The sequence below is a fragment of the Salvia hispanica genome, chromosome 3 (assembly GCF_029641045.1).
Source record: "Salvia hispanica isolate PSC_SH4W2 chromosome 3, Shi_PSC_v1, whole genome shotgun sequence".
Taxonomy (NCBI): domain Eukaryota; kingdom Viridiplantae; phylum Streptophyta; class Magnoliopsida; order Lamiales; family Lamiaceae; genus Salvia; species Salvia hispanica.
Window position 1 is genome coordinate 47066070 of NC_142694.1, and position 140023 is coordinate 47206092.

Genomic DNA, 140023 nt, shown 5'->3' on the forward strand with positions numbered 1-140023 from the left:
TCTTGACAATCATATTACATACATTCTAATTTATGCAAGATCTGATAGACAATAGGATCGAATCAATCCTGGCCCAACGACATACGAGAGGATAATTCTCTTTGGGCATAACCCGTTTATCATTGTCTAGCCATTTGAGATCCATATTTACACTTGCAAAGATACTTGCTCCCACTGACTGACACAGCCTGTAGGTAGTATTGCAAGTCTTGTAAAACATGTTGTCTATCTTAGATTGTAGTTTGGAATCTATCACCTTTTTCGAGGATGAATATCCAAATTAACCAATACTACATTGTAGTTAAAGGGATTATGTTCAAGTTAATCTAAGACTGAGTCTTACGACACTCTTAGACCCATGAACTTGTCGTGTTCCAGTGGAACGCTCCCACTACGATATGGTTCGTACAATCTTAGGTACTGAAGTTGATTTTATTAGTGCAATAGTTTCTAATGGTATGGATTCTTGGTAATGTGGAAAATCTAATATCTCTCTTTTTATTTTGAGAGTTATCACGCTGTTAGGCTTGTAGTTCATCTCTTGATCTTCATACAAGAATTATATCTTTGAAGATTACAGAACTTATAACCTTACATCATTTGGGACAAACCTTAAAACATGCCTCAGTACTCAACTCCAATTTCTTGGACACTTTTCCAACACGTGTTGGAACAACATTACACCTTGAGATGTGCTAGACTAGAGACGCTCTAGTCCACAACTCGTGTTTTGTAGAAGGTACTGATGTTGGTAGTTTCTTTAATGTTTATCCCATCAATGATAAGATTTTAATGAGTACAACTCATCACTTAATCAAACTTGTCTTAGTAAGACTTCGATTCCTTCTTACATAACTATCCCATTCATTAGATGAATACTTGGATTCATTAGTGGAGATTAGACTCCCACTACTGATCATAACCCTTTGCTCATCTTCTTATGGTGTAAACCATTAAGACTTGCTAGTCTTTCTATGTTGCACTTCTATAAGTATTCTGAATCTCTTGAAAAATCAAATGATTCTAACTCATAGTGCATTAAACAGACTTTCTCAACTGTCAAGCTATTTAACGAAATGTTAAAATCTTGATAGTCTAGATCAGTTCGAACAATTTCTAAGTATTTTCTTGGCCTTAAGACTAAGAGCCATAAATACTTTATCATTCAATGATTAAGAAGTGGATGTGTTGTTGAATACTCAACCTTGTTGCACTTATATTATTTTAATACTATGATGCCTTAAGCATCAACCATAAAACAATAGTTGAGCATTAATAGCTCCCACTGCAACAAAAAACCTAACTGGATCAAGATCTCTTACTTAGAAGTTGCATTGTCATGTAAGTCATTGTCCTTCTATAAAATAGGTCAATCCAACTCACAAAGCATCTTTTCTCGCTTTAAACAAACTTTGATAACAATTCAGGCTCTCCCATTTCCCTATCTAGTCTTTTGTTCAAAAGAACTAGGACTTAAGAAAAATTCAGCCTTTATGAATTCGTCATCTATCATGTTACTTTCCTCTAATAGTAACACAACGACTATTATTCTGAAGATTTTCTACTTTTCAGTTAAACTTTCTTATAGTCATTTCTTGTTACTTTAGGCGATGACTTGTGTCAGAAACTATTTAAGTGATCAAAAGATCCTCAAAACATTCTGTCACTCTAGGATATTCCAATCGAATCATCTTGACAGATTCTATTGATATCCATCTTTCATCGTCATTAACCAAGACTTGTCGAGCTACTTAAAGGAAAATAGCTTGACCTTATTCCTCAAAGAGCTTGTCAAGTAAATGCATAATGCATTCTCGAACATTCTTCGTGGAATTATGTCGAGGAAATGGAGGACATGAATTATTGAGTATAAACTCCAAGCTTTCAGCGATGAGAATCTTATCCATTTTTGTTTCCGGTCTACATAATTTAGGCATTCGAGTTTACTTTCTTTAAAGATCACAGACAAATATTAAATGACATAATGAAGATTTGGCAAATAAACTTATTATCACATACTCATGCTCAATACATAATCACAAATAACCACAAAACAATTATGTATCTTACAACAGCAAAATTAATAAATTGTATCCTCCTCTGGAGGTTAATACGCATTAAAATTTTGACAATTTTCCTGGTCACAACACCGACGTATCAATAGCTTCCTCCTCTGGAGGTTGACACGCCTAATGCTGCCTAAGCACGACCATCAGATTTAGCATTACAGAATTTTATTTCTACAACACACTCCCATAACAATGTTCATGTGTTGATAATAAAATCAAGCTATCTCATAAATTCTGATTGAACCCTGAAACTCGCAGTTCCTTAGGATTATTGTCCCCACTCTGCAGGTGGCAATAATATTGGGAACCACTTTCTAGTTCATTCTATTTATTATGTGAGAAGTCCGCCCTTATGAACTTGCTGTTTTCGTAGGATTATTGTCCCTACTCTGTAGGTGGCGATAATATTAGAAAATCGGCTTCACAATATTTGGCAGTCCAACCGATGGAGACCGTATACAACGCACTTGTTGTAATCATCACTTAGATATTTAGTATGGTTTTTGCATAATTATCACATAAGCAGATAAAACAGATAATCCACTTAAAATAGATAAACACCAAATAAACAGATAAGTCCATTTAATGCATGGCATTTAAACACACAGGATAATTATCGACAATTATTTAATCTAGTCAAGGGAGAATCAATTAAATAATTAAGTTTTATCTTGGATAATAATTATCCAAATTTATTCAGGATTTATCAAGATAGAGTCAACTATCTAAACCCATTTAGGATTATTCTAGATTTTATTTCGATAAAATCATATCCTACAATTCAAGATAACGTTGATCTAGGATTATCATTATTTAAATCGTACTAGGATATTACTAGATAGAAACAATCCCATCATAATCCATAAGACAAAAATAAAATCCCATCAACCGAGATTTATATAAATCTTAATTCTATTTAGAATAGATATCCAAAATATATCAAACATTACTTAGGATGTCTTAGATAAATTAATTTATCTAATTCCAATTAAATAAGGATTTTCTTATATATCATCTTTATCCTAATCTATCTAGGACATAAATCCAAAAGATAAGGATAACTTGGATTAATACTTATTTTAATCCATCTAGGATTTGTCTTAATAGAATTAAATCGATTCAAATCCATAGGATAAAATAAATCAATATTAATATTAATCCTAATCCATCTAGGATTTAACTTGGAGTAAAACCATATAAATCCATAGAATTAAATAATATTATATTCGAATTATTCAAATCTATCCAAGATTTATCTAGGAACAAATCCATATAAATCTATAAGATAAGAATAAAATATTACATTATCACTATCCAAATCCATCTAGAATTTATCTATGATCAAATTCATATAAACTCATAGGATAAGAATAAAATAATATTATTATTATCTAAATCCAACTAAGATTTGTCTAGGAATAAATCCATACAAATCCATAGAATATAGATAAAAAGTTAGATTCTCATTATCCAAATTTAGCTAGGATTCATCTAGGATTTTAAATCCATACAAATCCATAAAATAAGGATAAAATCCATAATTAATCCATGATTTAATGCAAAATCAAATCTTATATAATATATAAAATCCACAAGATATGTTCAAATCTTAATTCTAAATAAATCTTGAATTATTTCCAAAATTGAATCCAAGGATTTGGAAATCCTAATCAAATTTGGAAACAATCTTCACCGAAACGTGCACGGTGACATCGCACGAGTCCGGGCCGCCGCCGTAGGGAGGCTCCCACTCGCACCGCCGGGGTGCCCGCTGGACGATGTCGACGTTGCTGTCACTGCGACGTCGCTGTTGCGACGCCGCTGCTGCTCGACTCCTTCGACGCTGCTGCGTCGATGTCGCAGCTCCGGCGCTGCATTGCGAGATGCCGTCGCTGCTGATGCAGCGTCGTCGCACCGTCGCTGCAGTCCGTGTCTCCGGCGCTGTTCTCACGCCTTTCCTGCAGCCACCGGTGCCGCTGGAGTTTCGGCTCGCTGATCGCCTGCCCGGCGTCGCAGCTGCTGCTTCGCCGTGATCGCGGTTTTCCTCAACGCACCCATGAAGAATTCACGTATCCAGTGGTTAGAAAACAATAAAAGGGCATGTAATCATTACAGCAATTTTAATTCCATGAATTTGGACTCTATGATTACTGGAAAAGGTTTCCACCATACGCTGAGTCTTAAATTCAATCTAGGAATTAGTTTCAAATTGTTCTAGACATGGGGTTTTGCACATTTAATCACGTGCGATGCTTTCTTCGGTTCCATCACGTTAAAAGCTATCGACAAAACGAAACAACGCAAAAACGAAGAAACACATGCATTCAAGCAATTCACATAACATGAAATTAATCCACATAATCAGAGCCAAAAATTGGCTCTGATACCAATTGCTGGGGTTTGGAGCCCCTTGCACAGCGGAAGACTTGTACAAAACAAATAAATCAGATAAGGATCTATTTGACCGATTATGCGATTGATCAATTCACATGTTAAACAGATAATTGCATGCTAGAACGCAAATAATTCATGCTCAAAGAAAGTAAATCCTAAAACATGAATTCTACGGTTTAGGGTTACCGATTTGATTCTCCAAAGAATCGACGATTGCTTGCGCCTTCTCCACGATGATCTTCAATACTAGACCACGGATCTTCTCTCTGGTTCCCGAACTGTACTCCAATATCAGTGTGGGCTGATCTTACTAGAATACTAGGACTTAAATAAAGAAGACAGAAGAAATCCTTTTTGGAATAGGAGAGGAATTCGAAAATTCCTACAGCTTGTGAGAGCTGAAATTTTCGAAAATTTTAGTAAATAAAATTGTGATCATTCTGTCTCCTTTATTCTCCTATTTATATTAAGTTCCTTATGGGCCCAGACAGGGATCTATGGAAGGTTTTGGATATGGGCTCATCCAATTTACTTTTTACTAATTAAATTGAACCCACAATTTAATATAAGTTATAATTGGAATATTACGAGCAGCCACTACAGAAGTAATATTGAACTCTCCCCATCCAAATCCGAAATTACAAGTAATCCGGGTTTCCACTTTTATTATTTATTTCCCGCGCTTAAGATATAAATGTCCATTAATTAATTAATGTCTGCTATGGACTTAATTAATTAATATCTTATTAATTCCAAGAGTAGACTTAGCAAGAAACATTTATTTATTATTCATAGAGTAATAAAACTCCAACTGGCCAGTTTTCCGAATAATAAAACTTTGTTCGAGCTCCTCTTGAGGACATTATCAAACGAGACTCACCTCGTGCACGTTTCAACATAATAGCAATCCTAGCACCGCTAGATATTAATCACCACTACCCAATATATCAGGATTATTGGGTTACGAAAAACCCGCACCATTTGATAAGTCAAAGCAGTGCATAATCAATACCGTATGCTCAATGCTAACCTACATTGATTAAGAAATAAATATTTATCAAGACCTCGCCTTTCAGTAGATAGCCTAAGGCAAGTCTTGCTGTTAGATCCGTTCAGTGCTATACCACACCAATGTCATCTTATTTCAGTAAGGCTTAGAAATATACGGACTGACATTGCAACCTTTCACGATAGGTAGTCTAAGCCTATCTAGGTTGTGAAATTCTTCTTTTTCTTTTGCAAAGCATTGCATAGATCTGACCGTGTTACCTTAAAGTGGACGACGCCCACAACCGGTCTACTAAGCAAAAGACTTAGACTTTGTTTACTTCTTATGCATTTAAATGTTTGTAAAACATCTTATAAATGCACAAGCAAACACAATGTAATAATAATAGTGATTCTATTCGTGCGAGACTGCTCGAATAATACTGAATCGGGTTAAAAGTGGATTGTAGAGTTTTACGTATACAAGCAAGATTCTATTCGCGCGAAACTGCTCGAAACATGCTTTTCAGTATACCAAACCTAACAATACATCTGCCGGATAACGTGGTTCCTCAGCAAAATAATCGGCGAACAGCCGATCGTGCCCACCAACGTGGTCGCGGGGGATGTATCGGCGCCGCCTGCGGATTGGCTGTTGGGGTGGCTGCTGCATTCGAGCAATCTCGCTTTGTATGAAACGGGAGATATAGTTATTGATTGGGTTGTTGGCGAAACCCACGACATCCCATCCGGTGGGAGCGGGAGGTACCTCCTCTTCGGAAGAAGAATGAGATATCTCCTCGTCGGACCGAGAATGAGAAGATGATTCAGAATTCATTAAATATAGATGGAGAGAGAAAATAAATGAAGAGAGAAAAGGGATGAGGATGGGGAGAGAATGAAGAGAGAAAAGGGATGAGGATGGGGAGAGAATGAGGAGAAGGTGTGTATTTATAGGGGTGTAAATTAAAAAAAAAAAAAATATTTTTATCGCCGGATTATCGCCCACAGTGGTCAGCGATAATCCGGCGATAAACCGACGTTTTTTCGGGAGCCGGCGTTAATTCGGGAGAATTAACACCGAAAATTCGCCGATTTCACGCCATTGGTCGGCGAAAACTCGGCGATTTTCGGCGAAAAATCGCCGAGTTTTCGCCGACACCATTGGGAGTGCTCTTAGTACTTTATTTCATCACTTAATTTACTCTCTCTCTCTTTATCTTTCCTACCTTATTCTTCTCTTCTACTTTTCAACACAATATCTTAATCTGTATCTTAATCTCTGTGATTAAATATTTTGAGTCAATTTAGTTAGGATAGAAGTTGTATATAAGCCTCACATTACACTTTTTTTTTCCATTTTCCTTTACATTTTCTAAAATCCATGCCAAACTTAAAAGAGATTTTTTTCTATTTTCCTTTATATTTTCTAAAATCCATGCCAAACTTAAAAGAGACTATTAGTGACGAAAGTGGGAGTACCACTACACCATGTACAAATGTTTGAATTAATGACACAATATAATACTCTTTCATGTCTCAATTAAATATTTCATATTTGACTGATGCGGGTTTTAAAAAATTATTTGACTTTGTGAAGAAAAGTGGATAGAAAAGAGTTAGTGGAACGTGAGTCCTACTTTTATATAATAGTTTTATACTCCCTCCGTTTTTTCATAGTTGTGTCATTTTCCATTTCAGGAAGTTTCTTCAAAGTTGAGTCATTTCTATATATGGTAACATTTTTCTCTTTCTTACTTTACTCTCTCTACTTTATTCACTCTATACTTTATTCTCTCTACCTTTTCTTCTCTCTTACTGCTTTATCTATTTATTTAACACATCCAATATTTTTTTCTAAAACTCCGTGCCAAAAAGTTTCGTCTCAACTATGACGAAACGGAGGGAGTAATAAAATGTGATTGAGAATGAGTTAGTGGAATGTGAAATCCACTGCTAAAAATGGTAAAAGTGAAATGAGACATTTATTGGGGACCGTCCAAATAAGAAAATATGGGACATTTAATGAGACGGGAGGGAGTAAGAATTTTGAAATGATAAATATATTTAAATTTAATAAAATAAAAGTTTGGCAGATAGTTGATAATATCTTGTCCACAAACTACAACTAATATTTCAATTTCGGATAGCCATAATAACCATTTCTCAACAATCTATTATGACCATTGACTAGTTGACATGAATTTAAAAAAAAAAAAAAAATTATATCCTACGTTGACTTCGTCTATCCAAAAACTAGTGTACATGACAAATTTGGAAAAGATGATGATTATGGTAGTATATAATTAGAGGTTGTGCGAGTGTGAGCTTACAGATATTGTGTTGCCTTATTGGTGAATCAGCCATGATCACAACTCAGAAGCTCATAATCTTCCTCACCACTTTGATTCTCTCACTCCATTTAATTCATTCTGCTGATGCAGAGAAGTGCAGTCCTTCTGCCTGCGGTGCAATTCGCAATATCAGCTCTCCTTTCCGCCTCAAGGGCGACCACAACCACTGTGGCGATCCCAAATTCGAACTAACCTGCGAAACCAATGTCACATTCCTCTATCTAAACTCTATCAAATACTTTGTCAAATCCATCAACTACCAAAGTTCCACCATCAAGCTGGTTGATGCTTCCATAAACAACGATGACATCTGCTCTTTCCCCATCCGCTTCTCAGATCCCTATCCATACTACGGAACTCTACGAGGGTTTGTCTACTTCATTAGCTGCCCCGGTCCGTTGAAAAATTCATCCATGTTTATAGATATAACTCAAGATTGTGCTTCTAATTTATCACATCCCAGATCTAGTTATATAAATGTTAGGCGCATCATGGCCTCAGATGTACCACATATGTGTACATTAGATCTAAGAGTGCCGAGATCAAGGTCAAAATTCCTGGATCTGGAGAATGTTTCACTATTAGAAATCCACAAATATCTCTTGGATGGCTTTGAACTCGAATTCTATTATAATTCCGATGAAAAAAAATCCACAATATGGGGTAAGAAAGTTAATCTTGTTTGGAATGTATAATTTCATCTTTGCTAACACTTTTTATTCTGAAAAATGCAGACAAACTCAGATATATTTTATCAACTCCTAATCGTAAGGATTCGTAATTTGAATTCTAACAACATACTCTGTATATAACTGCCTAATTAATGGTTATATATATGCAGGCTATCTCCTTATTCCTCTGGCCTTTATAGGTGCCTACTTTTTCTCATTTACCAATTTTATCACTTCAATCAAGATTCATTCGTAGTGGCTATAAGATTACTAGAGATCTAATTTTGTCAAAGGAATTTCTAGTTTTCATAATTGCAGGGGTAAGCCTTCCTGCGATAATCATCATCGGAATTGCAGTTGTATTACTACTATCATATTATAATGCGTCATTGTGGGTAACGCTAAAATATTGTAAGAATCTTCAGTTTCATACTATCTCTTTTTTTTATCTCTCTTAATCTCTCAAATGTTCCTTTTTAATTCGCAGACTACTTCTCTCAAGACTACTACTATAGGCCTCTGGGATTAGCAGCGTATTACAATGTAGTAATTGGTATACTCATGTTTTAGTACTAACTATTTTAAATTGTAATTTACATTAGTCCATCTACCTAATGCAAACAGATTTTAGTGTGATGGCTTTGAATTTCAACTCTGTTAATCCTGTCTCCTTAATTATATATTGTGTTTGTGCATGTACATCTGCAGAGGTTGTCGCGTGTTGTGCCGCAATTATAGGTGAGTACTTAATTATTATGTCTCACTATCATCACAATGGATAAGATGAGATTGCTAATTTTGTCTCCAAAACAAACTCCAGTTTGCTTAACCGCAGCATTAAACCCCCTTCTTATCATAACTATCGGAACTGGAGTTGGATTAACACTCTTCTTTATTCTCATCCACAGCCGTAAGAATCTCTAAATTCATCATATCTATTTTAACTAGTAGGATTAAATCTATTATTCTCCTTATACTCTTTGATTCAATTTTTTTTTTCTTTATTCAGGGTATATGATGAATGAAATCCAGTTCCTCATGTTCCCTGGTACGTTGAATTACAATTTCAATATTATAATTTGCATTAGTTTTCCTATCATTTCTACTTCATGAAGTTACACTAATCTATTTTAGCACAATTTTATTGGTATCACAATACATAATTCGATTTGTTTTTCCATGTTATCTCAGCCTTCAGCACTGGAATCATTATCTTGGCACATAAGATAATCATTTGTCCATTGATATTCGGGTTTTTGATCTACAAATTCCGAAGAAGGCGCTTGTCCTCTTTCGAGGGAGTAGAGTCATTCCTACAAAGTGACAACAAGCTGGCTCCAATAAGGTATTCCTACCTGGACATAAAGAAGATGACTAAGAATTTTAAAGATAAACTAGGCCAAGGAGGCTACGGTTCTGTTTACAAAGGAAAGCTTCGAAGTGGCCATCTTGTAGCAGTCAAATTGCTCGGAAAATCCGCAGCAAATGGGCAAGACTTCATCAATGAAATAGCAACTATTGGGAGGATCCATCATGTAAATGTTGTCGAACTTGTTGGATATTGCGCTGAAAGATCCAAGCGTGCCCTCATTTTTGATTTCATGCCAAATGGTTCGCTTGATAAATACGTCTTCAATCGAGAAAAAGCCTCTTCATTGGATTGGGATATGAAATTTAAGATTATAGTTGAAGTGGCTCGAGGAATCAGGTATTTGCACGATGGTTGTGACTTCCGCATCTTGCATTTTGATATTAAACCTCACAACATACTGCTTGATGATAAGTTTGTCGCAAAAATATCAGATTTTGGGTTGGCGAAATTATGCTCCACAAACAAGGATACAGTGACACTGACGGCAGCCAGAGGAACCATAGGATATGTTGCTCCTGAACTTATCAATAGAGGTATTGGTTTAGTATCTTACAAGGCTGATGTGTATAGTTTCGGGATGTTGTTGATTGAAATATTAAACTTGAACAAAGACTTGACAAGGAACAATGGTGAATCTAGTAAGTATTTTCCCAACTGGATATATGACCACTTGAACCAAGGTATGAACATTAACATTGGACATGTTGATGAAAATGACGATAGAATCATTGGTCGGAAGATGACTATTGTTGCATTATGGTGCATACAAATGAGTCCAGAAAATCGTCCATCAATGAGTAAGGTATTGGAGATGTTAGAAGGTGATGTAGATCATCTGCAGATTCCTAATTTTCCAACGTATATGGCAGGAAATGAAGAAGAAAGTTGGGCTACAGATTCAAATGCTTCCATATCATTGTTGGATGATAACAATGGTAGCGGCATTATTGAGATTATTAGTAATTCTTGAATTTTGTTGTCATCTACTTTTCCTTGAAACAACTTCCTGGTTTGTGTATTTGTGATTTTTTTTCATAATCAGATGTAATGTAGACAAAATTACCTGTATTAATTAGAATGGTTATTTATTACCAGTATTAATTAGAGTGGTTATCTGTTTTCATGGTGTGGTGGTATACATTGAACAATTCATTATTCGTTTGGATTAATAAATATAAGTAGTAATAATAATTGATTATTCCACATATATAATGTCATATAATAATTCATTGTTAATTTGCATCCTTTAATTTTGAAATATGTCCTGAAAAATCGATAAGGGATTCAAAATCCTTTGATTGCAAGTACATGGTTTTCAATCGAGGAAGTCTTGTTTAAAGTTAATGTATTTATTAACCAACTATTATATCCAATAACTAATGTTAATTGCATATATATTGAGATATGCATGTAAAGTTAATTCCTCTATATTCAATTAAATAATATTCCCACTGTCCACAATTAGAATTTTTGTTTTTCATTTCGGTATGTATTGTAGATATGAAACCCAATTCAAATTTTACTAAAAAATAGGAGAGACTCTTATTTTATTTGAAACTAACCTCCCTTCGTACATCCCTGAAAGAGGAGTATGAACTATTTCTTTCTTAGTTTGTCCCTTAAAAGTATTTACTTTCTAATTCTAAAAATCCAACTACACTTCTAATAATGTAAACATCTCTGCAAACTCACTAATTCCCCTATCATCTCTCTTCATTTTTCATATTTTATTAAAATAAAAATTTTATCCAACTCACATATTAAAAAGTATATAAATACTACTCATATTCTAGCGCGACATAATAGTTCTAAATTGTGCCGTATGGATTGGAGATTTTTAATGATGAATGGATTTATATTTCACAGTGACAAAAGAAAGTTAATGCGTTAAGAAATTTCTACTAGGAGTAATAAATTGTAATGGATGTGTTTGTAGATTTCACTTCAATCAACTATCATCATTGACTCATCGACTACAATTTATATACTTCAAAAAAAAAAATCGTTGACTTAGTTCGTCCAAAATGAACAATTCTATTTCTTACCAAATCAAATTTCCTTCACACATAGTTGAGCACAACAAGATCAGTTTTTGTCTAGTAAGAATTTTCCAAATTGGATATACGACCACTTCAACCAAGGAAGTGATATTGACACGGGAAATGTTGATGAAGATGACGCTAGAAACATTGGTCGGAAGAACACTATTGTTGCGTTATGGTGCATACAAATGGGTCCAGATAATCGTCCATCAATGAATAAGGTGTTGGAGATATTAGAAGGTGATGTCGACTATCTACAGATTCCTAATTATCCAACATATATGGCAAGGAACGAGGATGAAAGTTGGGCTACAGATGATAACCATGATAGCGAAATTATAGAGATTATTAGTGGTGCTTGAAATAAGGTGTTTACATCTATTTTTATTTGAAACAAGTTGTGTGATATGTTCATAATATGATGTAACATGAAGTGAATAGGAATATATTACGTATTAGTTAATAATTTAGTTTGATGGTCTTGCTGAATTACATGAAAAATTCTTTATTCATAGCCTCAGAGCCCAGAGGGGTGCCACACAAATGCAGAGTTGATCTGATAGCCTTAACGTCTTGAAAACTTGTAAAATCCAAACCAAATTTTAAATTGCAATCAGGTTCAATTTAAATATACAGTAACTACTTAATTCCTATTTCTGTGTATTATTGAAATTCAATGACATTATCTTTATGATCCTCAGTAGCTGAATATTTCTTGTATATATCTGCAGGGCTTCTTCTTCTAATTCCTTTGGCAATTCTAGGTGCCTACTTATGAATTTGATCTTATTTATCAATTTTCTGATATTCATCAGTGGATAATTAAGATCATCTCTATAATTCTAATTTGATCATCAATTCTAGTTGCATTGTGGTGCATGCAAATGAATCCAAATGATGGTCCATCAATGAGTTTGGTATTGGGACAACGTCTACAGATTCCTTAGTCTCCGTCCCAATCCAGCCATATTGTTGTACTAAATGAATGTTGATGAAACATGGATTTAATATTCCACTAGTTCTTTATCTAGGCTACATTATTCCTCTGCATAGATTACTGCTCAAGAGTATATGTATATACAGACCGTACTTTTCTTCTTCTTCCGGCATTGAAGAATTGATAATTAACTTGATAAGCTGTCCCAATCCGTTGAAAAACTCTACCCTCTTTACAGATATTAGTGCCTCTAATTTATCACATCTCAGATTTAGTTATGTACATGTTGAGAGCATCCACGCATCAACATGCATATGTGTAGATTACATCTAATACTTGAGACATGGACATCGTGGATGTGAAGAATGTTTCACTCTCAGAAATCCACAAAGAAATATTTTACGGCAAGCAACTATATGGCATGATGATACATGCATTTGGCATTTGGTGAAAATGTTCATTTCACATGTTTTTTATGCAAATGATTAGTAGTAGTATGTTTTTAACATTTGAGAATTCATGTAGCAGGGAGCAAAGCCTGGTGAACTTACAGGACATAAGGTAATTGGTGACATTGCTATAACTAGGAATTCGACAGCTGGTGTGGGACTCATTACATTTACTCCATTGAAGATATATATAGCACAATTGATTCATGACCTCAAGGTATACATCCATGCCCCATCAATTTTCCATCCTCTTTAAATAATTTACTTAAAAGTGGTTATGTTAGCTATGATTGTCTATATTGTTTATCCACTTAAGCACTGGTAGTATCCGATTCTGATGAATTCGGTAGTATAATTATTTGATGCGGAAATGCCACAAAAACACATGCCCTGTAGGTATCGAAACTCAAGATCCAGTTCTTAGGGAATAGTTTGCAGTTGAACTTGAACATGCCATCAACTTCTTCTTCATGGTGGCAGAGGAATTAAGGGAGATTAGGTCATACAATGGTTGGACGTTGCTAGAACTGGATAAAGATGTGGCAAAAAACAATGAGAAGCTTGAGAACATTGATCTGTCTCTTCTACTGACACCAGACCAGATGCTGGCGTGCAGAAACAGGACATGGCTTTAGATTATAAACTAATAGCTATGGCGAAACTTGCCCTGGATAAAATGTAATGAGATGGTCATAAAAAGTGAAAAAATATTTAAATGAATTAAAATCTTAGTCCATATATTTCTAGGGTAATTTATTTTCAGAAAATACCGCAATATGCATCCAACATTGACCATATACCAAATTTATAGTTCACACTTCACACTATCTTTTACACACCTACCACTATATTAACCAACATATCATTTCTCTTGCATTGTTCATAAAATTGATCTTATTTTTCGTTAGTTCATATTTAAATTATGTATATAATTAATTTATATTTATCAAAACTAAAGAGAATGCAAAATTTCAAAAAATATTAGTAAAATTTAAAAAATACACAATTATGTTTAAAATTGTATTCCAGTATATTTTAAATGATAAAATTCCACTTAAAACTTCATTCAAATTTAAAAGTATATAGTAAATTTTAAATAAAAAATAAATTATTTATAATAAAAATGTATAATTTAAATAAAAAATATTAGCTTCGATATCAACATGTCATAAAAATTAAGATTACATATACTACACAAAGAATAATAAAATGAATTGTGAGAAGCAATCATTTATAAAACTGTTTTGAAAAAGTGATCAATGTATAACTAATTCTTAAGGTTGAGAATAAATTTTAGTCATTAAATTAAAAAATGATAGGATGAGGCCACAATCTGGAAGAGTGAGCAACAACCTGGCCATGTTTCCTTTTTATATCTCTTTTTTCGCATGAGCACTTTTTATTATATTTCTTTTTTCAAGTCCAAGCATTCATATCAAAACGAAAAAATTAAAAAATCAATTGAACAAATGTCAAGTGTTTTAATTTTAAACTTGATCAGCTCTTAATTTATAAACAAACTAAATCTCGATTCGCGTGAATTAATTTATAATCAATCATGATTCGGCAAATTAAAAAATTATTGATATTTTGTCGAGAAAAAAAAAAGACTCGCCTTATTAAAATTATTTTATGCCAATTTGCGACGGTTGCTATGCGTCATTCGTGAGTCTACTGGCTGGAGACTTGGGTCTTGGCTACGAGCTATATTTAAATCACCTGCTGTGCACGCGCGGATTGTGAAAGTGAGCAACAACCTTCATTTTTCTATCTCTTTTTTATATTAATTTTATTATTTTTCATTCATACCAGAAAGAAAAAAATATAAAATCAATTGAACAAATGTCAAAGTGTTTTCAACTTGAGCTCTTAATTTATAAACAAACTAGATCCCGGCCGCGTGCATTATTTTATAATCAACCATAATTAAAAAGTTAAGATTGATTGAATTCAGCAAAAAGCTTCACGAAGTCGAACATTAATTATTGGGCAGATTTTAATTCTATAATACAAAAGTGTTAACAATAATGGTATTAACTTTAATCCAGCTTGCATCAACTTTAACAATGTCAATGTGTACACCACGCCGACCATGCTTCATTTCTTTACCATTTTTTAATTATATTTACCTAATCTTTTTTCAATTATTTTTGTTCTTATACTTTTAATTTCTTTTTATTTTTTCCAATTCTTTCCTTTTCCGTTTTTTTATCCATTTTATTATTAAGCTTACTCCATTATATTATAATACTCCAACGGACCTCACGACATGTGTCATTTGCATAAATACAAACACAGTTAAATATTAATCTTTCACGTTAACATCAATCCTAGCCATTCCATATTTTAATCTCAAGATTTGATATATGGTCTTAAGTTCACACATAGAACTAGGAAGCTGCTCATATTATATATATATATATATATATATATATATATATATATATATATATATGTTAAAAGACCTAAACAAAAGCATAACCATCCTACCATTCTTTTTTATATATTCAAGACAATCAAATTCAAATGTGGTGCATAATGATTCATTAGTTCACAATATTGAAGCATGATCACAACTCAGAAGCTTATCTTCCTCCTCACCACTTCATCCCTCTTGATTCTTTCATTTAATGCTGTTCATGCAAAGAAATGCAGTCCTTCTATCTGTGGTGCTATTCGCAATATCAGCTACCCTTTCCACCTCAAGAGCGACTGCAGCCATCCCAAATTCAACCTCACCTGCGAATACAATGTCACATTTGTATATCTAAACTCTATCAAATACTATGTCAAAGCAATCAACTATGAAACAAAACCATCAGACTGGCTGATGCTCCATAAACAACAACGACATCTGCTCTTTCCCTAACACTTCCTCATATGCCTATACCCTCATCTCTCCTTCTTATGTTTCATACTTTGCTTCTTCTTCTGGCACTGAAAATAAGTCAGTTAACTTGATTAGCTGCCAAAATCCATTGAACAATTCTTCCCTCTTTACAGATATCACTCAAGATTGTGACTCACATCACACATTTAGATATGTATATGTTGGGCGCATCATGGCCTCACAGGTACCACATATGTGTAGATTGGATCTAATAGTCATGACATCGTGGCCGGGATTTGTGGATTTGAAGAAAGTTTCACTTTCACAAATTCATCACTCTCTCTTGTATGGCTTTGAACTCAGATTCTGTTATAATTGCAGTGAAAAATCCACAATAAGGGGTAAGAATTGTATATAATGTTAATTAAGATAATACATAATGTAATTTTATCACTGCTAACGCATTTGATTCTGAAACATGCAGACAAACTCGAACATCTCTTTTCAGCACATGTTCGTAAGGATTCATTCATACTTTGAATTCTAACTGTCTGTCTGTCTGATAATACTATCATCCCTTAGCTGATAATATTTATACTCTAAATATAACTCTGTCTTTGTTGGAGTATACTAATAACTAACAACATCTCATATATGCAGGCTATGTCCTTATTCCTCTCGCCATTCTAGGTGCCCACTTAATACTTTTCCTTCTTCATCAGTTTTATCACATCAATCAAGATTACAAGTGATCTAAATTTGTGAAAGAAATTTCAGTTTTCATAATTGCAGGGGGAAACCTTCATGTGATAGTAACCATCGGAATTGCAAGTGTATTACTAATATCATATAATACGTCATTTTGGGAATATTTACAATACAGTAAGAATCTTCAATTTCATTTCTCTTTCTTGTTTCTCTTAATTTCTCAAATGTTCCCTATTTTTAATTCGCAGACTACTTCGATATGGCACATTCTCCAGCTTACTATAGGTTCGATGATGGTATGTTCTCTAAATTTTTGTTGTAGTAACTATTTAAAATTCATTTCTTTTTATCATAGGACTAAATCTATTATCGCTCATTATAGTCTTTGATTTTTTTTTATTTATTTTTTTTTTTTTTTTGTCATGTATATGGTGTAATTCTAGAGCACAACATGGTGAAAAAATACCTCGAGTTCGCCGGTACGTTGAATTACCATTTCAATATTAATTTGCAACGGTTGTCTCTATATATCTACTTCATGCAAGTCTTTTGACCTTATTACTAAATGTATTTGTCTTGTTTTTAAATTTCATCTCAGCTATCGTCACTGGAATCATAATCTGTGCACCAAAGATAATCATTTGTCCTTGGGTATTCTGGTTTTTGATATACAAATGGCGGAGAAGGCGCTTGTCATCTTTCGAGATGGTAGAGTCATTCTTACAAAGTGACAACAAGCTCGTTCCAATCAGGTATTCCTACTCGGACATAAAGAAGATGACTAAGAATTTTGAAAATAAACTAGGCCAAGGGGGCTTTGGTTCTGTTTACAAGGGAAAGCTTCGAAGTGGTCATCTTGTAGCAGTCAAATTGCTCGGAAAATCCGGAGCTAATGGGCAAGACTTCATCAATGAAATAGCAACTATTGGAATGATCCATCATGTAAACATTGTCCAACTTGTTGGATATTGTGCTGAAAGATCTAAGCGAGCGCTCATTTTTGATTTCATGCCTAATGGTTCCCTTGACAAATATATTTTCAACCGAGAAAAAGCATCTTCATTGGACTGGGACATGAAATTTAAGATTGCAATTGAAGTGGCTCGAGGGATTGAGTATTTGCACCATGGTTGTGACATCCAGATCTTACATTTTGACATCAAACCTCACAATATACTTCTTGATGATAAATTTGTGCCAAAAATATCAGATTTTGGGCTTGCAAAATCATGCGACGCAAACAAGGAGGCGTTGACATTGACATCTGTTAGAGGAACCATAGGGTATGTTGCTCCTGAACTTATTAACAGAAGTATTGGTGCAGTGTCTTATAAAGCTGATGTTTATAGTTTTGGAATGTTATTGATGGAAATGGCGAGTTTAAACAAAAACTTAGCACGAAACAATGATGTATCAAGTAAGTATTTCCCAAATTGGATATACGACCAATTGAACCAAGGCAGGGACATTGACATTGACATTGGAAATGTCGATGAAAATGGCGATAGTAACATTGGTTGGAAGATTACTATTGTTGCGTTATGGTGCATACAAATGAGTCCAGCCAATCGTCCATCAATGAATAAGGTGTTGGAGATGTTAGAAGGTGATGTCGAACATTTGCAGATTCCTGATTATCCAACGTATATGGCAGGAAATGAGGAAGAAAGTTGGGCTATAGATTCAAATGCTTCCATACAATTGTTACATGATAGCAATGATAGCAACATTTGAGATTATTAGTAATGCTTGAATTTGAGGTATTATCCATTTTTACTCAGAAACAAGTTCGACTTTGTTGTGAATTTGTGATTTGTTCATAATCAGATGTAACATGAATTGAATTATCTAATTGTTAGTTAGTTATTTATTTTCATGGTCTTGTGAATTATATTGATGAATTTTGTATTCATCTCATACATAACATGTTCTTCTATCTCTTTTAGGTGTTTTTTTGCTATTAAAATTGAACAAATTCATTAAATAATCAATTGATAGAAAATATAGCTGAAAATATACTTAACTAATGTTGAACCCACGCATATACAAAATCTAAACCATAATTTCACTACACTAACGCCACCCCATGCATGTGCTGATTATATCTACCATTATTTAAAACTAATTTAATATTGTACACTCTAATTATTTCTAAATTCTTCGAAATTCTTCTAAAAATTACAGTAAAATAATTTTTACATTCATATTCATTTAATAAATATTAATAATAGTATTTCATATAATCTTAAAATCATACAACAATTATATGTGTGAACAACAATTGAAAAAAGAATTTTATGAATAACTTAACTTCAATTTTCACTATTTGCAATTAGTATTAATTTAATTATATATACAAAATAAGAATATAATTAAATAGTTTTACAAAGTCCATCTCAGTCAAACCCACTTACCAACTGAGTTTGAGTTGGACTGTGTCTAGATTTATAGAAAAAAATTCGGATTGAGTTGACCTCAAGTTGATCGAACTAATTAAACCTGGCCGACCTACTTAACAACTCTAATTTCCATTAATGAAAAAAATCAAGATTGCAAATAACCGACCAAGCTATGACATAAATAATATTCCCTTCCTCCACAACATGCACATGAAATTGAGTCGAAAAATTGATGAAACTGGGAACCATTTTTAGGGAGTATAAATCTATCATCGTCGTTATATAAAAGCTGAGTTTTGAGCTAAATTTTAAATATTTATAAAGTTTCAAGTAGAATTGTAAATATTATGAGTTTGGAGTTACTAATTAAATCATAAATTAATATTTATTTTTCTAGGCGTTTCTTTCGAAAATCATTTATGCAATTTTTTAAAAACTAGCTAATTTTACTAAATAATAATTAATGATATGATTAATGATTTAGGCATTTTCTAGGTACCTAATTAAATAAATTATAAATTACTAATATTTATTTTAATTGTTATGATTAACTAGATAAATAAAGTATTTCTTATTTAAGAAATGAATATTGTCTTTAGTTTTTGTCAATAAAAACATGTTTTTTAGTTACAGAATTATCTTTTCAGTATTTTTTTTTTTTTTGCGTTTCTCGACCGAAGTTGTATTAGAGAATGAAGTAGAGGTGTCGAAGATGACGGTCAGTATGTGGTGGGATTCCTATGTAGCCATTTTACCGTCAGAGTACTCATGCTCAATTTGCATTTTTTTTTAATTTTTTTGGTATTTTTATTATTATTAGTTTGATTAACTGTAGATTAGATTTATTTTATGTTTGAGATAAAATACATAATATGCAAATGGTTGTAAACTAGATATTAATCTTAGCTGCTAGAAGAATATTGATAGAGACAATATTTACATGTAGTGTTTTTTGAGCATCATGTAAATATTGTTCAACTTGTTAGAATTTGTGCTGAAAGATTCAAGTGAGCTTTCATTTTTTATTTCATGCCCAAATTGTTCCCTTGACAAATACATTTTCAACCAAGAAAAAGCATCTCCGTTGGAACATGACATGAAATTTAAGATTGCACTTGATGTGGCTCGAAGAATTGAATATTTGCATCATGGATGTGACATCCAGATCTTACATTTGATATCAAACCTCACAATATACTTATTAATGATATGTTTGTGCACTATCTTTAAAATGATAAAATAGTATACCCTCCTCCCATAAAAGATGTCTCACTTTCCTTTTTAGGTTGTCCCATTAAAAATGTAACATTTTCATTTTTAAAAAAGTTATCTCTCATATTAATATAAATATTATATTTTCTCTCTTCACTTAACATACAAAACAAAACCTCCTAAAATCTCGTACCGTTTCGCAAATGTGATATCTTTTTTAGGACAGAGGAAATAGTTCTTTAAATAGTGGATAGTGGGAGTATATTTTACCAATTAAATTATAGACAACACATAATACATATCCTTGAAAATTCAACTATTTTACCATTGGAATCGGCGGCACCGCAACAGCAAGTCTCCGGCAAGCGGCAAATCAGAGGTGAGGAGACGTATAGCGACAATGATAAAATTTTGGGCTTGATATTCATTATATCCCAAAAATGAAAATTCTATGAAAGCCGAATGATAAAATAAGTAATGGCCCAAAGTTAATAAGCCCAAATGGCCTTCTTTTTTCTTAATTTAATACATATTGAAATCACAAAATAGAGGAACCAATTAGTGTATTATTTTCTTCTAATAGTTTGATTTGTAAAAAAGTTCTAATGAGCATAATATTTGATTAAATATTTTTTTAACATAGTCAAGATCTAATAGATAAACAAATTATTGAATTATTCTCATCTGATTTGTAAAAGAAATTCTAATAACACTAGTGTTTGGTTATATAATGTTTTAATGTAGTTAGGAATTAATATTATAAAATAGATAGATCAATTAGTGCGTCATTCCCATCCAACTATATAATTTGAAAAGGAAATTTAATTGACATTAATTAATATTTGTTTAATTTTTCTTAATATAGTTAAGATCCAATATCACAAAATGTATATGTAACACCCAATGTGATTTATTAATTGGTAAGGTGACCATAATTTAGTTCACTATATTTTTTACGCTACCTTTTAAATCCAATTAATGCTTAGGTTTTAATAAATGAATTGCTCTAATAGCCACTGTAATGTGATTTGTTCTGTTAAGTTTTGAAGTTGTAAATATTTTTATATGAATGTAAAATTTGTGTATTGATTTTTTACTTTTAATAAAACTATAAAATATAATTAATGCATAATTTTATATAAAATTGAAAACAAATACTATGACATATATGCAAATAAGTATCTCCATTGACTCATTGACTTCAACTAGAATCAAAGTAAAATAATTGGGTATATAATTAGAGGGTGTGTGGTGTGGTTGTTGTTTGGTATTTGTGAATCACATTATCCAGTCATGATCACAACACATAACTTCATCTTCCTCGCCACTTTGATTCTCTCACTCCTCAATTCTGCAAATGCAAACTGCAATCTTAATTCTGCCTGTGGTGATATTCGCAATATCAGCTTCCCGTTCCACCTCAAGAGCCACTGCGGCCATCCCAAACATGAACTAATCTGCGAAAACAATGTCACATTCCTCTATCTAAACTCTATCAAATACCATGTCAAAGATATCAACTACACTTCCATCACTATTAGGGTGGTTGATGCTTCCATAAACAACGATACAACCTGCCCTTTCCCTAACACTTCCTCAGCTCCCTCTGATTTCACCCGTCCTTCGTCTCCATACTATTATTCTCACTTAACTCAAGATTTTTCAGTTAACTTGTTTAGCTGCCCCAATCCATTGAGCAATGCTACCCTCTTTACAGATATTACTCAAGACTGTGCCACTAATTTATCATACTCCACCTTTAGATATGTAAAGGTTGGGCGCGTCAAGGCCTCAGAGGTACCACATATGTGTAGATTAGATCAAATAGTCTTGACATCTTGGCAGGAATTCATAGATGTGAAGAATGTTTCACTCTCACAAATCCACCAGTCTCTGTTGTATGGTTTTGAACTCAACTTCTGTTATCGAAATTGCAGTGAAAAACCAACAAAATTGGGTAAGAAAGCTAACCTTGTTTTCAATGTTAATTAATTAAGATATCTAATTAATTAAACGCTTTTGTTTCTTCAAAATGCAGAGCTACTCAGATATCGCTTATCTTCAGAACCTTATGGTAAGTTTAAATTCTTACAACATACTCAATATGTAATAACTAACTATCTAATTAATGATTATATGCAGACTATCTCCTTATTCCTTTGGCCATTATAGGTATGGTGCACACCTAATTCTTCTTCATAGTTATTACATCACATCAAAACCCTTAATTATAGATCTAATTTAGTGAAGAAATACTATCAGTTTTCATAATTGCAGGGGTAAGCTTTCCTGTGACTATCATCGTCGCAATAACTGGTCTATTAATTATATCATTTACATCCTTTTGGGAAGATCTACAATACAGTAAGAATCTTCAATTTCATTTCTCTTTTTAATAGTTCTTAATATCTCAAAGGTTCCGTTTTTCTAATTCGCAGACCACTACTATCAGATTCTGCTGCAGGAAACATATCATTATTTTGCATTCATTGGTATGCTCTCTAAATTTATTTCGTATAATTAGCTATTTTAAATTCTAATTTGCATAAGTCCATATATCTTCCCAATTCAACAGAGTTCAATGAGATGGCTTTGAATTTCAATTTTCAACATTGTTAATCGATCTCTGTGTATGTATATATGCAGCATTTGTCGCGACTTGTGTGGCAATTACAGGTGCGCTCTTAATAGTATAATGTTTGAATACCATCACAAATCCACAATATATAAAATATGATTGCTAATTTTGTCTACCAAACAAACTCCAGTTTGTTTAACCGCAGCTCTAAACCCTCTTCTTATAATAACCATCGGAGCTGGAGTTGGATTAGCACTCTACTTTATTATTACCTTGAACTGTAAGAATCACTTAATTCATTTCTCCTTCACTTACTTTATTATAGCTCCTTACAAACTTTGATTCAATTTTTTTTCTTTTTTCATGTGTATGGTGTAAATCTAGGGGGCGTGTATATGGTGAATGAACTTATGTACATCACGTTACCTGGTACTCTGAATTAAAATTTCAGAATTATAATGTCCCTCACTTTTTTTTTTGGCTTATTTCTAATTTTTTTTGTGTTCATTTTCCAGCCATTATCACTGGAATAACCATCTGTGCACCAAAGATAATAATTTGTCCTTTGGTAGTATGCTTTTTGATCTACAAGTTCCAGAGAAGGCGCTTGTCCTCTTTTGAGGAAGTAGAGTCATTCCTACAAAGTGAAAATAAGCTCGCTCCGATCAGGTATTCCTACTCGGACATAAAGAAGATGACTAAGAACTTTAAAGATAAACTAGGCCAAGGAGGCTATGGTTCTGTTTACAAGGGAAAGCTTCGAAGTGGCCATCTTGTAGCAGTCAAATTGCTCGGAAAATCTAGAGCAAGCGGGCAAGACTTCATGAATGAAATAGCAACTATTGGAAGGATCCATCATGTGAACATTGTCCAGCTTGTTGGCTATTGTGCTGAAAGATCCAAGCGTGCCCTCATTTTTGATTTCATGTCAAATGGTTCGCTTGACAAATACGTCTTCAACCGAGAAAAAACCTCTTCATTAGATTGGGATATGAAATTTAAGATTGCAGTTCAAGTGGCCCAGGGGATTGAGTATTTACACCATGGTTGTGATATCCAGATCTTGCATTTTGACATTAAACCTCACAACATACTTCTTGATGATAAGTTTGTCCCAAAAATATCAGATTTTGGGTTGGCAAAATTATGTTGCACAAACAAGGAGGTAGTGACACTGACGACGGCCAGAGGAACCATAGGGTACGTTGCTCCTGAACTTATCAATAGATGTTTAGGCGCAGTGTCTTACAAGGCTGATGTGTATAGTTTCGGATGCTGTTGATGGAAATGGTAAGCTTAAACAAAGACTTGACAAGGAACAATGATGAATCTAGTAAGTATTTCCCAAATTGGATATACGACCACTTGAACCAAGGTAGGCAAATTCACCTTGGAAATGTTGATGAAAATGATGATGGAAAAACTGGTCTGAAGATGACCATTGTTGCGTTATGGTGCATACAAATGTGTCCAAACAATCGTCCATCAATGAATAAGGTGTTAGAAATGTTAGAAGGTGATGTTGAGCATTTGCAGATTCCAGATTATCCAGTGTATATGGCAGGAAATGAGGAAGGAAACTGGGCAACGGATTCAAATGATGCTTCCATATCATTGTTGCATGATAATAGTGATAGCACCATCATTGAGATTACTAGTAGTTCTTGAATTTGTGATGTCAACTGCTTTTCCTTGAAATAAGTTCATGTGGTTGTGTATTTGTAATTTGTTCATAGACAGATGTATCCCGGACCGAATTACCATATTACTATTAATTAGTTTAGTACTCCCACTATCTCAACTAAGTTGAGTTGTATTCCTTTTTGGGACGTCCCAATAAAATTGAGTCATTTCTCTTTTTGACAAAAATTAAACATCCAATCACTCTTATTTTATTTCATAAGGCGCTTGTCCTCTTTCGAGGTAGTAGAGTCATTCTTACAAAGTGAAAATAAGTTCGTTCCAATAAAGTATTCCTACTCAGACATGACAGAAATATTAAACTTGAACAAAGACTTGACAAGGAACAATGATGAATCTAGTAAGTATTTCCCAAACTAGATATACGACCACTTGAACCAAGGTATGAATATTGACATTGGAAATGCTGATGAAAATGATGAGAGAAACATTGGTTAGAAGATTACTATTATTGTGTTATGGTGCATACAAATGAGTCTAGACAATCGTCCACCAATGAATATAGTATTGGACATGTTAGAAGACGATGTTGAGCACCTGCAGATTCCTAATTTTCCAATGTATATGTCAGGAAATGAAGAAGAATGTTGGGCTACAGATTCAAATGCTTCCATATCGTTGTTGCATAAAAACAATGGTAGCGGCATTATTGAGATTATTAGTAATGCTTGAATTTTTGTTCTCATCTACTTTTCCTTGAAATAACTTCCACTGGTTTGTGTATTTGTGATTTTTTTTCATTACAGATGTAATGTAGACTGAATTACCAGTATTAATTAGAGTGGTTATTTATTTTCATGGTGTAGTGGTATATATTTAACAATTCATTATTCTTTTGGATTAATAAATATAAGTATTAATAATAATTGATTATTCGACATAATGTCAAGTAAATACTCCTCCGTCCCACTTTAGGAATCCCGGTTTACCATTTTTGGACATCCCATTTTAGGAGTTCCGGTTGGAATATTCCATAAATGGTATTAGGCCCAACATTCCACTAACCTTTTTTACACTCACATTTTATTATAAAACTAATATAAAATAATATGATCCATATTCCACTATCTTTTTTCACCAACTTTCCTTTACATTTCTTAAAACCCGTGTCGAACTCAACCGGGACTCCTAAAGTGGGACGGAGGGAGTATATAATAATTCATTGTTAAATTGCATCCATAAAGTGTGGACAAAGGTGGCGGGATGGAATAAATCTCTGCTTTCTACGGCAGGGAAAGAAGTACTTATTAAAAGTGTGGCGCAGGCCCAACCCATCTATTGGATGAATATGTTCCTACTGTTTGATGGAATTTGTGATGACCTTGGGAAAATGCTTAATGGTTATATTGGTGGGGAGATATAGAACTTAAGAAAAAAATTCATCGGGCGGCTTAGGATAGACTTTGTGTGCCAAAATGTAAAGGAGGTATGGGCTTTCGAAAATTGAAAGAATTTAATATCTCGATGTTGGGAAAACAGATGTAGAGATTGATTGAGAATCCTGACTTGTTACTTGGACGGGTCCTTAAAGCTCGATACTTTCCTCGGCATGGGATTCTTGATGCTGGAAAGGTGGGTAATCAAAGTTCGTTTAGGAGTGGATTAGTGGCAGCCAAAGATCGATTGAAGGCTGGCTTTAGGCAACACATTGGCAATGGAAAAGAAACGCCCATTTATGGGGGAAATTGGTGCTGAGTGTTGATAAACTCCATCCAATCTCTTGTAGAGATGTCCGATTCCGTGATGCTACAGTGTCAGAGTTGTTCTTTGAGGGGGCACGTGTGTGTAATGAAGTAGTGGTGAGAGAGGTGTTTAATGAAGAAGAAGCAGAGAAACTGTTGAGCATCCCACTAGCCCGGAGCTCTAGAGAGGGTGGATTATTCTGGTGCTCGGAGCAAAAGGGATCTTTCTCTGTACGCTCAGCATATAAGTTTTTGTGGGAAGGCTCCTTCGGAGTGGATACATACTCGATGGTGTGGAGTAAACTCTGGAAATTAAATGTGCCACCTAAAGTGAAGGTTTTTTTATGGAAGGCTTGTAGAAATGTCCTCCCAACGAGGGACCGATTGCGACAATGCCAGATGGAGGTTTCGGAGATCTGCCCGGTGTGTAACTTTGAGACAGAAACTATTATCCATTGTCTTATTTCTTGTGGTCTTGCTCGTGATTGTTGGCAGAGGCTTGGAGTGTTGGTAATCTTGCCAGGTGAGAGGGGGTTTATTGATTGGTTGGAAAAAATAATGGGTGGTGATTTAGAGGTGGAAGTTGAAGAAGTGGTTGTTGTGCTGTGGCATCTATGGTTTAACAGAAACAAAATTATTTGGCGGAATGAGAACGGGTCAGCTGCTGGAATTATTGGTGCTGCTCGTAGTTGTCTGACGGCTTGGAGAGAAGCTCAAGTTCAAAATGATATTGGTGGACGGGGTGGGAGACCTCACTTGGAGGAAAAATGGGTGATGTCGCAAAATGGTGTACTAAAATGTAATATAGATGTTGTTCTGTTCCTGGGGCAAAGAAAAGTAGGTTGTGGGGCGGCTATTTGAGATTCTGAAGGGATGGTGGTAGCAGCGATGTGCAGACAGGTGGGAAGGGTAGCTAACCCTTCTATGGCCGAGCTTCTTAGCTTGAGAGAGGTGCTGAGTTGGGTCAAAAGAGAGGGATGGAAGGAGATGGAGTTTGAGATGGATGCCCAAACGGTAGTTCTCGCGGTGACAGGGGTACAAAAGTGTGAATTCATCTTCGGGGCAGTGGTAGAAGATTGTCGTCAGCTTTTAAAAGAGGTATCTGGATCCTCTATGAGGTTTGTAAGGCGACCAGCGAATCAGGTTGCTCACACGCTTGCTCGGGCATCGGGTTCTATAGCTAATAGCAAGTATTGGTTGAATTGCATTCCAATTTTTATTCTCAATGTAGTCGTAATGGATTTGATTGAATAATATACTCCATCCGTTCCATAGTAATGGAGGCGTTTCTTTTCGGCACGAAGATTAAGAAATATTGTGTTAGGTGGGTTAAGTAAAAGGAGAATAAAGTGGAAAATGAAAAAGGTATAGAGATAAAGGGAGAAAAAAGTAAGAGAGAGTAAAATAGGTGTGGAAAAATGTATTGATTTTTACTAAAAGGGGAAATGACTCTATTACTATGGAACGTACCAAAATAAAAAAATGACTCTATTACTATGGAACGGAAGGAGTATTATATTTGGGGTCAAAAAAAAATTGCATCCTTTAATTTTGAAATATGCCATAAAAAATCGATAAGGGATTCAAAATCCTTTAATTGCAAGTACATGGTTTTAAATCAAGGAAGTCTAGTTTAATGTTAATGTATTTATTAACCAACTGTTATATCCAATAATTAAAGTTAATTGGATAAATATTGAGATATGCATATAAAGTTAAATTGTGCCACACTTCATGTTTATATTCAGTTAAATAATATTCCCTCCGTCCGCAATTAGAATTTCTGTTTTTCTATTTCGACCCGTCCGTGGATAGGAATCCCTATTCAGTTTTTTCTAAAAAGTGGAATAGACCCTTGTTGCACTTACTCTCATCCTGCACATTTTATTTAAAATTAATACTCATATATGAATTATTTCTTTTTTAATCCGTCTTTGCAAAATACTCACTTCAATCTCCATTAAAAGTTCCATTTTTTTACCAGCACGAGTTTTAAAAAAATGTTTAATTTTGTAAATGAAAGTGGTAGAAAAAAAGAATTAGTGAAACGTGAATCCTATTTTTATATACACCTGATTTTATAATAAAATGTAATGCGGTGGGGTCCACTTAGATAAAATATTATAAGTAAAATGGGACTTGTTATATAGACCGGAATTAAATGTCAAATGAGACTTCTAATGGACTGGAGGGAGTATGGACTTTCTAAATTTAGAAATCCAACTACATTACTAATAATATAAACCTCACTCTTCACTAACACTACTTTAACTCCATATGTCTTTATCTCTCACACTTTATTAATTATACATTAGAACCTGTGTCCAACTAAAAGTTTATTATTTCCTCAGTCCTAACTAAGTTGAGTCCCAACTAAGTTAAGCCATTTTATTTTTTTAACAAAAAATAAAATATCCAATTACCCTTAATTTATTCCATCACCTACTTTACTCTCTCTTTATTTTTCCTACTTTACTCATCTTTGCTACTTTTCAATACAATTTATTAATCTACACGTCCAAAAGTTTTGTGTTAATTTAGTGAGAACCGAGGGAGTATATTTCAACGAATGGAGAGAATATATAAATATGACTCATCCTCTAAGAAGCAGAGTATTTCTCAACTATGCCGTTTGGAGAGATTTTGAATAATGAATGGGATTATATTTCATAGTGACATAGAAAATTAATGCGACAAGAAATTTCTACGCGGAGTTATAAATTGTGATGGATGTGTTCATAGATACATCAACTATCGCCATTGACTCATTGACTTCAATTTAAATACTTCAAAAATAATAATGGTTGACTTAGAGCAACTCCAAGTAGAGAAGGTAAATGAAAAGGGTATATCATGTTTATACTTTCTCAAAAAGTGCAATGTACCTTTCTAAAAATCAATGAACTCCAAGGATAAAAGGTACTATATAGAAAGGTATATCATTTTTAAAAAAATAGTACAAAAGCATTAAAAAAACATAAAGTGTAATACATTTTCAAATACCTTCCCCCTTGGATAATGATATTTTATGAAAAGAAGGTAAATATGGTGCTTATATGATTTTACCTCTTTAAAAAAAATAAAATAATAGTACAAAAGCAATTAAAAAATATAAAGTGTAATACATTTTCAAATACCTTCCCCCTTGGAGAATGATATTTTATGAAAAGAAGGTAAATATGGTAGTTATATGATTTTACTTCTCATCAATGGAAAGGTAAAAATACCTCTTCAAAATGGGAAAATGTATAATACCTTCTCAAATACCTCTCCCCTGAAGAATGTTTTTTCATGAAGAAAAGGTAAATATGATAGTTATATTAGTTTACCTCTCCATTTACCTCTCCCCTAGGAGATCATACTTTTAGTAAATGAGAGAGAAATCCACCAAGGCAGAAATACTATGGAGGGAGATCTTTCATATCTTTCGAGATCCACCCTACAATATGAGGTAAAAAAGCCAAAATAAGTGATTTCAGCTCTTTGAAAAGATTCATCTATGTGATTGATGAGCCGTAAGAAGACAGTTCACGGTTCAGATACTTAGTAACACTCTTAGTCTGACCAAAATGAATAATTCCTGCCAAATCAAATCTCCATCACATATAGTTGATTACAAAATGTTGTGTAGTATTTTCGCTCAAATGATAGAAATTCACAGAATTTGGCACTCTCAACTCTCCAAGCTACAATGTCCACAACTCTGTTCCTCCTCCTCTTCTTCCTCCTTGCAACACTACCTCATCTCTCCCATGCTAATCCTCTCTGCACTCCTTCTTCGTGTGGCGTTATTCGCAACATCAGCTACCCTTTCCGCCTCAAGGGTGACCCTAGCCATTGCGGCCATCTCATATTAACTTGCTACCACAATCTCACCTCAATCTCCCTCGTCCCTCAAAACTACTACATCAAAGCAATCAACTACCAAAACTCCACCATCAGAGTGGCTGATGCTTCCCTCAACAATCACAACATCTGCTCGTTCCCCATCTCTTCTGCTTACGAATACTATTACTTTAGAGATGATGCTGGTTACAATTTCGAAAGCCCATATTCTGCCAATCTACATGATTATTATAAAGCCACCTATATAAATATGATGAGCTGCCCCAATCCCTTAAACAATTCTTCCCTCTTTACCAACATTTCTACTAATTGTTCTCGAATAAATAATAGATATTCATATATAAAGGTTGGACACATGAATGCCTCAGAGCTACCGCATATGTGCGGACTAGATCTCATAGCAAGGACGTCGTGGGAGTTTCGTGATCTGATAAATGTATCTCTTTCAGAAATCCACCACTCTCTCTTGTATGGATTTGAACTCAACTTCTGCAGCGACTGCGAACCATATTCACCACCCTCATTCTGGCTGGGTAAGAATCATTGTTTAATATATCTAAAATTTTTGTGTTAATATAAATTACTATCTCACTTACTCCTCTCTATATCCACAGATCTGCTGCTTCGCCCACTTCCTCTACTCATTCTAGGTGAGATCTTCCATTATGTATATTAATTCGCTCTTCAATTAAGGGATGATAGCTATTTAAAATCACGAAATTTCAATTTTTTTCTCAATTGTTCCATCCATACATAAATTAATACTCTTTCCGCACTAATTTAATCAATTTGTTGGGAAAGTCACAAGGTAAATGAGTAGTAATTCCTTAGGCTAAAGTTTGTTATTGTCACAAATTGTGATATCGGCTTTAAATTTAAATTGAAAAATATTGCAGGTGTGATATGTGCAGTTCTAAGCCCTCCTATATTCACCATCATTGGAATCGCCATTAATCAATGGGTTTACTTCGAACTTACGTTTTATATTACGGCATAATAACACCACACAGTAAGTATATATCCTTACTTTAACGCATGCATAAACACATAAATTCGGAGAATAAAAACATGCATCTGAAATCTGAATTAAAATTTTCATGATCTACGAATGAAAATAATTCATGATGTGTATTTTAAAATCAGTTATAAATTTTAGTGTTTGGTGTGCGTGCAGGCTACGATTTCGTATCTGCTCATGTAGGCATCGGATTAGTAATCGGTGCGCTCCTTGTTTATATATATTCACTACTTACTTTTTCAGGTTTTATTTTAACCAAAATTTCTATACTATCTATTAAAATGAACAAGTGGGTTTTTCTGACGGACTTGTCAGATAATCTAGGGATAATAGTCAAGCATCGTGACCAATTGGAAACCAAAATACTCCCTTAGTCTCGTGCAAATAGGTCATATTTTCTTTTTATTCGTTTCATACAATTAGTTAATAATTACTTTTAGCAACATTTTTTTCCTTCTCTTTACTTTATTATTTATGGCTCCATTATCTATAATTTCAACTAGTTTTTTTCTTTCTCTCTTACTTAGTCCCTCCATTCCATAGTAATGGAGGCATTTCTTTTCGGCACGAAGATTAAGAAAAATTGTGTTAAGTGAGTTAGTAAATGGAGAATAAAGTGGAAAATGAAAAAGGTAGAGAGATGAAGAGAGAGAAAAATAAGAGAGAGTAAAATAGGTGTGGAAAAATGTGTTGACTTTTACTAAAAAGGAAAATGACTCTATTACTATGGAACGTACCAAAATGGCAAAATGACTCTATTACTATGGAACGGAGGGAGTACTAATTATGCATTAAAACTCGTGCACATACCAAATGACACATTTCTATATGACGGATGGAGTATTAATATCACCAAAAGACATTGATTTATGTATGAATGTGACAATTAAGAAAAATTAGAACTTCATAATTTAATATTCCTTCTATCCCAATCCCAATGTAGTTGAATCATTTCATTTTTGTAACAAAATTTTTTATTTTCTCTCAAACTCTACTTTCTCTTCCTCTCTCTTACTTTACTCTCTTCTCTTTAATCTACCTTAATTTCTTAATTCTCATGCTCAAAAGAAATGTCTCAACTACCTTGGAACAGAGGGAGTATTACATTTCAAATATCACTAAACATACTAGAATTTAAAGAAACTTCATGACTTAAATACTTCCCCCATCCGTCATTAACATCTCATATTTTTTATTTTTTTGTCCATCCTCCAATAATGTCACATTTCATTTTTAATATTTTTAGCAAGTGGACCATACATTCCACTAGCTCACCACACTTATATTTTAATATAAAATTAATATACTTCATATGTCTCATAGAAATAGGCCATTTAGGATTTACATGGGTTTTAATATGTAATTGGTAAATTAAGAGAGAATGAGAAAAGTTGTTGAAATTGTGTAGTGGCGGTGGGACTCATAAATGATAAAGTAAAAGAGAAGGAGAAAAATGTTACAAATAGATATGGACTATTTCTATGGAATGAATGAAAAAAGAAATATGACCTACTTATATAGGACGGATAGAGTATAAAAATATGAGTCACGTCCCACTATTTTTTTTATCATTTTTCTTAACAAAGTCAAATAATTTCTTAAAACTCGACCATTTAAAAAAATTGGACAACTAGTTATTATTCCAACTACCGTCTAAATAGCCCAAAATTAATGTCTCTAGTTACATGTTGCTATCAAAAATTAATGCCCCTTCCCCACTAATTTAATCAATTTGTATTTCTTCTGGTGATGTCATGTCACATGGCTAAATGAATAATTCCTTCGGATAAAGTTTGTTATATTAGCGATGAATTGTCGTAACATCGGCTTAAACTTGAACTTAAATCGGAAAATATTTCAGGTGTGCTATGGGCAGTAATAAGCCCTCTTATATTCATCCTGTTAGGAATCGCAGCTCTATCAATGTGCTTACTTCAAACTTTCGTTTCGTGTTACAACATAATCATACCACCACGTAAGTATCCGTACTTGTAATGCTTGCATAAGTACATAAATTCAATGAATAAAAACAAGCATCTAAATTTATGCATCTATCTCAATTTTACGTTATATTCAATTTTTATTGGATTCCACCCTCATAATAGGAATTAAAATGAGTCCTAATGTTTATTTTGAATTCTTCTCTAAATTTTATTTGGTGTGATTGCAGGCTACGGTTTCCTTCAATCTGCTCAATTGGGAGGCATGGAATTAGTAATGGGTGCGCTCCTTGTTTATATATATATGCACCACTTACTTAATTACTTACTATTATTTCAGGTTTTAATTATAATTAAATTTTCCAAATCCAGAAATATTAGAAAGGCCTAAATCTATTTAGGCTTTTGTAGATTTTCAAAGTAATAATTTTCATTTTCCCATTTTATCTTTTTATATAGACTGGGTGAAAAGGAAATGATAAAATGGCAGTAACACAAATTATATACTTTAATGCTAGAACTCCCTCATACTAAAACGTTGCAAGTTAGTACCCTCCATTCCAAGTAATAGAGGTGTTTCGTTTTGAGCAATCATTTTGAAAAAATAATAATAAATAGTTAAAGTGAAGAAAGATTAAAGAGAGAGAAAGAATATTGTAGATAAGACTCTTCACTACATTATTCTCTTTCTTACTATACTCTCTCTCCACTTTAACTATTTATTATCATTTTTTCAAAACGAGAGCTCAAAACGAAATGTTTCTATTACTGTGGAACGGAGGGAGTATATATTTATGCTGGGACCTTCAAAAAATGAAAATGTCTCACTTAGCTTGAAACGAAATAAAGGGTTTAGACAAAATAAATATTATTATACATTGATGATTTTTTTTATTTTACTATGTTTTTCACTTGTCATGCAGAATTGATCATATTGCTACCAAGGTTTATCCTTTTTCCTGTTGTTATGTGGCTTTCGATCAAGAAATTTCGGAGAAGGCATATGTCCATATATAAAAGAATTGAAAGCTTCTTGCGAAGTGACAACAATATCGCACCAATTAGATATTCATATTCAGACATAAAAAAGATGACAAGAGGCTTTCAAGATAAACTAGGTGAAGGAGGCTTCGGTTCTGTCTATAGAGGGAAGCTACGAAGTGGATTTCATGTAGCAGTCAAATTACTCAGAAAATCTAGAGGAAGTGGACAAGACTTCATGAATGAAATTGGAACTATTGGGAGGATCCACCATGTCAATGTGGTGAAACTCGTGCACAAGGCACCAAACGTGCACTTGTGTATGATTTCATGCCCAACGGTTCCCTTGATAAATATGTTTTCAACAGAGACAAAACGATCTCATTGAGTTGGGATATGAAGTTTGAGATTGCAGTTGGTGTTGCTCGTGGGATTGAGTATCTGCACCAAGGGTGTGATGTTCAGATCTTGCATTTCGACATCAAGCCTCATAACATACTTCTTGATGATAACTTCATCCCGAAAATATCAGATTTTGGGCTAGCAAAGTTTTTCCCAACCGATAAAACCACTGTTACCATGACTGCTGCTAGAGGAACCATAGGATACGTTGCTCCTGAACTAATTAGCAGAAGTATTGGAGCAGTCTCTTACAAGGCTGATGTTTATAGTTTCGGGATGTTGTTGATGGAGATGGTGAGTTTAAAGAGAGATTTGATATGGAACAATGACAATTCCAGCAAGTATTTTCCGTATTGGATATATGCCTACTTCAACCAAGGGAAGGATATTGAAGTTGTGAATGGTCATGAGAATGGAATTGATGATGATAGTTGGAGAAAATTTGGTCGGAAGATGGCAATAGTTGCATTATGGTGCATACAGATGAATCCAGATGACCGTCCATCAATGCACAAAGTATTGGAAATGTTGGAAGGTGACGTTGAACGTCTAAAGTTTCCTGAATATCATTCTCAATCTATTCAAACTGTCGTAGATCAAACATGTTCCACTGATTCAGTATCATTGCTGGAACATGATGCTTCACCCAGTGTTGAGATTATTGTTGAAGAGTCTCATAGTTGCCTTAGTTCTGAATTGCCTAAATATAGTAACATGTTGTTGGAGGAACCCTAAGGCATGTTGCTCCTAAACTTATCAGCAGAAGCATCGGTATAGTATCTTACAAAGGTGATGTGTATAGTTTTGGGATGCTATTGATAGATATGGTAGACTTAAAACAAAGACTTGAGAGTAAACAATGATGATTCTAGCCAATATTTTCCTAATTGGATATATGAGTGCTTTGAGCAGAGAAAGGATATTGAAGTTGAAAAGACAATTGAAAACGAGAATAGCAAAGGCAAAAGGAAGCTTGTGCGCAAGATGACGATAGTAGCACTGTGGTGCATACGTATGAGTCCAGATGATCGCTCATCAACGAATTAAGTGATGCTGATGCTAGAAGGTGATGTTGAACGTCTTCATATTCCTGATAAAATTAATGTTCAAATATGATGGAGTGTGTGAAATAGAGCTCAATTGCCCTTTGTTTTTCCACCTCTTCTCCTATATGTGTTTTTGTAGTGCATAATTTATGTGAACATATTACTCATTTTGTATGTTTAGATTTTAATGTGTCTAAACATTGTATGTTCAATTATTGGTTGACCTAAGCTAAACATGCGGCGCAAGATATGGTAACCTAGAATGTTACTCCTTGGAGATGAGACTGTTTCTCTATATTTGATTTCATGATATTTGTCACTTTCCTTGCAAATAAATAAATTAAAGTCAAATAAAAGAAGATAGAAAAATATTTAACTACAAATGGACCTTTTAATTATTAGTACTATTGTAAATAAAATTAAAAATAAAACTACTAATAATTTCTTGACTTTTCTGGCAAAGATTAATATACTATTCAAGAGACAAGAATTGATGAATTCTGAGGTGATAAGTGAAGGAGACTTACCAAATATGTTTGTGGGGAACTAAGAAGAAGGTGTGTGGTGCAGTATTAATCTGAATCAAATCAAATCAAATAACAGTATGATCATGAAATGTTCATATGTGTTGATTGCATTAGTAGTACTCCATATTTTTCCATGTGATGCAAAGTGCACCCTTCTGCCTGCGGCATCCTTTCCAATATCAGCTACCCTTTCCGCCTCAACGGCGACCCCAAAAACTGCGGTGACCGCAGATTCGAGCTTCACTGCGACAACAATGTCGCCTCCATCTCTCTCAACTCCCAAACCTACCACGTCAAAGCAATCGACTACCAAAACTCCACCATCAGGCTTGTTGATGCTTCCATTAACAACAATAACATCTGCCCTTTTCCCACTGTTTCTTCATACATCTTTACCTTCATCTTCGATAATACTCACCCTTTTCCTTACCGAATTCCAACAACACTAAACCCTATTAATTTTGTAAGCTGCCCACAACCATTGAACAACTCTTCCCTCTTTACAGATGTTACTACTCACTGTTCCTCTAATTATTCACACATTAATCTTCCCAACACACATGCTTATATCAAGGTGGGACACTTGAATGCCTCTGAGGTGCCACGTTTGTGCAGAGTCGATCTCATAGTGATGACTTCAATGCCCCAATTTAACGATTTCGACAACGTTTCACTCTCTGAAATCCACCAATCTCTCTTGTACGGATTCGAACTCGTCTTCTGCCCCCACTGCAAATTTACCCTGCGTAAGACTCAATTGTCAATAGATTTCTTCTGTTTATATATATGCTAATGCTCTTTTTATTTGGAAATATGCAGCCAAATTTTATGACTCCATCTTCTTCGGTACACTCCATTTTCTCTCAATCTCATAGTAGTATTATATAGTTACATCTCTTTAAGATATGATTAACTGAAGGTTATTAATATATATCTGCAGGTATGATCCCGATTGTTGTGATAATTGTAGGTGGGAAATTGATTTATGCGTCTTCAAATATTCGAGCTGTTTGTTTTGATATGAAAACATTTGAAAGAGTCAACATTTGATGAGGAAAAAAATATGAATTGCAGCTTGCAGGTCTGTTATGTGCTATGGTAAGCCCCCCCTGTGTTCACAATCATTGGATTTGCAGCTGTATCAATGCTCTTATATTATAAATCAGCTCTCTTTTTCACCGTGATTCAACGTAAGAATCCTTATATACGTTACCAAACTACTCCCCCTGTCCACGATCAAGTGGCATAAAGTTTACTTGGCTCAGATTTTCAGAAATGTGAAGAAAATTGGGTATAAAATGTTGGTGGAGTATGGGTCATACTTTAATATAAGTGTTTTATGTAATAAAATATAAGTGAGATGAGCTAGTAAAATGTGGGGCCTATTACGAAAAGTAATAAAAAGTAAAGAAAACACTTTATCATGGACAGATGAAGTACATTTTTGTTCTTCTTTTGGCTTATGATGTGTGATTCGTTGTGCTTGCAGCGGTCGTAATCGGGTCAAAGATTAATTATCTACTTCCTGGTACAGTCTCATTTTATTTTTGTTACTAATTCATACTAAAGTATTAGCGTGATTATCATTTCCTTTCTTAGTCATGCTATCGATTTTTCACTCGTGTGCTTTGCTTATAGTGTATTTGATGTGCTTGCAGTGACCAGATCACCGACTTATCTACTGCCTGGTGCGCTCTCATTTCAGTTTTGTTACTAATTCATCAACTTAATAAAATATAACATGTGTGTACATAGCAAAGATTTGAGTTTCTTCCACGTCTTCTCAGCTCTCATAGTAAGCATCATCATTTGCGCATCAAGGGTCTTCACCTTCCATTTGGTGGTGCGGCTTTTGATTTACAAATTTCGAACAAGGCGTCTCTCTGTACATGAAGATATAGAATCATTTCTACAGAGTGACAACACACTCGCCCCAATGAGGTACTCCTATTCAGACATCAAAAAAATGACCAAAGGTTTTCGAGATAAACTAGGTCAAGGAGGTTACGGTTCTGTTTACAAAGGCAAGCTCCGCAGCAGCCATGATGTTGCAGTCAAACTACTGGGGAAATCAGGAGGAAAAGGGCAGGACTTCATGAATGAAGTCGGAACTATTGGAAGGATACACCATGTCAATGTTGTCAAACTAGTTGGGTATTGTGCACATGGCTCCAAACTTGCCCTTGTCTTCGATTTCATGACTAATGGATCTCTTGAAAAGCACCTCTTCAATCGAGAAAACATGAAGCCATTGAATTGGGACACGAAGTTTGATATTGCAGTTGGCGTTGCTCGTGGGATTGAGTATTTGCATCGAGGTTGTAACATCCAGATTCTGCATTTCGACATCAAGCCTCATAATATACTTCTGGATGATAAATTCATCCCCAAAATATCTGATTTCGGGCTAGCAAAGTTTTGCTCTACAGGTAAAGATATAGTGAGCTTGACTACAGCTAGAGGAACTATAGGGTATGTTGCTCCTGAACTAATCAACAGAAGTATGGGGGCAGTCTCTTACAAGGCTGATGTGTATAGTTGCGGGATGATATTAATCGATATGGTGGGGTTGAAGAGAGACTTGAGAGGAAAGAACGGTCATTCCAGCCAGTATTTTCCATACTGGATATATGATTGTTTTGAGCAAGGGAAGGATATTGAAATCATAGAAGCGGGGTATGACGATGAGAATGAGAGTACAAAGAGTATTGTTAAAAAGATGGTAATAGGTGCATTGTGGTGTATATTGTTGAGCCCAAATGATCGTCCATCAATGAACCTTGTTAGAGATGTTGGAAGGTGATGCTGAACGTTTGCAAATTCCTTCTCAATCAACTCAAATTGGAGTGAGTTTTGATCAAACCGAAATGAAATGTTCCTCTGATACTATTTCCTTGCTTCATCATGTTGATGCTTGAGACACAATTATGGGTTGTAATGGAATGATTTTGCTTAAAAGTTTGATTTTTGTATTTATTAGTTTATTCTAGGAAAAAAATTAGGGGTGTTTATACTTTTACTTAGTTTATTAGATACTAGACTTACAATTCGTATTGAATTTAAAATCCGATCAAATAGAAAAATGTCTCAGCCCATTTATTGAACCATTTAAATGCATGCGTTAACTATCATTCGAATGTCTATTTGTGATTTAATTTTCAGCTTTTAATTAGGATTTGTTTAGTACCATGGTGTAGATTTAGAAATAGAGGTCATGGTAGTTTGGTCAATGCCCAAGACGATGAAACAATTGAGGATATTTCTCGGCCTTACAAACTATTATCGTCGTTTTATAGCTCAGTATGGAATGATCACAAAACCTCTTATGGAGCTGTTAAAAATGAGATTCGTCGGTAAAATTATTGTTTTTGTAGTGATTATACATAATTAACACTATGTGCGATTTATAGGACAAATCTTTTTACCTAACCTAAAATAAGTACCACATTACATAAAAACACAACAATTTTATGCAACTCGGATTTTGTCTAAAATGAAAAATACTAGGAGTAATCAAAACTCAGTTACTAGCAAATGAATATCGTTAGATCAATCGCCTTTCCTTTTCTAATCTCAAATTCAACTCACAAAAATCAATTTATAGATCCTTCACATGATCCAAATGAAATCCAAATTATGATCCAAAGCACCAACCAAATTCCAAATACAAAAATTATGATGACATGAAAAAGTATTTACAACACAATGTACCTACAACTTCAAGTTTGTCCGAAAATCATGGTCCGCATCTAAAGATGTACTCTGCCTAGAATATTGTAACAATCCGCTATGCGACTTGGGATGGTACGTAATAATCTTATTCCCCTTCTCGTCAAATAATTTAACATCGTCCTCGTCCTCGTCCTCGGGAACCCTACATCTCTCTCCTAATATTATCGTCTTCTTCCACACCGAATCCTCGTGTTTGAAAATCCTCGCCCTCTCCCTAATCCGGGCAGAAGGCTTCTCCGCGGCCCCACCACCGCCGCCCATGCTGCGGAGGCTCATGCTCGACACGAGCCTCGAGACGCTAGAGCCGGTGCGGCGGTGCTGGAGGTTATGGCCGCAGGAGGCCGTCCGCATGTGGCGGTTTCCTGGCGGCATGGGCAGCGACGGCGCCTGCTCGGGGCTGCATGGCTTCGCGGCGGCCGCATCCTCCGGCGTCATGGTGCCGTCGCCGCGGACGCCGTCGGAGCTCGCGGTGGAGGGATCGGGGCATTCCTCGCCACCATCGTCGTCCTCCACTGCGGGCGGTCTCTTGCGGAAAAAAACGCCGCAAAAGTATGAAGCTGTTTGAAAAAATATCGGTATGAGAAAATATCATATTTAATTTTTTCTTACATAATAAAGTAGTAAGATGAGAAAGAGATTAAATTTGAACAACCTACGGATTTTTTTCTTCTCCCCATTTGTTTAGAAGGAAAAAAAGGGGGGAAAAAGTTTCATGAATTTGCAGCCGGTGACACTCGTGTTTTTTTTCCAGCGTCGACAAAAGTTTGGATTGATTAATTGTATAGAAATGATTTCAATTATTTTTTAGAGGTTTGGAAATTGTTGTTTTGGTTTTTACTTCCTTGATGAGGATTGCTTGGATTCAGGTGAAAGCTAGGGCCTTTATTTCAGCTACGACATTAAATTTTGACGGCTAAAATTAGTCATTTTCGTTGAAAAAATATTTTCGTAATAAATAGATTATCAGTTTTAGTAAAAAAACAAAATATAAGATGCTTGTTACAAAGTTGAAAATTAACTAAGCATGCAAAAATAAGGCAATACTCCCCAATCTATGACAAATTCTGCTTAACTTAATAAGCTAATAGCTAGGGAGTTGGGCATTGTATTTTTATATTACTACTATATATGAATTGATAAAGTAAAAAATATTATAATGGTCGGACTTTTGTATAGCAATCTTATACCATAATTTGCAGACCAATATTAAAGAATGTCACTTCATAAAAAGAAAATCTATGATACACTAATTTAATAAGCCTTTCTATTATTTTATGAGAAACTAGAGTACGTGGGCTGATTTTGTTTTGTTTAGTCATTAACGTTGTGTACACATTGCAAAAATATACAATGGATTCAATAATCAATTGGAAATTCAAGAAATCTTTGTATTTGTGGTCTGAAAAAAATAAAATTGTATTCTCCAATGATTTTTAGGCTTTAGCTATTTCAAAATTATGTCTATTCAACATTTTGTGAGAGAGTACCAAAAAGGCAACATAAAACTGTACACTCGAAACCCGAACCGAATCAAAATAGCTCAAGCTTTCGCTTTTGCAGGGTGCGGTATCAAATGATGCAGCGTGCTCGCTTGGATCACGGAGTTCGGGTTTGTGTCCCTTGCACGGGCCGAGCTCCACTGCCTTTGGACGAAACTCCTCTTGATCCAGCCTCGTGCGAAGCGTCTCCATGGGCTCCGGAGATGTTGCATCAACCTCAACGAAGATACCAGCAGGATTACTCCGAGGATGATGAAGAGCCTGCACGAGACGGAGTTAACAATGCAAAGAGTCCGAACGAGAGAGACGAGAGATGAAAGAGTACCATCCGAGGAGAAGCAATAGGCGAGATGTGGGGGCTGAAGGCAACTGTTCGCCAAGTGCAAACATGCCGGCAAGCACACCGGTCACGATCGAGGCAACAGCTGCACACGTGGACACGACGATTGCTCTTCCGTGCTTCAAACCACGGGTCTGTTTACAATAGAAGAAACGAAGAATACGTTATACTTACGAAACAACGAGATAATCTGGAACATGTTCAAGAGACTCTGATCGAACGTGCAAGATCAAAATCGAGTGGTGATCGTTTTACCTGGTAAATAAATCCAGAGGCACTGCACGTTATGCTGATCGAGACACAAACGGGAAGCAGTAACTTGGAAGATCCTTGCTCCAAGAACAAAAATCCCATCTTTGATATTACAGATGCAATCCTGCAATTGCGTTTCGTGGGTTTCTTTTCTCTCGTAAGATGACAGGTATTAGAAGAATCCGAAGAAACATGTATTGGTTGAGTTTAAGAGAGTTACCCGAATAGGATGCCGGACTCCAAGCCATAAATGATTTCCTCGACCACTTCGTATTGCATCTGCAAGGTCGAAAAGCAGAAGATTCAGACCCATGAGACTATTAAAGCACTTCATTAAGACAATACCATTAATCATAATGTTTAACTATACCAACTCTTGTTCTCTTCTTTGCCGTTTATACACACGAAGCCATCCATTAAGAAGAACCTAAAAGAAGCAAACAATATAAGCTGTTAGGTAGTAAAGAATCGACTAGTCTACGTAGGATGGCTGTGTTACAAGGGAAGTCAAAAGAAGCAAGTTTTAAGCATATCATTAATGGGAACCAACAAAAAGGGAACAACCATACAATGACAGTCGAACCAGAATCATAGTATGATATAGGCGCCTAAGAAAAATCAAGCAAATTCATTAATATTCGACTTTTGAATACTGGATAGGCATGTTTATAATATTTTCAACATTATCCGACATCAACCAGCAATACCAATTAGAAGAATAAGGTAAGATACCTACAAACACGAGCACAACAACAAATGCGAGCCATGGTAAATAGATAATTGAGATGGATGGCGACTTTTGCTCTTCTCCTCCAGCACCAACACCTGGATGCAAAGAGCGCAACAAATCAGAGACAGGGTCGTAAAAAATAGAGATATGAATAATATATCGACTTACATTACCTATAGTGCCAATACCAGCCAAAGCAATTCCGATCCAGTCGATGGCATTCATGAACTCTTTTAGATAAAAATGAGAAAACACTGCGAGAATGGCAAGCCCACAGCCAGAAACAGGTTGAATCACCGATACCTACATTCATAAAATTTCAATATGTGATCCACCATCATGATCTACAGTCTCTGTAACTGACTGAACATGTGTAGATCTTACAGGAGCCTGAGATAGTGCGAGCAACATCAAGATGGCCCCAAAAATATCCATCAAGAAGCCGATTATCCAAGGACTGTTAGAAGCATATGCTCTTATCACCTGAAAATACAGATCCTCTTATCATAACTAATCTGCTTCAATTTGTACTAGATGCATCATGAATATATTCATCAACATACGAAGCTTCTAATGCCCAGCAAGTTTCATGACAATGAAGAAAATAAAATGGCAATTTATTTCCATGTATTCTTCTCAATAAGGACAGAAACGGCTGTTACACGAGTTCCTTACTTCAAGATCAATGGCTACTACTACTATATGGACCATCGTTACCAAAACTAGTTGCCTATTTTCGCAGTTGGAACATACTTGGGAAGAAATTCATCAAAGACAGGCTAAAGCTAATAAATGTGACACTACTAAATTACTAAAACTTGGACACTTAACTGAAATATTACAATAGAGATCACCAATGGTCTACGGTAATTCATCGAGAGTCTCCAATAATCGATATAATCAGTTTGCATTCAGAATTCCATACATTTTCTAAACAATGGATTTTGGCAATTACAAATGTATACAAACAACAACATGCATACAAAGATGCATAGCCAAATTAAAAAGGGAAATTCCCCAGAAAACGAGAATAAATCAAATATCAATGTTACACACAAAATAAGTTCATTTCAAACATATGGAATTACACAAACAGACACAACACACACATCTAACAAAGACAAACGCTTATAAATTAGCTCACTCAATACAATGCAAAGGCAATCGACAAAAATAGATAAAAAGATCACCTTTTTGACATGCCCAAAAATCCAATTAACAGAGAAACGACTACCTTCACCTCAATCTATGCATCCAAATCAATTACACAGAAAACCAGAAAACAGGTAGAGTAGAATACCTTGAGCTTGAAGGAGAGAGGTGGGAGAATTAGGGTGCCCTTTTTCTGGAGCACTTTGCCAATGCTGTTTCCGGCTGTAGCCGCAATCGTTAAGCAAATTGATTCCCACATCTCTCCCTGATTATTATTATTGTTATTGTTATTAATTAATTTTATTTGCTAATTTCTTCTATATTTCTGCCAGCAGAGATCGATGCAATTGCGCATAAATGAAGGGGAAGTATGCGTGGATTTGGACACGCAGCAAAGATCTGTGTCGATTATCAGAGTCTCCGTTGTTTTATTCAAGCAATAAATACTCATAACTTCGGCTTTGACAATTTTGATATTCCATTGACATGCAATATTTCTTTCGGTTTCATTGAACCAAAAGCACGCTTTTTATTAATATTGCTTCTATGCTAGCGAGTAGCTTGTGTAGCAATACGACTATATAAAATTATTAATTTGATTAAAATGTTGAAAAAGTTGTTTAGGTTTTAAATAATAATAATACGCATGTGGAGCATCTTAACAAGAGATTATTGTTCCACAACAAAACTCTTCTTTGAAAATTGTATCTGCACAATGAATTTGATCTTTAGTTCACCAAGGATTTCTTTTGTTGGTAATAAAAATATGGGTGATCAATTTTCTTCTCTTTTTTATGTTATTATCGATAATGGATATTTATCAATATACTATTTCAAATAACAACTTTTTAGTCACAAGGTGTTGTATGATTGCATATTCCCTATATAGTTTTTTCATCCTCCACAAAACCCTAAAATTAGATACGCTCTTCTGTTTATACAGAAACACAATGTCAAGCCAAAAACAAAGATTAATGCAGATGAAAGTAGCAAATAAGAATGAGCAAGATGAGGTCATCTGTTTATACAGCAAAAGGATGGCCCCAAAATAAACAACACAACCTCACAATCCCAATAAACTCCAAAGACTCACCAAACCACATCATCATACAAACTGGAGTTATTTAGACATTAAAATACAGAGCAAAAACCAAAAAAATTGTGAAACAGTAGTTTGAACTTAAGACTGTAACATATAGTATAAACTAGCCTACGAAATAAGATTGTAACTTACTTAAAACAAGGAGAATTAACCTCTGGGCCTCAAAAACTGCTTACAGGAGGTCGGCAACATTCGCCGGCAGCTCCTCAACTACAACATTGTAGAACTTCTGGATGTCAAAAAGCATTCGTTCGTCATCTTTGGTAACAAAGTTTATGGCCACACCCTTCCTTCCAAATCGCCCACTTCGTCCAATACGATGCAGGTAGTTCTCAGGTTGAGTCGGCAAATCATAGTTGATGACAAGAGAGACTTGCTGGACATCAATACCACGGGCCAGCAGATCAGTGGTGATGAGGACTCGGGAAGAACCAGATCTGAATTCTCTCATGATGATATCTCTAGTGTTCTGGTCCATGTCACCGTGGGTGGCAGAGACAGTATGATCTCGGCTGCGCATCTTGTCAGTGAGCCAGTCCACCTTACGCCTAGTGTTAACGAAGATGACGCTCTGAGTGATAGCCAAGGTCTCATACAGATCACACAGGGTTTCAAGTTTCCACTCCTCTTTGTCAACATTGACATAAAACTGCTTGATACCCTCGAGTGTTAGCTCGTCACGTTTCACAAGAATGCGGACAGGCTTGTTCATAAACTTCCTTGTGATTTCAAGGGCCTCTGGGGGCATGGTTGCAGAGAACACACCAACTTGAATCTTAGGTGGCAGCAACTGGAAGATATCATATATCTGGATGAACACAGTCCACTTGTTAGAAACAAAACAATGAACTAAATAGAGCTCAGATACACTAATCGTGAAGTCAAATGCAGGAAAAAATAAAATATGGTAGATAAGGCGCATGGAGCGAATAAGGCAAAATTCACAAAGAAAGCAGCCTGTGCAAATTGACTGCATCATTTATGGACAGTCAAATACAAAGAAAAGCTATATTTTACGCAATTCTGTTCTACTGCAAATATCTCTACTTGGTATCCTAATCCACCCAACCAAGCTAGGTTCACTGTTCATGCACACAAATACAGATACAAATACGAAGTAAACCTGGTCCTTGAAACCCCGGGAAAGCATTTCATCAGCTTCATCCAAAACAAACATCTTAATGTAATCAGGGCGCAGTGACTGCCTTCTCAGCATGTCAAAAACACGACCAGGAGTGCCGACAACAACATGAACTCCACTAGAGAGAATACGCTGATCTTCACGAACACTGGTACCTCCAACACAAGCATGAACCTTAACGCCAAGATAATCACCTAGTGCTCTCATGACCTTCTCGATTTGCTGAGCAAGCTCACGAGTGGGTGCCAGAACTAAAGCCTGGCATTCAACCACATCGTAGTCCAGCTGCTGCAGAATCCCAGAGCAGAAGGTTGCAGTTTTTCCAGTCCCAGATTGAGCTTGCTGAATCACATCCAGCCCCTTGCAGAAAGGAACAATCCCTCTTTGCTGGATCGCAGAGGGCTTCTCAAAACCTAACAAAAAGGGAAACTCCTTACATTTTCAAAGAAAATTCTCAAGCATAGAAAGAAAGTAATTAATACGGATACCACACACCCATCTTACTACACTACTTTTTTAACTTCCTACCAGCCCAGTCAAAAACCCATTAATGCACATAAATACAACTAAAGACCCCTAAATAAAACTTCAATGTAAATTAATGAGAATAAAGTACAATATATCGCTAATTCAAAATTGTTTTGAGTACCGTAGGCATAGATGCCCCTAAGTAGATTCTCCTGCAAGCCCATGGCATCAAAGCTATCGTAAACCTCATCATAACTAGTGAAGAATTCTTCACCACCATCAGTTCCAAGTCTGCATCATAGACTAAAACGGTCACAAAAAATGCAGTATTATAAAGCTCACTTTCACTATCCGATTCAAAATAAAAGAACAAAAGAAGCTAAGATCTCACAGCTCAGTCATCTTAGCATCATAGTGACGAGCATCAAATTGAGAGCCTTCAGGAGCCATTCCAGCCATGATTGCAAAAACTGGAAGAAAAAACAACAAATGATAAGTTATGTTTTACCACTACATTAAAAAGTCTTACAGTTACGTAAAAAAGAAAACACCACATTATATCATATGAGGAGCAGTTAGACAGTAGAATAACACATAAGAGAAGCATTAAACGAAGCTATCAGTTCAATTATAAATTTATAATTCATATCAAGTGGCACCGGAATAAAATTGTATCATAAAAATTGTTATCCATCAATCATGCTCCTTTAGCAAAACAGTTACTCTAATAGACTAATGAAGAGCAGACGTTCCCTTCGCAAAGTTACCAAATTCCATACACAAAGATAATAAGCAGTGACATCAATCATTGCCTTGAACAACAGAATTTTGATACCGAATTCCTAGCAAATACAATAATTACACGGTGAAGCTACCGGCTAAACAGATAAAACAAGAAAAAAGGAAATAAAAAGGAAAAACATAGCATAACGTTTTCAATCCCCAACATAATCATATTATATAGACATGAAAAGGAAACAAAATTACCCTCATAATCAGCAACTACAACATCAAAAACTTCAATTTCAAAAACCACACAAAATAAACAAAGCGCTCTCACAACTAAACATCACCAAATGAAGCGCTCAATTCAACAAGATCATCCACGCACCACAAAAGACATGACTAAGTAAAAACACAGAAGTAAGAAATCACGTAAAAAATTGTAGAGATTCTAACATCTGCTCGAGTAAGCTACCTGATATCACACACGAGGATCTGAGAGAAAGAAAGTGAGAGCTTTAGGGCTTTTGACGTTATCCCAAAACTCCTCGGATCTACGCCGTGGAGTTGAGGAAGAGTGAGAAGTTGAATACGAAACGAGAAAGTGCGGTTTTCCTTTTCTAGGGATTTTGGATTGAGCCTACTGCGATCCACGTTGTCGTGTTCAACGAATTACCGTATCTGCCCCTGGCGGATTGATTGGTTAGCGACGTCGTTTTCTTTGAATTTATTGTGAATTTTCGTTGGGCCGACTGAGGCGCCCATTCGTGTAATATGGGTTTGGAAAGGCCCACTCCAGATCCATCAATCATTTCGTCAGACTTTCACTTGCATCTGTTATTCCAACTTTAATTAAGGAAATGTTGAATTTTATGTTTTACATTTTTTTCTTCACAAAACTAATTTATGCTTTATTTTATCAAAAAAATGTTCAAATCTTTTTGGATCAAATATTGAGATGATGAAATGCGACTTAATTGGTAAGCATTTTTTCTCTATCAATGACAGGACACATCCTTTGGAATTGATAGAGGCTTAAACCCCCGTCATACATATTTCTATTTATTATTTTTATTGTTATTTTTGTTGAAATCGTCCGAAATCATTCTTAAACCCTTACTAAATTAATGTAGATGAATACCAATTGAATTGGAAGGACTAGTAGGAGATGAAATTTGAGATATAAACGAAGCAAATTTGCTGCAGAAAATTAGTTTGAGAAAAGAAGAAAATGTCAAAATGAGGAACAAAAAGTAAAAGAAAAAATTTTAAAAGAATAATACTTCCTCCGTCCTTGAAATTTATTAACATTTGGTCGAAGACTGATTTTAATGTATAATTGGTAAAGTAAGAGAAATAACAGAAAAATTATAGTATTAGTGGAAGTGGTATTAATGGAGAATATAATGGTTTCTATATCATTATAATATACTCCCTCTGTCCCAAGTTACTTGAGGTATTTCTTTTCGGCACGAGATTTAAGAAAGTTGTGTTTAGTGAGTTAAATAAAGTAGATGAGAGAATAAAGTAAGAGAAAGAAGAGAGAGTAAAGTAAAAGAAAGAATAAAATAGATGAGATTGGATGTTTTGTTTTTAGCCAAAAAGAAAAATGACTTAAGTAACTTGGGACAACCTAAAAAGGAATACGACTCGAGTAACTTGGGACGGAGGGAGTATTTAGATTTCTAAAATTAGAAAATTTATATTTTTTAAAAATGGACTAAAAAATTAGTTCATGCTTTTTAGGAGGAACCCAGAGTAATGCATAAATATAGTTTTTCAGCTAAATTAGTGTATATCACTGTACATTATTTATAATAGTTGTATAATTATTCGAGTATGAGAAATTGGGTGTAGTAAAGCTTTTACCAATATTTTTTTCTATGTTCACAATGGAGTTTTAAGTTATTTCGATAAATCAGGTTGCTCCTACCAACTTATCATGACGAGTGGCCTAATTCTCATGAAGCCCGATATTTAGGCCCATATCATATTCGGAGAATTCAATTTCTTTTTTATTGAAAAACCCTTCTGGTTTTGGGTCCCATCTTTTGATTGGTATGCCATGAAATCATGACTTTGTAATATTAGATCATTTACTTAAATTATGTTTTCAGTGCCCAAGCAATAAAATGATTAAAATAGGGATTGTACATGCCTCAAGCCCTCAACATTTCATTAGTTGATTTAATTAGATTTTCCAATTGTACATGCCTCAACGTTTCATTAATTAGTTGATTTAATTAGATCTTTCCCTAGGCTGTCAGCCAACAAAAATCAGTAAAAATATGAAAGAAGAAGAAGTTTGGAGTTGTAAATAAGATCAAATTCAATAGGCAACGTAAAAAGAGGAAGGGGGGGGGGGGGAGAGAACTGATATATAGAGAATTTTATTCTTTAATTTGTTATAGTTAACAAAATTAAAATAATGTAGTTTTGATTATTCATTTACAAAATTTCAAATTTTGTGAATTTATATTAAAAAAAATTAATAAATTATTAAAAGATTGTATTTACAGATAAATAATATTTGAAATCCTAGATTAAAATAAAGAGTGATCTAATGGATGGGCTGCGGCCACCAAGAAAAAGAGCATGTGATGCTGCCACGTGGAGGTGATGAGTGTATGCCATCAACGTCCCACGCATACATTCTACCATCGCCGAAAGTGAAAGCTGAAGAATGAAGCTGCAATTTGCATGTGACCAATCAAAATGGACTATTATTTTCCATTATCTATACAAAGATTCCAATCAATAATACCATTATTTGGATCCCACCAATCATCTTTTTTATTTTTCTTTATTTTATTTGTTTGTTTCCGGACAATATTATTTCTGATTCATTTTTAATTTTGGTTCTAATCGCGTAAAATTCAACAATTGTTTACCTTGAAACTGTGTTTCATATTAATGTTGTACCTACAAAATTTCAATGTTACAAGAATATATAAAATGTACTCCTAAGAACTTATAATACCATTGTAGATCAAGATCATTTAGTCCACATCATTAGCTCTTACAGCGGATGTGGGACATTGAGTTCGTAACAATCGGCCTCCCTTAAGGCCAACGTCCTCGTTGATTACGGCTGGTTCTTTGCAGGCCACCACTCCGAGTTCTTGTTGGTCACGGTGAGTTCTTTACTTGGCCACCACTCCGATTTGACCCCAAACGTACTCGGTGGTTACGGCGAGTTCTTTACCCGGCCACCACTCTGTGTTGTTGGGGCTCTCAATAAAAGCACCAATGTTACCGATTTAACATGATAATTCAACCCAAAAGACTAGTATGTTGAAAAGAGAGACCTCATTTAGTCTATAAACCCCATATAACCGAATTCTTCTCCCATTCCTGATTGATTGGATACAAAATCCTGAAAAATCACCCAATTACGAATGTGATAGATGGTCCACAAAGACAGTACAAACACATGCGAGGAATCAATTTTTACACAGTATCGTTTTATGTAAGTTCATGTCAATAAAGTGTGGAGCTTATCAACTAAATTATGATAGAAATCCCAAGATAATGTGATATTTGATCAAGACTATCATGATGCGATATAACTTAAAATCAAGCAAGAATTAACAAAGAAAGAACTAGGAAGGCCATTTGTATGCATCTCAAACAAATCCATTCCAAAAACGGAAAGCGATAGATTAGTGCACTAACCATCCACATTATGCTATCATTGCATCACAAACTATTTTAAAGTACAACAATTCATTAAGTTAATAATACGTGTGTGCAAATCAACTTCTTTATTTACATGGATTATTGGCTAATCAAACCCTACCCACCTACCCCATCTCTCTAATCTAATGTAACTAGCGACCTTAATTCAATAATTTGATTGGTTTTGGAGAGAGTCATTTTTGTGCATTTCCAGATAATTGTTATACGGTTCTTTAATTATAGAAAAATAAACATAAATTTTAAAGGTCGCTTCACAATGGATTCGAACTCGTAACCTTTAATCTGGGCATCAACCATTCTACGCTAGGGTAATGCACACACAAGATTTGGTTAATTAATATAGACGATATATAATACTATGAGAAGCCTTCTATTCTGATATTTAAAAATAAAAAGTTAATTTTATAGCATTTGAGGTCTAATTAACCATACAAATTTCGTGATTTTTACATGCCTTTGGACATAATTAAAACGCAAAATATACTCCATATCGAGCACAAACAAAAAATAAGAATTTAGATAAATCAAATCACATATTCTTGAATTGCCTAGCAATAGTTTACATCCATCCAAACAACAAGACTTTCCAATAATTTCCATAATCAAGCAAATGGGCATATTTTAATCATTTTATTGTTCATATTTTAGTTACATCATGTTATGGGTTCCCCCATGGGGGGTATTCTGTGGGTGGGGGGATACCACACTTTTGTATAGATGATTTGGAACATATTCTTTGACGAATAATTATTATTTAAAATACTGATTCTTAATAATAAATAAATGAAAAGCATATATACTTTAAGCTGCCAAGATCTACGCGTGGTGCTATACCACTCAATGCTCGTCGATATGCGATTTGTTCATCGCGCCTCCATTAACACTCACTTTATTTTTATTACTATCAATATAAATTATTATTATTTTCATCTCTTTTTCATAAAGATAAAGTCTAACTTCACAAATAAATCTTATATGTACTTTGCTTACGTCACAAATTATCAGCAATTATTTATTATTTATTCATCTCCAGTCTTCTACATGCTTCTCCTCACGTTGTACATCCCTATTCAGTGTAGAATTTTGTTATAATTAATTAATTAACTAATCAAGTAATTTCGATACGATTTTCTTAATTATATCATCTACCACTTTTTTGATGAATTATAAAATACCATTTCTTAATACATAGTGTATTTTATTCAGTTCCTTGAATAAGCCATGAGATTAATTTCGTCCCAGAAAAATATGGGCTTTTGAAATCGCAAGGAAATTAATATGCACAATTGATAAAGTAAGAAAACGAAGGAGAATGATAGTCAAAGTAGTGTTAAGTAGATAGTGAAACATTATTAGTATTTAATGAGTTCTAATGGTGGATCATAGCGGTATAAGTTATAGTAAATAAATTGATGTATATGAGTAATGAGTTGTAGGTAACTTTCAAATGAAAATGCTCATAATTTTGTATGAAGGACAAAAGAAAGTGCACGTATTTTTATGAGACGAAGTGAGTATTAATCAATTAAGTAACACTATTGATCAATCTAAACAAATCCAAGCACGTTAAATGCCACTAAGAAATTATACAACGACGTCATGATACAAGAATTTAATTGAATAGAAAACCCTAGATATATCGATCTCTTTTTCTCAACCAAAAAGAAAAAGTAAAGAAAATGTAATATTGACCTCAATACTCACTAAAAATGGAATATTAGGGCAGCTGAAAAAGGGGATCCCATTTGGTGGAAATGTTCCACGATTCCATCCACATTCAAAGGAGGGGGAAAGAGGAGAGAGAATCAATCTATCAACTCTTGAGTTTCAGATATTTGCATTCCTTTTCTCAAACTCTCAACACATATACCCTTCTTTTGTTCCTAGCTATACATAGCTAGTAATTAGAATATGTAATTTTTAAAAATTCTTCAACTTGAGTGGGAGGAGACATATATTCTTTACATTTCAGTATAGATATAGTACTACTACCTCCTCTCCACCAGAAGCCATCCTTAATTGCTTATTTATATATGGGATCGATAAAGTATAGTATGATATGTAGATTGATTATTCATTGTTGATGTTTGTGGTAAGATATGAAAAGCTAATGTACGTAGTTAAGTGAATAATTAAGATACAATATGATTTGTGTTTAATCATTGTGGAAATCCTTAGAACCAACGTAAATGTATTATAGTACTCCTACAAAATAACTAATGCTAACATGAATTAACCGAAAACTATGTTCAAGGATGATGCTCATGTAAAATTTATACTAAGTACCAAATAATTCTCTATAGAAGTAGCAAGATAATTTTCCATGTATGATATGAGCATGGGGTAGTGATAATCTGCAAACTGTATTTTTCTAACAAATTTCAAACTATGATTGGGATCATTAGATTTCAAGATTTATGTCAACAGAAAATTTCAACACAACGTCAATCGGTTGACAATGTTGACATTTTCCGTTGACGTTATTTGTCATCTGTTGACATCAAATCTTGAAACCTAACGATTCAGATTATAGTTTTAAATTTTCTAGATATTTAAAGTTTTATTTAATTTCTCCCTCCGTTCCATATAAATAGATCATTTAGGGTTCGCACGAGTTTTAGTAATTGGTAAAGTAAGAGAGAAGGAAAAAAATTGTGTAGTTGATGGTAGGACTAATAAATGGTAAAGTAAAAGAGAAGGAGAAAAATGTTACAATAAATGAATAAGCACTATTTTTATGGGAACGAACGAAAATTGAAATATAGCATGTTTCTACGGGTCACGAAATTGTATATATAAACAGTTTTTTGTCGCCGTGGCCGATAAAATAAATACGCACATAACAGATTTCAAATCACGCGCGGAAACGACCACCCTATTCATAGACAATAAAATAAATACCATATCAGTTTTACTCATGAATTAATAATAGTATATACTTTTATTTTTGTCTGATTTTGAAATATGCAGAAGGCCACCATCTTCATTTAGAATTACAAGAAGCATAGGTATGTATGTTGATTGCGATTCCCTTCCTTCGTTACTAGATTTCTCCTTCCCTTTTCAAATAAATATCTCTTATCGTTAAAAATCAATTACCAAGAAAATAAATAATTTATTCTTTTACTCTTAAATAGTGGAGTACGTACATCAAATACAAAATGTGGGATAGAAGTGTTGGACATATTCAACCTAATGTAGCATCAGCTACGTTAGAACTCAGAAGTTATCTATATATAGAAATAGAGCTATCACTAGTAAATATTTTAAGGACACAATACAAGAGACATAATTACATGCGTTGGAATTTTTTTGAAAAATAACCGCAATTTCGGACGCAAAAGAAAGCATCCTAGGATTAAGACAAGTTATTTTAATCCTTTTGTTTTTCTTATGACGTTTGTATTTGCATCGCTTAATTTTAGTTGAACACCAACAATGAGGATGCTTTTTAAAATATTAATAATATATTTTGAAACATAAATTAACATCTTTAATTACATTAAAAAATTGTCATTATCTGTATTTTAGTGGATGTAGTTGTTTGGGGAGATGTTAATACACACATTATTATAGTGTATGTGTGTGTGAAAATGTGACATTTGGGGTTGGCGCAGCAATAAAATAATGGAAAATGCCCATAAAAAGATAAACCCACATTTATTCCAAAGGTCATTGCTGATGTGAACCGTTAAACTTTGCTGCCCTATATAATCCCAACCATACTGCACCAATTTTCCTCACACCCAAAAATCTCAATCACTCTTCTTTCTTATCTATAGTTTAGTATAGTATGGTAAATAAACACTGCTAGCAAAGTTTTGCAGGTGTTTTTTCAGAAATTGGAGTTGAAAATATAGGGTTTGATTTTGGGGAAGTGAATCTAATAAGGGTAAGGGAGGTGACAGAAGAGAGTGAGCACAAATGGTGTTTTCTTGCATGAATTGTTCATGCTTGAAGCTATGTGTGCTCACCCTCTTCCTGTCACCCCACCCTCTTTCTCTCTCTGTCTCTCTATCTCTCACACACACTATATATATGCATATGTCTATATTCACCCTATGTGATTTCTTGTTGAGTTTGGTTGGTAATGATGCTGTAAACTGTTAATATTATTGATTAGGCAAAAAGGGTAGTTATGCTATGTTATGTTATTTTCTGTTTTCCCTTATTAATTTTTTTCTGTCATTTTTGGGGGTAATTTTGTAGCACTATGATTATTGACATGCTGATCTGTGCAATTGTGAAGACCCATTTCTTGATTTAGGGTTTTGCAGATTTGAGTCTGCACCCTAAAAAGGAGAGATCTGTAGAAAAGCCCTAATTGAGTTTCAAGAAGGAAGGTATGAGACTCTATTGTTTTTAGCTCATGATGTTAGTATTGATCTATTTTTAAGCTATATTTTCTCTGTCATTATTAAATTTGTTTACAGATTCACAACGAAACAATTACTTCTTCCCATTTCTTGCAGCCAGCAGAAATTTTGGACTAATTCTGTGATGGGAGCTGGGGTCAAAGTTGCCATGTTCTTCTAGTTCAATCTCCATTTTCATACTGTTTAAGTTTAATTATTTGAATTTTCCTATTTTTTCTCTATCATGAAGTTTGCAATCTAGTATTTATGCTCTCCCACAAGTTTATTACTCCATGTTTATATTTTAACAAAATCAAGAGTGGGGGATCCTCCTATGCACTAATTAAAACCTTAAATTGATTTTGATTTTGATTTTCTATCCCTTTAATCATATAAATTCTCACCTCCGTTGATGGTGGATGAAGTTGATATGAATGTTGTCTCTTTCACTTTGTTGGTTTCCTCTATTTTTTTTTTGTTTAATGTGTGTTCTCTGTGACGAAGGAAATATGCACAGCATGTTCAAGTCCTTGACTAAGATAAACATTCGACTTGATTCTCTTGAATTGTTGATTTTGTCATCAAATATTAATGCAGGAATTTATTTTTAGCATATTTTAATGGATATTGAAGTATCCGAAGGGACAACCTTATTTCAACAGAAAAGGGTACCTAGCTAGTTTATTTTATTGAACAAAACTCATGACTCGTATCGTAGATCAAGTTTTTAAATTCATTGTAAAATTATCTAGTCTTTTCTTCATTGTATTTGTACCATGATAAAGTATAATTTGAGATGGTGAAATTTATAGATTCCTAAATCTTTTGCCCACAATATTATCTAGCTTAGTCTAGTACAATTTACGAGTAATAAAATTTAACCATATATGATGCAGTTTGATTCCAATGGAAAAATGGTAGATTACATAAAGAAAACATCGAAGAAACATGTAAGACTAAATTTAACTATATATAAACTCTAAAAAGAATGTATTTGCAGATATTAGGGATTGTATATAAGAAACCCTTGTTTTTTATAGCTACCGAGATGGATTACCAACAATCAAGAGTGTGTGTGAGTATTAATTAATAGCAATTTGGGGATCAAATAAGATTGGCATATGATCTGATAATGGGAGTTCATCAGCACTAGCTATATACATTTTCAGAGTTTGGACCACTGCTTTAGTTACACTTTGGAATTCTTTAATTCATTTTCTCATTTTTTCATGGATTTGAGTCAAAAGTTCATTGTATTGTATCAAAGTTGGTTTTGTTTACTCCATGACTTTATTGTACAAATTTGAAATTCAATTCATGATATCACCATTAGGTTAATTGCCTTAGTTTTGCAGCTGCTAATTTGATACTATATAAAATAGAGGGGGTTAATTGTATATATCTTGAGCACCTATGTTAGTTACTATCATATCTCCTCTCCGCTTTATAAAGAGACGTCGCTCGAGTTAATATTAAATTCGATAGTGACACAAGTTAATATTTTTTGTTTGAACTAAGATTAAATTGAGGCTCGATTTTGATAAGTATTTAACTCGACGGTAAGCCTAAGTTCAAGCCTTTTGGTCCTTAGCCCGATTATTTTGTAGCTAAAGGAATCAAGAGAAAAATATTTTATGAGAAAATGTCGTGTGAAATACACTGCTAAAAAGAAAAATATTGTACTAAAGCCCTAGTCACGAAAGAGATAATATTGATACTACAAACCACCACCACCATAACCATCAATTTGTAACCTACATGGCTTTGAATTTGGATTTCGTGAGCCTTAAATCAGATTTTAAAAGACATTATGGCTTATCAAATCACAAGTTTTAAGCATTTTTTATTCCATTTTTGCACTCTCTCTTTCTCACTCATTTGTCTTCTAGATATACTTTGACAAATCTTGTCCATACAAGAGTTATAGTACTGCATTGGGTATAGATTAGATGATCTGAGTTCGAATCGAAGGAATAGTTAAGTATACAAAGATGAGAATCATAATCACTTAGAAAGCATGGATAAGATATTCCTTTTTGTTTGCTAAGTGTGCATCTAGATATATAGTATTTCATTTATAATAATCTAAAAGTCAACGATCTCTACACCATCTAGACAAGATCTTTGTTGTTGGAGTAGTCTTCATTGAACAATCCCTTAAGAAGTCTGGCAGAGGCCAAAGTTCAATCTTTCAAATTTTATATGGTTTTGTTTCAGTTTTATGACTTTTATTGTAATGTTTGTTTTTAACTTTTTATATCTATGGATTGCTAGATCCAGCGACAGCTATGGTGAAATTCACCCTGAGGAGGAGGATTTCCACATCAACTGCAAGAAAATGATAAAATTAGATAGTAGTATTTGTAAGGTTCCACTAATAAGTCAAAATTATTACTACACCTCTCGTTTAATTGTCTAACAACATACTACAAAAAGAATTAACCTCAACCTAACACAAGCATTCTCAACATGAAGGATTCTTGTTTTTTTAAAGTCCAATCACTCGCTATAATAAAAGAAAAGTTGTTGAAATGTTTATAATTACAATGAAGGCCAATTTCTGGGGAACTAAATTTTTCAAGATGATACTGGTGGTTGTTGAGTTTCTTCACTTGTAGCAGCTGCCGCTGCCTTGACTTCCTTCTCTGAGCTTACACTATTCGGTTCCTTCTCGTCATGACTGGAGCTTCCCGTCCGCTCAATACCATGGCTGACCCCATTCTCGATCACAGAGGCATTGCCGTTTTCTGAGGCGTTCTTGATCTCTATGTTCTGGTTCTGGACTGGTTTTGGTAGTTCTCTGGATGGTGATGTTGCTAATAGGCGGTTGATTCCGTCGAACAAGTTCTTGGCATCTGTAATCAGAGCAGCTCCGCCAGGGTAGCAGCGGCCAAAGCATGCCGCGCAATGTGGGAAAGCAACCTGCACAGGGCCAGCATCATTAAAGGTTGGAGATGACACTGCAGCTAAATTGACTGTTAGAAGCAGAGCTCACCTCGACGAATGCTTGGCAAAGTTTGAGGAAAAGTTGAGACTCATTGTCTTTGAGCATTTTGGTTGTGTGGTATCTCAGTAGGGTTTCGGAAACGGCCTGCAAATCCTTGACTAGTTGTTGAGCCAGCACGTGTTTCAAACTTATTGGAGCACAAGGGCGTAGTTCGTTCATTGCTGCAGATACACCTGCACCCACCACACGAGGAAATATGATAAACACCAAAATGTCTCTGAAGCCACAACACACCAAACAAGGTTACAACTTTTGAGCTCACCATTGATGAAAACAGCAAGAGGTGGATGTTCCATAAGACTTGAAGGAGGAGTAACATCATCATGGTTTTCGTCGCCAAAACTATTGGCAGGAAAACCAACTGCTGGCAACGGGACCCAACGATGAGAATCCAACACTAACTGGATAAAGCAAAACATATGTCACAACCCTTTAGCCAAAAATGACACACACATAAGATCATAGGGATCCAAACCATATGCCTAATGAGAAAAACATAAAGCATGATGGCATTGTAACATTGAAAGTATTGCATAAATGTATGTTTGCAGATCATACCTGAAAATTCTCAACAGCACTACTCATATTCTTCGAAAATAAATTAAGAACTGCTCTGCAAAGATGAACAAATCAAGTTAAGAGCCAGCCAAAAGCCAAAAATTTATAAAAATTTGTAAACAGCAAAAGAAATATTACTCTTCAAATAGCGGGGGAAGCAGCCCTCGAAAATCCAAACCAACCCATCCTAGGCCCATGGCACAATACTGCAGACAACCACGTGGAAATAAATGAAAAATCATTGGTTTTAGGAGCATCAATGCAACACCAATGACTACCAATTGTTCTCACCATGCATTGATCCAGAATATTCGACAAGGATCCACCTTCACTGATCTTTGGAAGCATAACTTTAAGAGTTTTCAGATGTGAGGTAATCTGATGCATGGCCCAATCAAAGAGAAGCCCGCCATCATAATTTTCTTCACTCTCTGATGTGTGATCAGCAAAGATGGCTCGGTATTGATTAACAACATCAAAAAGGTGCATTCTGTGACAATTTACCATCCCCTTCAAATATTCATAAGGATTTCTCTGGTCTAAATCATCAAGTATTCCAGTCAGCCAGGCTTCACGGCATCTTAAAAACTGAACAGCAGATATCATGGATCAGGATTCAGACCTCACGCCTTAAATATTGTATTCACCAGTGACTATAACCAACCAAAATACCGCCAAATGCATTCCACATGGACAGTAATTTCAGTAAAAGGATACCTGTAGGCGCATTTCATACTCACTGAAAACTCCTATTCGACGTAGATATCCAATTATGCGCAAGCATTCTGGTAACTACAAACAACATGATGAGCAAAGTTAATCACCTCAGAGCTGAAGATTTTGCTTTAAAATCTGGAGTTAAACAAGTTAATCCGTAACAAGATATAGCACCTGAATATTAGACCTAAGTTTCTGAAGAAGCTGAGAAAGAAGGGACTGAGTGGTCTGCCGAACTTCTGCGGCTAGAGCCTGAATCACAGGAATTCTTTTTGAAGAGAAAATAAAAATGGTGCCTCAATAAATGCATCAAACACTCACAGGGGAAAAGGATTTTCTGCTATTAGATTGGTACAAAAGACTTACTTTGGGTGCATTGTAGTAAGCTTTGCGACAAAAGTTTCTAAGTCAAGAGCTTCGTCAAAATTTCCATTCCGCACACATCTGTATCACAACGGTTGCTAATCATTCTTTGAGAAACTATTAAGCCATATCTAATGGACAGCATAAAGTATTGGATAATTCAAAATGTTTACAACTAATTGCAGGTGCATACGTGTCCATGAGTTGAGGAATTTCAAGTAAATCAAGCAAAGTGCTCTGGTTTGCTAGTAATGTTTGGTTCATCTTCCTCTTTTCCAATATATTTTCAGCCGAATCAACAAACTCAGTGCAGCCGGATGTTAGTTTTGGAATTTCAGCAATCTGCAGAAAGTCCAAACAACTACAACTCTCAGTGAAACATGATGAATAACAAGGAAACTGGCACAATGAAAAGATGATCTACGGCCACTCCAGTTTTCAATTGTGTTCCATTATACCAAGACTAGCCTGTATAACCCTATTAATTTCTTAAAGGTTAAAAAAGAGGCAGTTCACATGAGTTACAAAGACTTCTTGATATACAAGTACAGATCACATCCAAATTCCAAACTCTTGCTACATTGTTTGTACCCTGTCCAATAGTGAACCATGATATTCAGCTTACTAAAGAAAGATCTCCTAAGTTCAGCTCAACGTGAAAATAGCATGATGACATGATCATCATCAACATGTTGCTCGTATGTATCTTATTAATGTGATATTTAGGCTCTAACTATCAAGTATATGCATCCCAATCTTCATCCAGACATAACCTCCCTCAGCTCACTGTCACTGCTCCAACATATTAACAATTTAACAGCGTGATCCAGAAAATACGAGAAATCCATGAATACTACACGTCTTAGCCTCGTATCACCTAAACATTTGTCTCCCAAAGTTTCTAGGTACTCCAATTTTTTGCTTTAATTAGTAACAGCCAGAGCTAATTCAACCTCGAAATCACAACTTCCTATCTTATTTTTCTTTCTCACTGTGCCCGATCAGCTTAAAATTTTAGTTCACAATGTCAATAGCTGCAATGCCAGCTCAGTAACGCATCAGATCGGATCAGATTATTGGAAGAAAAAAAAACAAAATTACCAGAGACTCGAGATGCTTGTCGATCGAAGAAACCTCCTCTCGGATCTCGAGCAACGCATCTGCCGCCGCGATGAATGCACGGTAGTTCCCCACCGCCACCTCTTGCATCTGCCGCCGTATCCTCTCCGCATCTACTCTCAGCAATTCCGGTTCCTTAGACAAAACTATCACAATCACTACCGAACAGTTCCAAATCTGAGAACGCCAATTAAGCATTAGCATAGCCGCGCGAATACCTTATGGAGGCGATCGAGAGTGAAGGAGAGGAGCTCGGAGACGTATGGCTGCTGCGCGGCGGAGGCGAGCGGGAGGAGATCCGACATCTCCTCCGATACGTCGTCGTGCGACGGAGATTCGGCCGACGCCATTGCCGTCATTCTCAAAGCCCTGAATTCGATCGGAGTGTTAGCGATCTGAAAAGTCAGATTTTATCAGAGTCTTCATTTTTAGTGAGATTTCCGGTCCGGGGCCTTTGTCATATTTTCAAGTTTAAAGGGGTGTTTTTGCAATTTTGATGAAGATCTAGTTTATACCTATAGGTAGTGTTTGGTTTGTAAGATAAAATAATACAAGGATACAATTTAGGTTTGGGATTAAGTTGTAAAATTGTTTTAGTCATAGGCGTTAGCTATGACTAATTATTCTATGATTATCCATCTAGAATTAAGTAGTGAGGTTGAATTCAATGAACCAAACACACTACAAATTTAATCTCGGATACAATCCATCTAAGATTAAGTTGTGGGGTTGAATTCAATGAACCAAACACACTACAAATTTAATCTCGGATACAATCCATCTAAGATTAAGTTGTGGGGTTGAATTCAATGAACCAAACACACTACAAATTTAATCCCGGATACAATCTTGCAAACCATGTCCTCGTCATGTTTGCAATCTGTCTAGTCGTTATAGCATTTTATTGAAAATATCTTAATACAAAAAATAAAATGTTTGTGTAATTTAAATACCTTCATTGCGTCATTTTTGTGAAAAGACTAAAATGATGGCACAAAATCAAATAGTTACCCATGTTACTCCCTTCGTCCCACTTTAGGAGTCTCGGTTTATCATTTTTGGGTGTCCCACTTTAAGACTCCCGGTTTGAATATTCCATAAATGGTATTAGGCCCCACATTCCACTAACATTTTCACACTCACATTTTATTATAAAACTAATATAAAAAATATAACCCACATTTCACTATCTTTTTTCATCAATTTTCCTTTACATTTCTTAAAACTCGTGCCAAACTCAACCGGGACTCCTAAAGTGGGACAGGGGAGTATTATTCATGTGCATGGTGAAAAAATCTCTGGTCATGTTATAAACAAAATTCAAGAATTGGGTTCTTATAGTGCAAATATAAAAATTTGTCAAGATCTTTCATTTTCTCTTTTACAGCTTAATTATCATAATAAGTACAAATTAAAATGATTTGTACAACACAAAATATTAAAGCCTTGACGAGGATTAAAAGCCTTTTGGTGTGTAGAAATAGAAACCCATTAACTAGTAAGGGTTGGAGAAATTCTACTGCATCATGTTTGGCTCGGCCGAGAGCAGTCTCATCGCCCTCTTCAGGCGACAGATGAGCAGGTGGCGATCGAGTGGTGGTGCCATGGTCGTGTTTTGGAGATTGTGGCAGGGAGCATACGGCGGGACAAGTGTCATAGTGGCTAACACATAACGAGGATGATGGGTGCAATGTTATAATGACCTTCGGATTTTTGAAGCTAAGAGCAAGATCCGAATAAGAGAAACCATGGGAGCAGAATTCTTTGAAGGTTTCATTTTCTTTCCTTTTTTCCCATTGTAGTTATGTTTTTGGAGGAAGAGAGGAATTGATTTGAGAATGTGTAGTTTTGATTCTTGTGAAGTTAGGAATGTGTATTTATAAATATAAAACTCACGAACTCTTGTAAATAAGTCGTTATTTTATTTTTCTTTAAGCTAAATTGTCGATTTTGTCCCATTGTTTAGTTAAATATGTTACACCGTTTGTATAATCATCATTTAGTACCAATCATTTTATTTTTGTGAAGGAGATTGAAATATCAGCGCAACATGCAAAATTACACATCAATTAATCAAATTACATGTTGATTGCCCAAAAGTACATGTCGATTTTATTACGCATGTCAAGTCGATATTTCGATGACTAAATTTTGCAGAATATTTTATTCCCAAAAATAAACGATTTATACTAAATGAGAATTATGTGAGAATTTTGGCTCAACGTCCTAATGAGACAAAAATGAACCATTTACCATATTTTTATCAATTAATTATGACAGTGGAAAACGTTCATCCGCTATTCGATGTGTACTAGCTAGGCACAAAGTGTGACCAGAAAAACCTTAGTTTTTGCTATAAATGTATTTTGATAAGTTGGGAATGTTAGTTTGCAATATCCAGAATATGATATCCAATCTTTTCTGTATTCTTTTTATTTTGGCGTAACCAAGATTTGTGGGCACTGGGCACCAATTTCGCCATAGTTTTTTCTTTACTTTATACGACCTTTCTTTGTATAAGCTCTTTTTTTTTCTTGACTTTGGAATCAGCCTTTTTTTTTGCTCCCAAATATCAAAAAATGAATATTGATATTCCAATGCAAATTCTGTCCATTTTTGTGGATAACCCAAAATTCAAAATTACGTATAAGTGCATTCAAAAAAGAAACAACAAAGAAAACGGTAGTACATAGGGAAATTTTGAGAATACAAGTTTTTGTGCCTTTAATTATTTCTTTTGGAAGTTCAAGATTCCTATATCAAACTGGCAAAAAAATTAACGAATGTGATATCTCTTTAATTCTGAATTAGTCATGTTGTTGTCCGAGTTGTTTCAATCTATTGAGCTCAGGCAATATCTCTTTCCCCAAATCAGGTCTATCTTTTTTCCTCAGCTCAGTGCATCTCAGGGCTAGCTTTGCAAGGCACTGAGCCTCCTCGACCGGCCAATCAGGCACGCTTGGATCGAGCAGACTGCCAAACGTGCCCTGTTCAATGGCCCTTTCGACGTGGTGAGTGAGGCCCATAGGTGGCTTGGCGGTGATGATTTGTAGTAGTATCACCCCGAGTGAGTAAATATCCGATTTTGTCCCTAGCTTGCCTGTCTGCTGGTATTCCGGGTCGATGTAGCAAAATGTACCCGCAGCTGATGTCATGTGATACTGAGTCACGCTATCCGCGACCGTGGGTGGGACCAGTCGGGCCAGCCCAACGTCGCTGATCTTGCACGTGTAATGATGGTCTAGCAAGATGTTTCCTGGCTTTAGGTCGCGGTGGACCAATGGCTCGGGCTTGGCCTGGTGAAGGAAAAGTAGACCGGTGGCTATCTCAGAGGCGATCTTGAACCGGACCCCCCATGGGATAGAGGGGGTGTTTCCCTTTCTGAGTAGACGGTCCTCGAGGCTTCCGTTGTCCATGTACTCATACACGAGGCATCCGTACTCAGGGCATGCGCCCATGAGCAGGACCATGTTCGGATGCCTCATGCAGGTCAGTACTTCGACCTGCATCAGTGTAACCAGAATAGACAATGAAGCACAACTTAGTGACAGTCTGATGACAGTTTTACAAAATGTTACCTCTTGTTGGAACTGTTTTTTGCCCTGGGTAGCATCGGGGCGTAGGACTTTGATGGCAACCGGTGTGTGGTCCAGCTTCCCTTTGTAAACTGGGCCGTACCCTCCTTCTCCGATCTTCCTAGATCCTGAGAAGTTTTTAGTGGCCTCTTCGATCTCTTCAATCACGTATCTTCTATAGCGGTCGTCATTGTTTGACAACGCGTTCAATGCACGTTTCTTTTCCTCCGCCTCCTTCTTTGCCCTCTGCTCCGCATACCTTCTCCTCTGCGTCTCCTTCTCGGCTATCTTTTGTGCCTTCTCCGCGGCTTCAATCGCAGCTCTGCATTTCGCCTTTTCCATCTCCACAAGCGCTAGGGCCACCTCTTCAGCTTGTCGGGCTTGGTCAAATCGGTCTATCTCCCCGTGCTTCTGCTGCTGAAGCTCATTCACCTAAATATTTAGTAGACAAATTAAAGAAACATAAGTTGTAACTATGTCACATTTTACTAGTACAAAATTTTAGGTATCAAAATTCTATCAATTTTTTCTTACCTTCTTTTGAGCTGAGATTGCTTCTTTGCAAGCTTCATTATACATAGACATTGTTTGATTTACCTCTTGCTTGAGCCTACTAATTGCAGTCTGCACCAAACAAACTATAGTAAGAACTATATTCTGAAATTTAATCAAATTTATTAAATTTTGTAGTACTTAACTGGAGATGAAGAATTTGATGAAAGATGATCAAATTGATCTGATCCCAGACTGCTTGTGCTTGACATTTGCACTCTTGTGATATCCATGCCATGATCTCTGACCGAATCTTCATGTGTATTAATGAACTTGCCTGTGTTTCTCGGCCTCCTTCTCGACTCACCACCATCGTTCCTGAACCGCCTACTACCATTTTCTAGATGCTCGTCACTACTCCTCTTCCCCCCCCTCACAGATCCCCTGTTGTTGGAGTTGCTAGTGTTTGTTATTACAATGCTCTTTTGTTTTATGATCTAGCTGATTTATGCAAGAAGGATAGATACCTAGTAGACGACACTGGAGATGGGGCCCTGGTCGAGCTGTCCGTGTGTCGTGCTGCTGGCCGGATTGATTGTGCTTTGCCCCTTGAAATCACGTACACGGAGCAGAAATCCGGGGCGGCCTTGTTTATCATGGTGGCCACATCCGGGATCCAGAACCTAACAACATGACTTTTATTCATAAATAAATATACGCGTGACATGTACTGATCTGAAAGAATTGGTGTTAAAAATGTACGTAGGGAGATAATTTTTGATAGTAAATCTACCTGTATCTTGTTATGACATTCTTTGTTGATGCACCAAGAACAATGTTGGTCACACTATTATGATTGATGTAGTCTATTAGTGCAGAATGCACGTCAACACCTTCTAACACCACCTCCTCTTTTCTCACCTGCAAAATGGTCACATTTACTGCATTTATGAACGATGCTGATTTTAATACACAATCGATAAAGTATGACACAAAGAGAAAAATAGGTAATATAGAAGAAAAAAAATGATTATAAAGTTTTCATAATAGAAATGAAACTAATTTTTGCGGAACGATCCTAAATGAAAAAATAAGGATATTTTTTGTTAACAAAATAGTATAAAATTTTATTACCCCTTTACGCGCACAGATGGTACGACAAGCCGTGAATATGTCCTCCACCACCCCACTATTTGCCTCCGCGGCAACGTGCTGGCCATAGTGATGATGATGATCTGCATGCAAGGACGAACGAAGAAAATTAGGTCGGGTTAATTTCATGGGTTACAGGTGCTTTTCTCCGTGTAATCGGACTTAACACATTATACAAAAATATTATTTGGTACGAGATTAAATCTCGTGCTTCATTATCACCAAAATAAATCAATTAAATTTGTGTTTCATTATCACCAAAAAAAAATAAAATGACAAGAAGGTGAGATACCTACGTCTAGTCTTAACATGAGCCAGAATGAAAGTGTGTTTGGAATTGGTCATAAGGTTATCGATCGCCCATCTCACAGCTAACGGACTGTTTTTCCCCTTGTTGACCGCGACGACGGTGACGACGTTATTGTCTTGTAGATCTTGCATCGAAGCGTCCGACATCATTATCTCCCCTATTTTCTCGAAATCAAATGCGCGTTGAGGTGATAAAGAAACAGAATCGAGATGGATTGGTTTCTTGTTTCACGGATATGATTGGGAAGTGGTGGCGCAATGAGATTTTTTCGTCGACTAGTACACGGCGTTTGCCACCGTCATTGCCGCCGTGGCCACCACTTCTTTCGCCGGGTAAATTTTGGGGGAAATGAAGAAGAGAAAATGCTGCCCTTTAGATTATGTGATTCTGTTTAACTATAAAAAGATTTGCTATTCTTATCTCATGATCTCCTCCACCACCTTCTATTTGACTTATTTTACTAGGTTTAATGCTTTTTAAATGGGGTTATCTACACATGAGCTATAGATTATGCTTAAAAATAATACCATGAAACGTCTACATAGTTAAACTACGTCGTTTATGATCAGCGAAATTTTTGAGCCATGTAGGCATTCCGGCCTCCGCCTTAGCTTGAATCTTGCCGAAAATTTTCGTCATGTAAAAAATGAGGAAAATTGGGAGTACTTATATTCGAATGTAGAATTTATAGTTTGTGTTCAAAACTAGAATTTGTGTGAAAAATCATGTATTTTGGTACAATTACCCTTATATCCAATGTGTACATTGGCACGAATACAACCAACAACTTATGACCCGAACCCGAATATATTTTGGGATTGTCGGGCCTGTTGATTTTAGGCAAATGATCTTTATATAAATTGTGTCTTCTTCAACTAGGTTCTATGTGAATGTCACGAGCAAGTTGTAGCATCGCTTGTACGGAGGCGTGAAGGTGAGTGAGCTCTTAGCAAAATTGCTCATACCACCTGTAGTGTTGACAAAGCGGTTTTTTTTTTTTTTTGGTACAATAACAGCCACTATTGTAGTCCTAAAATCTAGTCGTATGCTGACATTCAAGTCATAATATATTATTGTGTGTGATGCATGTTGACTACTAATGAAAAATTCAATTAGGCGTATTTATTTTAATTGCAGAAGTTGCAGTGTCACATGCTGATGGTAATGGTATTGTACTGCTATATTTAAAGAGGATGGCAGCTAATCTGGATCTTGAACTTGTGTTTTTTCTTTGACTAAATTTGATTTCTTTCTCTGCTGCAGCTAGCTGTTGCCGCGTATATTCTGTCTTTGTTCAGAATTAGTTGGAACTGTCTACTCCGACTAAGTGTCCGATTTCAATATCATATTTGTTCTAATGTTAAGTGCCTTGATTCAGAATTTTATGAATAAGATATGTTAGCATTTGGCGTGCCCATCAATCAAAATTGCAAAAATATTTTTTCTATCCTTATTTTTCCTCTTTCTACAATTATGGTTGGCTGAACACTTCATTCAGCAATATGTCCTAACCCAAAAATATTTTACTCAGTTATATGAAAATGAAACTAGCATATTTTTAATTTTATGCAATAATTTAAGGTGACGTTTCTAGGCGTTTATTAATTGGTCACACTATATTTTCTTCATTCACTATCATCCATTTCGACATTACTTCTCAACCATCTACTATTAATGAAGTAGTATTTTTTGAATTTAGATGTGAATTAAATTTATTGAATTTTAAAACTCAATTAAATCTGCAAGCAAATTAAATTCTGATAGATCAAAAATGACGTAAAAACTTAGATCGAGAGAAATACAAAAAAAGCAAAACAGTAGAATAAAATTTTAAAAAAATAATATAGACCAAATTAGGAAACAATTCACGATTTGGGCAAGAAAATTTATCTGAGTTGGGAAGAAAAAATCACAGTTGTGTTTTGTGGCTTCATTATACAAGTGAATGTATTGAATTAATAAAGCAAGAGTTGAAAAGCGTAACACACACAACTCGCGGCTTTTCCCTTCACAGCGAGATGCTCCCCCCTCGTTTCTAAGCTCTCTCGCCCATAATTGCGTCTTATCCCATTATTATATATGGGACGAGCACCGTGCGTTGTTCAAGGGGCGGATCTATATGCAAGAATAGAGGGGCAATTGCCCCACCTCATATTTTCATATATATTAGTATATATATTATGTATTTTACAACTTAATTTTTTCAAATTCTCACTCAATGTCCTTCCTCAAATTCTTAAAATTCCCTTAAATATAAACGTGCCCCTCTCCTTATAAATTTCTGGCTCCGCCCTTGGTGTTGTTTATACACACAAGATTACTTGAAGGAAGAGTGGTTTACTAATATTAAGCTTCTTTGAATTTTATTTTTATATATGGTCAAATGCAACCTTGTTGAGCAAATCCGAATGAAATACTAGTTTCTATATAGGGTGAAAGGGGTTCATTTTCATGTTTTTTAGAATTGTTTAGTGATTTATTTGGGGACATAATTAGAAAGGAAAATTTGTTTGCTTCTGCAACCAGACTAGTGAAAGTATAGACACTTTGATTAATACAAGCAAAGAAAGAAAATATTTCTTTCAAGTTGTGTGGGGTGTGAGTAATTTTGTGAGAAATAGGAGGGGAAAATTGTATTACTAAGAGATAATGCAAGGAAAGAAAATTGCTTGGAAAATGTAAAATATCTTTGGAAGATATTTCTAGAGGATACCTTTTGAGCAGAATTTTCATAAAATACATTCTTAAATAGATAAAAGAATATATATATACAACCAAAAGAACTGAATATGATGTAAGGGCATGCATATTTATGACACATAGACATGTGATAAAGTCTCTTTAAAATAAAGTTGTATTCAAGAAAAATTAGAAAATTATGGGTCTTGCTTTATGGTCAAGTCACGTTTGAATCTTGAGTGCTGCCAAAGAAAATTTGCTAAATTCTAATCGAAATTAGAAAGGTAATTACACAACAGCCATTATCAAAAACCACACCATTTCAACCCCTAATTAGATCATAAACCAACTTTAGGCACAAATGCTACAGGAGATAGCAACAAAGGTTTAGATTTGTAAAGGAACTACACAATGTTCAGCTGAGAAATGAAATAAGATTAATTATATAAAAACTACGAACGTAAAATAAAATCAAAATGAAATATAGATGATTAAATATACAAGTAGTACAATTTATTCGCCTAATTAAATGCACATATCTATCTCACCCTACAAATTGAGTTTGAAATAAAGCATCCTTTTTATTAATTGTACTTCAGCCGTAAACACCATAACCATACAATGTTTACAATTGTAATTTGTAAAGTTTGACTCAATACGAATTTCAAATAACTACAGTTAATCTTAAAATTATCTCATGCTCTCTTATTTCAATAATCAGTGTTAACACCCATGCTATGCATGAGACAAAAGAGTTTAAAAAATAAATATAGAATAAAATGAAAAAAAATATGTGTAAGTAAAGACCAAAAAGTAAAATCAGATAATTTAAAAATCCTACATACAATATCTGGACGATCGTCTAATTTTAATCCCTTAACCCCAAGAAATCTACTCCCTCCGTATTCAAAAAATATAAACATTTGAAATGACCCGATTTTTAATGCACAATTGGTAAAGTAAGTGAGAAGGAGAAAAATTAAGAGTAGTATTTTTAATACTTAATGTGTGATATAATATGTATGTATAAAGCATTATATTTTTATTAACCTTGTCATATCTATTTAATTTTATTTTGTTATTTTACGTAAAGAGTACAATCACAACAAAAATTATTTTGTCACAATGTTATCCGATGACTACCATCTCCTCATTTTGTGTAGTTAATTTTTTAACATTTCTTGAATATATAATATCGTTGTGCTATGCAAGTTTAGGGAATTTACTTTTGATTTCCTCTAAATAAAAGTATAGCAAAATTTTATAATGCTATCTTAATAACAATCCATAAGAAAAAAGTAAACATCTCAATAGAATATTGCAAAGGGCGATTTTCAAAATCGTAAAATTATCTCATACTCTCTTATTTCAATAATTTCACCATCGTCAATCCAGTAAAACAAATTAAATAAAATATTGCAAAGGGCGATTTTCAAAATGACTAGGTAATTCAAGTACTCTATAAACCATACTATATATGTATATCTTTTAAATATTCTTTTTATCCATGAAAATATGTCTCATTTTTTTTATTATGATATGTCCATTAAAATTAGTGCACTTCTAGGTAATTCAGTTACAAACTAAATATAAGTATATCTTATAATTATCCTCTTTGTCTATAAAAAAAGTCTCATTTTTTCATTATGATATGTTCACTAAAATTAGCACAAAACTTTTTGGCAATGTATTATTCGCATACTTCATTTATAACTTATATCACTAAGGTCTATACCCCACCAATAAACATAATTAAACAATACTAGAAGTAAAGTGAGTCTTACTTTTAACTAATAATATTTCAAACTATTTTTTTTATTTTATATGATTTGATTATAATAGTCTAAAGCTATACTAACGCAACCTATTTATTATCAAAAGTCATATACTACAAGTTCAATTGGTGGTATTTTTTTTTTAATTTTCTAAACTTCAGAGTTTCTTCCTTTTTGCAGCTTTGTAGAACAGTTATTTCAGGGTAATTGTTCATCTTTTTAGTTTTGATTGTTCAAACATATTTTGTTATTTACTATGATGAGATATCTTCTTCCTTAATGTCACGTGTCATGTTTATTTTTCAATTAATTACATAAAAAATATAATTTCCAAATCTCGTTATATACAAACATAAGAATCCTAATTACCAGAATCAAGTTCCTGAGAATCGTATTCTCAGTATCATAAATCCTATATATATTAATCATTTTGCTTAACAATATTTTTCCTATCAACAACGAGGCCTAAAATAAATTTTTGTTACTGTGAGCGAGAAGGATTACATTATCCTTCTCACGGTAAAAAAAAAAAATATTATAAACTCTCTCTCTGTATCAAATTAAAATTAATACAATACGTCATATGTAAATGATAGTATTAAATAATAGATGAAGTATAGGAATCCCCCCTATATAAATATATTATTCGTAATCTATAGAGTGCGCCAAAATTAAATGGTGGTAGCAGTATATTTCTCGTAAAATGTACGAGGATTTAAATGACTTTAACTTAATCTAGTTATGGTTTAGGTACGAACAATTCATAATTTAAAAATGTACATGTATCCTAATTAAAATAACTAGTATGAACAAAATACAAGAAAAAATAAATCTAATCCCGTTTAGTTGGATTTCATTAACTACAATATGATTGGCATAATTATATTCACAAATTTTGTTACTATTCATCCATTTGCAAACATATAATAATAATATCCCATCTCAACATCAAATGATTAAAATTTGTTCATAATTTAATATATGTTCACTATTTGCTCAATCAATACACAGCAATCCAATTTTAAAAAATTCCATTTATTTATTGAATAATAGCAGTATTATTTAATCCTGCGAAATCCCTCCAAATTTTTAAAATAAAAACCACACATAATAAAAGCGCGTTATCCCATTTCCCAATTCCCAATTCCCATCCCTTTTCCAACTACCCTGTCACCGTGTCTACCCCCCTCTATTACTTCTCGACGAAACTTCTCAAATCTAAATTGCAGACGCTGCGTTCACACCACTTCCCACACGCTATATCAATCACATATATGTATATGCGTATTGCATATTGTATATTCGTATACACCTCTGACTCTTCCCTTTTCAAACCCAATTACGGTTGTTTGACATTCGCCAAAGCGTTCACATCCTCCCACGCATTTCGTCAAACACCTTGACTATATACCCACGCCACACCCCATCCATCCATCCTTCACACCACAACATGATCGAAAACAAGCTCCTCCACCACCGCAAGCGCCGCAAGACCGCCGCCGCCGACCAAATGAAGACCAAAGGCCTCAGCGACATCATCACCTCCCTCATCCTATTCGACGATCAGGAAAAGCACGAGGTAGACGAATTGCAAGAAGAAAAGCTCCAATTCGAGCAGAATCACGCCAAAAAGCGCCGCGCCATGGCCGATTACTACTCCGATCTGCAGTCTTCGCACGAGGACTCTACCCAGATCGAAGCCGCCAGGCGCAGGAAGGCTAAGGCGGCGACAGCATCTGCCGCCGCCTTAGCCAGTGCTGCAGCTGCAGAGCAGCAGCAGCACGATGCTTCAGCAGAAAAAGCAACCGCACCGGGCCCACAGCGAAGGCTGTGGGTGAAAAACCGATCCAAGGATTGGTGGGATCAATGCAGCAGCCCTGATTTCCCCGATTCCGAGTTCAAGAAGGCTTTCCGGATGGGGAAGAAGACTTTCGATTTAATCTGCAGTGAGCTGAGCTCCGTCGTTGCTAAGGAGAACACCATGCTCCGCGACGCGGTGCCTGTGAGGCAGCGCGTCGCGGTCTGCATATGGAGGCTCGCCACGGGCGAGCCCCTCCGCCTGGTGTCGAAGAAATTCGGCCTCGGGATCTCCACCTGCCACAAGCTGGTGCTGGAGGTCTGCGCCGCGATCCGCAATGTCCTAATGCCGAAGTACCTCCGGTGGCCGGAGGAGGCCGATTTAGTGAAAATGAAACAGGAATTCGAATCCATCTCGGCCATCCCCAACGTGGTGGGGGCGATGTACACGACGCACATCCCGATCATCGCCCCCAAAATCAGCGTGGCGGCCTATTTCAACAGGCGCCACACGGAGCGGAACCAGAAGACTTCGTATTCCATCACCGTTCAAGGAGTGGTCGATCACAGAGGCGTCTTCAGCGACGTCTGCATCGGTTATCCCGGCTCAATGGCGGATGATCAGGTTTTAGAAAAATCGACTCTGTTTCAGCGAGCGAACGCGGGGTTTTATCAGGGGTCGTGGATCGTGGGCGGGGCCGGGTACCCGCTGACAGACTGGGTGCTGGCGCCGTACACGCAGCAGAATCTGACGTGGACGCAGCACGCGTTCAACGAGAAGATAGGGGAGGTTAGTGGGGTGGCGAGGGGGGCGTTCGCGCGGCTCAAGGGGCGGTGGGGGTGCCTGCAGAAGAGGACGGAGGTGAAGCTGCAGGACTTGCCGGTGGTGCTGGGGGCGTGCTGCGTGCTGCATAATATATGCGAGATGAGGGGGGACAGTTTGGATCCTGAGCTTGAGTTCGAGCTCGTGGATGATGAGATGGTGCCGGAGATTGGAATTAGGTCGGCTGCGGCGATGAAGGCAAGGGACGCCATCGCGCATAATTTATTGCATCATAACCACGCTGGCACGTCCTTTCTATCCTAGAAACTAGTACGTTGTTACGAACCAAACAGGATAACTCATTCCTATTTGGTTTATAAATCTCGCATCACTTGTTTCTAACAAACAAGTGATGTGGGATATTGAGTCACACACATTGTTTCATTTGTAGGGATACACAAAAACACATAGGAAAGAATGTAACTTGTTTTTACAGTTAGTTGTTTAGGGATCTTATTGTTTCATTCCATTATTATATCAAGTTCTTGTTTGCATAGTACGGTAAGATTTTGTTTGCTTATTTTTCCTTTTTATGCCGAAAGGGGTGAAAGGTTCACCTCTCGAGGCAAAATTATGATTTCACATACACTTTAAGGCCACTGCAGCGCTGCGCTCAAACGATGAGCACAATAATGCTGGCTGTTGAGTATGCCGGTGCTACACGTTGTCACGTGCTTAAAAATGCCGCATCATTCGTCATTGCCCAATCACATATCGCCGCGTAAAAATCTTTTTTTCAAAAATCAAATATTAGAGATATATTAAAAAAAATTACTCAATGGCTACTGCATAATTCAACTACACATTTCCGATCCCTTTCTCTCTGTATTTTATATGAAATATTTAATTTTCAAATTTAATGATATGATTTTATTTATTTTATTAAAATTGGTAGTTTTTTTCTATTCATACATAATTTAATTGGAATATATAATCAAGAAAAACTAAAGTGAAAATGAGAAAATAAAAGGAGATTCATAAATAAAATAGTTCTAGATGCTCGGCATTAAAGGAGGCATAGGACGTAAACTTTTCGATGATAATTTGATATTATCAAAAGGAATGAAAAAATGGTGGATCCAAACAACACCACCTCCTGAAGTAAGAAACAGGCAGATGTGATGGTGATTGAACCCATTGTTTAGTGTTTTAGTAGTGTTTGATAAAGATGATTTAGCGGTTTTAGTGATGAATAATGGATGAGATTAGTCCCACATATTCCCTCAATTACTAATAAGTAATAATCCATTTTGATAATGAAGCTCAATTAGTCCCATTATTATAAGTTGGTTACTGCGCGTTGCGTGTGTGAACCTTGTTGCTAAGTTGCCAACGCAACGTGGAATAGATCCCTTTCACACGGCACACCTTCATTTTAATGATTTTGACAAATGCATGATAAATGCTACAAAATTCATGTTTCAGGTACCCCATCTTATTATACTCCATTTTCTTTTCATATTTTGAAAAGATATGTTTCTTGAGAAGTCTCATGTTTTCTGCCGATTGTGTCAACAAATGTAGTAACACTATTTACGATTCTTTATACGTGCGCTTTTGAGTGCGTGATTTAAGAGATCCATGCCATAAAAAGTATGAATAGTCCCTCTTTTAAAAGCATCAACTTTCTAATTTTTAATAGCTAATAATATATTATCTTTAAACACCATTTTATTTACTACTTATATTATTATTACACTACACTACTATCTCTCTCATACTTTACCAATTATACATTAAAATCTACGTCGAACCAAATATTCATACTTTTCTTAACATAGGGAGTATGATCTGCAATGATATTTATAATTTCATTAAACAAATAAAAATGTTAAATAATAAGTTTAAATTATTATTTTTTTAAAAGTTTACATTTTTATTTCATCTAAAACTTTTAAAATAAATGAATAAAAGAAAAAATTAAGTTTTGATTCTCATTTTATTTTGTTAAGCTAATGACGTTAATAATAATTTTTAAGTATTGAAATCAAATTATGTATATGCATTTAAAAGTTATTGGTGGACTAAAAGAGGATAATATTTATGGTTGATGCTTACATAAGATCTAGTAAGTACAGACAAAAAATATTTAAATATACAAGTTTTTAGCATATAATTGGTTGTTTGATGAATAAAAAGTCTAAATTGATGGTATTTTTCCACAAGTAGGGAATTGATAGATAACAGATGTCAATATTAATAAAATTCCACAAAAAAATTTAGAAATTTATGCATGGAACTAGCATCTCTCTAGGATTAATTTTTCTAAACTAATCCACAAACAATTTTTTTAAAAGATATTGTCTCCGTCGTCACATTTCATTTTTAACATAAATGGTAAGTAGGTCTCATATTCTAGTAACTCACTTATCGCTGACCATTTTTCAAATGGAATATATATGACTTGTCATAAGTTACCTAACTAAAATATTCACTTGAAATTTCGTACAAATAAATAGTTTCTATTTTTGTTTTAGTTAGCTGAATCTTGGTGATTTTTCAATATGTTCCTTCTCTTTTATGTGGATTTTCTTTTAGTATAGTTCAAATCATGGAAATGAATGTAAATGTCATGTAATTACATGGTACTATATCGTTTCAAGTCAGCCTTTCAAATTTTTCTATGGAGACTCTCTAATTGAGCATTATTAATTAATGTGTAATTACACGATGACTCTTCTGATGAGGGAAAACACACTTACTGAGAATGTTGCTAAATTTTACATAGCTCAAAGTGTACTGGCCATTGAGTCCATTCACAAGCACAATTATATTCATAGGTGGGTGTGGTTTGATATTGATCTTTTAGGAGAATTAATCTGTAGTTCATGTGGTTACCTTTTTCTCTCACAAAAAGTTATCTTTAGGGACATCAAACCAGACCACCTTCTTCTTGACAAGAGCGGTCACATGAAGCTATCAGACTTGGGTCTTTGCAAGCCACTTGAGTCCACAGTAAATGAAAATGAGGCTACGGATGATGAAGATATAAAGGAACCAATGGATATCGATACACGCTTTCCTGATGCTACAAATGGTAGTAACTGCAAAAGTCCTCAAGAACAGCTACATCATTGGCAGATGAATATGATCTATTAACAAAAATTCCCAATTCGAACACAACCCTAACGAGTCAATTCGATAAGGACACAAATTCAATAAAATTTGACCCAAACTACCATTTATTTTATTAATTTCATGCATGTTCGTGTCGAATCGATTTTTAGGTAGTGTCAAAAATTATAAACCCTGGGCTATTGTAAGGCCTCTTATCTATCAAACTCGCAATGCAATATTGCAATGTGCAGAGGATGTGAGGAAATCCTCTTTTAAACAAAAAAATCTTACAAATCAAAGTCTACTGCAGAGGCATATAAAATAATCAACAAAAATGTGAAAAAAGGCCATTAAAAGAACCAAAGCCCAGTTACCAAATTAAAAAATATAATGTGAAAAAAGGCCATTAAAAGAACCAAAGCCCAGTTACCAAATTAAAAAATATAATGTGAAAAAAAGCCCAAATCTCTCTACCTGCATATCTCCGGCGGCCGTAAACAAGGCGGCTCCTCCGCATCTCTGCGGCCAATCTCAGCTAATCTGAAACATCAACAACCTTCATTCAATGAATAAAAATATGTTCTTGGCAATGCATCTCAACAAAACTCATTTCCAATTTTACCGCAAATTCTCTTCCAGACGAACTCCGCCTCCGAATCTCAAAGCGTGCGTCGCATCGCTTCAATCATGCGCGCAGAATCGCGAGCTCTTGGAGGGTAGAAAGGTCCACGCGCGTATGATCGTCGGCGGCCATCTCTCTTCTCCGGTCTCCGCCACTAGCCTCATCAATATGTACTCCAAATGCAGCTCCGTCGCCGATGCTGTATCCGTTTTCAATTCGTCGAAAGACGTTCACAACGTGTTCGTTTATAATTCTATTATAGCTGGATTGACCGCTAACGATTTGCCATTTGAAGCTTTCGAATTTTATCGCAAAATGCGGTCTTGTGGTGTAGAGCCGGATAAATTCACGTTTCCTTGTGCGATTAAGGCGTGTTTGGATGTTTCGGATTTGAGGAATATTCATGGGCTGCTATACAAGTTTAAGTTGAATTGTGATCCGTATATAGGGAGCGCGTTGCTGCATTGTTACTTGAAATTTGAGGCGATGTATGATGCAGAGCAGCTGTTTGAAAGAATGCCGGAAAGAGATGATACTGTGCTTTGGAATGCTATGATCAATGGATTTGTGCAAATTGGGGAATTTGGTAAGGCCTTGGCTATTTTTAGGAGGTTGGTTGAGTCGGGGCTCCTGCCAAACGAGTTCTCAGTCACGGGGGTGTTATCTGCTTTGACCTTGGCTGCCGATGTGTACAATGGCAAGGCAGTTCATGCGTTTGTGATTAAGATGGGTCACGATGTGGGAATGGAGGTTTCGAATGTGCTGATTGATATGTATGGGAAATGCAAGCAACTTAATGCTGCATTACTGGTTTTTGAGAATATGATTGAGAGGGATATGTATTCGTGGAACACGATTGTTAGTCTTCACGTGCGATGGGGAGATCAAAATGAAGCTTTGAGACTCTTGAAGATGATGGTGAGCTCGGGGTTTCAGCCTGATGTGGTGACTGTAACTGCTGCACTCCCTGCTTGCTCATATTTGTCAGCGTTGATGCGTGGGAAGGAGATACACGGCTATATGATTTGCAAAGGGATGCATAAGTTAGGTAGTGTGAATATTGCTAATGCTATCATGGATATGTATGCAAAATGTGGCAGTTTGAGGGAAGCAAGAATGGTTTTTGATGAGACAGAAGTGAAGGATGTTGCTTCATGGAATATAATTGTGATGTGTTATGGTATGCACGGATTTGGAGAAGAGGCGTTGAATATGTTTTCTCTCATGTGTGAAGGCGGATTGAAGCCCGATGCAGTCTCCTTCGTTGGGGTATTGACGGCCTGCAGCCACGCGGGCTTTTTAAGTCGGGGGCAAGAAATTCTTGCAGAAATGCAGCCGAAATATGGTGTCACACCAGATATTACACACTATGCTTGCGTGATTGACATGCTTGGTCGAGGTGGGAAGCTGGAGGAAGCGTTTGAACTGATGTCGCACATGCCAATTGAGCCAAACCATGTCGTGTGGAGGTCATTCTTGGCTGCGTGCCAGGTCCATGGCAATGCTGACATGGCAAAGGTTGCGGCTGAGAGGGTTCTTGAACTCGAACCGAATCACAGTGGGAATTATGTATTGATGTCTAATGTTTTTGGAGCAGCCGGGAGATATGCAGAGGTGGCGGAGTTGAGGCATGAGATGAGGCAGAAGGATGTGAAGAAATCGCCCGGTTGTAGCTGGATCGAACTGACTGATGGTGTGCGCGTGTTCCTCAATGGAGATTGCGAAGAAAACTTTGACGATGGATTGGAGACACTAACTTTGTGTTTGCGAGAGCACGGCCTTACAGTAGATACTGTAGAGAGCTGTATTTAGAAGTTGATGTTTGGTGATTTGGAGATGAAACACAGACTGCCCTATTGCATTTTGCTAATGATTAAAATGATCACCAGATTGTTCATTGGAGAACAAACCTGCCAAATTGAGTTTCAAGGCCAAAGATCCTGGTATGAAGGTTACTCTGTGATGTGGAACACAGGCTTGGAACTGGAGGGGCTACCCAGATAAAGGTACGAGTTCATAAAAATTGAAACTTGCGAGTAATATACATGTTATATGAGCATCATTTTCTCAATATGTACGCATGTGTTATGTGTATCTTAAAATTTTAATGAATGTTCACAGGCACACCCTTGGTTTGTGGATGTTGAATGTATGAAATGGAAGCACCCTTCAAACTGGATGTTAATGGAGAGCTGGACACCCACAACTTTATGAAATTGGATGAAGTACACTTAGTCTCACTGCTATATTTATTGCTATAATTCTCTGCTTCAATGCTTAGCTAGAACTATGAAGTATCACAGTCTCTAGTTATCCTATAGGTCACTTGTTTGGTGAAAATCTTACTTTGGTTTTGGTTTTGGTTTAGATAGTATATTATCCGTATAGGATATCAAACTCTAAGGCATCTCTAAATCAAATAAAAATCATGAATGACTATCATTCATTCATGATTTAGATGGGGTATAATTATTAGGGAAGTATGTGATAGGGAAATTTGAGGGTCGTTTGCCCAGGTTGGCAATGGAACTTGCTTTCTCTTGTGGTAGCCTCCTTATCTTAGTTTTTATGTCTGGATGGTTGGCCCCACCACTACTACTGCTTCACTTCACTGTTTTTTCTAGGACCAACAATTTCTACATTTTATGACATTACTATCCAAGTACTACTTATTTCGATTTCTGATGGGCAAATACCAAATAGACATTTAATTGATATTTTAACCATTTCTATATTTTATGACATTATTATCCATGTATTTTGTTTTCTGATGGGCAAATAGACAGAAATTTAATTGATAGTAGTAGTATTTTTTAGCCATTCTACGGTTCTACCACTAGTTAAATTTATGTTTTCTTTCTACTTAGATGATGTATTTGACAGACGTCATTTTCACCTACTCTTCAAACTTGTACTGATAAATTTCTTTGATGATTACCGACTTTCATAATACATTCATAATAGTATATGCCCAAATGCCCAAATGCCTTTCATTTAATTAGGCCATAGATAATGACCTACTTTCATAACATATGCCATTCTTTTTATTAGGCTTTAGGTGTGCAAATCTTCCGGGGTTTTTTAGTTATTATCCATTTAAGTTGATAACGATTCACAATCCAAAGATTTTTAAGAAAATTCTCAATCCGAAACAAATCCAATTTGCCACTTGCAAACATGAGCACAATCTGCACGCATCACAAACATTAATGACACGATAACGACAGGAACCTGATTTGCATGCTTAAAACCTGATATTGCACGATTAAATCTTATTTTTAAACCTAAATTACACTACAAAACTTGATCTACGCGAACCTAGATAATAAAACTAAAGTATAATATTTTTAAAAAGAATAAAAATAATTAACATAAAAATAACCGATTACCAGATCCCAACCCAAATCTATTCTAAAATTGTCGAATTCCTAACTAGTCAATCTGAGAAGAACATATACACGTAAATGTCAAATTAATTTTACACGTAATTGTGTAAAATTTTCGTGTTGTATTTAAAATTGCCCAAGTCTAAGCTCTTGTTATTTACGTTCCTATCCGTCAGACACGCAATGCAATGTGAAATCCTCTCATGATAGTACATTTTACAAATCGAGTCTCCTGAAGAGGAATATAAAATTACAAAGGACAAAGCAATCAAAAACCTTAATCAACAGCCATTAAAATATAGGCAGCGATGGTAATGGACCCCGGAAAAGTTTCACAACCGACGTACGAACAAACAAACGACAACATGAGGCAAACAACACACACTCCAAAACTATGAACACACAAAATGACACTAAACCAGCTAGGACAACAGCAAGCAAACCAACACAACCAAATGGACAACTTGTTTTGATGATTTTAGTAGTATTCTGGTCTTGGGATTTTCCCACTTGAAATTTTCCCCTTTTTCCAACAAAAACCCGAACGAGAAAAAAAAAACCTGTGTATTCCCCTAATTGCCATCGCCAGATTTTTCCTGCTTCTCGGTCTCATCCTTTTTCTCTTCCTTGGAAGTAGGTTCTTCTTTGGCCTCTACTTTCTCTTCTTTGCCTTTTTCTTCAACACTCAACTTTTCAATGAGATTGGCTGCAGCATCAGCTTCTGCACTATCTCCACTCTCCTTTGTCAGAGACTCAGTGATTTCTTCAATCTTGTCTTTGAAAGATTTGCAATCTGAAAAGGAGAAAACCCCATAAGCATACTAGAAGAAGCTCCTAATGACATCGCACTGAGGGAGAAGAAAATTATATACAGCTCATTTCTGCTTGAAAGCTTTTTAAGTAATCCTAATGAGAGAAGATAACTGCAAGCAACCATAGGTATAAAACACAAATAAACTGGTTGACGTCTCACAAAAACTTAAAACATTTGAAGTCAAGATTATATGCTAACATTTAACATAGTTCGACTTATAACTATATTAATGAGGATGAAGTTGTTATAGCTTAATATGAATTGTGATAAGCAATTTTAACCAATAGATAAGAGATGCAATCACCATAGGAAGTTGTCCCTGAAACATTAGTATCAATAATCCTAAATCAAACAAACAGATTCCAAATTACGATACATTCACCTATTAATGTAAGTTGGTTGGTAGTAACACCATACGAAGATCAATCTTGTAATTTGAATACTGGTATGAGAATATGGAAAACCACAATGTTGGCAATAAAAGGTAGAAAAACTCACTCTCCACTGAGGCAAAACGAACACAAAATGTCTCCTCCTTTAGCTCTCCATCTGAGAAATCAGCAGCATGCCACACACAGGACTTGTCGTTGCCATGATGCTCTTGTACTGACATTGTGGGAAGCACTACAATTGAAATGGAAAAAGTCAGGCTGACACACCTTCACAAGCCTTAAAAATCAACAAGATATCATGTACAAATTGCACACCAGTAATACTACCTTTTTACATCCTTTTCTTATCAATAAAACTTAAGATAGAAACATAATAACATAGACAACTTAAAACGCATATTCGTGATGATTTGTTTACCAAGATGGTTGGCACAGATCTTGAGAGTCTTGTTCTGCCTCATAACAAGCCTAATTTTGCTAGTCTCCTTGTGCTTGAGAAGCTTCAGCGTCCCAACTCCCCTCTCTTTCCATTGGTTACCTTCCTTGTCAAATCTATACAACTTCGCTTTCCTACCAACAAACAAACAATTTAACATCAAATACTGATAACTGCATAATACAAGCAGTATTTCCATGAACATTTTATACCATATCAATTCTTTTATGCAGAAGAAACAGATCTCCAGTTACAATAATTTAGCTACGATTGCAGCTGTATTGCATCAAATCGCACAGATTCATCCAAATATCCTCGATCAAAAAGCATCAAATTGCAAAGCAAAACACCTTAAAGAAATGAATCAATACACTTTTAACTTTTCCATTAAAGGTGTAGTTGATAGAAGCAATTCACTTGATCCTAAATCTACATTCACACGACTATGATCGCACACCAATTTCAGTCAAATGCACCCAATATTACACCTCCATATCAAACACAAACAATTGCTCAGCTAATCGTACAAATGGCATTCTACTTCAAACTAAATTCTGAATAAGATTACTCACATCCTACATCTAACCGATTAATAACACAAATAAAATACTGTAGCAACTCGAATCACAATTATACTACCAAAATACTTGCATTTGAACTCAAATATAGAGTTAAATTACTCACAAATCGAGGAGAACGTCTTCATTCTCTTCGCCTGTTGTAACGGCAACTTCCTGGAGTTTAATGATCGGAGCTATTTGAGCTCCAGTATCCTCATCTTCCGCCAATGGCTTCGAATCCTCCTCCTCCTCTTCCTCTCTCTTCAGAGCTGTCGGCTCCACTGTGCTCGCCATTAGCTGTCGATCTACGGGGAGGAAATGAAGTAGAGAAAAGGAGCAGAGAGAGAGAGATCCGGTGTAGGGTTAGGGTTTAGCAGGTTGAAATAAAGGGAATCGACAGTGATGAGTGATGAGTGATGACTGAAACTGATGAAGATCGAGAATGCTTGTGAGGAAAGTTTCGTTTATAGGCCCATTTAACTTGGCCCATTTAGAAACTGGGCTCTGGAATTTCGATTAACTTATTATTTTCCCTTTTTCTCTTTTCATTTTTTATCTATTTAAATAATTTCAATCCACTTTGGATTTCAAAAATCTATGCAAAACTAATGTTAAACTTTGATCGTTAGTAGTAGTTAATTTAAATTCTTCACTTGTTTGCTGATTGGCCCGACAACTCACATCGCGCGCATACACACGTAACACAGTTCTTCGCGTTAAACTAAATCGAACGAAAAATGAACAAAAGACATGAAATCGAACTCTTATTCGAATATGCAGAAGATCGAAAAATTACAAGATGTGGTGCGTTCTATTTTCCTAAATACACCTATGAAATACTAGTATGTTAATCTACCTAGTGTAGAATATTAAATTCAAACTGTATTCTATATAGAAGACCTCTTGTCAATAATTTCTTAAACTATCAATGTTTTCTTCCATTTTATTATTTACATTCCACAATTTCTGTTATATTATTTATATAGATACTACGACAATGAAATATACACGAGCCAAAGTAGTAGTCGTGGATTTGCAACCGTTTAGAAGGAAAATACACATGGCATTTTACACGTGACTATATTTTAAAGAAATTGTATTTTATCCACAATTCATGTTTCTATTTTCGAGTTCTTCTAATATTCAACATCTAACTTTGTAACGTGTTTTATTAAAACTATAAAAAAGATGGAATTTTTGCAATGATATTTTTTTCAAAATTTGGAGAAACCATAATTTTAGGCTGGATTCTTGATGTGTCAACAGATGTTCAAGATGGTGAAAGGATGGAAACAAATTTTCATTTTTTTTGCTGTTATTATTTTAGTTATTTCTGTTACCACAATTATTGGTTGAAAGGGAGAGTTTGACTAAATAAAGTAAACTCAAGATTTGAATAAAGGGTTGACATAGATTTCCGCAGATCCATGGTTTTCCTGTGATTCCTCAAACTTTTCTCTGCCTTTTCTTCTTGTTTTTCTCTTTCATCTACCATTTTGTTGTTTCCTTGCTTTAATTCATCTCATGAATTAACAAGGGCTTATCTTAAATTCCCAGTCTTTATTTGTTTTCTTGTTATTTCTTTTGTTTTGTTTCACTTATCATGGTGATTATGGATTTTCCTTCTCTTGCTTTTTCATGTATTGCTATTGGAGTTAGATAATAGATTAATTAAGTGAATATTTGAGAGATTAGAGGAAGTTGGGAGTTGAGATCTATATATGGTGACTCCTTTTTTGAATGATGGTGATTGATGTTCATTTTTAGATATGACATCTGAGGATGAGACCGTCTGGCGGGCTCGTGATGTTGTGGTGCGTGACAGCGAGGAAGATGGTTCCTCGTCGTTGGAGGGGGATGCGTTGGCCGACAGCTGCGGCTCGTTATCGGTAGTGAGTGATACTAGTAGCCTGTGTGGTGATGATTTCTTGAGCTTTGAGGCCAACTTTTCAGAGGTTGAGAAGGAACTTGCTTCAATTTCGAGAAATCCGGGCAATGATGTTCCCGTCTCTAAAGCATCCACGACTGATGTCCGGTTGGATAAAGGGGTGGCTGGCAGGGGAAGCCGGAGTTTCTTTGAAGTGGATTGCGTGCCTCTTTGGGGTCTCAGCTCCGTGTGTGGTAGGCGCCCGGAGATGGAAGATGCAGTCACAACTTTGCCACGATTGCTGAAAATCCCGATCCGGATGCTAACCGGTGATCAAGGAGTTGATGGAGGGACGACGTGCTTGAGTCATCTGACAGGCCACTTCTATGGAGTGTACGACGGTCATGGAGGCTCGCAGGTTTATATCGTTTTCGTGTTTTTATTCACCGTTGTTATATGATTGTATCGCAGTCTCGAGATATGATTATGTCAAAATCTTGGTGTGCATCAGGTAGCTAACTACTGTGGTGATCATCTGCATCTTGCTTTGAATGAAGAGTTGGATGTGATGATAAACAACCTTGATGATAATGCTAGCTGTGAAGAGAAGTGGAGGAGGGCTTTCACTAGGAGTTTTCTCAAGGTCGATGATGAGATCGGAGGGAAGGCCAGCCTCGAGCCGCTTGCCCCCGAGACCGTGGGGTCCACGGCTGTTGTTGCCCTAGTATGTTCTTCACATATAATAGTGGCCAACTGTGGTGATTCGAGAGGCGTGCTCTACCGTGGAAAAGAAGCTATAGCCCTCTCCATCGATCATAAGGTAACCACCCGACTAGACATCTTTAGGGGAATATGTCTGACTTAGCGCTCTCTAAACTCCTCTTTGTCATATCATGCAGCCTAATCGGGAAGATGAGTATGCACGGATCGAGGCATCGGGAGGGAAGGTCATACAATGGAACGGCCATCGTGTCTTTGGTGTCCTTGCAATGTCGAGGTCTATTGGTACGCCCTTGTTTCACTTTTTGTTTCCATTTCATTCCTACCATCATTCCATAATATCCAGTCTTATTTGCTCACACCTTTGTTTACTGCAGGAGACAGATATCTGAAGCCCTGGATCATCCCCGATCCGGAGGTGATGTTCGTTCCACGGACGAGGGACGATGATTGCCTCGTTTTGGCGAGTGACGGCCTTTGGGATGTCATGACAAATGACGAGGCCTGTGATCTAGCTCGTAAAAGGATACTACTATGGCACAAGCACAACGGCTCCACTCTCCCGTTAGAACGGGGCCAGGGGATCGACCCTGCAGCTCAGGCGGCTGCAGAGTACCTCTCGAACCGGGCGCTGCAAAAGGGCAGCAAGGACAACATCTCCGTTGTTGTAGTCGACCTAAAGGCTCAAAGAAAGATTAAGAACAAGACTTAAAATAAAGATTAGTATTTGTGATTTGCCCATATGTTTTAGTTATGGTGTATAGTGTTAGTGTCAAGTCAAGTCATAAAATTGAAACAGAGATTAATCATAATGCAGAATTTCTTTCATATATGATATATTTCCATAAGACTCCATTTGATACATAGAATTGAGAGCGTAAAATTGAAGCTTTTAATTCCAAATTTAGTGTTTGGTATCATAAAAATTACTTGGATTTGGAATTGAATTACAATTTCAAATTCATTCAATTCGACAATTTGAATTCTATAAATTAGATACCTACACATACTAGCACACACTACATACACACACATGAGTTGCACACAGGTGAATCAGTATTTACTGTATGCGAGCTCCTTCACAGCATGTTGGAGATCCTTGTTTTGAATGCTTTTAACCCAGGCTGCATTGATGTGGATGCGTTCAATGCCCTGCTTCACCGTCCTCGCTATATTCGGCATCATCCTGCTGCTGAAGAACTCCTCCACTTCTGCCGCCTTCTCAAAAGACGAGAACTGGATGAACATGACACGTAACGTAAGAACCCGAATGCCTAAGATTAGATGAGAGCGTAGGAGATGAGAACATACTCGTGATACAATGGCACTAATGATGTGAGCTATCAGGAATCCGGAGCCGTAGGTCTTGGTGAGATTATCCCAGTTGGCCTGTAAACGAGACGAGCCAACCATCAGTGGAGGCCAGCCACCCAGATACAAGGCAAAGTGAGTAAATAGCTTACTTTCAACCAATTCCATGCTGTCTCACGACATTCTCTGCTGACAGAAACCCCAACCACGACGTCTTGGCTTCTCACCTGCATTAGAGAAAGAATGATCGCTATTGCAAGAGATCGAGTTGCAGCTAAGAATCTTCATTTTTACTTGACCTAAACACTACCTCTGAAGATAACAAGAAGTCGAGGAATTCTTGAACGATTTCAGGATCCCGGCAAGAACCTAGCGAGCCTTCAGGAAAGATAGGACACCATTAGCGCCTGCAGATTAACACGGTGTAAAAAGATGAAATTGTACCTAGAATTCGTGTTTTCTCCTGGCTGAGGTTGGTTTCTCTGTAAATTCTAAGAAGAGAATCATAGCCGGATTTGTTTGATTTGTTCACACCTAGCATCACAGCTACATATACTGCCTGGAAACAGGAAACGAGAAGGTGCCGTCAGCGAAAAAGATGATATTGGATAGAGTTTAGAAGTTTTCTGTTAGTACATTTCTCAAATCAGGAGGAAGAACAGCTGTGTTTCTATCTTCCAGAAATATGCGGAAGCGCTTGTTTGCTTCGTCTAAAGTAGCCTCATGTCCGAATATAGCCAAAGCTTTAAGAAGCTCTCCTCTCAACATGCTGTCAAGGTGGCTCTCCCCTGGTTTAGGATCCCAACCAAGTCTCCTGTCAAAGAAACGAAATAGCACCCAAATTTAATATTTGTAAAATTTCTACGAGCTACATTGTTTATAGTTTGATAAAAAAAGAGACAGCATCAAGGGCAGGTAAAGCAAGAAAAATGGTGGTCTAAAAGACATCTACAGATTCATGAGATTGGAAGAAAGAAACAACATCAACCGTTGCATCTCAACTCAAGGACGTTTGAATCCCAAAGGAGTAGCTCGAGCAGATATGATATTTTCATGAACCCATGTACCCTACTACCAACCCATCAAACGTTGTGTAGAAAGCAGGAAAGAGAAATCACGAATTACATACTCTGCAGAGTTCTGTAAAAGATTGATAAAGAACAGTTTGACATCACCAACCAATTCAGGTGAGGCATCAGCTACAATTTTTGCTACCACGGAAGCTATCTGCAGAACAAAGAAAATTTATGTTATGGAAATACTGAATAAGTAATCCATGGGTTGAGAAAATCTGCCAAAATACTAAATTTTGGAAAAATGAGAACATTACAGTGATCAAGTTAGATAGAACTGTATACTCAGGTTCTTCTCGGTAAGCACTCATCAAAGCAAGTAAAGAGGTCAGTGATTGCTCGCATGACATGGACAGGGAATAATAGTCATCCAGTATTCCTGGTCAAGATATAAAGAGAATCTCTAAAAATTTGCCTGCCAACCCACAAAACAAGACAAGAGAAATGATGGTTAAAGAGTAAATGAAATTACCACTTCTGTCACATGTTGACAAGTACTTTCTCTCTATTGCTTTCCTCAGTCCAGCCAATAGGCCCTCATCATATTTCACTCGGTAAAAACCAGTCTGCTCCACATTAACTTTGATCCAGTGTTGGCCCGATGGAATTGAGACACCCATTAAATCCTTAACGTCAAGAGTCTTACTTTTGGTTTCCAGCAAGAAACTTTTACGAGCATCATAAGAGCCCGAGCACAAAGTTATTGGGACAACCCATTGGCCATCACCATGAGAACCAGTAAACAAAAACCGTGACTGTCCAAAAAATCGAGACTAACGGCTATCAGAATTTCCAAAAGCTATAAAGAATCAATCATGGAAAAGAATGGATTTCAAATAACCTGTTCAAACTCCAAGCTCTGGCCATTGAGCTTCACTGAGACGACTGGATAACCTATTTGTTTTGTCCATGAGTTCATCAGCTTGTTTACAGGCTCACCAGATTCTTCCTGAAGAACTGACCATAGATCTTCTGTCTTTGCATTTGAGTATGCGTACTTTTTAATGTAGGAAGCAAGTCCCCTCTAGAAGATGTCAAAAAAGAATGACGAAACAAGAATAAGATATATATAATTGATAAGATGGAATTTTAAAGAGCAAATAGTGACATTCCCAGCAACAAATGACCAAATCATCAACCTGAAAACTTTCAGGACCGAGATAGCTCTGCAACATTCGAATGACAGATGCACCCTTCTGATAGCTGATTGCATCAAAAATTTCACCAACTTCACTTGCATGATTGATGTCCACCTAAAATGAGATTTCAGACAAACTGGAGGTTCAATATATGCATCAACATTAAAACAAGTAATTCTAACTAAATCTTATTTTTCATAACAAGAACCATTGTCCCCTAGATCTTTATGTTTATTAATAACAAGCATTTAAATATAGAAAAGAAAAAAGTCAATATTTGTCAATAACCTCAATTGGGTGAGATTCAGCAAGCCCATCTAGCTGAAGGCCCTCGGAACATTCAACGAGAAACTGAGTCCAAACTTTCCAATCTGGGAACAAACTATCAGCAGCTAGATAGCTTATCTGAATTCCAAGAATTAAAAATTCAAGAACTTTGCAGTACCTTTCTCCATAAAAATAAGGATTAAAACATGAAAGGAAAATAATACCCATGTGGCAAATCCCTCATTCAGCCATAAATGAGTCCACCATTCCATGGTCACCAAATTGCCAAACCACTGGTGCGCTAGTTCATGCGTTATAGTAGTTACAACCTAAATACGAGACAAGCAGGCATTAGTACACTAAGGAACAGTTGCTTATGATGATTTAAGTGCCAAATTCACATAATATGCATGTTTACTAGTTTTTTAATACAAGCCATGCTTTAGTATGGTTATGGTATCATCAAATGTTGGGTTTGAACAAGAAGGGTGGATGCATGATCATGGGCACATTTATGATCAGGCAATTAATTTTACCGCCTGTTTGTTTGCAGCTGCAGAGTGATTTTCATCATAAAGCAAATCAGTTTCACGGTATGTAACGAGACCATAATTCTCCATCGCCCCGGCAGCAAAATCAGGGATTGCAATCATGTCCAATTTAGGAAGCGAATATGGTACATCAAAGTACCTGTGTTATAAATTAATAAGAACTAAGTCAACAGATTCATATCACTGTGAGACCCATAGAAATATATGCAAGAAACCTAGTAGTAACAGCACATGTAATGCAGGCTACATACTCTTTGTAAAGGCCAAGGGTTTTGACAGAAACATCGAGAGCAAATTTCCCTTGACTTGACTTGCCAATCTGACAATACACTCTCACGTTGATTCCTGTAAACATAGTAATACATCATCATACAAAGCTAATTTTAAAATCCAACTGAGGTAGAAGGATGGTGCAAATATACCTTCGGGTGTATTATCTTCAACGTAGTCAAACATGCCAACTACAACCGCCACCAAGTAAGTTGACATGATTGGCGATTCTTGAAAGTAGATGGTCTTAAGATTCCCATTTTGTTTTTCTTCAGTGATTGGCATGTTGGAAAGAGCTATCAAGTCTGATGGAACATCTAATGTAATCTTGAAAGTAGCCTGAAATTGAATAGCATGTGCGCGGAAATTGAAATATGTCATAAAGAGAAAATGAAACTGGTTTAACATCCAAATCTCATTCTACTAAAGGTACATATGTATGCCAGTAAGATAGCAATGGGACAACATATCACTTAAACTAAACTGGGCAATAAGAATTTGATATTAATGAAGCATTTGGGTGTGATCAAAGAATTAGACCATCTTGAATACACATATTAGCTTGAAACAAAATTGATGACCCTTAGGATGGACAACTCAATGGACACTGCTGATACAGACAAATTTCCAAACATTATGCAGAGATTAAATGTATTAGTTCCAACTTCCACAAGCCATATGCAGAAACCAAATTGGCAGCACATAAGACACAACTTGGAAAGTTTGGATCATGAACAAGCAGGAAATGACTGAGACACTACTAAAGTACCTTGCAAGCAGGCTCATCCCAACAGGGAAAACACCGTCTAGCATCAACTGGCTCAAACTGTGTAACAGCCATGTTCTTCTTCTCACCATTGTGCTCATAGGTGCTGCAGAAAAGCATCATATTCTTATCCACACTTCAATGTATATAGGACAAGAATTTCACAAGACCTACATTATGCATCCAAAAGCATAATGCAGAGCAGTATACACAAGAAGAATCTATGATTTCTCCCTCTTTGAATAAAGATATCAAGTACTGAATGATATCTACACACACACAAATGAACCCTATAAATGAATTCAATATATCCTGTGTCCTCAATGAAACAGAGCTCGAGTAATCTATCGCCAGATGGATCAAACCAAAAATCATCTAGATGCTGCAAAAATTTGGTCCAAGTACAAAATGTACCACTTCATACCAAAAGCATATACGTCCAGAAAGACGCACAAAATCAGCCCAAATATGTAGTACTTCATAAGCACACTCTAAGACTTGTTTGCACAATCATGCCGAATCTAGAATGATGAATATCATAATAGAACAACGATTCAACATCATAATTAAGATGGCAAAAACAGGACAAATTATATACCATAATGCATACTATATGTAAAGGCGTGTCACCTTCTGTAAAATCCTTTCATGTTATCATTTAGAGTACCCTCAAACTCCATAGTCAGAACCCCGACGCCAATCGGCAAACTCTCCTTGAACTCCATAACCACAATCTCATCTTCTGCGAATAACTCTATTTCCACAGCCTCCAGAACCTGAAATTCCCAAGCAACAGAGCTAACATTAACCTTTTCAATTTAAAATTTATCAAATAATCTATAATGCACGAGCTGAAAAACGCTCTGCAATCAATATAAACCTTTTCATCAATGAGACTGAGTTTGATTTTGCTAAATTTATTCCCAAACCAACTATAAAAACTGAAATAGCAAATAGAACGATTTCTCTCCAATTTACCTTATTCGCAGACGCGAATTTGACAGAATTAGAGGTGACGGAGAGCTCGGCGGCATTGAGGACGAGAAACTTAGTGTCTGAAACAACGTGAACGGAGATTTGAACGGCGCCGGTGAATTTGCAGGCGGCGAGATCGGGGTTGAGTTTGAGATCGTAGCGCTTGGGGATTGCGAATTTGGGGAGACGCGGCTGGCCTCTAAACTGAGGGTATTTCTGATTCTGCTCCGCCATTGTTGCAGTTTTGTCTGTGAAAGAATGAGTAGTTGCTTGTGACTGAACCAATAAGATGATCTTTCCTTATTTGCTAGAATTCTGCACAGTTTCAATTTTCAACAGTAGCATCCAATTTTTGGATGAGTATTTCAAACTCACACTCACACTCACACTCACGTTTATTTGGAAGGTTCCAATTTGCTACATGCAGTTTTTTAATCATAATATATAGGCAATTTCCTCATATTTACATATTAGAAAGGTAAGAAAATTAGTAAAATGAAGTTGGTGAAAAATAAATTCTACTTTTACGTGCAATATTAGTTTTATAATAAAATATGAGTTCGATAATTCTAATAGAAAGTAATATTCCCTATCAAAAACAGTTAAAATAATTATTCACATAACAACAAAAATACTACATTGGGATGACTAATGGTGGATAAAGAAAGCAATAGGAGGAAAATACAAGGGTATATGAGTAATTTCGCTTTGTTGCGGGATGCAATTTTCCACTCCTACTTTTTGATAGGGCGCGTTGGGGGCAAGGTAGTGTGTTCATCTAGTCGTATTCGGGAGAGTGACCCATTGACTCATCCCTATCATAATACTCTCTATATTCCCTCATAGTTGAGGCAAAATTTTCCGAACGGAGTTAAAAAAAAATGATGTTCAGTGTGTTAAATAAATAGATAATAAAAAGTAAGATGGAGAAAAAAAGTAGAGAGAATGAAGTAGAAAGTGAATAAAGTTGCTCCTTCTGTCCCAACTAAGTTGAAACAAATATTTTGGGCACGAAGATTAAGAAATTGTGTTGAAAAGTAGAAGAGATGAATAAAGTAGGAAAGATAAAGAGAGAGTAAAGTAGATGTTGGAATAACGTAAGAGTACTTAGATGTTTTTTTTTAGAAAAAAAGAAAATGACTTGGGACATCGCAAAGAGGAATACGACTCAACTTTGGGACGGAGGGAGTACTATATATGAAAACGACTCAATCATGAGGGAACGGAGGGAGTATTAGAGTAGAGTCAGTAGACTCAAGTCAATGATGAGTTTTCAGCCTCCAAATTGCGAGGGCTTATTGAAGTCTCTTATTGTTCCACATTGATAAAGTGATTATTTTGACTCATCTAAAAAAAATTGGATGATTATACAACACACCTGGTCAAACTTCAGAGTCTTTAAGGGAAAACATATACAACACATAATTTAACTTGTTTAAAAAACATAATGGAAACAACTAATTAAACGCAGTTCCATATATGAAGACATGAACCTCCGAGTATTTTGCATAAATACAAGAGTAAGCCCAATTGGATAAGCACCCTCCACTCCATCGCAGCTCAAACTGCATATTTAGAAATGCATGCATGATTGAGTACTAGGATGCTTAGTGAATACATTGACAAAAGACATAATTATACATGAAAAATTTGTCAGGTCATCATCGAGCGTACCAAATTGTCTTACTAAAAAGTTTCGGCCAATCTTTCCTTTTGTAATTCGTCATATAAGCAAAAGTAAAAGCTAATGGTATGCACCTAGGATATGAATCATATCTTTATGTTTCTTTCAAGAGTTCCACTATAATTAAATCAAAGATTTTATTAAAGCGTTAGCCTCTAACTATTTTCTGGATTTCATGAGGATTATTTAAAATGAAAAAGAGCGTTTTGAGCTTGAAGAAACTAAAGTGATGATAATATGAGTACGCTGCTTTGATCTATGTTCTATATATAATTTTTCATGCTATATGACATGATTGAAAAGAATTCATTTGGTGTGAAACATACCCAGAGTAAAGATGACAAAATTTGATGAATTGGGATGATTCCTTGACTATTTTCACACCTCCATCTCCTTCGTGTTTGTTTGAAAAAGTTAAGTGTGTTGGGAGATTTTGAGTGTGTTGTATTTTGGTGGAAGACTGTGTGGTTGTGTGTATTGATGATTACATGAATGATTTTGAGGACAAAAATTTCTGACCTTCGTACGAGATAAATTATTGACCTTGCTATTGAGCACTATTCACTATTTATGACAATATTGATACTATTCACAACACTATTCATATTATTTATGGCATTATCGGTTGTACCTTTTTACCGTGTACAAACTACCACTAAACGACGGTTCTCTTTCTCTGCAGGAACATGCTCGGCGAATTGAAGATTCCGAACATAGAGCACCAGCTGTTTGAAAAGGCCGTAGCTTGTCTTTGTAATATCATCAACTCCCACTTGTTGGATTTGAATGATCAAGCTGAATTCAAGAGTAAAACTGGTGTTTCTTAGTGATTTTGTTTCTAATGAGATGAAATGCTGGAAATTTAATGAAGTTTTCGTTTTTCATTTTGTACTCCCTTCGTCCCGATTAATTGTCACCCTTTGACCGGACACGGGTTTTAAGAAAGGTAAAGAAAAGTTGGTTGAAAAAGTTAGTGGAATGCTTGACCCACTTTTTTATATTGATTTTATAATAAAATGTGAGTGGAGTGAGTTAGTGAAATGTAAGACCTAATTACCATTTATAATAAAAGGAAGTGTGACAATTATTGAGGGACGAATTGAAATGGAAAAGAGGGAGGGATGGGGGGAGTAGTTTTTTTTGGATTGGTCATTGGTTCCAACTGATTATGTACTTATGTCGTGTTAAAGAAGTTGTTGTTTATCATATAGTACTTGCTTCGTGTGTTTTGGAGATTCGTGACCTTGAATGAGTTCGATTTAGTTATAAGTTCATCTATAGAGTAGCATTTCTATGTACGTCAAATTGTAGTGGAACTTCTGTATAAGTTAGGAGAAGCTAAATAACTGATAGAATTCCATTTTTAAAGACTTCAGAGACGATCCAGGTACCGTATCTTTGTAGAGATGAGCATCGGTTGAGTGTTTGGAGCCATCTTTGGTGGTGTTATAACTTATAAGGTAATGTGAAATGGGATTTTGGATAGGGGAAGTTTCTCATTTTAATTCTTGTTTGAAGTGCAACTTATTCGAATAAGTTGACAAAACGTTGAGCAGTGCTATTTCAGAATATATTGTCCGAGATGATAAATTTAGATGCGGTGATGAGTATCAAAATAAGTTGCCGTTATGCTTGTAGTTGTTGTATGCTCTTGGCCCCTTTTCTTATCTGTAAGAGTTAAAATTGTGATCAAGGCTGTTCAAGTTCTTCTATAGTACTACATCATAATTTTCGTTACTTTGAATCTCTTTCGGAGATTTAACAAAAAAAGCTCTCTTAGTCTCTTATGCGTTGTGGATTTTGGTGCTTGTTGAACAGTGATAAGAAGATGTCTAGCAAAAATTATGAATGCTACTGATAGAAACGGACAGACTCGTTTGGTAGTTTAACTTAGTGTGATCATTCAAGTCTCCGAAATATCCTCTCTTGGACTGCTGTTTACCTGCAAAGTTTGGATAAACCTAAGAAATCTGAGATCTTAGTGCTACTGCTAGTGATTGGGAATTCATGCATATTATGATCAAGTGAGAAATTATTGAAATGTTTACTGCATTCACACATTACCTTCCCATTTTAGGGTCTCACCTTTATTTTAATATGTTTTGTATTATCATAGAAGACGATAACATTGTCATGTTACATGGAAAATTACATCATCTGCTGCATTTAGAATGAGATGAATCTGTTTCCCTTTAGCTCTTCTGGTTCTTCTTGAAAAGGAAATGGGCAACCATCCATTCTTCTCCGTTGCTGTAGCCAAATAGTTCTGCAACTGCAATGAAGAATGTTCTCCAATAGACAGTCCACTTCACTGCTGAATCTTTGCCATAAGTTGATTCCATTATTGGTTTTATCAAACCCGAGTTCCTATCCATTCTCTTGAGCCATTCTTCACTGCAAACGAAGGATGGCTTCGTTAGATTTACTTTAACATCTTAGTAAGAAACTTTTCTGATTCATAGTTATTGTCCTTACCTTGTCTGTGCATAGTGCCTTCCATTTACAAGCCAATGATTGACTATAGAAACATCATCCTGCAAGACAGAATCACACGAAGCCAGTGAAAATGAAAGAAAAAACCCAAATATAGAAAAGATGGATTGATGAATTATACGAAAGGCCTCACCTGAAAGTAAAGGAGTAGATTAGCTGAGGGCATTGTACCTCCGGTGAAGAAGTATCTAGTGATCCAGTCGTCATCATTGATATCCTATAAAAACATCCCGACTTAGTGTGAAAGATTTTTAAAGTTAGAATTAGAATGCCCTTCTAAATGGTTACCTCAAAGTGGTAGGCGAACGCTTTATGGCAGAAATAATGTACAAATAAAAGACTGTCTGGTTTCATCCACCCAGAAATCTTCTTAAGAAGATCATGATAGTTCTTCATATGCTGTTTGAGAGTGAAATGAACACGAAACTCATCAGCCCGACCACCAATAATTTGTACTACTCAAATTGGATTGTACCTCAAACATTTCAATGGAAAATATTCTGTCATATGAAGCTTCCATTTCAAATGTGCTGATATCTGCTACAATGATCTCCACATTTTGCAGCTCAAGATCCCTGCCACGAAAAACAGTGCAGATAGATTGAGCATCTCCAACAAAATCAACTGGCATTGGACTCAAAACTGATGTATGTATTGAGATATCACTTCAATGCCCAAGAATAGTTTCTAGTGACATTTGACTCTTTTATGCAAGGGAAAAAGAGTATGTACCGACACTGCTCCTCAATGTGCAACTTTTGTGTTGCTGAATTGCAAATCCCAGTAATCTGGCAATTAGGATAGTTCTGTGCTAAATACAGAGAAAGCGATCCCCAGCCACAGCCAACATCAAGAACAGTGTGGCCGTCTTTTATCTGTGACCTCTCGCAGTATAACTCTAGCATCGCCTTCTCAGCGTCCTCTAAGGTGCTCGACTTGTCTGGGAAAAGGCAGCAACTGCAAAATGCCACATACAAAGCACGATCAACACTTACATTCAAGTAAAAAATATATTCCCATCTCCCTATTTCAGTAAAAGAAAACAAGATTTGCCTGTATTTCAGATGCTTCCCAAGAACGAGCTTGAAGAAAGAGGTCGGAACTTCGTAATGTTGATACTTCGGCTCTTCTGTCTTGATTGCTATCGGCATCTCTCTCAAAGCTGCGAGGTGAAAGTTATTAGTATGGAAATCCATTTGTTTATTGCTATAAATTCTACATAGAACTCAAATTTTCTGCACCAGACATCATATCTATAATGGCTTTATAGTTCTTCAATCTCTTTCCCTGATTTTTTTCAAGTTAAATCTCTAACTAGATGACCTCATGAAATTCAAACCATAGGATTTCACTATATAAGTTCAATTTTGACTCAATGTGACATAGAGCTAAACATTAGGTATGATCTAACAACGCCAATCAAAAGAAATCAAAGACGAGCACTAAAAAATACCACAAAATTGAAGATATTAACTCGAAATAAGATAAAATTGCAACATACATTCTCCTAACTAGCAGAAAAACATAGATTTCCATTCGAAATTGAAAACAAAAGAGTGAGCAGCATACAATGCGCGAAGTGAACGAGATCGGAGAGCTGAATTTCAGCGGACGGCCGGTAGCCGGAGCGGAGGCGACTCGCGAGCAGCAGCCGCGTGAGGCGGCGCACGACGGCGTCCGGCAGCAAATTCCGCTCAAGCGAAGCGAGCATCACGCGAACAGTAGCGGCGTAGGGCACCTGCACGATCGAATCGACAACTCCGCCGTTCGCCGCTTCCATTGCCGGAAAATCAAGTGAGGAAGGAGCCAAGTGAAGTGTTCCGCTTTATCTCTTTCGCGTTATCTAATCTAACAGCAAAGCGACATGACTCAAATGGCGGTTTATTTTATTATTATTTCTATTATTGTTTATGAATAATTACAAGAAGATTATGCATGCCGTTAATTATGGGAAAACGCCAATATTTTCTTTAATTTTTTAAGGTTAAATATGTACAAATATAATAGGACAATAATTAGGTATATAAGAAACACTATACGACAGAACGGATAAAAAAGGTTTAATTTAATCTATCAATTTTGAGATGTAGTGAATTAAATATGAATTTGTTTTGTGAAGTGTATGTTGCCACGTCGACTACTTTAGTATGTATACATTTACTATATGCTGATAAGAGATTAATTTGAAACCAACAATTCTTACTTATTTCTTACATCATTTATTGTTCCACCACTATAAGGAGTAATTAAGACGCATAAATATTGGTATAAAATAATAATTTTGACTTATATAAAATGGGTTTTAATATATGAAAAACTAAATTTAAATACAGAAATGCAGAACAATATCATGCGTATGCATGTGACATTTTTATGTCATTGTTAGTCTATTATTAGTTCATTCTAACAAAGCATGACCTAAAATGATCTTAACATGATATTAAACTCAAATCTTATAATATGACCTAAAACTGTTTAATTATGACTTTTCATGTTTTAGGTTAATTACTGACCAATACATCATCTAAGATTTGGGCTGCATTTCTGGATTTAAATGTATTCTTGTTTTGATCATCTCTGCACGCCGCACATAGATATCGTCCACATGCCCAATATATACAGTGACAAGATTAATATGCCACAAACTAATAGATCTGATCATAATAAAGATTTAGATAGAGGTGCCTACCCAAAAATTTCTGTTCATATTTTAGATAAAACTAAGCAAAAAATAATTAGTGAGCTAGTATCATAACAGGTCAAGCATGTGATTACCATAAATAAAACATAGCTGCCTACTCATATTTTCCTACACAAGTTCAAACAACCACTACAAAAAAGGAGGTCTTTCCCGAGCACCAAAGTGGTCGGCAAAGAGGGAAATATGCTCGGCATATCCAACTTTACCGAGCACTTTGCGAGCACTTAAGATGCTCGCCTTTCTCTTCGTCGGCATTTTAATCCGAGCACATCTTGGTGCTCGGCTAACTGGTCAACTAACAACATTGGCGAGCACCTACGAGTGCTCGCAATGCAGCGAGCACCTAGTGGTGCTCGGCACTTTCGAAAGGTTAACACAAAACCTGCGAGCACAGGTCTACTTCGAGCAGGTCTGCGAGCACTTATGAGTGCTCGGAATGCAGCAAGCACCTAGTGGTGCTCGGCACTTTCGAGAGGTTACACAACCAGCGAGCACCGGCTACTTCGAGCAGGTGTGCGAGCACATACATGTGCTCGCAATGCAGCAAGCACCTAGTGGTGCTCGGCACTTTCAAGTGAGAACTAGGTGCACCGAGCATGTTAGCGAGTACGGCCATGTGCTCAGAAAATTGATTATTATGATTTTTTAAAATATATATTCTACAATTAATTATTCAATAAATTATTAATAAATAAAATAATAAACTGAAATAACATTAAAAAGATAAATTGTTTAACAAAAATATATAAAGATAAAGATGGTATTACAACCACTGAACTACACATTTTTCAATTGTCCCAATTTTTCATTTAAAAGGCGCATCATTCGTTCTTCCATTTGTTGCTCCCTCGTAGCCGCTTCCTCTCGCATTTTAGCCGCTTCCTCTCGCATTTGTTGCTCCCTCGTAGCCGCTTCCTCACGCACTAGTGCAATTTTCCGATCTGAATCGGCTTGCACCATTTCAATTTGTAGCTTCATTTGATCACGATGTTCTTTAACGCGTTGCTCGACTATTTCATCGATCTGGCTAGCATTGACGCGGTTAGAACCCACGGATGAGTAAGTAGCCAATGGGAAGAATATGCTTGTGGCTTGCCCCGCGCCAGAGATTTGTTTTCTTTTCTTCACCTTCCCAAAAAGCTCCAAGAAGATGGCTTCATGATCCGGGTTCTCTATTCCTTCATCCCGTAGTTCTTCAACCCGTGCCATAACGTCATCCTTCCATTAAACAAACATGAGAAACATTCAAAATATGTAACAACAAAGAGAGAACCTCACAAGCAACATGCTCATCATATCAGACAATTTTGTACATTATAGCTTACAAGCTGGACACTATCAATTTTGTACATAAATTATATAGCAACAAGCTCAGCAAATTTTGTACAACAATTTTGTACATAAGCTGGACACTCATTCAGTGAAGTGAATGCATAAACTCATTCAGTGAAGTGAATGCATAAATCATAAATTACAAAAAAATCCAAACACAAGTAATTTCTGAATCAATTTTCTCAAAGCCATATTATGAAATTCAAAACCATATCATAATCATATTTCTATCAATTTCAGAATTCCACGAATTCATACACGATCTCAGAGAAGGGCATAAGACACTGTCAATCATCTGTAACATCATAAAATTTAGACAAAAATTTAACTGACCATGCATGAAACAGATTAAAAACCTTCCCCTTGGAAAAAAAATATAAACTATCCTTGTGAAAAGACTTACTACAATTTGTTGAGCACGTTGCGAACACAAGTTGCCTTGTGAATCACCGTTTTTTCCATTCCTTAGCTTGTGGGTCTGTAGAAAGAAATCCATAAATGGAGGAAGCTTTCCATTGTTCTCTTTAGCCTGAAAACAATTTTCAACATAAGAAAGTGTAGAAGTAACAAACAAATCAAACTAATGAATATTATAAGTTTTACCATTTTTGCTGCTGTCTCGGCAAATGATGTACATCCATTACAATGTGTGCCAAGCGCGGTCTCAAGCCCTTGTCTACGGTTTTCAGAGCACCTCTCAGAAGCTGCAATACTCTCGGGTAAATTCCAGCCTTTCTGGTAATTCGCCCATTGGGCATCCGTGTAAAAAGAAGGTTTCTTTGTCTTCTTTTTATAATAGCTAATAAAATCTCCGTATCTGAGTTTACACTTGCTAACAAAAGCCTTCTTACACTCGTCTTGATCATATGCCTCACAATTAGCAAATTTCTACAAATTAACACAAAATGACAATCAAATTTAAACTACAAAATAAGATATTAAAGATTGTAAGTACTAAAAGAGGGAGAAAGAGAGATAAAGATAGAGTTTACCTTAAATTCAGCCCAATACAAGTTAATGTATTCCTCGGTTAGAGTTTTTTGGCTGTATCCAACCGGGTCAACAATCTGCTTGAAATTGTAAGTGCATATGCTTGCCACGACGCCGGAAGGTTCCAAGCTACACGTCAATATATGGTCAGTTAACTCACAAAAATAATGATATAAGTGAAATTATCAAATCACTTACTATTTCCCCCTAAGATGTATGAATGGGCGGCCGCGTGCATCATGTGTAGGCTCTGTAGGCTCTTCTTCGGCTGACTCGTTCAGGGAGTTACTTGTTGTATCATGCCCTTCTATATGATGTGTTGCCGATTCTCCTTCCTCATTATCCAGTGGTGGATGATCACCGGAGAGTGAAGGATCATTGGAGAGTGAAGGATCATTGGAGCGTCCACTAGATGCTCCTTGAGCCATTTCTACACAATAGACAAAGCATTATGCTATCAAAATAAAAAAAATGGAACAAAAAAGTGCATATCAAAAGTGGTAATGAGAATTGCAGTTCAAATTCATAAATGAACACAAGTGGTGGATGATCACCTGAGAGTGGTGGATGATCACCCGAGAGTGGTGGATGATCACCCGAGAGTGGTGGATGATCCCCTGAGAGTGAAGAATCATTTAAGCGCCGTCTAATAGATGCTCCTCGGGGCATTTCTACATAATAGACAAAGCATTATCTATCAAAATCGAAAAATGGAACAAAAAAGTGCACAATAGACATTATACTACACAATAGACACAAGTGGTAATGTGCACTTTAGGGGGAGTTTTTAATTTAATATGACTGCTGTTGTGTGTGTGTAAGCAATCATAGAAAAATTGGAAATGAAAAAGATGATAAAAATATGTGGCCTTTGATGGGTCAGAGTCTATTTCTGTCTTCCAAAAAAAATTAGTATTTCATTTTAGCAAACGATACAAATTTTATAGAGAATGAGAATCAATAACCAGATTATGCCTTTACCATGCCTACAAATCCATTATAATCCTCCCGAGATATATGGACTAATAATCTTCAAAAGAAGCCTACAATATAATAGTACATTATTCTAGGAAATATCTAGTCCTCCAAACTCCTTCAAAATCTAAATTAGAAAAGTAAATCAGTTTAAAGATAGTAATAAAGAAACAAAACCTCAAATGAGTAAATGGGTAGAAATCCACCATTAAACATGATTTTAACAAACAGAGCTTGAGATGTATTATTTTGCAACTCAGCTATAACTAAGTCAAACTAAACATACTATAAATTCAGTTAACTGCTTACAGTTAATGCCACATATTTTTATCACCCTTTTCAGTTACTGATCTAAGAAAGCAGTTTCTTTTCATTGATCTACAGTAAGCAGTTTCTTTTTACAGTAAGGCAGTAGTGGCATCATAAAACAGCTGTTACTGATCTAAGAAACCTAATAAATCAAGAGCAGTTTCTTTTCAGTTAATGCCAGCAACATTATTCAGAATCCCCAAATTTATCAAGCACTTGTATTATATCTTCAAAGCTAAAAAAAATCATATTTCCAGAAACTAGATAAAGCATTAGGAAGAGAATTCAAAATGATATCATTAGACAGTCCGAGAGAGAAATAAATCAGAAGATCCATGTAACAAAAAAGAAAGATAATTAATCAGAAGATTTACCTGACGAGAAATGGAGAAGAAGGCGTTCCGAAATGACAACAGAATTGGATAAAGCTGACATTTTTGGTGAGATTTCAGTAACAAAATGTGCGTAAATTAATCACAGATTGAGAGTGTTGTGTGTGAATTTATTTACTCGAAGTTTCAGCTCTTTGTTTCTGAATGTCGATGATATCAAAGACTAACAAAAGAAAGCACTACTTTGTGATTAATTTAAAATAGGCAAACATACACCATTTCAAACAGACAAATTTACCTTTGCGAATGGACAAAGTGGAAGAGCACAAATATCTCCCTCGCTTTCAACCTTCAAGCAAGGCAAACCGAATGCTGAAATCACAAATGAAGAATCAGATTACAATAGTGATACATAAACAAGTCATCAAAAACTATGTCATTGCTAAATTGACTGATTATAAAATCAGAGCTAATCATAATTTGGTAATTCACTGGCGAATATTTAAGCTCTTATGCAACGAAAGTTTAGAAATTTATGGACAATATTCCTCAATATATCAATGAACAACTTCTCTTGCTAGATTTAATCAAGAATCATATCAGGCCTCTTATTACATTATTATTTGCTAATGCATATCAAGAATTTATCAAAATCATATCAAAATCATTCAGAACTCTAGTCAGAATTAACAGAATATGCCATTATTATTTGCTAATGCATGAAACTGCCTCTTAATGAAAATTAATCAAATGCTTCCCAGAAATGAAAAAATTCTGGGCAACTAGCTCAGATTACAATAGAATGCCTAAATTCACTAACTAGCTCAATTACAATAGAATTCACTAACCAATCAATACATATCATATAGAGCAAAAAATAAATCAACTGACAGACTACTGAGATCAGATCAAACCTCATCAAACCTTAAGAAAGGAAGACAAATTGGGGCATTGTTCAAGCACTCAACGGCTAATTTAATCAACTTATAGTTGAAACAAAACAAAGAAATAGAAAATAATTGGAATCGGTGGACAGAAATAGAAATAACCTGAGGTTTATAGTCATTAAAGGATTTGTGATTGCTTTTACGCTGCTCAAAAACCACTACCCCCAATTAATCGGTGGACAGAAATCGAATTGACCTGAGGTACCAGAAAATACAAACAAGTAAACGAAATGCTAATCGATTGACCTGAGGTACCAGAAATGCTAATCGATTGAAGCATGTGCTCAATCTGCCTCGAGCATCAACTACTACTGCATGTGCTCAATCTGCATTTTTCTCAAGTTTACAAGCTACAATAGAACAACGATTGTAAGAGTGAAAGAGACAGACCTGCAACGGTTGTGCTTTGCAGCCTCCGCTTCTTCTCCGACGATCTTCTCCAAATGCCTAATCTCCGATGAAGAATTAGAGAGAGAATTAGAGAGAGATGATTTAGGTTTTTTTTTAAAGAGGCGGTGACTCTTTGAGAGATTAGGGAATGAATTTTTGACATAAAGAGAATTAGACAAAAATTAGGGAATGAATTTTTGACATAAATAATTCTAATAATTTGCTCCAAAATTTGAGAGAAATAATTTGAAGATTTGCATTTTGAAAAATGCCCCATTTTGAAAAATACTAACGAATATCACGCCACTTTTTAGTTTATGTAATCACATATATATATTGATAAAACAATACTACTAGTATTAATAGAAATTAATCATTTTAGATGTAAACCTGAATTGCAAATTTTATTCCTCCTCACCCTCCTCGTCCTCGTCCTCGTCCTCGTCCTCGTCATCATCATCGTCATCATCATCATCCTCTTCATCATCGTAATCATCATCATCCTCTTCATCAGTTGCAATCTCCTTCAAAATTGGAATCATTTCACCACTAGGATCATAACGTGAAGGTTCTACGAATTCCATATCATCAGAAATTTCATGAACTTCAACTTCATCTTCTTGGAAAGCTGTGTCTTCATCTGCCTCTTTTGTGATGGCATAACTGGCATCAAATTTCTTTGCTCGAACTTTCAACACTGCCCGCCAGTTTACCTTGTCTTTTTTCTTGCTCGGAAAAGATACAAAATAAATTTGAGAGGCTTGTTGAGCTAAGACGAATGGATCATATTTTGGATATTCCTTCTGAATATTCACTTCCACGATTTTGTACTTTGGATGAACCAATGTACCACCACGTGGGGGCGGAGACGGATTATACCATGCACAGTTGAACAATACAACTTTCTTTATTGGCGATGCACGATATTCCACCTCCACAACTTCTTTCAAAATTCCATAAAAGTCATCCTCGGCATAGCTATAATTCGACCCTCTGATGCATACTCCACTGTTGGCCGTAGATTTACTTTTCCCATAAGAGTCAGTGTGGAACTTATATCCATTGACAAAACAAATATTGTAACTCATAACCCCATTTAATGGACCTTGTGACAAATGGTACAAATGACTATCACGATGCAAGTTTTTTTGACCCTGTATACAAAATTCAATTAGTAAATATAATACACAATTTCAACAAAAAAATTGGATAGAAAACTTACATATTCTTTAAACCATGATGCATAGTGATCGTCTAATTGTTGCTCTATCTGCGATGGTGTTATTTCCGGAAACCAACCACGCACTTGCTCGATGAACATACTGCTTTATATATAAAAAAATCAATGACTAAATAAATAATCTAATTATTTCAATAAAATTAAGGAAAACAAACTTACAGCTCAAATTCCTTCACTTCTGGAGTATTAACTAATATGCAAGTTTGTGCTGATTTGTACTCCATTTCTGACAAGAATCGTCTTCGTCCTTTCCCAGCACATCGGATATCGTATGTGAAAATTGAAAGCATATCTTCAGGGTGAATTGATCCACCTCCATCATCATTACGAGGAACATCTCTACCTCGGCAACGGACATGTGACTCAAAGTAATGAGTGCAAAAATGTGATGCTTCTTCAGTCAAATATGCATTACATATAGATGCTTCCACAGCGGCCTTGTTCTTTACATTTAATTTCAACTTACGCATGTACCGTTCAAAGGGATACATCCATCGGAAATGCACCGGTCCTGCAATCAATGCCTCATATGCTAAGTGGACCGGAAGATGCTCCATGGAATCAAAGAAAGATGGGGGAAATATCATCTCAAGCTTGCACAAGGTAAGTGCAATCGACTCATTGTATTTTCTCATATCAACCTCCCTTATAACTGTAGCAGTAAGATCTCTGAAGAAGTTGCTCAACTCGGTTAGAGGTTCCCATACAACGCGTGGAAGTAACTCACGAAGTCCAATTGGTAACAATCGTTGAATAAACACATGGCAATCATGGCTTTTCATACCGTACAACTTGTGCTTTTTCATATCAATGCATCTTGATAGATTGGAAACATAACCATCCGGAAATTTCAAACTGTTGAGCCACTTGAGCAATAATTCCCTACTTTCTTTTTCAAGAGTGAAAGTAGCCTTATGATATTTCCCACCGCGTGGCCAAAGCTCGGGTCGAATACCAAGTACTTCCAAATCTCGACGTGCATTAGCATTGTCCTTCGTCTTTCCGTCGACATCCATAATGGTATTGAAGATGTTGTCAAACACATTCTTTTCTATATGCATGACATCCAAATTGTGGCGAATCAAATTTGTCTTCCAATATGGAAGATCCCAAAATATGCTTCGTTTTCTCCATCCCAAAATCTTGCTCAACTCAGAATTTGCTGATTCGACATCTTCATCAAACACTCTCTTGAATCCAAATTGGTCAAGGTGATCAAGTATTTGTTCCCCATTTAAGATTGGAGGAGGACCTGAATGCTCCATTCTGTTTTTTCGAAAGTTCTTTTTGTCTCTGCGAAACCGATGATTCATGTGGAGAAACCTCCTGTGGCAATCAAACCAAGTGGTTTTTCTTCCATGCTTCAGGGAGAAGGCTTGTGAGTCTTCCATACAATATGGACATGCACGATGCCCAGATGTGCTCCATCCCGACAGCATTGAATATGCAGGGAAGTCACTGATAGTCCACATCAACGCTGCACGCAGTTGAAAGTTTTGTTTTTTAGATATATCATATACCTGAATTCCTTCAGCCCATAGATCATTGAGCTCTGCAATCAAAGGTTGTAGAAACACATCAATGTTTTGTTTTGGATTCTTCGGACCAGGCACAATCACAGTGAGAAACATGTACGGATCTTTCATGCACATCCACGGTGGCAAATTGTATGGAGTTAGAATCACTGGCCACAATGAGTATTGTGAACCAGTCTGACCAAATGGTTGAAATCCATCTGTGCTAAGTGCCAACCTGACATTTCTTGATTCGGAAGCAAAGAAGGGATGTGTTTGGTCGAAGGTTTTCCAAGCTACAGAATCCGCCGGATGAGACATCTCTCCTGGAGTCTGAGTGTGCTCTGCATGCCATCGCATGGATTGAGCGGTAACTTCAGATGCATACAACCGCCTCAGTCTTGGACCCAGAGGAAAATAGTACATCTTCTTGAATGGACTTCTACCATTATCCTTGAATCGAGCTTGACCACAAACTTTGCATTCAGTTCTGCTCTCGTCTTCTCTCCAGTAGATCATGCACCCATTCCTACAACAATGTATCTTTAGATGGGGCATATCTAATGTCTGCATTTGTTTCTTACACTGATAGAAACTGTTAGGCATGCGATTCGGCCTCGGCAGACGCTCTTCCATAAATTGGCACAATTCGTCAACAGCTCGTTGAGACATTCGGTGTTCAGACTTCAGAGTCATCAGTCGAGCATTTGTTGACAATTCAGAGTAATCACAACCCGCCCACAAATCAGTTTGCGCCGCTTCTAATGCATTGTAAAACTGTTGCGACTCGTCAGTGGGAGGTTCTGGCATGTAGGCAGGCGGAACATATTGTGCAGAGTGTTGCGTTTGGAAATGATACGACTCGTCAGTGGGAGGTTCTGGCATGTAGGCAGGCGGAACATATTGTGCAGAGTGTTGCGTTTGGAAATGATAAGACTCATGACCGGTTGTCTGTCCCCATGCAGCATGCAACATATGTTGGTATGGATTTGATGGTGGAGAGAAATCCATGGATGCATCAGGTATTGAACTGGACGATGCTTCCACATCACAATGTAATCTCCAATCATAATAATGTTTAGTAAACCCTTTTTTTACAAGATGCTCCTTCACCTTATCCGCAGAAAGATATTTCATATTATCACAACGTGCACATGGACATCTAATTTTTGAACCATCCATTCTAGAGGGATATTGCATAGCAAAAGCTATAAAGTTATCTACTCCATTAATGAAATCAAGATTGTACTCTCCAGTAGCAAATTTTCTCTTATACATCCACTCTCTTCCTGGAATTATATCCATTTCACTACCCTAATACACCAAATAATATAAATTAAAAAGAACACAATCATCACATTTTCAATTAATAATATAGAAAAAATAAATAATAATTATAATTATACCTTTAGATAATTTAGAAGATGGCGAAATATGGCAACCACGAGCAAAATAACACTTCTACCACAAAAAGATAATATAAATTAAAATGAGCACAAGCATAACATTTCCTTTAATATATCTAATAAATTAAGAGAGAATAACTAATGATTATAGTGATACCTTTATATAATTTAGAAGATGGGGTGACTACAAGCCATGGGAACACTCCGATTTAAAGAAATTGTTGAAAAAATTATTGAAATGTGAGTGAAGAAGAGGAAAATTCGAAGAAGATGAAAAATTCGTAGGTGGATAGAATGAGAAGAATAAAGGAATGGTAGGTGTAAAAGATCTGAATAATTCCGAGCACTAGTACGATGTGCTCGGAATTTTCCGAGCACATTACAAAGGCGCTCGCTAAAAACAGTTCAGAATTTATTATAGCTGAACAATGTGCGAATTTATTTTTTTCTGAAATGCCGAGCACCAAAGCAGTGGTCGGCATTTACCGAGCACAAAGAAAATGCTCGGCAATTACATAAAATTATAGTACAAATAATAATTATTCAACAACAATAAAAATTTCAAACATGCCAATATTTTTTAATTGTATAAAAAAATATTATAGAAAATTTTCATGTGTGAAAATTTTTCGATCATTCATCAAAAATATTAAAATCTATTTTGAACATAAAATAGAATTATTTTAAACATTCCGAGCACTGTCCAAGTGCTTGGGATATTCCGAGCACCGTAGAAGTGCTCGGAATTATGTAAAAGCATTACTAATATTTTTTTCTGAAATGCCGAGCACCGAAGCAGTGGTCGGCATTTACCGAGCACAAAGAAAATGCTCGGCAATTACATAAAATTATAGTACAAATAATAATTATTCAACAACAATAAAAATTTCAAACATGCCAATATTTTTTAATTGTATAAAAAATATCTAGAAAAATTTTCATGTGTGAAAATTTTTCGATCATTCATCAAAAATATTAAAATCTATTTTGAACATAAAATAGAATTATTTTAAACATTCCGAGCACTATCCAAGTGCTTGGGATATTCCGAGCACCGTAGACGTGCTCGGAAGTTTGTAAAAGCATTACTAATATTTTTTTCTGAAATGCCGAGCACCGACGAAGTGGTCGGCATTTACCGAGCACAAAGAAAATGCTCGGCAATTACATAAAATTATAGTACAAATAATAATTATTCAACAACAATAAAAATTTCAAACATGCCAATATTTTTTAATTGTATAAAAAATATCTAGAAAAATTTTCATGTGTGAAAATTTTTCGATCATTCATCAAAAATATTAAAATCTATTTTGAACATAAAATAGAATTATTTTAAACATTCCGAGCACTATCCAAGTGCTTGGGATATTCCGAGCACCGTAGACGTGCTCGGAAGTTTGTAAAAGCATTACTAATATTTTTTTCTGAAATGCCGAGCACCGACGAAGTGGTCGGCATTTACCGAGCACAAAGAAAATGCTCGGCAATTACATAAAATTATAGTACAAATAATAATTATTCAACAACAATAAAAATTTCAAACATGCCAATATTTTTTAATTGAATAAAAAAATATTATAGAAAATTTTCATGTGTGAAAATTTTTCGATCATTCATCAAAAATATTAAAATCTATTTTGAACATAAAATAGAATTATTTTAAACATTCCGAGCACTGTCCAAGTGCTTGGGATATTCCGAGCACCGTAGAAGTGCTCGGAATTATGTAAAAGCATTACTAATATTTTTTTCTGAAATGCCGAGCACCAAAGCAGTGGTCGGCATTTACCGAGCACAAAGAAAATGCTCGGCAATTACATAAAATTATAGTACAAATAATAATTATTCAACAACAATAAAAATTTCAAACATGCCAATATTTTTTAATTGTATAAAAAATATCTAGAAAAATTTTCATGTGTGAAAATTTTTCGATCATTCATCAAAAATATTAAAATCTATTTTGAACATAAAATAGAATTATTTTAAACATTCCGAGCACTGTCCAAGTGCTTGGGATATTCCGAGCACCGTAGAAGTGCTCGGAATTATGTAAAAGCATTACTAATATTTTTTTCTGAAATGCCGAGCACCGAAGCAGTGGTCGGCATTTACCGAGCACAAAGAAAATGCTCGGCAATTACATAAAATTATAGTACAAATAATAATTATTCAACAACAATAAAAATTTCAAACATGCCAATATTTTTTAATTGTATAAAAAATATCTAGAAAAATTTTCATGTGTGAAAATTTTTCGATCATTCATCAAAAATATTAAAATCTATTTTGAACATAAAATAGAATTATTTTAAACATTCCGAGCACTATCCAAGTGCTTGGGATATTCCGAGCACCGTAGACGTGCTCGGAAGTTTGTAAAAGCATTACTAATATTTTTTTCTGAAATGCCGAGCACCGACGAAGTGGTCGGCATTTACCGAGCACAAAGAAAATGCTCGGCAATTACATAAAATTATAGTACAAATAATAATTATTCAACAACAATAAAAATTTCAAACATGCCAATATTTTTTAATTGTATAAAAAATATCTAGAAAAATTTTCATGTGTGAAAATTTTTCGATCATTCATAAAAAATATTAAAATCTATTTTGAACATAAAATAGAATTATTTTAAACATTCCGAGCACTATCCAAGTGCTTGGGATATTCCGAGCACCGTAGACGTGCTCGGAAGTTTGTAAAAGCATTACTAATATTTTTTTCTGAAATGCCGAGCACCGACGAAGTGGTCGGCATTTACCGAGCACAAAGAAAATGCTCGGCAATTACATAAAATTATAGTACAAATAATAATTATTCAACAACAATAAAAATTTCAAACATGCCAATATTTTTTAATTGTATAAAAAAATATTATAGAAAATTTTCATGTGTGAAAATTTTTCGATCATTCATCAAAAATATTAAAATCTATTTTGAACATAAAATAGAATTATTTTAAACATTCCGAGCACTGTCCAAGTGCTTGGGATATTCCGAGCACCGTAGAAGTGCTCGAAATTATGTAAAAGCATTACTAATATTTTTTTCTGAAATGCCGAGCACCGAAGCAGTGGTCGGCATTTACCGAGCACAAAGAAAATGCTCGGCAATTACATAAAATTATAGTACAAATAATAATTATTCAACAACAATAAAAATTTCAAACATGCCAATATTTTTTAATTGTATAAAAAATATCTAGAAAAATTTTCATGTGTGAAAATTTTTCGATCATTCATCAAAAATATTAAAATCTATTTTGAACATAAAATAGAATTATTTTAAACATTCCGAGCACTATCCAAGTGCTTGGGATATTCCGAGCACCTTAGACGTGCTCGGAATTATGTAAAAGCAATACTAATATTTTTTTCTGAAATGCCGAGCACCAAAGCAGTGGTCGGCTTTTACCGAGCACAACGCTTCCCGGACTTAAATTACTAAACCGATCACGTTGACCGCGCTCGGTATTGCTCGCAAGTTAACTCCCCCGTTCGTGATATTGCCGAGCACCTTCATTTGTGCTTGGAATGTTGCCGAGCATAGTTTGAAGTGCTCGCTATTTTCCGAGCACTCTTTGATGTGCTCGCTAGTGGTGCTCGGTAAACAGCGTTTTTTTTGTAGTGAACACTGCGTTTCCTGTAGGCTGTAGCATTTGAAGGCCATATGTCCTATGTCGAAGAAATCTTGAGATTCACGCTCGTGCATTTTTCTAACAAATCTAAAATTGGAAAAAATAGCATGTCGTATCAATGGAAAGTTCCGAGGATATTTAATTCTTATCCGATTGGTACAAAACCTTCTTCGAATTCTTGGAACAGAACAAAAGAAAGTTGGGTCGAATGAATAAATGGATAGGGGCCCTGCGGCTTCAGTTAATTCTTAGAAAGAAAAAGCAACCGGCTTCTGTTCTTATATCTCAAAATAACTTCTTCATCTTCAAATCCTTTTTCACGTACCAAACATCAAATTAAATGTAATTATAACGATTCCTACAAAATCTTATTGCACATGTTCATACGATTTTTTAATACGAAAATAACAAAACAATGGACTTGCATTCCTTAATCTTTATACTATGTACCAAGGAAAATCAGTATGGTTATTATAAAGAATCTTTACATTCAACATGTTCAATCGATGTACATCGAATTTAGAGCATCCACAATGGTAATAGGCCAGCCACTCTCTCTTTCTGTCACGTCAGCAGCATTAAAAATCCATCTGCCACATCAGATTTAGGCCAGCCGCAATAAAAATAATTCAAAAACAACTATATTTTACGGAATAAAATTTACGATTAAATTACGGAATTAAATTTACGAGACATATACGAGAAAATTCATTCATTTCATTAAAAAAAAGGGTACATAGTTTAAAAAAAAAATACATGATTTTTTTTAAAAAAAAGGGCTTCCACACACGACCCCGCCACTCTCTACTCCTCGTCGCCGCCGCCGCCACCCGAGGTATCTGAGCCCGCGTCTGAACCCCTCACCAGTGCCCTCGAGGCATCCAAATCCACCCGCATGTTCTCGAGCATCGAGTAGAGGAACATCTTCTCCGTGGGGTCGGTTGCGGCCTTCCACTCTTGGAAGACCTCGAACATACGTTCCTCCGTCTTTGCACGCGAGAATAACGTGTACGCGCGTGGGGGTGGGGGGGCCGAGATGACCTCATGGGGCGATAGGGGGATCCTCCCCTCGCTGCCCGTTGCGCCCGCTTTTGGCCAACCGGGCGAGGGCGACGAGCAACGGATAGAGGGGACGGAAACTCCTCAGCATCCGGGGGGAGGTCGTGGGATCCACCGCTGCTGCCGCTGTAGTAGCCGGAATAGTTCAGCCTCTGCTTCTTCGGCCACCCAGCGTCGCACCCTGCCCGGAACTTCTCGGAGTCCTTCAGCAACACATAGCATTCCCAGAAGAGGAACTCCTTATACTGCCCCGGCAAGGGGAACTGACTCTTCGCTATCCTCCGGGCGTCCTCCTCATTCTGCCCACTAGTCAGCTGGCGGAGGGCGTTGACGTACAACCCCGAAAAATGGCCGACCGTGGCCCTAATGCGCTCCCACCCCTTCCGGCACTCCTCCTCGCTGAAGTCCTTCCCGTGCGGGCAGTTCCTCCTGTAGGCGGCTCTAATCTTCGCCCACATGTTAACGACCCGCTGGTTATTTGCAACCAGCGGATCGTCGCACACCGTCAACCACGCCTTAGCCACCCCGGCGTACTCATCCTCCGTCCACTTCCTCCGCGTGGAAGCGTCGTCAACACCGGGCTGCGAGGACTCGCCGTCCGCCTTGCCCTTCCCCTTGACCTTCGGCGCGGCCCGACCCGCTGGAACGGGAGTGCCCGGATCCCCGAGATCGATCTCCATATCATGCAATGACAGAAGGTCATCGCTAGTGAACTGCGTCTCCACTGGGGTCGACGTGTGAGACGAAGCCGTAAAAAAATCAAGAGAGGGACGATAGACCGTGTCCCCCCCGGTGGCCCCTGCATCCCGGGATGCATACTGTGCTGCATCGCTTGCTGCTATTTCCACACCCATTCCTCAGATACCTCATATATATTCTACTGATGTACCCTCTACTTTCGCTGCACCGGGATCTCTTTCACCATCTTATCATACTGATAAGAGTTCCCCTACTCTTGATACATCTTTTCCTCCTTCTGATATGAACTCTCTTTGGAATGGTATTTATCGTGAATGATGGAATCATTACACATAGTATGCTCCCGGCCCATCAACGTGTTTTTTTTGTTTTACATCCCGTAACTCTCGGGAGAATCGATGACTGCATCAAAGATGCAGTGCTAATACATCTGAGAATTCTTAATTGGCTAGCCCCAGGGCTATGGAGCAAAGGACTATCCAGGACCTACACACTCACCCTCTCATTCTACAAACTCACCTCCTTCTGCTCCAGTCTCTCCCATCGCCCCCCCAAATCCCATACCTTCTACTCACCCGATGATGACAAGGAGTAAAGCTGGGGTATTTAAACCAAAACTTTTCACTCTTCATCTATCTCCTCTTCTACCAAAGTCTGCTCTTGAGGCCTTGCTTATTCCTGGATGGAAAAATGCTACGCTTCTCGAATTTCCTGCCCTCCTCAAGAATCACACATGGACTTTAACAACTCTCCCACCTGGTAAGAACTTGATAGGCTGCACCTAGGTCTTCAGGCTCAAGAAACACATTGACGGAACTGTTGCTTGGCACAAAGCGAGACTTGTTGCTCAAGGTTTTTCCAAAGTGCCTGGTTTTGATTTCAATGAAACTTTCAGTCCAGTGGTTAAACCTGCCACAATACGATTGATTCTAAGCATTGATGTCTCATGCGGCTGGATTGTAACTCATTTAGATGTCAATAATGCTTTCCTTAATGGAAATTTGGAAGAAGATATATACATGCGCTAGCCTGTCGGTTTTGAGCATGGTGGACCCCATCTCGTATGCAAGCTCAACAAACCTCTCTATGGTCTGAAACAAGCTTCTCGAGCTTGGTTCTCTATCTGTGCTTATTTCTCTGGGATTCTCTCAATCACGTTCGGATGCTTATCTATTTTTCAAAATTAAAGGGCCAGAAGTTATTTATGTTCTCATCTATGTAGATGATATGTTGGTAACAGGTAATGTCTCAAACTCTATTCAACAGATTATTGCTCAACTCAACAATCACTTTTCTTTAAAAGATCCGGGGGGGGGGGGGGGGGGGGGTTTGAATCTATTTCTTGGTGTTGAAGTTCTCAAAACTGATAAAGGCGTCCATCTCTGTCAATCGGCCTACATCAGAGATCTCTTAAAGAAAGTGAACATGGAATGAGCTAAAGGTTGTCTAACACCAATGGTTTCCAACTGTGAGTTGAGTAAAACAATTGGTGATCCAATTTCTGATGAGATCCAGTATAGAAGTGCAGTTAGAGCTTTGCAATATGCTACAATCACTAGACCCGACATAAGTTTTGCTGTGAATAAAGTTAGTCAATATATGTCAACACCGTTGGATACTCATTGGCGAGCCGTCAAGCGAATACTACGGTACCTATCTGGAACTATCGATTATGGTATTCAGATACAAAAATCAGCTGGAAATGTAGTGGGATTCTCAGATTCGGATTGGGCATCACTTGGATGATAGGAGATCGACGAGCGGCTACTACACGTACCATGGTTGCAATCTAATTTCATGGTATGCGAAGAAACAATCCGTGGTAGCAAGATCAAGCACCGAAGCGGAATATAGAAGCCTTGCTCATGTATCTTCTGATGTCGCTTGGACAAACTCTTCTATGTGAACTCAGAATCAAGAAGGAAAGGACATCGGTGTTTGGGTTGATAATTTAAGTGCTATGGCACTGGCTTCAATTCCATTGCTTCATGCCAGAACAAAGCACATCGAAATCGACGTTCATTTTGTTCGAGACAAAGTGCTAGCAAAGGAATTGGAGTTGCGGCATGTTCCAACTTCTGATCAAGTTGCAGACATCTTTACTAAGCCATTGGCTCGACAATCCTTCAAGAGATTGCGAAGTAAGCTAGGAGTAGTGTCACAATCTGTGCTTGGATTGAGGGAGCGTGTTAGCGAGCCTTGCCAAAAGAATGAGAATGATTTGATCACTGAAGATCATAAGGATAGCAATTGCATGCCTGTCAATGCATCCTCAGATTGCATGAATGAAGATCTCCTTGTGAGAATACGGAAACAAAATAAATCACCGAAGGAAGAGGATGTGATTTAGCATGAATCACTCTTTGCATTAATATGTAATATTTTACTCCTAAAATAGATAGAATTTTCCCTTATATATTTAGCAATCATCTCTATATAAACAGATGTTCTCTGCATCACATTTCATCACAATACAGAACGATATTCTATGCAAGACACTCTTTCTCTAACAATATGAAAAGCCTAAGTTTTCTTCAATATGATTAAATTAAGGCACATAATTTTTTTTCAAAATAAGAGATTTTTGCATTTTTCTTTTCTTATTATCTCCTTTGCAAAACATATTAATTTATGGTGCTCGTAAAACGTTGGTGGAAAGCATACCTCATATAAATGTTGCGACGCTGATTCCGAGCAAGTAGTAGGTGCTCGGATTTCTCCTAGCATATTCTAACGTGCTCGGAATATGCTCGCAATTTGCAATGGTATTCCTAGTACGTTGATCGTGCTCGGAATGTGCTTAGATTGTGCACATTTTCTTTAACATTCCGACAACCAGGCTCGTGTGCTTGGAAAATTTGTGCTAGGTGAACAACCTTTTTTTTTTAATGTGAAATAATGGCACATAATTTTTTTCAATAATAAGAGATTTTTGCATTTTTCTTTTCTTATTATTTCCTTTCCACAATATATTAGTTGACCAAATTATTTGGTTATATAATTAAAAACATACACATATTTACTCTTTGAAAAAAATAAGAAAAATATTTTATTAGATAATGAAAAATGTATAGGACATGAGAGACTCTATCTTGTCAGATTATTATTTTTATTTTTAATTATTAATTAGGAGAAATGAATCATAAAATGGATTAAGTAGGAAAGAAATGATATGTTATGTAAATTTATACTCCCTCCGTTCCATAGTAATAGAGTCATTTTGTCATTTTGGTGCGTTCCATAGTAATAGAGTCATTTCCCTTTTCAGTAAAAGTCAACACATTTTTCCATACCTACTTTACTCTCTCTTACTTTTTTTTTTCTTCATCTCTCTACCTTTTTCATTTTTCACTTAATTTTTCCTTTACTTAACTCACCTAACACAATTTTTCTTAATCTCCATGTCGAAAAGTTTCGCCTCCATTACCATGGAAAGGAGGGAGTATAATTTAATCCCTATGTTCCATATTAATAGAGTCATTTTTCTGTTTTGGAAAGTTCCAAGTTAATTGAGTCATTTCTAGTAATTCTTACTTTTACTTTATTCTCTCTTACTTTTTCTAACATCTATTTAACACACTATTCTTAAACTCCGTGCCGAAAAGAAATGTCTCTATTAACAAGGAACAGAGGGAGTAATTGTTTATATATTTATAAGGGAAATAAAAATAAGAAAGAAAAAAAGAGAAAATGCAAAAATATTTTATAACGTACTAAAAATCATAATAAAATTATTGCAGCAACGGTGGTGGCGGCCTACGTACAACCCCATATTATGCCCGAGATACTCAATGAGAAGCTTATTTGACTCCAATTATTTTAGCATGAAGTGGGTATTGTTGACATGTATAGCGTTCAATCAAAAGCCATATAATGTATTCCTACCAACGAGGGAGGTGTGGGGGCTCTTTGCTTGTTACACCTCATCCTCTTCCTCTAGCCTTTGTCCCCTCAATCCACGATGCCGCAAACCAGCTTCCAACCCCTGCACCCATTGCTTAACCCCTCCGCTCCTGGGCCCACCTCTTCACCGGGTTCGGTTTGCACATTGCCCCAAGTTCGTTCTCGTCTTTTCCACAAGACCTTTTTTTCATACTTATATTGTGGATGCTCTAAGTTTGTTTTTTTTTTGGGATGGAAGTCATGGAATCCGAAATAACGACAAAGTCGTGAACCCTCTCGTACTAATTCTTCCACTCATAGTTTTATTCTATGTTGTCTAGCTATTGGAGAAGTCGTGAATCATCTCATGCAAATTAATCAAGGATTGTGTATTTGCAGACGTCAAATTAGATGAATTCAAGAATTAATTTCTATAATTCGGAGTTGGTACGGTATACCATATCGAAAATATCGATATGAGAAAATATCATACTGTTACTTTACACCGAATTATCAGTTTAGCCAATAATGAATACCAATACCATACGATTTTTTACGTTATGCCTTGCCGAAATCCGATATACCAAAATCTTATCAAAAATATTGTTTCATAAATAAAAATATCAAATCAATAAAACTTCAAATAAATAAAACTCGGATAAAATTAAACAACATTAACCAAATAAAAATGTTGGATATTATGTGGACCATTTTTGGTGTGGACTTAGGTATTAATTGAATAGGGCTGGCCTGATTTAATTAATTGGTTAGGCCCAAACCCTTGGTGAGTTTGGCCCGTTCTGTGGCTGGCCTGTTACTTACTTGATGAAGCCGATGGCTGCGATGCCACGTAGCAGCTCCACGTGGATCGAGCGTCTGGGCCGTTACATTGATGAGTGTGTTTGTTATGAGTCTGTTTGACTCCTCTCTTTCTCATCGATTCATTCAGACTCTCTCTCTCTCTCGCGATAACTCTCCGCCTTCGCTCTACTTTCTCTCTCTAGTTTTCCGGCCTTGATTGCCGGCCATCTTCTTCGATCTCTTAGTTCCACTGATGATTCTCGGTTCTAGAGAGGTTTATCGGTTTAGATCTTGAGTTAGGTGATTTCTTCGGTGTCCTTCTCAGATCTAGGGTTAGGTCCAACTCCTGTGTTGGATCTAGTTGTGATTGGAGATATTCTTGAGGGTTCTTGTGTTGTGAAGCGGTATTCCAAGGGATTCGTGCTGATCCGTGTGTTGAGTAGGCTGTGTTGGCTGGTAGTCGTTGAAACTGAGGTTTCTGGCCACTGTGTTCATCAGTGCTCATCTTGTGACGGTCAGTTGAAGCTGTGAGGAGGTCCTTGGCCCGGTGTAGTCGCCTGTTGTGGCCTGAGCCATATTTCAGTGCTTGTGACCTTGTCGCTTTGAGTTCTGTTCTGTTTTGATTCTTAGGGATCATATCTCCGTTATCGATTCGTTTACTAAGTGTGCAGGTATTGTTGGAAGAGATGGAGTCTCAAGTCTAGTGGTGTACTTGAGACTAGTCTAGGGTTGCCGATTGTAAATCTTGTTCTTAGTTAACTTGTAATCTTGGAGTTGCGTTTGTATCTGGCTTGTATCTCTGAGATAAGCCATCTCAGAACAATATCAATAAAAGATGTCCCGGTAATTAGTTAATCCCGAATTGTTTGATCCCTACAGTGGTATCAGAGCCGTGGGAGGATCATTCGGGCACGCCAGGTCGTAAATTAAAAGGAGGTGGGCTCTTTGGAGTAAAGCTCAAGCCTCTCCGGTATAGGCTCTGAGGTATAGTCGGGTTCTCCTTAACGATAGGGTTCCCGCTCTGGTAAATTGGCGAAACCTCTCTTTAGTGCTTTCTTAGATTCTTAGGTTTTGGCTTTTGTTGCTGGTAGAAACCGCTGGCTGCGGTATAGGCTCTGTGCTCTTGTTTTCTTGCATGATCTTGGTACTTTTACAACTTTCTGCTTCCGTTGTGTGTTTATGTTATCTTTTCTTTACTCAAAGTGAGATAAGAGCTCTTGCTCTGTGTCTTGAGTGAATTACCTATTTACCATGTGCCTTAACCGCCTTGAGTGACCCCTGCGCCCCCATTCATTTGTGAACTGGGAAATCCCCTTGCCGCAGTACACATGACAGATAGGGAGGAACTCTCCTGGACTTGATAAAAGTGTGTCTGGGATCACTTTAAGTTGTTCTCATGTGTGTGCGCTTGCTATTATTTGCATCTGTGAGTTTCTTGCATGAAAAATCTCTACATATTAGTTTCTAGTGGACTCTTTGACTGTTTCTTATTTAAGTCTACTATTTGTGAAAGTAGAGTTGCTTGTTGTACATTTTGTGTTATCGGTTCTTTAGTGTGTGTAAAACTTCTTTTCAAAACGACTCAACCTGTTGGTATTGTCCCTTTCAATGGGAAAAATGATTTTGTGATTTGGAAACAAAAGGTAAAGTATATTTTAGTTCAGCAGAAAGTTTTCAAAACTGTAGAGGGGACTATCCTTGATACTGAGTCTACTAAGAAAGTAGCTGAGATGAATAAATTAGCTAGGTCAACCATAATTCTCAACCTTTTTGATTCTGTGATCAGAAAGGTTGGTTCCATAGAATCTGCATCCGAGATGTGGACTAAGCTGGATATTCTCTTTACTAAACTTCTATGTCATCCAGGATGTATCTTCTTGAAAAGCTTTTGAAATTCAAACCGGATCTTTTAAAAAACATAGATGATAATATTGACAGATTTCAAAAACTTGTCAAGGACATTAAAAAGTCTGGAGATAAAACTATTGATGAGTATACCATCTAAAGATGATGGTTCAGATGGTGTGTGCTTCATGAACCATGATATGTGTACATTTTGGGGCTGCTCTTTGATAAATGTTGGGCCAAGGATGGAATTTAATTTTGAGCTTGATAATCAAAAAGGAGAAAAGATTTTGGGTTGCCATCATTCATGTTGGGCCAAGTCAACTTCAATGTTGGGTCGAGGGACATAGGAAGCTCGGGCTGCCCCAAATAAAGACCAAGATCTAAAATCACGGGAAATTTTCAAAGGAAAGTTGATGGACAAAACGAACACCATGCTATCAACGCAGTTAAAGTTGGAGCAAGAAATCCAAGTTTGAGAATTTAAGCGAACAAGGTGAGGTTTCTTTTAAATAAAACGAAAATTTTCAAGTATGCTTTTAGTTTTTTCAAATTCCAATTATGTGTTGTCTTGCCATATTTTATTTATAGCAATGCCTATCTGTTTGTCTACCAAGGGTAGCGTCCCTATTGGACCAATTTGGTTTGATCGAATTCGGGTTTTAGTGTGGGGAGCCTCCTTACTCATAGTCTACAAGCAGGGGATTGGGCATCATCTTTCGGGTTGGCCAGTCTAGTGATTCAGAATTTTGACTACATTTTCGGTTTTCACAGGTTCAGATATGGTAGATGCTTAGGAAAATAGACTGGTCAATCATATCATAGTTTACAGAAAAAAAAAATTAGTGTACTCGAACCTTCTTAAGATAAATTTCCGAGCTCACTCATTGATGGACTTACAAAACAAGTTTAATATTTTGGTATATCCAATACTCAGTCCTGCATATGTTTTACAAATGTGCATGTTGAGTGGTGATGACAATGAGCAATGTTGAGCAGAGATGACGAATGTCTTTAGATAGTATAGTGCTTGGATGCATCGTGTCTCTATACATGTAGTTATTCGCTCTTGAACGCTTCAGCTAAAACAATAGTATTTCTATTGAGTTCATGTTTTGTTAAAATATTATTCCATTTGAGGTTATGTACTTGATGCGATGGTACTATGATTTTATCCAAGATATTTCTATTATTTCGAGCTATATCAGAGTTGTGCCATTTTCCTCATTCTTTTCCGCTTCTTTAGTTTTCCCTTAATCGCGATCAACTAAGATTTCTATCTTTATAAAATAGGGGCCTAGCATGTATTTGATGATGCTAGTTTACAATGTAAGATAACAAAGAAAATAAATTCATAACTCAAAATGATTAATTTTATTCGTGCTTAAAACTCATATTACATGAAAAATGCATTTAATATAAGGAAAAGAAATTATATCCCATGACATGAATTGTAAGGTTTTAGACCTTACCGTTTGATTTTCCAATTGATCCTAGATGCTTGCTATGTCTCCAAATGTCGTGTCTGTAAGCGATGTCGGTTATACCATAGTGGAAGAAGTGGACAACCGTTTGGAGGATGCTATGGATGTTAGATTATGAAGACCGAAGTTACTATCCATTATGGTGGTATTCGATTCATTAGACAAGATAATAGTGAGATACGGTCACGACCGTCGTTAATAAATGCGGGTGATCGCGACTAATGGGACTTGACCGTCCTTTCAATAAAGGACTTGACCGAAATATTTAATATTCAAATAAATGAGGAAAAATAAGAGTAATGTCGTTAAATTCAAAGACAACGAGTATCATAATCAATAATCCAACAACAAATGGGGTTAGAAAATATAATTGTGAAATGTAATAATTTCTCAGCGGAAGCGTTCAAGAAAAAGAGTGACGTCATGTATGAAGACACGACGACTCTCAAAATTCAAAAAAAACCAACAAGACCTTCAATTTCAACTCAACACCACCAAACTCGTCCCCGCTCAACTTGCACATAAGGAAAACACATGCAGGGCCGAGTACTATAAAATACCTCAGTGGACTTATGCCAAAAACACCGTTCATATTTATCATGCCACCATCAAGTAACCATCGGGGTTTTACCTTAAGTAAAGGCCAGAGACACTAAAAAAATTTCCATCGTAAAATTCAACTGATCAGTCATTTTTCCGATAGACACGAAACATATCTACACATACATGACATGGAATGTGGCCACACCCCATGTCACTAGGCCGACCAACTTAAAAGATGGCGCACGATCTACCATAGGTGTACACTAATTTAAGTAGGGTTTGCGATTCTACAAGTATTCGTGTAACATCCCGAGTCTTTTCCTATCATTTTAGTTGAACTTGAAAGGATGTCGAATGAGTTTCCAAATTTTTTGTTCATTTAATCTTCATTCCTTATTAACAATCAAAAGAGTATGTGATGTTTACTATAAATCGATAAGAGTTGTAATGTATAGATAAGAGTTGTAATGTATGTTTAGTAATTAGCATAACACTAAAGTATTAATTATCAAAGTATTAAGAGTTTGAATCTAAGAAATAAAGCATAGTGGGCTTAACATAAAGCCATCTTGGGCTCAAATTAAGAAGAACAAAAAAATGCTTCAGCTTGGAGCCCACTCTTGAAAAACCCAATTCACTAAAAGAGCCCAAAGTATCCAAACGCTAGACTCTTCAAATCAGCAGTTGCGCTCCACCTCTTTCTCCTTGATTAGGCTCCTCCCATTCAAGCCACGTATATATCCACCATCCACCTCCAATGCTTGATTCTGCTCCTCCACCTTCTGCTTGATCACAGCAAATATAATCCCAAAGTCTACACCACATTTACAAAAACCTTTTTGTCACAGAAATGAGAATTGGAGGAGAGTCGGGAGAGGGTGCAGATGAAATCTCAGGTGGGATTCCATCCTTTCTTTCGTATATGTACAAGCATATGCATCCTTAATTTGAAAGTAGAATCTGCCCAAGTAACATTAACAAATACACAACACGTTTAACATCATCTCCCACCATCAAGCCATCCATAACAGTAAGACAAATGCCCCAAATTCACCAAATTCATGAAGTAAAAAGGAAGGAAGCATAAACCATAATAACTAAATCAATTGGAAAACTTATCTCATAAGCATAATTCTGCCGGATTCCGGCGAATGGACTTAAGGCACCACATCGACACGAGGACAGCCCCACAACCCCGATATGTCACCGATTCAATGATTTCAAGACCTTTACAATCTACAAGCCAAAAACACCAAACTTTGAAATTCAAGATTAAATCTTTAAAAAAAGCTGCGACTGTGGTGGCTGCGAGAAGGCTGCGACTGTGGTGGCTTCGGGAGCTGCTCCGGCAGCGCGAGGCACGGAGGAAGCCGCTGCCTGTGCATGCACAGCGACAACGGTGGCGGATCAGGAGAGATAGGGCAGCGGCGGCTGAGGCGGTGCGTAGCAGCGGTGATCGGTGGTGGCGGCGGAATCCCGAGAGAGAGAGAGACGGAGGCCGCGACGGCGAGCCGCCGAGCACACAGCAGCGCCGGCATGGGCAGAGCCGAGAGAGGAGATGGGAGTGGGGGAAGAAGAGAAGAAAGGGAGGGAGGGAACACGCCGGCGACGCCGGAGGAATGGCTAGTCGACGGCTGCGAGGTGTGGAGCTGGGTGAGGAGGCGGAAATTCTGATTTGGGGGAGGATTTTTCCCTATTTTGTGCATCTGGAGAAGAAGAGAGAGAGAGACCGATAAGTGGGGTGGAGTATATGGGCTGATTTAATTAGAGTTGGGCCGCTAATTTAATTAGAGTTAGGCCGGAACTATTACTTTTGGGCCTAAGAATAAATTGGTTAAGTAAACTATTAGGGCTGACAATTTTTGACACGACACGAACCGGCACGAAATTAATGGGTTTGGGTCAAAGTTTATTGGGTTCGTGTCCTTATCGGGTCGACCCATTAAGGACACGAAAATTTCGTGTCGTGTTCGTGTCTTGTTCGTGTCGGGTTCGTGTTATCCGTTAACAATGCGTGTTCGTGTCGTGTTCGTGTTATCCGTTAAAAAATAATATATTAATATTATTAATTCTTATTATTTTCATTTTTCAATACTTATTAAATGACTCTTAAATCTCATTTTTCAATACGTGTTGTTATTGTGTCGTGTTGACCCGAAGTGGTTCGTGTCGTTAATGGGTTCGTGTCGTGTTCGTGTCTGAGGGTAGCGGGTCGTGTTCGTGTTTGAGGTTTTCTTAACGGGTCGTGTTCGTGTTGTTATCGTGTCGACACGATAACGACCCGACACGCACGATTTGTCAGCCCCATAAGCTATGATAATTAGTTACGATCCAAATTATTAGTTTTGCATAAAATTTGTAGCAACGTATGGAGTATCAATTTAGTCAAATCCTGAAAATAATAGAAGAAGAAACATCAAATAATATGAGTTTTAGAAACTCCTTAAAGATAAGTGAAATAATGAAAGAGAATTAATTAGAAGGCATGCATTCCTATTAAAGTTTAAGAATTTCTTGAAGTTTGATTAGTATTTTATTTTATATTGTGATGTTTTCACAAAGGTTATCTCCGCAAGTTAAGGTCGGAACGAGAAAAATCAAGTTAAGGAAATTAAACGAGCGATGTGAACTTTTCTATCCTACATATTAATGTGGATGAAAAATATGAAAATATGAACTTTGTTTGTTGTTTATGCAAATGATGTTGTCTTGCCATAAATGATTTGTTTTATGTGTATGGAGCCTATTTGTTTGGTTAGAACATAAGAATCGAATTCGGGTCCGAGTGAGGGTGGTGTCCCTACTCGGATTAGTGTACACAGGTGACCGTTGGAAGGTGGCCACCTTCCACGGCACAAAGATGATATAGTGGAGGCCGTTGGGAGGTGGCCACCTCCCCGGCTGGAGAAAGATGTAGGTGACCGTGGGAGAGCACCATCTCCACGGCACTTAGTGTTCAAATATGGCAAAAGTACAAAAAGAACTTAGACTGATCAGTCGAACTTTAGTTCACAAAGAATTTAGTAAGCTCGGGCCTTTTAAGAGAAAACTCTCGTGGCATGACAACATTTTCAATTTTAAGTATGTATATTCCGGCAATGTGTTCACTGAGTATTTTATACTCAGCCCTGCATATATTTCTAAATGTGCAGGTTGAGCAGTGACAGTGGAGAATGCTGAGCAGAGTTTTGATTTTTCTCTTTATTTTAAGAAGAGGCTCTCGGCAGTGCATGTCTCCATACATGTGACCGTGTTCATTCCGCTGCATACTAAGATTCTAGATAGATAACATCGACTGTCTTTCCATATTCTGATAATTATTTATTGAAAAGTAAGATTTCCATTCAAATTCTAGTGATTAAGAGTTAATTTGAAGTTGTTTCCACTTTATTTTTGAATGAGTATTGAGTCACTATTCATCCCCTTTCTGTCCCCCTCTTCTTATCTCCCACCCCTAGTCACGGCTTCCCGGCTTTGCTATCCTTAGCAAAGTGCGGTCGTGATAATTCGAATTCAATTCAAACAGTACATGGCAAAGCCACTTCAGACAGGTAAAATGTAACCAAAACACAGCATTATAAACATATTCACATTTTCATTCCCATCGATAAAATAATTAGGACGTTGACTTTATTTAAAAAAAAGCCCACCTCGCTCGCTTATTTTTCTTAGTTTATTTTATTCCACTCCGACCTCAACTTGCTTGCGGAAAAACCCTTTTGGGAATTAAAGAAAATTACATTCAACGATTCAAGGAGTCAAATAAATAATAAAGATGCATGCATCTTGAGGCTTTAAAATTCTTTTCTCACTGGTAGGAAAATTTCGGACTCGAATCAATGGTAGGAAAATTTCGGACTCGAATCTTAATTGATTCGCAAAATTTAATTCAATGTATTTATACAATAACTTAATTGTTTCGATTAATTTTCTGCTGCCTAAGGCGTTGTGGGCGATGCCGGCCGGGTCGCTCACGTCCCCAAAATATCTGCGAATAAACCCAGCTCACTATAGATTAAATTACACTCCATCCCGAACAATTATTTCAGAACAGCCCCACCAGAATTTAAAAGGAACCAGGCAGCCCAAACCAAAACAAATAATTAGATCCAACATGAAATAATACTGAAGCCCAAGTAATTAAGATGCTGGCCCAAAAGAACCCAAGCCCCCAACAGTTAATTTCCAACAGCCCAAGACACATTTCAAAGGAACTCTAGCGGAGAGAGGGAGTATTGCTTAAGGATATGTGAAATACAATGGTCTTATTTATACTTCTCTAACCTTATGTGGTGCGACTCTCTTTTGTATTTTGGGAAAGAACGGGCAAAGAAAACCCAGAATAAAGCTTATAGCTTCTGCTCGACACAATTATAATAAAAAAAATATATATACTACCTCCGTCCCCCAAATTTTAACACAATTTACTATTCGGTCCGTTCCTGAAAATTTGACACATTTCACTTTTTACTATTTTTGGTAGTGGACCTCATGTTCCACTAACTCATTCCTACTCACATTTTAATAAAACTAATACTTTAAAAGTAGGACCCACATTCCACCAACTTTTTCAACTCACTTTCCATTACATTTCTTAAAACTCGTGCCGGGTTAAAGTGTGTCAAAATTTGGGGGACGGAGGTAGTAATTAACAATTGAATCAAACTTGCTGGACTTGGCGTCAAGTCCTCCTCTCTGTGATGGATTGGTCATCGTTGGGCTCGACGGTGTCCTTATGAACATGACAAGTAACAAATTAATAAAGCATGAATATATATAGCACCACCAATCAACTAGCACAAAGAGCGTGTGCACTTGATCAATCCATTTCTAAGCTTTTTAAAGGCCTTTACTATCAAACGGATAATATGTCCAACAAGAAGGAGAAACATCAAAAGGAACCACACAAGCATCGTGTACAATTGGGGATCTCCAAATTCATCCGGATCATGGCCTCCCTCTATCGCTCTCAAATATGTTGTGATGCATAAATAACTCCCTGCGATGGCTGAGATGGAAAGCCAAGTGATCACCATAAGGATCCACATAAAAGACCTACGCCCTATCGGCAACCCACTTGTCAAAAGCAATGCTTATAGACGATATAAACGCTATCGTGTTCAAAAAGTAGAAACTCGTAGAATATTCGATGGTGGTTTGTATGGATGGATCGAGTGGATTTGAAATATCATGTTTTTTCCAAAGACCACCAGGAGGGTTAACTCCAACTTGAAAAGCCATGGTCCCAATCAGGGAAGCCACCGCCATTAATGTATGTTTCTCTTTCTCAAGCCAAACAGCATGTTGCTTCATCAAACCATTCCAACTGTTTTTCTTTGCCTTCTTCTTTGTTGGCTTATCACCATGTTTAAGCAAGTACGCAATTTCAGGGTCCCTCAAGTCTCTTCTGCTTCTAGTAAGAACATCTATTGCTTTTAAACCATCATCATTTTTTGCATCCAGGTCTATTGCACCCACACTCACCAAAAATATCACTGCCTGATTTCAAATAAACACAATCACAATTTGGAGACCATGATAAAATTGGTTTGGTTAATCATTTCTTTTCCATAACTCCAAGATTTTATATCACCTTGGAACAAGGCATCGCTCTTTCTACAAATAATAGTCAAACGTTAGAGATCTATTTCCTTTTTTGTTGTAACATGTAGTAAATGGTTCAATTGAGAACTATCAAAAAATAAGAACTTATATGTTGAAAACACAAAATATATCAGATGGCAACACATCAGTTGCTCCAACTAGAATGTTTTGTGCTTCAAACGAAATTTGGTTAAACTTAACCTCTTTCTTTCCCACTTAGACTTCCTTTTTGGATAAAAGACACATATTTCATAAAATAGAAACATCCCTCTCTCTAATTTATTCTCACTCCTACTCTAGTCCTTCCATAACTCACAAATGGCCCTAGATAAAAATCTCGTGCCAAATAAGAAATGGATCACTTAGAATGGAACAAAGGGATTGTAATTTATATGATTATTTTTGTCACGACCGCCCTTTTAGGGTTAATTAAATGCGGGCGATCGCGACCTAAAAGGGCTTAAATTGCAAACAAAGACAAGGTCTAGGGTTCCATAAAAGAGTTTGACCAATATTTAATGAACGGTTAATATCAAGATAAGTCAGAGCAACGCTTTGGCAGTTAAATCAAAAGGATAACAACTATCATTAAAATAACAAAACGACAAGGGTTCAGAGTACTCAAAAACATATCATACCTCTAGGTTCCAAACGGGAATTTATAGTTTCAAGATCAACCAACGATAAGTAAAACATGTTTCAGCGGAAGCATCCAAGAGAAGAGTGAAGTCATGTATGAAGACACAACGACACCCGGAGTTTCAAGACAACCATAGTATTTTTATTAAATTGCTCAACACCACCAACCGCTCGTCGCCAGCTCAACCGGCACATAGGGAAAACACATGCAGGACTGAGTATTTTGAAATACCCAGTGGACTCGTGCCAAAACATTTTTAATAGATATGCCATCCTTACCATAGTGAACTCGAGTTTTTTCATTTAGTAAAGAATATCGTCAAGTATCACAAAATAATTTCATAGACTGGCCAGTCAAACAATTTCCCCCATTTTCTCAACAATCCACAATTCAAATCAATTCCATAGTGCGACGAAAGTGTGACCACACTATTCGCCCACGAGACCGGCCGACTAGCAAGGACGGCTCCCGATCCCAACTGTGTACACTAGCCTGATAGGGTTTGCGCCCTACTCAGACCCGAATTCGTTTATATAATCCTATAGCCTAATGGAGCGAACTCACAAACTAGGCATCAGGCACACAACATCATCAAAACAATCACAGGCATGGCATAACATTTTAAACCACCCTTATAACGCCATAAATCATGCTTTTCAATATAGAAGAGTTTAGGAAAATAAAGCTCACCTCGACTCCTTAGATCTCAAGTACGCTCTTCCCCTTGCTATAACGCCGAGAGCGCGAGTTATCACCTTTAATTTATGTGTATCACAAGTAAGTCTCAATCATCTACTCAAAATCATGCATGTTCCCAACGTTTCCCCTTTTCCCATCGATTCGTTTTATATTATCATTCAAAAATCAAGACATGTTCATCATATCAATTTTATTCGCACTACAACTCCAGATCTATTATCAAATCATGTTATGCATGAGTGTTCTTCAACACACATCACACACAACACACACACACGCACATCGATGCACACACATACACACGCACATCACTTTCCATTCATCAATTGTTTCCCCTTTTCACTTGATCTATATGCATGAGGGTTCAAGAACACCAATTAATCGGCTAGATGAGAAAAGATAGATCAAAATACCTCTTCTTGATAAAAAATGATCGGTAGAAACAAAGTAAAATCTTGATTCTTCAATAACTCTTGAGGCTTCAACTTGAATTCTTCTCAAAAGATGAAGAAATCTTGGAGGAAAATAGAAGAAAATTTGAGAGAGAGTGGGAGAGAAAAGTGGCGTGAGGGAGAGAGGGAGGAGGCGTGTAGTATGGCTAGGGTCAGGGTTTTTCTCTCTTATTTATAGAGTTCAAGAATATAATATCTTTAATTAAATAAATCAAAGATTTTAGAATATATGGTGGAGGAGAGTGGCGTGATTTATGGGAGAAATAAGGAGGAAATTTTTGAAATCTAGGCTATTTAATTAGCCTATAATTTAATTTGGTATTTCACGGAGTAGAATAAAATATCACGGAGCAGAATAAGAATAATAAATCCTACTATTTAAATAAGGGAGTAGGCGATTTCTGCCTATTAAATAGGTGTAGGATTTAATTTAATTTTTACGGAGCAGAATAAAAATAATAATCTTCCCAAATAATTAGGAAAGTGGCGTGAATTATGCTTCCTTCACAAGGAATCAATTTCAAATCTTAATTAAAATAGGATACGGCAAGATCTCCTTAGATATGGTAAGATATGCTAGGATATGCTAGAATTTATTCCTTAGATAAGAGATCAAATAATATAATAAAATAATTCTTTCTCCCATAAATAGGAGATTTTCGTAAATCTCCATGTAATAGCATAGGGGTCGATTTTTCTCATGAAGAAATAAGAAATAATTGGACTTTGGATTTAATTTGGATAATTATCCCAAGCAAATAATTAAATCCAAGAAAAACAGGATTCCTCTCCAATAAACCATGGGGGTCGAAAATTCCAAATATAAGGTATATGATATTTATGAAAATCCTATTTAATCTCACTCATCCCTTAGGAAATAATTCTCCACAATATATTCTACCCCGCATCAAAATATTTACACAATCACATAAAAAATTCCAACCATTTCCACTTTCACCTCATATTCTCAATGCATTGACTTTTCAACGGCCACATCATATATTCCACATCTTTGACTATTCAACAGTCACGTCATATACTCAACATATATGACTATTCAATCAATCTCAACTCCAAATCGCAATTAGGTCACAAATAAATCATGCAATTAAATCACTCATCAATTAATCCACATACTCCATAGCATTAAAAGCATTTAATGCAAAAATATTATGTCTCGAAAATTAGGGTTCAAAAAAGTGGGGCGTTACAATTTTCCCAATAATTAATGATGTATAGGGCTATATATATCATACCTCAACTTGCTTCTCTGCAACAGCCAAATGCAAGACAGTGTTTCCATCATTATCCCTAGAGTTGATGAAATCACCAGCATTTCTCACCCTGTTCACTATTAGCTTGAGAGCCTCCAATTGGTAACTTTTGACACACAAATGCAAAATGCTCTCTCCTCCACAAGCCGGCAAGCCCTAACCATACTCACCTCCGGTCGAGCTTCAAACATAAGTTTTATAGCTACAATGTGGCCTTTTGCCGCTGCAAAATGCACCGGCAAAAGCTCATTTCTATCGCGGGCCAAACACGCCTGGTTATCGACCGATAGAAGAGCCTTCACGACCCTAACATGCCCTTTAGCAGCTGCGAGATGCAGAGGAGAAGAGGGATGCGAATTCAACTCGATCACCAGTTGTGGCTGCAACCCCATGATTTCCCGCACGAAATCCACGTGACCTAACATGGCTGCAACGTGCAAAGGTGTCTCATTGAAACGGTTAACTAGAGCTCTCTCGAGGATTAGTGGATCATCAATCAGTAGCAACGTTGCTGAAGTGAAGTAATGGAATTACGTGTTGCAGCTTCGAATAGTTTGGTTTGAAGCTGCTCCATCTCTGTAACAGCCCGGGTTTCTAGGGTATAATAAATACGGCGATTGCTACCAAAACGGACTTAAAAACAATAAAAACATAGGCTAGGGTTTCATTTAAAGAGATTTGACCAAGGTATTAAACGAACTATCAAAGCAATAAGTCAACGGTCTAACCTAGAAAATCAATGAAGAATAGACACCATAAACTATGATAAAAAATCAAGGGTTCGACATAAATTCAACAAAACCACAACATGTCTCAATCTTCTAAACCAAAGCGAACAAGTTCAAAATAGCCAAATAATACTAATAAGTTTCAAAAATTCAACGGAAACGACCAAGAGAAAGTGAAGCCATGTATGAAGACACAACTACACTCGAAGTTCAAAACATCCATCTTATTTAATTAATGTGCTCAACACCCGCCACCGCTCGTCGCCGTTCAACCTGCACATAAGGAAAACACATGCAGGGCTGAGTATTTTGAAATACCCAGTGAACTCGTTGCCAAAATATTTTAATAGTTATGCCACCCTTACCATAGTGAACTCGAGTTTTACAATTATCAAAATAAAGATCATCGAGTATCACAAAAATATTTTCATAGACTGGCCAGTCAAACAACTCCCCAATTTCCTCATCAATTTCCAAAATCACAACATTTCCATAGTGCGACGAAAGTGTGGCCACACTTTTCGCCCACGAGACCGGCTGACTAGCAAGGACGGCTCCCGATCCCACCGTGTACACTAGCCTGGTAGGGTTTGCGACCCTACTCAGAACCGAATTCTTTTATACATATCCATAGCCCTATAGCCCAATGGAGCGAACTCTCAAACTGGGCATCAGGCACACAACATCTTCACAAATAATCACAGGCATGGCATAACAGTTTAAACCACCCTTATCTCTCCACATTTATAAATTTGCAACATAAAAGAGTTTAAGAATAAAGCCCACCTCGACTGCTTATATTTCAAGTACGTTTCTCTCTTTCGTTATCCGGCTTCGCAACCGAGGTTTCACCTTTTAATCATATAGGCACATATCACGAATTAGTTTCAACATCAACTCCTAAATCATGCATGTCTCAACGCTTCCCCTTTTTTCCACCGATCCAGTTTACGTTTATCATTCAAACCAAGTCATATTCATCATATATGTTTATTCACTCGACAATCCTAGATCTATCATCAACTTATGTCACACATGAGGGTCGTTCACGTGTCACACACACACGCACGCACACACATGTTGGGACTACCGCAGCGGAAGACACGGAAACCAAACAGGTCCTAGACGGATCTATTTAGGTGATTATGCATTCAACTCCAATTTCATGCAATATTCATAGATCTATAGATATAACATCAAATAAACACATAATCATGCAATTTGATGTAGATTCGATTGTTACCTCATTTTGATCCATCATAGGATCGAAGTTGCTAGCTGCACCACCCGGAGATCCTTGGTTTATCGACCGTGAATCTTCCAACCTATTCCCTAGTCCTTGGTTAATCATCCGTGTGGGCGGATCTTGAACAACCAAAATAGTCTTGATGAGATCTAGGAGGAACACTACACCAAACTATCTATCTCGATTCAATTCTATGGATTAGAATGAACAAGACAAGATTAAACCAAAAACCCTAGCTCCCTATTACTTGGAGGCTCGAAAATCGAGCCAAATGAGGGAGAGAGAAACCACGTTAGTGGCGGCTAGGGTTAGGGTTGAGAGGTGTGACTTGTGGTGTATGGTGTACTAGGGTTTCCACATCTCATCACTATTTATAATGGATTTGTTGGGCTAGGTTGGGGATCCATGGAATGAATTAAGTGTTGGGCTCACCCATTAGATAAATTACTAATTAAATCAAATGACCCATGATTTAATATATTATCAATGGAATATTATTTTATTCCACTAAAGAATAATATTGCACTCCCACTTAAATCACCAAATTACAAATAACTTGGGTCCATTTTATTTTATAATATTTCCCGCGTTTAAGATTATCTTGATCCATCAATTTAATTCTTTTGTCTGCTATGTGACTAGAATTAAATTAATTCTCCAAAGAGTTTTTCTAGTTTGAAACTTTATTTATTATTCGTGGAATAAATTCCAACTGCGCAGATTTCTGAATAATAAATTCCTCTTTCAAACACCTCATTGGGGATCACCCTTTTAGGGATTTAATCATACCACACTGGGCACGCGAATTCTATGAAATAATATTCCAATACCTTCATGTTATTCAATTACTACCACCCAAGATATCATGAACTTGAGTTACGTACAAACTCTCACATATTGATAAGTCAAAGTGGCGTTTGATTGAATAAACAATATTGATATTAATATCATAGACTAGAAAATACTAAACTTTCTTAAATATATTCTTTCAGTAGATAGCAATAAAGAATACATTTCACATTAGATCCTTTCAGTGCTTTACCACACCGGTGTTACTAATCTCTTCATAGGTAAGAGAGAATTATCACAAACACCGCAACCGTACCAATAGGTAGCCAAAGCCTATATAGGTTGTGAATACATTTTTCTTCTTACTAGATCTGGCCAAGTCCCCTACTGGAAAACTCATGAGGAGATTCATCGAATTTCCCTACTTGACCTTCTTAGTAAAAAGCCTTAGACTTGTTTATTATATTTCAATAATAAACCATTATATTATATTATTTATTCTAATAAATAGGTAAACAAGTGGACGTGGCGTTTCTCGTATACATGCACAAGCTGACTGTACAAAGGCATGTACGCTCGAAGCATCTTTTAGTATACAAACCCCAATAATCTCCCACTTATACTCAAAGAATGCTTTCGAGTATACCAACCGCTTTATTGGCCTTGTGCTACACATTCACACACATTTTCTCCCACTTATACTCAAAGCAGGCTTTGGCCACTATGTACTCAAAACTATAATTCTTTAAAAGAATCTACCAACATAGTTTTCTAGAGTACATAAAACGAAAATATACTTGTAATTTATAATCTTAATTCTTGTTAAGGAGCACGATTATTTGATCAAAATATTTCTAGGCCCTTTGATCCAGTGGAATAATTTTATGTGTCTTTCTCAAGTGCACTTATACATATTCCTCTATCAAAATCCACTATTTTGATCCTTCTGAATTTCTACTAATTAAAGTAGAATACTTATAGCAAATATAAAGTTTTAATCATGTCGAATATGATTCCCAAAACTTTAATTATATAATACCAATCTTACTTGGTATTATCCTTGCTATATAATTTGTGATGTAAATTTATGCATGAACATAATTACCTCATCACAATGACTAATTGGAAATTAGTCCTTATGACAAAACAAAACCGAACGATTGCATTCTTTGTTTTATAGTCATAAATTCCAAGAGTTCATTTATTTAACCATTTGTTGTGATCTTTAGAAATACTTTCTTTGGAGATCCAAAAGCAATTCTAATTTTAATAGCTAACTTGGAAATGTCTTTTAATGTTATTAGAGTCTTAGAAAGTGTGCAATTCATCACTTCTTTCATTCTAGGGTGTGAACCCTTTTAACTCTATCAAACATTACCTTAATTCCATTTATGAATATTCTATGAAACAAAATTTGGCTCCCACTTTTAAAAGTAGAAAAATACTAGTCTCAATATTCTTTAAGGCTATTAAAACAATTTAAATAGTGCTTGGAGTTAAATTCATCCTAGTTTAATAAAATGAGCTATGAAGCTCTTATTAAACACTTAGAATTTAATCATTCATTTAAGAAAAGCTCCCAATATTTTAATTATCACTTTCACAACAAAATAAATAAAACAATAACTAATCAAATAGTCAACTCTAGGCTTGGAACATTAAAATAAATTTAATGTGCACACTATATTTACTATACAAGAATTTCTAGTATTTATAATAAATACTTATCTTGTTTCTAGTTGAATTTAATTTACTTGTCTTGTAATCAATTATTGTGATTATTTTTCTTACACCTTTATTTGAACAAACGCGATCATAAGATCATTTTATTTTGTATTGAATCCATGTCGAACATTAATGTTCTATTGATTCATCAACAAAATAATGGTTCAAAAGACTTAAGGATTAAAGAAACTTAATAATCAATATTTCTAGAAGAACACTTCATAATAATTGAATCAACAAATTTAATCACAAGTAAATATTTTGATATTAACCATGTTATATTTGATGTCATAAATAATTGGATAATCAAAACTTCATTTATCTAATAATGCAAGCATTATAAAATGACATCGATAATCCAAAAACACAATTGTTAAACTAGGAACAAAATTCCACATCAATAATCCATATGATATCAAAACCAAACAATATCAAAAACTCTTAAAATTCAACAATGTAAACATAAAAGCAAAAATAAACTCTTCTGACTTGAACATGATCATCTCAAAAGTCCACCCCTTTTTCTCATCTCAGTTTGAGCATTCACAAGCTTGTTATAAAGTTCCAGAATTGAAAACGTTTTGTCGCTAAACAAATTTCATCTCTGACTTCATTAATGCTATTTGGAAGCCCATCAAGGATCATTATCTTCTGGGTTTCTGGGTCAACTTTCCCCCCCGATAATAGAAGTTCATGGAAATAGCCATGCATGACTAGGACGTATTTGCCCACATCATGGCCCTCTTCCAATACCTCACTCCTTAGAGGACTTTTCTTCAAACCACTTAGGCTTGTTGACCAACGGCCTTTTGGGTTTGTCAAACCTCTCAAGGGCACTGCCAACACCGGCTAAAAGGAAGCCCTTGAGATGACATTCCGCGGTATGCCACTGATCACGAAATTCATTGTCCTCTCCTTGTAGATGGTATGTGGGCGGACGATTCTTGCTGAGAATCAACCTCAAGTCATTGATCAAACGATCAACATCAAGCTTACTTTTCCATTCCTTAAACAATTCAGAGTCATGCTTCCTCGAACTAAGTATGGCATAATAAATATCCCAAGTATCAATCATCTTTCGTTCAAGCTGAGAATAAATACCAATAATATAAACATGTAAAATTTCAAAGAATTGCAAATAACCACAAAACAATTCATCAATTTTACATCCACAAAAATCAAGCACAAACGTTCTTCTACTAGGAAGCCGTGTCATATTCATGCAAGAAATTCATTATTTTTACTGGCTACAATGTCGACAGATAGTCCAGAGACCATAAGAATGGCATGGCTGACTAACACTGCTAAAGCGTATAACCATAAAATTAAGCACTAAGGATTCTTTACTTGTGCGTGAACTCCTCTAAAGAAAGGTCGAACCGGACAAGCACCTCCTCCTATAGCTCCCTCTAAGCATTATTAAAATACAATCCTTATAATTTCGCAGCAATATTGCTCCGGTAAAGACCAGTCGCGATATTACTGAAAAACTAATTTTACGATTTTAATAACCTTTATCTAGAGAAGTCCAAACTTACGAACTGGTAATGTTCCTCCCGTAAAGACAGTCTGGTCACTACTTCGCACTAAGACCAATTTTATGGAGGCCATATACAAACGTGTTGTAATTATCGCTTCATATTTTCTTGTTGGTGGTTTTAATAGTTTAATTATCACTTAAGCAGATAAGGCAGGTATCCACATTCAAAGAATAATTAAACATGTACTAGCTATGCATGCAAGGAATAAGTACATAGGCGATGCATGAGTTAAACTAGATTTTAACAAATAAAATCATAGCTCAAATTAAATATCCATCATTCATCAATAAAACATGTAAACACATTTACATAAGGTTCACATAAACATAATGACGAAACTTTGATCATTTAATTAAGCATCTAAAATAAATAGATAGAATTAAAATTCTATCTTCACATAAACAAGATTATCTAGACATTAAGTCCAATCTTAAACAATCATACATTATTAGTTAAAATAATGTATCTTGATTATTAGAATTACCTTTTAATACTATTAGGATTTTCTTAGATAGAATTAATCCATCCTTATCCTGAAATTAATGTCTAGGCGTATATCACAAAAGATTAGCTAAGTCTCAATTTAAAATGCCCACTTGGATATATAAGTCCGCATTTATCCAATTAAGACTAAATCCATTTAAAACACACCAATTAAATTCGAGAATTAAAATTCTCATAGTTTTCAAACAAAATCACATGACAAGAAGAATCTTATTACATCTTTAATTCAAAATGATGTTTTCTAGATGAAATAAAATTCACCTTCATCAAAATTAAAGACAAAATTTAACTTAATAAATAATTAAGGATTTTAATAGCAAAATTAATGCTCTATGAATTTTCATACCTTTAAATCACATTTGATGTTATCTAGATGAAACAAATTCACCTTCATCAAAATTAAAGATAAAATTCAAATTAAACTAGGAATTGAATTCCAATTAAAATCCAATTAACTATTTCAAACTTTAATAATTTAGGATTTAAGTAGCATGTTAATGCCAAATGAATTTTTCACTTCTTTAATTAAACCGATGTTATCTAGATGAAATAAAATTCACCTACATCATATTAAAGACAAAATTCAAACTAGGAATTAGATTCCAATTAAAATCCATCCAATTACTCCCTCTGTCTCACTTTAGGAGTCCCGGTTGGACATTCCATTTTTGTACATAACAATTACCCTACAATTTCCAATTAATTACCAGCAATGCCATTAAACAAAAATAAAAAATACATTTGATTAAACACTCCCCCCCACCTCCCGTTAACTCCCCCACCCATTTCTTACTCATCACTTCTGCTCTACGCCTCTACCCACTCTCTTTGATCTCTAATTCTACCATTGCTCCCCTCTCTACGAAGCCCTTATTCCTCTCGCCGCCGCCATCACCACCACCGCTTGTCATGTCTCCCACCACCAAACGCCGCCACCATCAAACGGAGACGGACACCTTCTCCATCAAACGCCGCCGCCACCAAACGGAGACGGACACCTTCTCCACCGTTGTCCCTAAAACTCGGTTCTCGGTGAGCCCTACTCTCTCACCGTCGGCCGATCTTTCATTTGACTCCAATTTCGAGTCGATCGGTGCCGATTTATGCCGAAATTGCTTGGTGGTACCTAATTCGGTGAGCCCCACCCCGTCACCTCCACCCACTCTTCCACCGTCAGCCGATCTTTCACCTGACTCTAATTTTGATCGATCGGTGCCGATTTGTGCCCGAATTGCTCGGTAGTACCTGATTCGGTGAGTTCTACTCCGTCACCTCCACCCACTATCCCACCGTCGGCCGATTCTTCCCTTGACTCCACTATCGAGTCGATCGGCGCTGATTTGTGTCCAAATTCCTTGGTGGTACCTGAAACCCAGCCCAGTAAAGGGAAGGGTGGCTACACAGAGAAAGAGAAGCAGTATCTCCGGTTTCTTGCCATCCAGTGCCCATGTGTTCTTTCTCTCCTTTAAAGTTAAATTATTAGGAATAGTAATGTTGTTTCATTTTGCCAAAGAGAATAACAAAAAAAAAACAAAAAAATTTGGACATGAGAATAACAAAAATTTGAATCCAGAGGGTATGTCACAGCCGTTTTTGGGGGAGTAAATATAGATAAAAAGTTTATTTAAATCATCTAAGGGTAGAATTGGCACTTCATTATAAGAGGATAAAATTTGAATTAAAAATGGCCAAAAAGTGGGTCCCAAAGTCCACTATCACCCCCATTTTCTACAAACTCCAACATTTTCTTAAAACTCCCACCCAACTCAACCGGGACTCCTAAAGTGAGACGGAGGGAGTATTATATATGTAATTTTTGAAAATTTTGAAGGTTTAAAACAATTGAAAAACTCATGTCTTTTCCCTAGGTATATATCTAGGAAATAATTCCATAGCACACCAAATAAAGTATAGACAATTTTCAATTAAACCTTAAAATTAAAACATGAAAGCATATTAAGAGAATATTCTTTAAAATTCCATCCTATTATGGAGAAGCCAAAATTTAGATCAATCAAAATTGAATTCCCTTATGTTAATTATCATGATATTATCTAGATGGAAAGAATCCATCAAAATCAACTAATTAACAAATTAAATCAATTTATTTGACCTAATGTGAAGGTGTTGAAAATTTCAAATAATGTGGTTATAGTATTTATAGAAATATCCTAAAAATCTCACTCATCCTTGAACAAATAATTCACCACATAACTTCACCTTTAATTCAATTATTCACAAGCCACGTCATATACTCATCGAGTTTGACTTTTCAACCCAACCTCAACCCTAGACACAACTTGGTCATAAGAACTCATGCAATAAATTCACTCATCAATTAATTTACATCTCCCACGTCATCAATAAGAATTTTACGGCTCTAAAATTAGGGTTCGAAATTTCGGGATGTTACATCCTACCACTCTTAAAAGAAATTTCGTCCCGAAATTTGGTACCGTCATGGGAAGAGTTCCGGTTATAGTTCCATCATGGCTTCTTCGGGTCCGTGATTTCTCCTTAGTATTTTCACGAAGGCAGAAGATTTGTTCCTCGAGATCTGAACCTTCCGGTCCAAGATCATCTGGGGCCACTCCTCGTAGCTCAGATCCGGGTTTACGGCAACTTCCTCGTAGCGAAT

General features: G+C 36.2%; 15 protein-coding genes, 2 long non-coding RNA genes and 4 pseudogenes across 25 annotated transcripts; 10 read left to right on the forward strand and 11 right to left on the reverse strand.

The window, feature by feature from the left end:
- Positions 1-7778: 7778 nt before the first annotated feature.
- On the forward strand, positions 7779-10970 carry LOC125213824 (LEAF RUST 10 DISEASE-RESISTANCE LOCUS RECEPTOR-LIKE PROTEIN KINASE-like 2.5). Of its 2 annotated transcripts, XM_048114569.2 has the most exons (9): positions 7779-8467; positions 8539-8571; positions 8646-8675; positions 8779-8886; positions 8963-9028; positions 9184-9213; positions 9296-9385; positions 9485-9523; positions 9667-10970. In XM_048114569.2, the coding sequence occupies exons 1-9, from the start codon at positions 7816-7818 to the stop codon at positions 10815-10817; spliced, it is 2199 nt and encodes a 732-aa protein (XP_047970526.2). In that variant the 5' UTR covers positions 7779-7815; the 3' UTR covers positions 10818-10970. The 2 variants fall into 2 exon arrangements, with proteins under 2 accessions (XP_047970526.2, XP_088924600.1); XM_089068474.1 differs by lacking the exon at positions 8539-8571.
- A 5911-nt stretch (positions 10971-16881) lies between these two features.
- On the forward strand, positions 16882-18566 carry LOC125212492 (rust resistance kinase Lr10-like; annotated as a pseudogene). The gene is made up of 4 exons (XR_016137432.1): positions 16882-16987; positions 17062-17109; positions 17257-17292; positions 17412-18566. The product of XR_016137432.1 is annotated as a rust resistance kinase Lr10-like (transcript).
- A 3139-nt stretch (positions 18567-21705) lies between these two features.
- LOC125213823 (uncharacterized) lies at positions 21706-24788 on the forward strand (annotated as a pseudogene). The gene is made up of 9 exons (XR_016136559.1): positions 21706-22381; positions 22463-22498; positions 22567-22596; positions 22702-22788; positions 22863-22916; positions 23071-23100; positions 23193-23282; positions 23387-23431; positions 23518-24788. The product of XR_016136559.1 is annotated as an uncharacterized LOC125213823 (transcript).
- Positions 24789-26252: 1464 nt separating this feature from the next.
- On the forward strand, positions 26253-27246 carry LOC148930973 (uncharacterized). Its single transcript, XM_089066672.1, has 2 exons — positions 26253-26275; positions 26430-27246. The coding sequence occupies exons 1-2, from the start codon at positions 26253-26255 to the stop codon at positions 27244-27246; spliced, it is 840 nt and encodes a 279-aa protein (XP_088922798.1).
- A 2727-nt stretch (positions 27247-29973) lies between these two features.
- On the forward strand, positions 29974-34589 carry LOC125213822 (receptor-like kinase). 4 transcript variants are annotated; one of them, XM_089067043.1, is made up of 7 exons: positions 30664-30764; positions 30846-30881; positions 31128-31240; positions 31406-31450; positions 33111-33224; positions 33420-33470; positions 34113-34589. In XM_089067043.1, exons 3-7 carry the CDS (start codon positions 31189-31191, stop codon positions 34556-34558), a joined length of 708 nt encoding a protein of 235 aa, XP_088923169.1. In that variant the 5' UTR covers positions 30664-30764; positions 30846-30881; positions 31128-31188; the 3' UTR covers positions 34559-34589. The 4 variants fall into 4 exon arrangements, 1 of the variants encoding a protein (XP_088923169.1); XR_016136444.1 differs by lacking the exon at positions 34113-34589 and having other exon boundaries at positions 29975-30764; positions 33420-33717; XR_016136446.1 differs by lacking the exons at positions 31406-31450; positions 34113-34589 and having other exon boundaries at positions 29974-30764; positions 33420-33717.
- Positions 34590-36179: 1590 nt separating this feature from the next.
- On the forward strand, positions 36180-39121 carry LOC125210213 (LEAF RUST 10 DISEASE-RESISTANCE LOCUS RECEPTOR-LIKE PROTEIN KINASE-like 2.4; annotated as a pseudogene).
- A 617-nt stretch (positions 39122-39738) lies between these two features.
- Positions 39739-40702, reverse strand: LOC125210959 (uncharacterized). Its single transcript, XM_048110610.2, has 2 exons — positions 40530-40702; positions 39739-40434 (listed from the first exon to the last, which is right to left on the reverse strand). Exons 1-2 carry the CDS (start codon positions 40552-40554, stop codon positions 39857-39859), a joined length of 603 nt encoding a protein of 200 aa, XP_047966567.1. The 5' UTR covers positions 40555-40702; the 3' UTR covers positions 39739-39856.
- A 549-nt stretch (positions 40703-41251) lies between these two features.
- Positions 41252-44368, reverse strand: LOC125215728 (putative magnesium transporter NIPA9). The gene is made up of 9 exons (XM_048117254.2): positions 43999-44368; positions 43083-43181; positions 42872-43001; positions 42705-42793; positions 42339-42395; positions 42189-42247; positions 41972-42092; positions 41702-41850; positions 41252-41637 (listed from the first exon to the last, which is right to left on the reverse strand). The coding sequence occupies exons 1-9, from the start codon at positions 44107-44109 to the stop codon at positions 41418-41420; spliced, it is 1035 nt and encodes a 344-aa protein (XP_047973211.2). The 5' UTR covers positions 44110-44368; the 3' UTR covers positions 41252-41417.
- A 453-nt stretch (positions 44369-44821) lies between these two features.
- Positions 44822-47919, reverse strand: LOC125213516 (eukaryotic initiation factor 4A-14). The gene is made up of 5 exons (XM_048114107.2): positions 47760-47919; positions 46953-47031; positions 46743-46852; positions 46076-46506; positions 44822-45760 (listed from the first exon to the last, which is right to left on the reverse strand). Exons 2-5 carry the CDS (start codon positions 47018-47020, stop codon positions 45125-45127), a joined length of 1245 nt encoding a protein of 414 aa, XP_047970064.1. The 5' UTR covers positions 47021-47031; positions 47760-47919; the 3' UTR covers positions 44822-45124.
- Positions 47920-54743: 6824 nt separating this feature from the next.
- On the forward strand, positions 54744-55953 carry LOC148930974 (uncharacterized). Its single transcript, XR_016137123.1, has 2 exons — positions 54744-55326; positions 55456-55953. It is a non-coding gene; the product is annotated as an uncharacterized LOC148930974 (long non-coding RNA).
- Positions 55954-57690: 1737 nt separating this feature from the next.
- Positions 57691-61533, reverse strand: LOC125216044 (conserved oligomeric Golgi complex subunit 8-like). Its single transcript, XM_089068482.1, has 12 exons — positions 61321-61533; positions 61085-61237; positions 60177-60325; positions 59987-60064; positions 59795-59888; positions 59621-59695; positions 59195-59491; positions 59042-59109; positions 58904-58958; positions 58608-58746; positions 58334-58518; positions 57691-58260 (listed from the first exon to the last, which is right to left on the reverse strand). Exons 1-12 carry the CDS (start codon positions 61459-61461, stop codon positions 57916-57918), a joined length of 1779 nt encoding a protein of 592 aa, XP_088924608.1. The 5' UTR covers positions 61462-61533; the 3' UTR covers positions 57691-57915.
- A 2202-nt stretch (positions 61534-63735) lies between these two features.
- Positions 63736-66983, reverse strand: LOC125216043 (U-box domain-containing protein 52-like). 2 transcript variants are annotated; one of them, XM_048117647.2, is made up of 8 exons: positions 66618-66983; positions 66304-66404; positions 65963-66090; positions 65697-65852; positions 65376-65613; positions 65212-65301; positions 64681-65109; positions 63736-64605 (listed from the first exon to the last, which is right to left on the reverse strand). In XM_048117647.2, the coding sequence occupies exons 1-8, from the start codon at positions 66778-66780 to the stop codon at positions 63910-63912; spliced, it is 2001 nt and encodes a 666-aa protein (XP_047973604.2). In that variant the 5' UTR covers positions 66781-66983; the 3' UTR covers positions 63736-63909. The 2 variants fall into 2 exon arrangements, with proteins under 2 accessions (XP_047973604.2, XP_088924607.1); XM_089068481.1 differs by having other exon boundaries at positions 66614-66774.
- Positions 66984-77197: 10214 nt separating this feature from the next.
- LOC125211936 (Pentatricopeptide repeat (PPR) superfamily protein) lies at positions 77198-80064 on the forward strand. The gene is made up of 2 exons (XM_048111902.2): positions 77198-79390; positions 79506-80064. Exon 1 carries the CDS (start codon positions 77328-77330, stop codon positions 79194-79196), a length of 1869 nt encoding a protein of 622 aa, XP_047967859.1. The 5' UTR covers positions 77198-77327; the 3' UTR covers positions 79197-79390; positions 79506-80064.
- Positions 80065-80954: 890 nt separating this feature from the next.
- On the reverse strand, positions 80955-83403 carry LOC125216581 (ran-binding protein 1 homolog c-like). The gene is made up of 4 exons (XM_048118333.2): positions 83097-83403; positions 82395-82546; positions 82083-82208; positions 80955-81563 (listed from the first exon to the last, which is right to left on the reverse strand). Exons 1-4 carry the CDS (start codon positions 83264-83266, stop codon positions 81343-81345), a joined length of 669 nt encoding a protein of 222 aa, XP_047974290.1. The 5' UTR covers positions 83267-83403; the 3' UTR covers positions 80955-81342.
- A 990-nt stretch (positions 83404-84393) lies between these two features.
- On the forward strand, positions 84394-86391 carry LOC125214990 (putative protein phosphatase 2C 6). The gene is made up of 4 exons (XM_048116255.2): positions 84394-85257; positions 85351-85659; positions 85739-85844; positions 85937-86391. Exons 1-4 carry the CDS (start codon positions 84742-84744, stop codon positions 86269-86271), a joined length of 1266 nt encoding a protein of 421 aa, XP_047972212.1. The 5' UTR covers positions 84394-84741; the 3' UTR covers positions 86272-86391.
- Positions 86392-86428: 37 nt separating this feature from the next.
- Positions 86429-94079, reverse strand: LOC125214989 (aminopeptidase M1-like). Its single transcript, XM_048116254.2, has 21 exons — positions 93922-94079; positions 93405-93476; positions 91915-92159; positions 91567-91712; positions 90940-91042; positions 90323-90509; positions 90152-90245; positions 89886-90039; positions 89574-89678; positions 89371-89487; positions 89083-89196; positions 88785-88967; positions 88416-88698; positions 88201-88322; positions 88000-88097; positions 87507-87684; positions 87315-87429; positions 87181-87248; positions 87023-87097; positions 86871-86948; positions 86429-86795 (listed from the first exon to the last, which is right to left on the reverse strand). Exons 2-21 carry the CDS (start codon positions 93463-93465, stop codon positions 86613-86615), a joined length of 2709 nt encoding a protein of 902 aa, XP_047972211.1. The 5' UTR covers positions 93466-93476; positions 93922-94079; the 3' UTR covers positions 86429-86612.
- LOC148930975 (uncharacterized) lies at positions 93725-94479 on the forward strand. Its single transcript, XR_016136989.1, has 2 exons — positions 93725-93836; positions 94278-94479. It is a non-coding gene; the product is annotated as an uncharacterized LOC148930975 (long non-coding RNA).
- Positions 94480-95681: 1202 nt separating this feature from the next.
- Positions 95682-97959, reverse strand: LOC125211491 (S-adenosyl-L-methionine-dependent methyltransferases superfamily protein). Of its 2 annotated transcripts, XM_048111317.2 has the most exons (8): positions 97658-97958; positions 97142-97250; positions 96821-97045; positions 96564-96663; positions 96377-96487; positions 96222-96305; positions 96071-96129; positions 95682-95989 (listed from the first exon to the last, which is right to left on the reverse strand). In XM_048111317.2, the coding sequence occupies exons 1-8, from the start codon at positions 97866-97868 to the stop codon at positions 95788-95790; spliced, it is 1101 nt and encodes a 366-aa protein (XP_047967274.1). In that variant the 5' UTR covers positions 97869-97958; the 3' UTR covers positions 95682-95787. The 2 variants fall into 2 exon arrangements, with proteins under 2 accessions (XP_047967274.1, XP_088923648.1); XM_089067522.1 differs by having other exon boundaries at positions 96821-97250; positions 97658-97959.
- Positions 97960-99566: 1607 nt separating this feature from the next.
- On the reverse strand, positions 99567-102991 carry LOC148930976 (uncharacterized). Its single transcript, XM_089066673.1, has 7 exons — positions 102770-102991; positions 101666-101782; positions 101310-101541; positions 101114-101240; positions 100725-101009; positions 100525-100650; positions 99567-100007 (listed from the first exon to the last, which is right to left on the reverse strand). The coding sequence occupies exons 1-7, from the start codon at positions 102828-102830 to the stop codon at positions 99567-99569; spliced, it is 1389 nt and encodes a 462-aa protein (XP_088922799.1). The 5' UTR covers positions 102831-102991.
- Positions 102898-108123, reverse strand: LOC148930977 (uncharacterized). Its single transcript, XM_089066674.1, has 5 exons — positions 105464-108123; positions 105287-105386; positions 104612-105218; positions 103026-103099; positions 102898-102927 (listed from the first exon to the last, which is right to left on the reverse strand). The coding sequence occupies exons 1-5, from the start codon at positions 108121-108123 to the stop codon at positions 102898-102900; spliced, it is 3471 nt and encodes a 1156-aa protein (XP_088922800.1).
- An 18853-nt stretch (positions 108124-126976) lies between these two features.
- LOC125210215 (uncharacterized) lies at positions 126977-131426 on the reverse strand (annotated as a pseudogene).
- Positions 131427-140023: the final 8597 nt, after the last annotated feature.

What these genes read in the sequence shown, in the direction of transcription:
- LOC125216044 (XM_089068482.1), bottom strand. Translation starts at nt 61,461, where the DNA reads ATGACGGCAATGGCGTCGGCCGAATCTCCGTCGCACGACGACGTATCG. An exon ending in AACTTAGGTCTAATATTCAG is followed by an intron (nt 59,696 to 59,794) that starts GTGCTATATCTT and finishes TGTTGTTTGTAG; the next exon opens with TTACCAGAATGCTTGCGCAT. An exon ending in TCTTGCTGTTTTCATCAATG is followed by an intron (nt 58,519 to 58,607) that starts GTGAGCTCAAAA and finishes TGGTGGGTGCAG; the next exon opens with GTGTATCTGCAGCAATGAAC.
- LOC148930973 (XM_089066672.1), top strand. Translation starts at nt 26,253, where the DNA reads ATGGGATTCTTGATGCTGGAAAG. An exon ending in GGATTCTTGATGCTGGAAAG is followed by an intron (nt 26,276 to 26,429) that starts GTGGGTAATCAA and finishes AATCTCTTGTAG; the next exon opens with AGATGTCCGATTCCGTGATG.
- LOC125216581 (XM_048118333.2), bottom strand. Translation starts at nt 83,266, where the DNA reads ATGGCGAGCACAGTGGAGCCGACAGCTCTGAAGAGAGAGGAAGAGGAG. An exon ending in GATCTGTGCCAACCATCTTG is followed by an intron (nt 82,209 to 82,394) that starts GTAAACAAATCA and finishes TTTCAATTGTAG; the next exon opens with TGCTTCCCACAATGTCAGTA. An exon ending in TCGTTTTGCCTCAGTGGAGA is followed by an intron (nt 81,564 to 82,082) that starts GTGAGTTTTTCT and finishes TCTCCTTTTCAG; the next exon opens with ATTGCAAATCTTTCAAAGAC.
- LOC148930976 (XM_089066673.1), bottom strand. Translation starts at nt 102,830, where the DNA reads ATGTCAGCTTTATCCAATTCTGTTGTCATTTCGGAACGCCTTCTTCTC. An exon ending in TGTATTGGGCTGAATTTAAG is followed by an intron (nt 101,010 to 101,113) that starts GTAAACTCTATC and finishes GTTAATTTGTAG; the next exon opens with AAATTTGCTAATTGTGAGGC. An exon ending in CCGAGACAGCAGCAAAAATG is followed by an intron (nt 100,651 to 100,724) that starts GTAAAACTTATA and finishes AATTGTTTTCAG; the next exon opens with GCTAAAGAGAACAATGGAAA.
- LOC125215728 (XM_048117254.2), bottom strand. Translation starts at nt 44,109, where the DNA reads ATGTGGGAATCAATTTGCTTAACGATTGCGGCTACAGCCGGAAACAGC. An exon ending in TCGCACTATCTCAGGCTCCT is followed by an intron (nt 43,002 to 43,082) that starts GTAAGATCTACA and finishes TTATGAATGTAG; the next exon opens with GTATCGGTGATTCAACCTGT. An exon ending in TTGTTGTTGTGCTCGTGTTT is followed by an intron (nt 42,396 to 42,704) that starts GTAGGTATCTTA and finishes TGCTTCTTTTAG; the next exon opens with GTTCTTCTTAATGGATGGCT.
- LOC125214989 (XM_048116254.2), bottom strand. Translation starts at nt 93,465, where the DNA reads ATGGAGTGGAGGGTGCTTATCCAATTGGGCTTACTCTTGTATTTATGC. An exon ending in GGGATGAGCCTGCTTGCAAG is followed by an intron (nt 90,510 to 90,939) that starts GTACTTTAGTAG and finishes ATTCAATTTCAG; the next exon opens with GCTACTTTCAAGATTACATT. An exon ending in CTGAATCTCACCCAATTGAG is followed by an intron (nt 89,197 to 89,370) that starts GTTATTGACAAA and finishes ATCTCATTTTAG; the next exon opens with GTGGACATCAATCATGCAAG.
- LOC125213824 (XM_048114569.2), top strand. Translation starts at nt 7,816, where the DNA reads ATGATCACAACTCAGAAGCTCATAATCTTCCTCACCACTTTGATTCTC. An exon ending in TATTCCTCTGGCCTTTATAG is followed by an intron (nt 8,676 to 8,778) that starts GTGCCTACTTTT and finishes AGGAATTTCTAG; the next exon opens with TTTTCATAATTGCAGGGGTA. An exon ending in CCAGTTCCTCATGTTCCCTG is followed by an intron (nt 9,524 to 9,666) that starts GTACGTTGAATT and finishes ATGTTATCTCAG; the next exon opens with CCTTCAGCACTGGAATCATT.
- LOC125214990 (XM_048116255.2), top strand. Translation starts at nt 84,742, where the DNA reads ATGACATCTGAGGATGAGACCGTCTGGCGGGCTCGTGATGTTGTGGTG. An exon ending in ACGGTCATGGAGGCTCGCAG is followed by an intron (nt 85,258 to 85,350) that starts GTTTATATCGTT and finishes GGTGTGCATCAG; the next exon opens with GTAGCTAACTACTGTGGTGA. An exon ending in CCCTCTCCATCGATCATAAG is followed by an intron (nt 85,660 to 85,738) that starts GTAACCACCCGA and finishes CATATCATGCAG; the next exon opens with CCTAATCGGGAAGATGAGTA.
- LOC125211491 (XM_089067522.1), bottom strand. Translation starts at nt 97,868, where the DNA reads ATGGAAGCGGCGAACGGCGGAGTTGTCGATTCGATCGTGCAGGTGCCC. An exon ending in TCTCGTTCACTTCGCGCATT is followed by an intron (nt 97,251 to 97,657) that starts GTATGCTGCTCA and finishes TTCACCTCGCAG; the next exon opens with CTTTGAGAGAGATGCCGATA. An exon ending in AGGCACTATGCACAGACAAG is followed by an intron (nt 95,990 to 96,070) that starts GTAAGGACAATA and finishes CTTCGTTTGCAG; the next exon opens with TGAAGAATGGCTCAAGAGAA.
- LOC125216043 (XM_048117647.2), bottom strand. Translation starts at nt 66,780, where the DNA reads ATGATGTCGGACGCTTCGATGCAAGATCTACAAGACAATAACGTCGTC. An exon ending in AATGTCATAACAAGATACAG is followed by an intron (nt 65,853 to 65,962) that starts GTAGATTTACTA and finishes TCATGTTGTTAG; the next exon opens with GTTCTGGATCCCGGATGTGG. An exon ending in AAAAACAGTTCCAACAAGAG is followed by an intron (nt 64,606 to 64,680) that starts GTAACATTTTGT and finishes ACACTGATGCAG; the next exon opens with GTCGAAGTACTGACCTGCAT.
- LOC125211936 (XM_048111902.2), top strand. Translation starts at nt 77,328, where the DNA reads ATGAATAAAAATATGTTCTTGGCAATGCATCTCAACAAAACTCATTTC.
- LOC125213822 (XM_089067043.1), top strand. Translation starts at nt 31,189, where the DNA reads ATGGGTTTACTTCGAACTTACGTTTTATATTACGGCATAATAACACCA. An exon ending in CAACATAATCATACCACCAC is followed by an intron (nt 33,225 to 33,419) that starts GTAAGTATCCGT and finishes GTGTGATTGCAG; the next exon opens with GCTACGGTTTCCTTCAATCT. An exon ending in AGGCATGGAATTAGTAATGG is followed by an intron (nt 33,471 to 34,112) that starts GTGCGCTCCTTG and finishes CTTGTCATGCAG; the next exon opens with AATTGATCATATTGCTACCA.
- LOC125210959 (XM_048110610.2), bottom strand. Translation starts at nt 40,554, where the DNA reads ATGGGGAGAAGAAAAAAATCCGTAG. An exon ending in GAGAAGAAAAAAATCCGTAG is followed by an intron (nt 40,435 to 40,529) that starts GTTGTTCAAATT and finishes TTTTTCAAACAG; the next exon opens with CTTCATACTTTTGCGGCGTT.
- LOC148930977 (XM_089066674.1), bottom strand. Translation starts at nt 108,123, where the DNA reads ATGGATATAATTCCAGGAAGAGAGTGGATGTATAAGAGAAAATTTGCT. An exon ending in GAAGTGAAGGAATTTGAGCT is followed by an intron (nt 105,387 to 105,463) that starts GTAAGTTTGTTT and finishes TATATAAAGCAG; the next exon opens with TATGTTCATCGAGCAAGTGC. An exon ending in CACTTTGTCCATTCGCAAAG is followed by an intron (nt 102,928 to 103,025) that starts GTAAATTTGTCT and finishes ATCGACATTCAG; the next exon opens with AAACAAAGAGCTGAAACTTC.
- LOC125213516 (XM_048114107.2), bottom strand. Translation starts at nt 47,020, where the DNA reads ATGGCTGGAATGGCTCCTGAAGGCTCTCAATTTGATGCTCGTCACTAT. An exon ending in GATGCTAAGATGACTGAGCT is followed by an intron (nt 46,853 to 46,952) that starts GTGAGATCTTAG and finishes TCTATGATGCAG; the next exon opens with ACTTGGAACTGATGGTGGTG. An exon ending in TAGGGGCATCTATGCCTACG is followed by an intron (nt 46,507 to 46,742) that starts GTACTCAAAACA and finishes CCTTTTTGTTAG; the next exon opens with GTTTTGAGAAGCCCTCTGCG.